This window comes from Mauremys mutica, chromosome 4, assembly GCF_020497125.1.
Source record: "Mauremys mutica isolate MM-2020 ecotype Southern chromosome 4, ASM2049712v1, whole genome shotgun sequence".
In the NCBI taxonomy this organism is placed as follows: domain Eukaryota; kingdom Metazoa; phylum Chordata; order Testudines; family Geoemydidae; genus Mauremys; species Mauremys mutica.
Genome location: NC_059075.1, coordinates 152,195,847 through 152,336,164, shown reverse-complemented (window position 1 = coordinate 152,336,164; position 140,318 = coordinate 152,195,847). Strand labels below are relative to the sequence as shown.

The 140,318-nt window shown below is 49.6% G+C and overlaps 6 protein-coding genes and 1 pseudogene across 9 annotated transcripts; 5 read left to right on the top strand and 2 right to left on the bottom strand.

Moving 5' to 3' along the window:
• The first annotated feature begins 23,874 nt into the window (after window positions 1-23,874).
• LOC123369131 (up-regulator of cell proliferation-like) lies at window positions 23,875-37,663 on the top strand. The gene is made up of 4 exons (XM_045014492.1): window positions 23,875-24,139; window positions 31,393-31,464; window positions 34,154-37,066; window positions 37,623-37,663. Exons 1-4 carry the CDS (start codon window positions 23,875-23,877, stop codon window positions 37,661-37,663), a joined length of 3,291 nt encoding a protein of 1,096 aa, XP_044870427.1.
• Window positions 37,664-39,615: 1,952 nt separating this feature from the next.
• LOC123368361 lies at window positions 39,616-49,686 on the top strand (annotated as a pseudogene).
• A 9,809-nt stretch (window positions 49,687-59,495) lies between these two features.
• On the top strand, window positions 59,496-67,437 carry LOC123368350 (sulfotransferase 1C2-like). The gene is made up of 8 exons (XM_045013106.1): window positions 59,496-59,722; window positions 61,061-61,277; window positions 62,454-62,579; window positions 62,649-62,746; window positions 62,992-63,118; window positions 63,961-64,055; window positions 64,441-64,621; window positions 65,277-67,437. Exons 2-8 carry the CDS (start codon window positions 61,109-61,111, stop codon window positions 65,387-65,389), a joined length of 909 nt encoding a protein of 302 aa, XP_044869041.1. The 5' UTR covers window positions 59,496-59,722; window positions 61,061-61,108; the 3' UTR covers window positions 65,390-67,437.
• A 9,526-nt stretch (window positions 67,438-76,963) lies between these two features.
• FUS (FUS RNA binding protein) lies at window positions 76,964-90,357 on the top strand. Its single transcript, XM_045013043.1, has 15 exons — window positions 76,964-77,074; window positions 78,423-78,447; window positions 79,426-79,580; window positions 80,211-80,352; window positions 80,794-80,996; window positions 81,439-81,631; window positions 83,218-83,252; window positions 84,731-84,763; window positions 85,095-85,204; window positions 86,204-86,333; window positions 87,492-87,593; window positions 88,213-88,351; window positions 88,444-88,532; window positions 88,678-88,828; window positions 89,423-90,357. Exons 1-15 carry the CDS (start codon window positions 77,062-77,064, stop codon window positions 89,460-89,462), a joined length of 1,560 nt encoding a protein of 519 aa, XP_044868978.1. The 5' UTR covers window positions 76,964-77,061; the 3' UTR covers window positions 89,463-90,357.
• Window positions 90,358-102,987: 12,630 nt separating this feature from the next.
• LOC123368342 (prostasin-like) lies at window positions 102,988-112,872 on the top strand. 3 transcript variants are annotated; one of them, XM_045013091.1, is made up of 7 exons: window positions 102,990-103,252; window positions 107,965-107,991; window positions 108,989-109,151; window positions 109,649-109,920; window positions 110,409-110,575; window positions 110,861-111,254; window positions 111,961-112,096. In XM_045013091.1, exons 1-6 carry the CDS (start codon window positions 103,207-103,209, stop codon window positions 111,236-111,238), a joined length of 1,053 nt encoding a protein of 350 aa, XP_044869026.1. In that variant the 5' UTR covers window positions 102,990-103,206; the 3' UTR covers window positions 111,239-111,254; window positions 111,961-112,096. The 3 variants fall into 3 exon arrangements, with proteins under 3 accessions (XP_044869027.1, XP_044869026.1, XP_044869025.1); XM_045013092.1 differs by lacking the exon at window positions 110,861-111,254 and having other exon boundaries at window positions 102,988-103,252; window positions 111,961-112,872; XM_045013090.1 differs by having other exon boundaries at window positions 110,861-112,103.
• Window positions 112,873-113,572: 700 nt separating this feature from the next.
• On the bottom strand, window positions 113,573-122,722 carry KAT8 (lysine acetyltransferase 8). Of its 2 annotated transcripts, none has more exons than XM_045013058.1 (11): window positions 122,467-122,722; window positions 121,483-121,557; window positions 120,871-121,046; window positions 120,596-120,649; window positions 120,321-120,485; window positions 119,930-120,019; window positions 119,398-119,538; window positions 118,882-118,975; window positions 118,440-118,590; window positions 117,992-118,146; window positions 113,573-115,098 (listed from the first exon to the last, which is right to left on the bottom strand). In XM_045013058.1, the coding sequence occupies exons 1-11, from the start codon at window positions 122,687-122,689 to the stop codon at window positions 115,034-115,036; spliced, it is 1,389 nt and encodes a 462-aa protein (XP_044868993.1). In that variant the 5' UTR covers window positions 122,690-122,722; the 3' UTR covers window positions 113,573-115,033. The 2 variants fall into 2 exon arrangements, with proteins under 2 accessions (XP_044868993.1, XP_044868994.1); XM_045013059.1 differs by lacking the exon at window positions 113,573-115,098 and adding an exon at window positions 116,830-117,520.
• A 2,312-nt stretch (window positions 122,723-125,034) lies between these two features.
• On the bottom strand, window positions 125,035-138,791 carry LOC123368380 (zinc finger protein 883-like). The gene is made up of 3 exons (XM_045013145.1): window positions 138,610-138,791; window positions 133,327-134,260; window positions 125,035-126,771 (listed from the first exon to the last, which is right to left on the bottom strand). The coding sequence occupies exons 1-3, from the start codon at window positions 138,755-138,757 to the stop codon at window positions 126,009-126,011; spliced, it is 1,845 nt and encodes a 614-aa protein (XP_044869080.1). The 5' UTR covers window positions 138,758-138,791; the 3' UTR covers window positions 125,035-126,008.
• Between the last annotated feature and the right edge of the window lie 1,527 nt (window positions 138,792-140,318).

Genomic DNA, 140,318 nt, shown 5'->3' with positions numbered 1-140,318 from the left:
ACAGAGGCAAAAAAAGCATTGAGTACACTAGCTTTCTCCACATCCTCTGTCACTAGGTTCCCTCCTTCATTCAGCAAGGGGCCCACACTTTCCTTGACTTTCTTCTTGTTGCTAACCTACCCTTCTTGTTACTCCTAACATCTCCGGCTAGCTGCAACTCCAAGTGTGATTTGGCCTTCCTAATTTCACTCCTGCATGCCTGAGCAATACTTTTATACTCCTCCCTGGTTATTTGTCCAATCTTCCACTTCTTGTAAGCTGTTTTTTTGTGTTTAAGACGAGCAAGGATTTCACTGTTAAGCCAAGCTGGTTGCCTGCCATATTTACTTTTCTTCCTACACATCGGGTTGATTTGTTCCTGCAACCTCAATAAGGATTCTTTAAAATACAGCCAGCTTTCCTCGACTCCTTTCCCCGTCATGTTATTCTCCCAGGGGACCTTGCCCATCAGTTCCCTGAGGGAGTCGAAGTCTGCTTTTCTGAAGTCCAGGGTCTCTGTTCTACTGTTCTCCTTTCTTCCTTGTGTCAGGATCCTGAACTCGCCCATCTCATGGTCACTGCCTCCCAGGTTTCCATCCACTATTGCTTCCTCTACTATTTCTTCCCTGTTTGTGAGCAGCAGGTCAAGAAGAGCTTTTCCCCTAGTTGGTTCCTCCAGCACTTGCACCAGGAAATTGTCCCCTACACTTTCCAGAAACTTCCTGGATTGTCTGTGCACTGCTGTATTGCTCTCCCAGCAGATATCGGGGTGATTAAAGTCACCCATGAGAACCAGGGCCTGTGATCTAGCAACTTATGTTAAGTGCTGGAAGAAAGCCTCGTCCACCTCATCCCCCTGGTCTGGTGGTCTGTAGCAGACTCCCACCACGACATTACCCTTGTTGTTCATACTTCTAAATTTAATCCAGAGACTCTCAGGTTTTTCTGCAGTTTCATACTGGAGCTCTGAGCAGTCATACTGCTCTCTTACATACAACGCAACTCCCCCACCTTTTCTGCCCTGCCTATTCTTCCTGAACAGTTTCATGTGGGTCCCCACATCTGTACCCCAGAGTTCAGAGTGGGGAGGGAACCCTGACAGAGAGAAATGTGCTGTAGTGAGTTAGAGCTCAGGTATGGGCTGGGAGTCTTCTGGGTTTGATTGACAGCTCTGTTACCCACTCACCATGTGCCCTCAGGAGAAATATCTCCCTTTTGGTGCCTCAGTTTCCCAATATGTATAATGGAGATGGTGATAATAATGAGATCTAGTAGTTACAGACAATTCCTCACAAAAGATATTTAATTACTAACCTCATTTGCCATTCCCAGAAAGCTAATTTTTTTTAAAGAATTGTTATGAAAAAGTAAAAATATAGGGAATTAATGCAGTGGTCTCCAAACTGTGGGGCCATTAAAGCTCACTCTGAGGCAGTCTTGTAAAGCCTCCATTCACGCAGGTGGCTGAGTTGGTGGCCTTACTCACAGTATTAACCAGGGAGGACTCAGAGATGAGTTTATGTATCTGTTCTGACTCCAGCTGGGTAGTGAAGACCCTTACCAGCTGGCTACCTATCTGGAGACAAAGGGGCATGAGAACCACCAGACGAGAGACCAGTGAAGTACTCTGCATATCTGCAGCACGCACAGCAATTAGCATCTGAGTGGCAGGGGAAGGCTTACCTATTGAAGATTAGGGCACATACTAAGGAGCAATCTGAAGTATCTATATTAAACCGCCGTGCCGATCAGTTAGCCAAACCGGCAGCTAGCATGGGGCCGGAGCATCTATGGACGGCCACACTGGTGTCCGTGACAGCAATTAAGATGCCTCGCCCTGATCCAGCCCTAGCCACTGACATAGCCACTCTGCAGAAACAGGATAAATCCATTCAGGACCTGTTGAAACAGAAGTCCTGTTCAGGACACACAATCTATTGTGATTCTAATTGCTTAGTTGTAGCAATGCCATTTAATAACGATAAGGTACTGGTTTTAGTTATGCCAAGTTGCCTAAGGAGGGAGCTGATTGGGCTAGCTCACAGCCTGGGCCATTACGATGTTGAGAAGACAATGGAAAGAATCGAAAGGGTGGCCTGGTGGCCCAATTTAAAAGATGTGGACTTTTACATCCGTTCCTGCCTCAAGTGCGCAGAATGTAATGCTGATTTGAGGCCCATTAAACGACCCATGCGATTTCACCTGTCTGAAGGCCCTTGGCATCACCTACAAATAGATTTTATTGGGCCATTACCAAGCTCAAGAAAAGGGAATGTGTACTGCCTGGTAGTGGTAGATGTGTTCACCAAATGGGTGGAAGCCTACCCTACCAGAAATGTGACTGTAGCCACCACCACCAGCATGTTACTGGAACAAACATTTTCACACTTTGGAATCCCTGCAGAAATAGACTCAGATAGGGGGTCCCATTTCATTGGAGAGATCACCCTCTGCACTGCCTTTAATATCAAGCGGGGATTCCATATTGCAGTGCATCCCCGAAGCTCAGAAATTGTGGAAAGAGCCAATAGAACCATAAAAACAACCCTCAAAAAGATAATAGATCTGCAGGGGTGGGATTGGGACATGAAGTTGCCATTCATTTTGATGGCAATGCGATCGGCCAAGACCACCCATGGGTTTTCGCCTCATGAGGTGTTTACCGGTAGAGCAATGAACACACCCAAGCTCTGGTGGGTGCATGGGGTCCCGCCAGACAGATACCAACCCAGGGTCCATATAGATACATACATGAGGGAAATCCTAGAGATAATCAGTGGCATTCAGCACCAGATAGCGTAACGATTGAGGGCAACAAACCAGGCAGTGACAAAAAAATTGGGGAAGGTAGATGATAATGGCTGGGAGATCAGTACAAAAGTAATGTTCAGGTTCTATTCCGAAAAGGGACATGTGTTAAGCCTCCGGTGGGGGACCAGCGCCCATTGTTAATAGGGAGAGCACGTCCATCTACCATCTCCTCATTCCATCAAAGTGAGGCTCAAGTGGTTCCCCTACAGCCAATTAAAAGCGTGGCGAGGAGGGGAACCTAACCCACCCCCAAAGACTTTTTCTTTCTCTTCTCATTCTAGACCAATCACCTTACCCCCATCATTGTATGTAATGTTAATTAGTTGTGTAAGTGTGGTTGTTCCATATATAGATTTTTATGAGGGGGACCATTGGTACTGTAAGACAGGGCAACATTATGTTTTGTGGGATCCCTCTGTAACATCAGACCCCTCGGAGGCTGGTGAGCCCATTACTGTGATCGTGGTTCAGGAATTCCTCACTTGTAAAATTAAATGGGTCCTGGAAAAATCTGGAAGCAAGGGCGAATTTGGAGCCCTAAAAACAGTTTATTAACACAATAATGAGGCAAAACTTCTGGGCTGTATCAAAAAACCATTGTGTACCTGCAAGTGGGAATTAATGGAGCCCTTATTTGTTGACCGCACCAGTATAAATGTGCCTTCTCTTCCAAATATGTGCAGATGCATATCCTTTATCATGCCAAATCAGGTTTCCACTGGAATAAGAATTACTAATATTACATCTTCCTGGTCACCCAGCACCATATCCCTCATAATTGGGGTCAGTACTCCAGTTAGAATGTTCTTTGTTAGTAGTTTTTGTTTTAGGAGTTATGCACCTTTGTGCACCCTAATTAAATGTTCAAATAATCAGGCAGTTCCTGTTCAAGAGGTACAGGACTGCGTAAGTGTAGTTAAGTTTAATGTCACAGTACAAGACTAGGAAATGCGGAGAGCTATGGGTCCTTATGGATACCGTGCCACAACACAAGTAGTGGTTTTGCCTGAACCAAAGATCAGCTTTGTGGGAACAATAGTGCTAAAGGCGGAGTCTGCTCAGGTGGCTCTGATCCATCCACCCTTAAGATTGGGTGGGCAGTTACGTGCACAACCATCTTAAGCTTATATCCATCATGTAAGCCCTATCTCATGCTGTTATCAAGGGGCTGGGAAGCATGGCTAAAATCAGTACATAATGAACACCAAAGAATCCACAGAGATGCCACCACAGGGCTGGAAGGTATAGGTCCCAGCCTGGGAATTGCAAGTCTCCTTAATTCAGGAGCAGTGGCTGGGAAGCTAGGGAATCTGGGCCACAAACTATCAGATCTTAAAGCTCCATCGACCAGCTCAATGTCCATAATATCCACCTTTAGTCTGGACTTGGTAACCACATTACATTTGTGGTATCTAACAGAAGAGGATGATTTTAGCCATCTAATAGAAGCATTAGGGAAATTGCAGCAGAGAGTTTCCACTGCCCTTACTTGTATGCAAGTTCAAATGTGCAGGGAGTGATGCTGGCAATAATCAGGGATGAGTACAAAAATATCATTGCCCCTGAAGTGCTTCATAGAATATCAGGGTTGGAAGGGACCTTAGAAGGTCATCTAGTCCCACCCCTTGCTCAAAGCAGGGCCACTCCCCAGAGAGATTTTTACCCCAGCTCCCTAAATGGACCCCTTAAGGATTGAACTCACAATCCCTGGTTTTAGCAGGCCAATGCTCAAACCACTGAGCTATACCTGCCTCCCTCCCCTTCAGTCTATTGCATCACAGGTAAACCCTTTTGAACGAAGGTACTCCAAGTTTTGGAGGCTCCTGTGCTTTAGCTATGATAATCAGCAGGGAAATCTCCAATATGTTATTCTCACTGTCCAAGAGAGTGAGGTTCTGATCTTATGGCCAGTGCTACCGTTGGGAATAAATACATTGGGAATAAATATCAGTGTCTTTCGGCAATTGCTGGCACACCCAGACCTGCAAGAAAGAATAAAAAGGTTAAATGTGCTGGGGCAAGTGTTAGAAATAATTGTCCACCATTCCATAAACTCGATCACCCAAATTTTGGATCGAGTTCAACAGATAGCAGATTTCCCCTATTGGTGGAATAAGTTTTTCTCATTTCCTGGAAGGAACCTCAATCTATATGAATGGCTATGCCATCCACTGACCATTCTGCTAATCATCGAAATTGGCATAGTTCTAATTTTGAAATCACTCATCATCTGGGTGAAAATTAAGTTTGTAGCAGTTTATGTCTTAATTCACCGCTTCCACTTCAATTTAACTAAAAACAATTAGCAGTTAGTGCCAGCATGACATCCTTTCTTGGTTTGTGGCCGGCAAGGAGGGGATCTGTAAAGAATGAGGCCCAGGGGTGGCTCCAGGCACCAGCATGCCAAGCGCGTGCTTGGGGCGGCAAGCCATGGGGGGCGCTCTGCCGGTTGCCGCAAGGGCGGCAGGCAAGCTGCTTTCGGTGGCATGCCTGCGGAGGGTCTGCCAAAGCCACGGGACCGGTGGACCCTCCGCAGGCATGCCACCGAAGGCAGCCTGCCTGCCATGCTTGGGGCGGCAAAATACCTAGAGCCGCCCCTGATGAGGACCCTTAGTTAAATTGTGCATGTTTGGGACCCATCCATGTAGAGTGCATGTATGTAATTAATAAGAGTTATTATAGGTTTTTATTATGTGATGGCTGTATGTTTATGGGTCCTGAAATTGTCCGTAAACATAGGTTTTGTGAAGTTTCAGTTCCCTGCAAAAGGCACAGGGCGGGAGGCAAAGAAAGAGCAGGAACCTATCAGGCGGGAGTTGCCTGGCAACCAGAAGGGTATATAGGGAAGCCAGTCAGGTAGGGAGGGGGACTCTTTCTCAGGAGAGCGAGAAGGTGGCTGCCTGCTGTGCTGTGGCTTTAAGTACAGCAGCAGTCAGGATCTCTCTCTCCGTAATAGCAGGGATTAGCTGTCAGCCCGTGACAGCTGCTGCTACTAGTTGTTGGGATTTGTCGTTTTGTCGGGGAGCACGCTCCCAGACACTTAGAGCTAGGTTCTCACTTGCAGCCACGACGGCGCAGAGGGGTTAGGGTGGGAAACTAGTGTCAGGGACACTCACCTGAACTGCATCGTCAGCAGTCATGGTCGGAGGAGGCGGCTGATCCAGCCCAGCTAGGGATCAGTCATCCGGCAGCATGGCCTGTGGAGAAGTTAAGGTAGAAAGTTTCCACCTTAGCTTAAGGCTCTATTATTAGTCACCTCCATTCCCTTCCTCCCTTTACATCCTCCCACAGTAATTAAAGGAACATTTACATTCAAACAGCAGTGTGGGTGGCGTTCTTCATAGGCAAACGAGTTCCAAAACGCCCAGACAGTTCTTTCTGGTTGTGAGTTTAAAGATATGCATCCATAAAGCTGCTGGGTTTAAAAACAAATAAAGCACACATTGTTTTTTGTTCAAGTATTTATTTTACACTGTTAACCAGTCAGGCCTTTTAAACAGGTTCCATTTTTAGGAGGTACATTTCTAAAAGGAGTAGTGCTACTTTCAGCCTCTGTTACTGTTCTTATTTGCTCCTTGGCAGGCTCTAAACCTGCTTTTAGATGTTCTAATAACTCTCTATTAGGGTACGTCCAGACTACCCGCCGGATGGGCGGGTAGCAATCGACTTCTCAGAGTTCGATATATCACGTCTCATCTAGACGCGATATATCAAACTCCGAACGCGCTCCCGTCAACTCCGGAACTCCACCACCGCAAACGGCGGTGGCGGAGTCGATGGGGGAGCCACGGACGTCGATCCCGCGCCGTGAGGACAGGTAAGTACTTCGAACTAAGGTACTTCGACTTCAGCTACGCTATTCGTGTAGCTGAAGTTGCGTACCTTAGATCGAACCCACCCCCTAGTGTAGACCAGGCCTTAGTAACTGTTAAGGCTAATTCCCACTCTGTCACTTCAAGTGCAGAAGGTGGGGACCCACATGAAAGACCCTCTAAGCTTATTTTCTACCAGCTTAGGTTAAAACTCTTCCAAGGCACAGTCTTCTGCCTTGGACAGATATTGCTGCCACCACCAAGTGATTTCCACAAATATTCAGGGAAGGGTCACTTGGAATCCCTATCCCCCCAAGCCTTTTCACCCCCTTTCCTGGGAAGGCTTGAGAATAAAATACCAACCAGTTGCCTTAGCAATGTGAGCACAGACCAACCCTGTGTCTAAGAACTTTGGAATCAAAGGATTCTTTTTTTTTAAAAAAAAAAGGTAAATTTTATTTAAAAAGAAAGAAATATCTGAAAACTCAAGCTTTAGGGATTAAACACCAAAAATAACTTTCTTGGAGTTCAGTTTAAAGGGTACAAGCAAAACAAAAGCACCTGGGGTTAGCACAGAGGAATCCACAAACCAAAACAATCAAAGGGTCCCTAATCGTGTCAGTCTTAGCATTTCCTGTGCTACTTACATATCTGGGGTTCCAAATGAAGAGTTTCTAGGTATGATGCTGATGATTTTCCATACCTGGCTCAGAGCTTACAGCTTGTTGCTGCCTTCCCCTCTCTCCAGCCCAAGAGACAAAAGAAAACCACCCCTCAGTTCAGCAGTTTTTCCAATTTGAAAGGGTACAGCCTCCCTATTGATTCCCCTGGTCAGGTGCTAACTCAGGTTAAGCTTCTCTTAACCCTTTACAGGTAAGGCAATTAGGGGACATCTGTTAAGGAGGATTCTATAGCTACCGACTGTCTGGGTGTCCATAAAAGGGAGCTACCCCCTGCTCATTTATCACATCATCCCCCCCGTCACAGATGGTACTAGCCAGCCTGGTTTAGGTCAGGTCTATACCAGCTCAGATTTCTTTCTGGAGGTTTAGGGAAACAGAGTTAATGAGATACATGCACCTCTAAGTTTACTACTAATTACATGAAGAACTAAACAGTGTTTTCCACATTTCAAGGATGAAAATGACTTAGACTACAAGGACAATTTTAACTAGCTTATTATTTTCTAGATGTTTGCAAATTGATTCCTTAATTATTTGCTCCATTATTCTACCTGGTACAGAAGTGAAGCTGACTGGTCTGTAATTGCCTGGGTTGCCTTTATTTCCCTTTTTATAGATAGGCACTATATATGCTCTTTTCTAGTCTCTGGAAGCTCCGCTGTCTTCCATGACTTTTCAAAGATAATAGCTAATGGCTTAGATACTCCTCAGCCAGTTCCTTGAGTATTCTAGGATTCATTTAATCAGGTCCTGATGACTTGAAGACATCTAACTTGTCCAAGTAACTTAACTTGTTCTTTCTTTATTTTAGCATCTGAACCTACCCCATGTTCACTGGTGTTCACTATGTTAGGCACCCAAATGCCCCCAACCTTCTTGGTGAAAACCATAACAAAGAAATCATTAAGCACCTCTGACATTTTCTGTTATTGTTTTTTTCCTCTTCATTGAGAAACGAGCCTACCCTGTCCTTGGTCTCCCTCTTGCTTCTAATGCATTTGTAGAATGTTTTCTTGTTACCCTTTCTGTCTCTAGCAAGTTTGATCTCATTTTGTGCCTTGGCCTTTCTAATTTTGCCCCTACATACATGTGTTATTTGTTTATATTCATGCTTTGTAATTTGACCTTGTTTCCACTTTTTGTAGAACTGCTTTTTGTTTTTTATATCATTGACAATCTCCTGGTTAAGCCAGGGTGGTTTCTTGCCATACTTCCTATCTTTCCTACGCAGTGGGATAGTTTGCTCTTGTGCCCTTAATAACGTCTTTTCGAAAAACTGCCAACTGTTTTCAATTGTTTTTCCTCTTAGATTTGCTTTCCATGGGATCTTACCATCAAATTCTCAACCAATTCCTCCTTATTTGTCAAAATCAAGTCTAGAACAGCTCTCCCCTAGTAGCTCTCCCCACCTTCTGGAACAAAAAGTTGTCTCCAATACATTCCAAGAACTTGTTGGATAATCTGTTCCCTGCTGTGTTATTGTCCCAACAGATGTCTGGGTAGTTAAAGTCCCCCATCACCACCAAGTCCTGTGCTTTGGATTTTTTGTTAGATGCTTGAAAAACTCCTCATCCATATCTTCTTCCTTGTTAGGTGATCTGTAGTAAGCTCCTACCATGACATCACCCTTATTTTTTACCCTTTCTATCCTTACCCAGAGACTTTCAACAAGTCTGTCTCCTATTTCCATCTTAACCTCAGACCAAATGTATACATTCTTAATATATAAGGCAACACCCCCTCCTTTTTTTCCCTGCCAGTCCTTCCTCAGCAAGCTGTACCCTTCTATACCAATATTTCCAGTTGTGCATGTTGTCCCACCAGGTCTCTGTGATGCCAACTGTGTCATAGCTGTGTTTATTTACTAGCATTCTGAGTTCTTCCTGCTTATTCCCCATATTTCTTGCATTACTATACAGACATCTATGATACTGATTTGATTCCCCCCCCCCCCAGTTCTGTCTTGTCTCTCTTTGATCCCACTATAACAGCCCATGCTCCCCCCAATTTCTGACCCTTCTCCCAAGTCTCCATGTCTTTGACTAACTGTGGGCTTTGGTCACCTGCCCCCTTCGAATCTAGTTTAAAGCCCTCCTCACTAGGTTAGCCAATCTGTGTCCAAATATGCTCTTCCTCTCCTTGATAGGTAGACCCCATCTCTGCTTAGCAGTCCTTCTGGCTAGCTCAGTCTTTTGGGATAGCTCAGTGCTTTGAGCATTGGCCTGCTAAACCCAGGATTGTGAGCTCAATCCTTGAGGGGGCAGTTTAAGGATCTGGGGGAAAAAAAAATAGTTGAGGATGGGTCCTGCTTTGTGTAGGGGGTTAGACTAGATGACCTCCTGAGGTCCTTTCCAACTCTGTGATATTCTGAGTCTTCCTGGAACAGCATCCCATGGTCAAGGAAGCCAAAGCCCTCTGGGTGACATCATCTTCGCAGCCAGGCATTCACCTCCAGGATGCATCTGTCTCTAGCTAGGCCCCTACCCTTGATTGGAATGATTGAAGAGACACCACCTATGTGCTCAACTCCTTCACCCTTACTCCCAGAGCCCTGTAGTCACTTCTGATCTGCTAGGGTCATACCTCACAGTATCATTAGCCCATGGGGATGAGTAGCATGAAGGCTATGTTAGGCCTGAATAAAGATGCAGCACAAAACCCAGTTATGCCAACCTGACTGAAATCAGGCTAACAGAGGTTTCTGGGTAATCCCAGCGTGGAAAAATACTGAGAAGCAGCATGTTTCACAAAGCCCTGGGAAACAGTAAGATCAGTGAAGGGGCTGGGACCAGCTGTGTTATGTTGAGAAACACTGTTTGAAGAACTGATAAGACACACAAGCATCTCACAGTTCTGACTCTAACTCCTTGGTTTAGTGTTCGGGGTGTTTTAACTCCCTCGCATTCCTAACCTTTGGCGCTTGTTGAGATATTAACAATTCAATATTGTAGAGACTAGGCATGCGTATATATTAAAAGGTGTCTAATTTCTAGTTGTTAGACAAAGGGGGTGGGTTGCTCTAGTGAATGATCTATGATGTAATAAAACTGTCTATATAAGCTAATACTAAGCTGTAAAGAGGCTGCTGGTTCTCTTCGGATACGAGCTGTTCTTTTACTGACACGTGCACTTGTCAATAAAGAACTTTTGATCGGACCTTGCTGGTGTTGCCTGTCTCTCTGCAGTCAGACAACGAACTTCGCTGTTGGGGTTCGAGTCCCCGACATCTTTGGCTACTCCGCCGGGACTTTGTCTGACTCTCCGGCGGGGGATCAGACTCTGAGGCAACGCAGCGCGCATCCTCTGGTTTAGAGGAGCCTTGCCTGGTAATCTGATCTCTGCGTCGGCGATAAGGCGAGTTCTGTGAACCAGCTGAAGCTCGTAGAAATCCAGCAACATCCACCTACCCGTTGAGTAGAGTCAAGGTTGCCTGGGTTAGAGTCCCAGTGCAGATTGTCGGGGTTCGAGTCCCTGACAACTTAGGTCTGGGTTAGAGTCCCAGTCCAGGTCTGGGTTAGAGTCCCAGTCCAGGTTTGTGCAGGATCCAAGTAGTCTGGGTTAGAGTCCCAGCCTGGGTTTGAGTCCCAGTCCAGGTGTTCGAGTCCCCGACAGCTACTTGATGTGCTCTTATGTCACTATAGAAAGCAGCACACTAAAGTCACAGCCCATATATTTTATAAAACTAGATGCTGTTACTAATGGCAAGTGTTTTAACCCCATGCACCTATACTGCACATCTTACAACACTGCGGCTGTGTCACTGCAGCCATGCCATTTTAAGGTGCACTGTGTAGCCACTCTTTTTTGCTGGGAAAGAGCTCTCCTGGTGACAAAATAAAACTTTTTACACTTTGATGGGAATATTACATTCTTCCCCCCAAATCTTCAGCCCTGGCTTCTTCTGCTCTATTCTTAGCTCTGACCAACTGGCTCAGGAATCTCCAGCTCACATGGAGGACAGGCTGTTTTACATAAGCTGTTTTTTCTTTTAAGTTACCCCCTGTATGTGTTTTGTATAAATCTAAAGCCCATTTTACAGAAGTTTTCCTTTAGGCAGCATTTTAAAAAGCAAGCTAAAACTATTTTTTTAAAGGCTGGTGTATTTCTACGAAAACTTGTATTATGTACAGAGTCTGTCTTTTCATTCCTTTATATTTTTAATGGCCCAATGGGTCAATAGCCCACCAAAATTAGTTCAGGAAAATGCATTATATGACCTAGCTTCTATTAACAGCTTCTGATTGGCTCAGCTGAGAGGCGTGGTTTGCCCTGAAGGCACGCTGATCCCGGAATTGGTGGCATTTCCCTAGAAGTAGCCACCCAGGTAAGCCGCTCACCTCTCCTCTCTATGCCATCTGCTCTGTGACACAGGTTTCCCTGCTGCTTTACAACTTTCTTTCTGCAACAGCCTTTTGCTTTTCTCAGATGTTTTCTCCCACTTGTTTTCTCTAAAGACATGCTCTTTTTTCTATTTTCAGACTTGATTTCAAAATAGCCATATTTATTTTCTAAAAAAACTTTTTTTCCTCTTAAGCACTTTTAAAACTCTCTATTTCCTGTAATAATCTACCTTATTTTCTAAATTATCTAAAAATAACTATTAAACTATTTTTTCTCTAAAAACATATTTTTCTTCTAACCTTCACAGGTAAAAACAGACAAACAAACAACCCTAACAATCCTCATTTACCAAAAAAAACCCAACAAAATGGCTGATGTTGGGTATTTGGTTGTCATGGTTTTTGTTCCTATGGCAACTGAGTTAGATTATTAGGGGATAGCCCAGACAGCTTCCACCGGTTAGGTGAGCTCTGTGTCTGTAAATAAATGGTGGTTTTGTTAGCTGTCTGCTCTCTGCCTCAAGTGATTTCTTCCTAAACAGTTTGCCCCCAAGGATATAACAAGTGGCGACGAGGATTGGATTCCGGTGCTGCTCCAGTAACAGAAGGAAGTAGAAGTTAAGGTAAATGTAAGCGGGGGAATGGTCCCGCTATTGTGGGGAACTTTCCTGGCTTCTGTGCTACCCCGGTGAAGTGGGCTAGCGAAAGGATCTGAGTCCTCGCTCCCACTTCCTTTACCCAGAGGCCTCCCTGCCCTTGAGGAGTCTCCTGTCTGGCAGAGTTCTCGTAGCCCCAACAAGGCTGGGCCCAGGATTCCTGGGGTGCTCGACCCCCAACCCTGCTGTGGTCACCTAGGACAGGGGCTAAGGTGTCCCCACTCTGGGGTACCCTTTCTGCACTGGGCACCTCCCTGACCCACTGATTATTCCATACAATTTAAAGCAAATACAAGTTGTTTACTTAACAATTAATTTAAAGAGAAGAATAAGAAAAAATGGGAAAGGTTACAGGAAAACATATCACCCTGCTCTGTGGCAGGGAACATTACAAACAATGTCTCTGGACATCAAGGCACATTGCAGTCTGTTCCTTGTAGGTCCCAGGCCTACTTCTCAGGCTCTGGCTGTGCTGCAGTTATGCTGCCGGTTAGACACTTGCAATGGTGGTGACCACACACCTCCAAGCAGGGAGAACTAGAAGTCCTGGCACAGTCAAGGAATTATGATGTAATTGGAATAACAGAGACTTGGTGGGATGACTCACATGACTGGAGTACTGTCATGGATGGATATAAACTGTTCAGGAAGGATAGGCAGGGCAGAAAAGGTGGGGGAGTTGCGTTGTATGTAAGAGAGCAGTATGACTGCTCAGAGCTCCAGTATGAAACTGCAGAAAAACCTGAGGGCTTGGCTACACTTGAAAGTTGCAGTGCTGGGAGTTACAGCGCTGGTCGTGCAGCTGTGTAGGGACAGCGCTGGTGTGTGGCCACACTCACAGCTACCAGCGCTGGTGTGTGGCCACATGTGCAGCGCTGTTGGGAGTGATGCATTATGGGCAGCTATCCCAGCGTTCAAGTGGCAGCAACGTGCTTTTCAAAAGAGGGGGGGGGTGTAGTGTGACAGGGAGTGGGGGGAGAGAGAGAGAGTGGATTTTTGGAGCCAACACTGTGTGTTTAGCTTCCTGCCTTGAAAAATCAGAAAATGTTCCCGACCCCTTAGTCTTAACTCTTAATTGCAAACAGCCTGCAGCCAAACGGACTCCCCGCTGTTTTTCTGTCAAGCAAACACTCACTCCCTGCCTGCCTCATTATCTCATTTGATTGTTCACAGCCAGGTACAGATTGATCACAGCAAATAGGAGCTGTGTTATAAGCAGCTCCGGGATCAACAGAGCTCCGATTTCACAACAAAACAAAGAAAGGCTGCATAACAAAACTGAGGGTATGGCTACACTTGAGATTTGCAGCGCTGGTGGAGGCTTTCCAGCGCTGCAATTAGTAAGTGTCCACACCTGCAGGGCACATCCAGTGCTGCAACTCCCTGGCTGCAGCGCTGGCCGTACACCTGGGTCTGCATGGGGAATAAGCATTGCAGCGCTGGTGATCCAGCGCTGCTCATCAAGTGTGGACACACACCAGCGCTGTTATTGGCCTCCAGGGTAATAGCAGATATCCCAGAATGCTTTTAACTAAATTACTCTCTTTGTTTTGTAATGCAGCCTCTCTTTGTTTTGCTGTGAACTCGGGGCTCCGGGAGCTGCTTATCTAAAAAACAAACACAGCTCCTGTTTGCTGTGATCAATCAAATGAGATAACCCCTGTGAATGAGGCAGGCAGGGAGTGAGTGTTTGCTTGACAGAGAAGATGCAGGCTGTTTGCAATTAAGAGTTAAGACTAAGGGGTCAGGAACATTTTCTGATTTTTCAAGGCAGGAAGGTAACACACAGTGTTGGCTCCAAAAATCCACTGTCTCTCTCTCCCCCGCTCCCTGTCACACTAGACCCCACCCCACCCCCCTCTTTTGAAAAGCACGTTGCTGCCACTTGAACGCTGGGATAGCTGCCCATAATGCATCACTCCCAACAGCGCTGCAAATGTGGCCACACACCAGTGCTGGTAGCTGTGAGTGTGGCCACCACACCAGTGCTGTTCCTACACAGCTGGATGACCAGAGCTGCAAACTACCAGCGCTGCAACTCGCAAGTGTAGCCATACCCAAAGAGAGTATTTTATAAAAGCATTCTGGGATATCTGCTAATACCCTGGAGGCCATTAACAGCGCTGGTGTGTGTCCACACTTGACGAGCAGCGCTGGATCACCAGCGTTGCAATCGTTACACCCCAACCAGACCAGGTGTACAGCCAGCGCTGCAGCCAGGGAGTTGCAGCGCTGGATGTGCCTTGCAGGTGTGGATGGTTACTAATTGCAGTGCTGGAAAGCCTCCACCAGCGCTGCAACGTTCAAGTGTAGCCAAGCCCTGAAAGTCTCTGGATTAAATTTAGAAGTATGAACAACAAGGGTAATGTCATGGTGGGAGTCTGCTACAGGCCACCAGACCAGGGGGATGAGGTGGACGAGGCTTTCTTCCAGCAACTAACAGAAGTTGCTAGATCACGGGCCCTGGTTCTCATGGGTGACTTTAATCACCCCGATATCTGCTGGGAGAGCAATACAGCAGTGCACAGACAATCCAGGAAGTTTCTGGAAAGTGTAGGGGACAATTTCCTGGTGCAAGTGCTGGAGGAACCAACTAGGGGAAAAGCTCTTCTTGACCTGCTGCTCACAAACAGGGAAGAAATAGTAGAGGAAGCAATAGTGGATGGGAACCTGGGAGGCAGTGACCATGAGATGGTCGAGTTCAGGATCCTGACACAAGGAAGAAAGGAGAGCAGTAGAACAGAGACCCTGGACTTCAGAAAAGCAGACTTCGACTCCCTCAGGGAACTGATGGGCAAGGTCCCCTGGGAGAATAACATGACGGGGAAAGGAGTCGAGGAAAGCTGGCTGTATTTTAAAGAATCCTTATTAAGGTTGCAGGAACAAACCATCCCGATGTGTAGGAAGAAAAGTAAATATGGCAGGTGACCAGCTTGGCTTAACAGTGAAATCGTTGCTCGTCTCAAACACAAAAAAACAGCTTACAAGAAGTGGAAGATTGGACAAATAACCAGGAAGGAGTATAAAAGTATTGCTCAGGCATGCAGGAGTGAAATTAGGAAGGCCAAATCACACTTGGAGTTGCAGCTAGCCGGAGATGTTAGGAGTAACAAGAAGGGTTTCTTCAGGTATGTTAGCAACAAGAAGAAAGTCAAGGAAAGTGTGGGCCCCTTGCTGAATGAAGGAGGGAACCTAGTGACAGAGGATGTGGAGAAAGCTAGTGTACTCAATGCTTTTTTTGCCTCTGTCTTCACAGAAAAAGGTCAGCTCCCAGACAGCTGCACTCTGCAGCACAGTAAGGGGAGGAGGTGACCAGCTCTCTGTGGAGAAAGAAGTAATTTGGGACTATTTAGAAAAGCTGGACGAGCACAAGTCCATGGGGCCGGATGCGCTGCATCCGAGGGTGCTAAAGGAGTTGGCCGATGAGATTGCAGAGCCATTGGCCATTATCTTTGAAAAATCATGGTGATTGGGGGAGGTCCCAGATGACTGGAAAAAAGCTAATGTTGTGCCCATCTTTAAAAAAGGGAAGAAGGAAGATCCAGGGAACTACAGGCCAGTCAGTCTCACCTCAGTCCCTGGAAAAATCATGGAACAGGTCCTCAAGGAATCAATTCTGAACCACTTAAAGGAGAGGAAAGTGATCAGGAACAGTCAGCATGGATTCACCAAGGGCAAGTCATGCCTGACTAACCTAATTGCCTTCTATGATGAGATAACCGGCTCTGTGGATGAGGGGAAAGCAGTGGATGTGCTATTTCTGGACTTTAGCAAAGCTTTTGATACAGTCTCCTACAGTATTCTTGCCAGCAAGTTAAAGAAGTATGGGCTGGATGAATGGACGGTAAGGTGGATAGAAAACTGGCTAGATGGTCGGGCTCAACGGGTAGTGATAAATGGTTTCATGTCTAGTTGGCAGCCGGTATCAAGTGGAGTGCCCCAAGGGTCGGTGCTGGGGCCGGTTTTGTTCAATATCTTCATTAACGATCTGGAGGATGGTGTGGACTGCACCCTTAGCAAGTTTGCAGATGACACTAAACTGGGAGGAGTGGTTGATACGCTGGAGGGTAGGGATAGGATACAGAGGGACCTAGACAAATTAGAGGATTGGGCCAAAAGAAATCTGATGAGGTTCAACAAGGACAAGTGCTGAGTCCTGCACTTAGGACGGAAGAATCCCATGCACTGCTACAGACTAGGGACCGAATGGCTGGGCAGCAGTTCTGCAGAAAAGGACCTACGGGTTATGGTGGACGAAAAGCTGAATATGAGTCAACGGTGTGCCCTTGTTGCCAAGAAGGCTAATGGCATTTTGAGTTGTATGAGTAGGGGCATTTCCAGCAGATCGAGGGATGTGATCATTCCCCTCTATTCAGCACTGGTGAGGCCTCATTTGGAGTACTGTGTCCAGTTTTGGGCCCCACACTACAAGAAGGATGTGGATAAATTGGAGAGAGTCCAGCGGAGGGCAACAAAAATGATTAGGGGGCTGAAGCACATGACTTATGAGGAGAGGCTGAGGGAACTGGGATTGTTTAGCCTGCAGAAGAGAAGAATGAGGGGGGATTTGATAGCTGCTTTCAACTACCTGAAAGGGGGTTCCAAGGAGGATGGATCTAGACTGTTCTCAGTGGTAGAAGATGACAGAACAAGGAGTAATGGTCTCAAATTGCAGAGGCGGAGGTTTAGGTTGGACATTAGGAAAAACTCCTGAGGTCCCTTCCAACCCTGAGATTCTATGATTCTATGACCCTTCTTCCCAGCGTCAGCCCCCCCATCGGGTTAAGATCCCCCTCCAAGCCTGGCCTGCATGGACCCTTGGCTGGAGCGTCTTTCTGCGCTGGGCCCTTTTACCAAGGTTCCCCCCTTGGCTGGCCCCAGTTGCTCCCACACCTGGCTCCCTGGCTGCAGCTCTGCTCCCAGCATAGGATCTGCTCTCCTTGGGCCGTGCCTCTGGCTCTCTGGCTGCAGCTCTGCTCCCAGCACAGGATCTGCTCTCCTTGAGCGACTACAATGTGGGGATTTGACTCCCACTTGTCCTGTATTTTATTACGCCCCCGGTGTCTATGGTTACGAACTAGTACATGGTCACCGGGCCTGATGAGAGCCCCACTGGACTTGCGATCATAAGTCCTTTTCCTACTTTGGGCTGTGTCTTTAGTTGTATTGAGAGCAACTTCACAGGCTATCTTCAGCCTGTCATGGTGACCTTTGACCCAGTCATCCAAATTGGTCACCATGTCCTCCTCAGGGCCCTCTCTGTCCAGAATATCCAATGGCAACCTGGGATTCCTCCCAAACATGAGATAAAAAGGAGCGTAACCTGTTGACGAATGGACATGGCTGTTATAGGCCAACACCAGCTCAGGGAGATGTTCCTGCCAGGCTTGCTTCTTTTCCGGCGGAAGTGTTCTTAGCATATCGTGCAGTGTCCGGTTAAATCTCTCACACTGAGCGTTTCCTTGCGGGTGATAGGGTGTTGTTCGGCTTTTGGCTATGCCATACAGTTTACACAATTCAGCTATCACTTCTGATTCGAAATTCCTCCCCTGATCTGAGTGTAACCGTGCCGGACAACCATAGTACACAAACCAATGTTTTATGAGAGCATCAGCCGTTGTCCGCGCTGTCTGGTTTCTAGTTGGAACTGCAATAGTGAATCGGGTGAACATGTCCATGAGAACCAATATGTTCTCATACCCCTCTGAAGATCTCTCTAGCCGTGTGTAATCCATTGCTAGGACCTCCATTGGGGCAGTCACATTAGTATAGGTCAAAGGGGCTCGGTTGGGAGGAAACACATCTTTGGCTAAGGCACACATGGCTAGAGAGATTACGTCGTGGGCCAGTAATAGTTTCTCCTCATCACCTCCAGAGTGCTCCTGTCTCCGAAATGTCCCCCATGATCATGCCTGGCTTCATAAACTTGATGGCGGAGTGACACAGGCACCACTAACTGCCACACTTCCTCACCATCTCGGGGATGGTATGTTACCTGGAACAGCACTCCATGGTGTAATCTACGTCATTCCCACTGTCTGGCTAGCTTCTTAGACTGGGGGTATCTGGCCCCAAATCTCCGATCTGGCCTCCTTTGGCTCATGACTGCCACTAAGACAGGTCCAACATCACCTTCTCATTGCAGAGTCTGAATCTCCTCCCATGAGTACCCCGAGATTATTGCGCTCTCCCCTTTTACCAGGTTTTGTACTGCATCCTCTACCGTCACTTCGTCCTCAGGCTTTGGATTCTCTAGTCACAAACACGTACGCACAACATCTGCAGGAATGACTAGGAAGTCTTTCTCTAGATCCTCACCCTCTTCTGATTCCTCCTCCAGAGGCAATCTAGACAGGGTGTCAGCATTGATGTTCTGCCTTCCAGGTTTATACTGTACTTCAAAAGTGAACTCAGCGAGTTGGGCCACCCAGCGGTGTTCAATTGCACCTAAGTTAGCCGTTGCCAGGTATCGGAGTGGATTGTGGTCTGAGATTACCGTGAATTTAGAGTACACTAAATAATCCTTAAATTTTTCAGTGATAGCCCACTTCAAGGCCAACAGTTCTAGTTTAAAAGCACTGTAGTTTTTGTCATTTCTTTCTGACCTCCTCGGCTTGCATATGCGATTACACGCTCGGCCCCCTCTTGCTTCTGGCTGAGCACCGCACCTAGGCCGTGCAGGCTTCCATCAGTTGTCACTATAAATGCAGGTTAAAGTCAGGATATGCAAGTACAGGTGGTGGCATGTGTATACTGAGCGTTTTGAGCTTTTTTTTATTGCAAATGACATTACAGAAGAGAAGAAGGTGCCAATATTCTTAAGTGTTGTAGGGGCTAAAACCTACTCCCTGCTACGCAGTTTACTACACCCTGTTAAGCCTGAGATTAAATCTTACAGTGACATTGAGGAAATCCTGGGGTCCCATTTTTCCCCAAAACCACTGGTAATTGCTGAAAGATATAGGTTCCACAAAAGAGACCAAAAAGAAGATGAAACAGTTGTACACTTTGTAGCAATTTTAAAAAAGCTAGCAGAACACTGTGAATTTAAGGAGATGTTAAATGATGCCCTGCGTGACAGATTAGTGTGTGGCCTCTACAGTGAAGCTATACGGAAGCGCCTACTGACAGAGGCTCAGCTTACATTACAGAAGGCTGTTGATATTGCTGTCTCCATGGAACTGGCTACAAGGGAGGCACAATACATTGGTGCATCCCCTAGGGTGCAAAAAGTGTCACAAGAACCTACCCACAAAACTGTGCAGAGTCAGGAATGTTACCGCTGTGGTAAGCTGGGTCACCAGGCATCGGAATGCTGGTGTAAGGACCTGGTGTGTCGACACTGTGGCAAAAAGGGACACATTGAGTGTGCCTGTAAACAAAAAGAAAAAGAGGCCTGTGGTCTGGCCGACAAAAAGGGGAACCCTGCATACCCTAGAGCAGACCCAGGATGATCAAGGTGACAGCTCATCGCAAGAGGAAGTGCCACTGCATGTTTTGTCTTTGGCAGTGGGCTCACATGAATATTGGGTAACCCCGTTTTTGGAGGGCAAACCTATACGCATGGAACTGGACACCGGTGCAGCTGTCTCGCTGGTTCCTGAGACTGTGTATAAGGAAAAGCTACAGCATCTTCCGCTTAAGGCAACAAAAACTGTTCTGAAGACGTATACGGGAGAAGCTGTGCCCATGCTGGATACTATTGATGTTAAGGTGGAGCTCAATGGACAGGCTGCTAAATTGCCACTGTTTGTGGTGAGAGGTAACTACCCAGCCTTAATGGGTAGGTCTTGGCTTGGTAAGATTCAGCTGAACTGGGCAGAAGTGCACCAGATGACTAAAGAAGAAACCAGTCTAACCCCTATACTAAGGAAACATGCTGCTGTTTTTCGAGAGGATCTGGGAAGTATGAAGGGAATCACTGTGACATTGAACATTAAACCTGACAGTCCACCAAAATATCTGAAAGCCCGAACTGTGCCATATGCCAACAGGCCAAAAGTTGAAGCAGACCTGGAGCGCCTGGTCACCAATGGAGTCCTAATACCAGTTACCCATAGCTCATGGGCCACTCCTATTGTTCCAATAGTGAAGAAAGGTGGCTCTCTCCGGATTTGCGGTGATTTTAAAGTCACTGTCAACCCAGTGTTGTGTGCAGAGCAATACCCGCTTCCCCGCATCGATGACCTCTTCGCAGGCCTGGCTGGGGGACAAAAGTTCAGTAAGATTGATCTGAGTCAAGCATATTTACAGATGCACGTCGATGAAAAGTCCCAAGAGCTGTTGACTATTGTGACTCATAAGGGGCTTTATCGATACTGTCACCTACCCTTCGGAATAACGTCTGCTTCCGCCCTGTTCCAGAGAGCTATGGACCAGATCTTGTGTGGCTTGTCAGGAGTTCAGTGCTATCTGGATGATATCCTGGTCACTGGAAGGAATGAAGAGGATCACTTAAAGAATTTAGAGGCTACCCTACAAAGACTGGAAGAGTATGGTCTATGAGTTCGCAAAGACAAGTGTGAATTCTTCCAGCCCTCTGTTGAATATTTGGGACACATCATTGATGCTGTGGGTCTTCATAAGGCCCCTGCAAAAGTTAAGACTATTGTGGAGGCTCCCCCCACCTCAAAATGTAAGCCATCTGCGCTCATTTCTAGGACTACTGAACTATCATGGAAAGTTCATCTCACAGTTAGCCACACTGCTAAAACCACTTCACGAGCTCCTTGGGCAGAACAAGGCCTGGAAGTGGACTGAAGCCTGTGATGTTGCATTTAACAAAGCTAAAGATGCATTGCTAAATTCTGAAGTTCTAACGCACTTTGATCCATCCTTACTCCTGCAATTGGCCTGTGATGCCTCCCCTTATGGAGTGGGAGCAGTCGTGTCACACATTATGCCTTCGGGAGAAGAGAGATCTATTGCTTTTGCTTCACGCACTCTAAGCAAAGCAGAAACTAACTACGCCCAAATCGAACGTGAGGCATTAGGAATTGTTTTTGGAATTCGGAAGTTTCATCAGTACCTGTTTGGGTGGAAGTTTACTCTTCTCACAGACCATCGACCTCTGACACAGGCATTCCCCCATTAGCTGCTAGTCGTATGCAACGTTGGGCATTGTTACTTTCAGCACACACATATGAAATCAAATATCGGAAATCCACTCTGCACGGCAATGCAGATGGCCTCTCAAGGTTGCCTTTGCCGGTCAAACATCAAGATAGTGCCCAAAAGGAAATCTTCTACTTTGAACAGGTAGAGAATACACCTGTCACTGCTACTCAGATAAAGAAGGCAACTCGCGTTGACCCTGTATTGTCCCAAGTTATGGACCTGGTGATGCATGGAAAATCTTGACAAACCTCTCTGGTCTCACCCGACCTTGTTACCTACATGTCCAGGAGGACGGAGTTATCAGTCCAATCTGGTTGTTTGTTGTGGGGGAGACGTGTCATTATTCCACCACCACTGAGATCACAGATGTTAGAACAGCTAAATTCCGGTCACTGTGGAATAGTGCGCATGGAGGAAATTGCACAAAGCTATTTTTGGTGGCCTATATTGGACAGTGCTATTAAAGAGAAGGCAAAAGCTTGTATGTCATGTCAGGGTGTGAGGAATGCACCCCAGTGGGGACCCCTACACCCATGGGACTGGCCTGAAAACCCGTGGCAACGTATTCACGTTGACTTCGCTGGCCCCCTTGAAGAAAGCATGTTCTTGGTGGCAGTAGATGCCCATTCTAAATGGCCAGAAGTCTCTCTAATGCAGTCCACTACTGCAGAGAGTACTATCCAAAAACTACGAGGACTCTTTAGTAGTTTTGGTCTGCCAGAATAACTTGTGAGTGACAACGGACCGCAGTTTGTCTCTCAGGAGTTTCAAAATTTTATGAAGGCAAATGGGATACACCACATCACTTCAGCACCATATCATCCATCCACCAATGGATTAGCTGAAAGATTTGTGCAGACAATGAAACACGCTTTGAAATCAGCAAGGAGACAACACTCCATTCAAAATCGTCTGGATACCTTCTTACTTTCCTACAGAAACATACCTCATACTACGACCAAGGCATCCCCGGCCTTTCTAATGATGGGACGACAGCTGCGCACTTGCTTTGATCTGCTGAAACCTTCTGAACCCTGACAAATTGTGCAACATCAGCAGCAATATCAAGTCATCAGACGGGCACCCAGAGCAAAAGACTGAACCTTTAGCTCGGGACAGCCAGTTTTGGCTCGGAATTATACTTCCGGAGCTAAATGGGTCCCTGCCACGATCATCACTCAAACAGGACCTGTTTCCTACACAGTCCGGACTGCAGAGAATCTTACCTGGCAGCGACATGTAGATCAGCTGTTGCCAGGTCATGCCAGTCCTCAGGACACATCTGCAGTTGAGTGGTCTGACTTCACCTCTTCTGGTGAGACACCGAATCACGAATCACCTGTTCCTGACTGTTCTTCTCCATTACTGCCGGCGGCTGAGATACCCCTTTGCCCAGCACGAGCTGATACCACCTCCTCACCCGTTCGTGCTGCGGACCCTGAGCCCATGGTACATTCGGGTGCAACAACACCAGAAGTTCGCCGTAATCCACCTAGAGACAGAAGGCCTCCTCATCAGCTGGATCTTTAGCTAGGGCGAACCCACGGTTATGGGCAAAATAATCCCCAGGGTTTAGCCGGGAATGGAGGCAGTCTACCCTCCTCTAGTCTAGGGTGTGTTTTATTTAGGAGATGTTCTTATTAGAGGGGGAGGAATATGTTGTGTATTTGGTTGTCATGGTTTTTGTTCCTATGGCAACTGAGTTAGATTATTAGGGGATAGCCCAGCCAGCTTCGGCCGGTTAGGTGAGCTCTGTGTCTGTAAATAAATGGTAGTTTTATTAGCTGTCTGCTGTCTGGCCTCAAGTGATTTCTTCCTAAACTGGCTGCCCCCAAGATATAACAGCTGACCACACCAAAAGTGTACATATCCATATAGGAGACCAGAGGGGGGCATGGAAACCTGTTAAAATTATTTGATGATGGATGCTATTTATATTTACACAGCAAGGTGGAAAACTGAGGCAAAGGACACTGCCTAATGTACTGTGGGGTTAGGGTGACCAGACAGCAAGTGTAAAAAACTGGGACGGGGGTGGGGGGTAATAGGAGCCTATATAAGAAAAAGACCCAAAAATCAGGACTGTCCCTATAAAATCAGGACATCTGGTCACCCTATGTGGGGTTAGTGTTTGCTTATGGGCACATGCTTTTGAATTCAGGTTGTGGTGTTTTCCCAAATTGATGCTAGGTCCCCTTTTCCCTTTATTAAAAGTCTGATTTGTTATACACAGACTCTGTGCTAGCAAGGGGGGAAGTGTTGCCTTCTTAGAGGCACCCAGAGGTGCTGTTTAGTTTTCCCAGATTACTGGGTGGGCGCTCAGGCCCGTTCGATTTTGAGTTAAGAGAAACCGCTATATATTGAATCTGTCCCTTGTTGCTGCCAACTCAACCTGGCAGAAGGGTTACAGTGGTACTCTCTTTCTTTTCCTGGGATGATCTAGCAGTCTGCTCTGGGGCCCATCTGAGGAGGCAGCATGGAGAAGAAAACAGAAGATCTCTTGCTGGAGACCCTAGACAATCTGGAGGAGTATGAATTCAAAAGATTCAAGTTCAAACTGAACGAGATTAACCTGAAGGAAGGGGTTCAAGCCATCCGCCGGAGAAAGCTGGAGAAGGCGGATACCTTGGATGTCACCAAGCTGCTGCTAGACCACTGCAAGGAGCAAGATGCGGTGAAAATGACTGTGGAGGTTCTGAGACACATCAACCAGCGAGACCTGGCAGAAAGACTCAGACACGGTAAGGAATAAGCCAGGCAGAGGTCAGCTCCATCCCTGCTACAGAGGGGATATTAGCACGGGGTCCCTCTCACAGCTCTTGCTCCACTCCCTTGGGTGACAACCTAGCTAGAATCCTTCACCTTACCCCCTGAATGGCAGCACTGAAAGGGCAGGATCTCCAAATCCCAAATCTCCGCACCTTTAGTTGGGCAAATTCTTAGCCCTGGTCTACCCCACCCACCCACTCACATCTGAGCTGCTCCATTTCCTCTAGCCATTGCCCCCAAGAAGGATTCATAGCCAGAGATACAACCCACACACAGTTCCTTTCAATTGATGACCCAAGACCCCATTATGCTAGGTGTGGTATAGTATTTATTAGGTGTATTACAGTAGTGCCTAGGACCCCCAGTCATGGAGCAGGACCTACTGTGCTGGGTGCTATTGTCACAGTTATAGAGCTAGCTACACCTGTGTCCCCTTTCTGGTCTCTGAGTGTACCCCCTCTGGTGTCAAGCCTCATGCCTTTCCCTCTCTGGGATTGAAATTTCACAGTTCCCTGCCGTGTTGGGGAGGCATGGAAGGTCCAGTGCTTCTCCAGCAGCTGCCCAGGAGGGGAGAGGAAGGGGCAGGGCCAGAGTCTCTCTGGCTGTGCTGGGACGCTGCCTGCAGCAGCTGTCTGGGAAAGAGCCTGGCTGCAGTGGCGGGAGGCTGCTCCCACCCAGGCTCATCTTCCGGGGTAGGGTTGCCAATTTTGGTTGGACATATTCCTGGAGGTTTTGTCACATGACATAATCTTTAAGTAAAGATTAATTCCTGGAGACTCCTATTCCGGGAACAGGAACGGAGCATGGTGGGGGGCTCTGGCTCACTTGGCCACTCCTCCCGGAAGCCGAGCCTGGGCAGTGAGCAGGCAGCTGCTGCTGCCCATCCCCAGCCAAGCTCTCTACCAGGGAGGGTGGCCAAACGTGCCAGTGTGGGGAGGAAAACAGCACAGCAGGAGGACAGAGCCTTTCCCCCCACACACACAGGTTACGTGGGGCAGAAGGGGAGAGAGCATGGGAGCCCTGGGCTGAGGGTGTGTAGGAGACACATAGTTGAGGGCACATGTCTTCCCCTTTAGTTGGTGCCCCACCTCAGTATGGGAAGGCACCAGTCGTCTAGCAGCCACTTATTATTGTGCAGATCCAAATGGACTCCTGCATCTCTTTTCTCCGGGAACTGTGACCAGTGTTATCCAGCAAACCAACAGCCTTCTGCATACAGAAATATAGCGTATTTGTCAGTAGGAAAAAAGTATTAGAGCATGAGCAACTAGTGGGAGTGTCATAAAGGGGGCACCAGCTGGGGGAGAACATAACACCCCACGTGACCCGCCTCACATGACTTGTTCTCACCCCCCACCACATTACCTGGTGGGGGGGCGCTCTGTCTTCTCACTGTGCACTCTCCCAGGCAGACGCCACGTGACCTGCCTGGGATGCTGCCCAGTGCATCACAGCAGCTGCCTGGGAGAGTGCTATGTCTCTCAATAACTATGTCTGAGTTATTGAAGTCCTCAAATCGTGGTTTAGAGATCTCAAGGTGCAGAGAATCCTCCAGCAAGTGACCCGTGCCCCATGCTGCAGAGGAAGGCGAAAAGCCTCCAGGGCCTCTGCCAATCTGCCCTGGAGGAAAATTCCTTCCCGACCCCAAATATGGCCATCAGTTAAACCCTGAGCATGTGGGCAAGACTCACCAGCCAGCACCCAGGAAAGAATTCTCTGTAGTAACTCAGATCCCCTCCCATCTAACATCCCATCACAGACCACTAGGCATACTTACCTGCTGATAATCAAAGATTAATTGCCAAATTAATTGCCAAAATTAGGCTATCCCATCATACCATCCCCTCCATAAACTTATCAAACTTAGTCTTGAAGCCAGATATGTCTTGCCCCCACTACTCCCCTTGGAAGGCTGTTCCAGAACTTCACTCCTCTAATGGTTAGAAACCTTCATCTAATTTCAAGTCTAAACTTCCTAGTGTCCAGTTTATATCCATTTTTTCTTGTGTCCACATTGGTACTAAGCTTAAATAATTCCTCTCCCTCCCTAATATTTATCCCGCTGATATATTTATAAAGAGCCATCATATCCCCCGCTCAACCTTCTTTTGGTTAGGCTAAACAAGCCAAGCTCTTTGAGCTTCCTTTCATAAGACCAGGTTTTCCATTCCTCGGATCACACTAGTAGCCCTTCTCTTTACCTGTTCCAGTTTGAATTCATCCTTCTTAAACATGGGAGACCAGAACTGCACACAGTATTCCAGATGAGGCCTCACCAGTGCCTTGTATAACGGTACTAATACCTCCTTATCTTTGCTGGAAATACCTCGCCTGATGCATCCTAAAACCACATTAGCTTTTTTAACGGCCATATCACATTGGCGGCTCATAGTCATCCTGTGATCAACCAATACTCCGAGGTCCTTTTCCTCCTCTGTTACTTCCAACTGATGCGTCCCCAATTTATAATTAAAATTCTTGTTATTAATCCCTAAATGCATGACCTTGCACTTTTCACTATTAAATTTCATCCTATTACTATTACTCCAGTTTACAAGGTCATCCAGATCTTCCTGTATGATATCCCGGTCCTTCTCTGTGTTAGCAATACCTCCCAGCTTTGTGTCATCTGCAAACTTTATTAGCACATTCCCACTTTTTGTGCCAAGGTCAGTAATAAAAAGATTAAATAAGACTGGTCCCAAAATCAGTCCCTGAAAAACTCCACTAGTAACCTCCTTCCATCCTGACAGTTCACCTTTCCGTACGACCCATTGTAGTCTCCCCTTTAACCAGTTCCTTATCCACCTTTCAATTTTCATATTGATTCCTATCTTTTCCAATTTAACTAATAATTCCCCATGTGGGAACCGTATCAAATGCCTTACTGAAATTGAGGTAAATTAGATCCACTGCATTTCCTTTGTCTAAAAAATCTGTTACCTTCTCAAAGAAGGAGATCAGGTTGGTTTGGCATGATCTACCTTTTGTAAAACCATGTTGTATTTTGTCCCAATTACCATTGACCTCAATGTCCTTAACTACTTTCTCCTTCAAAATTTTTTCCAAGACCTTACATACTACATATGTCAAACTAACGGGCCTATAGTTACTCGGATCACTTTTTTTCCCTTTCTTAAAAATAGGAACTATGTTAGCAATTCTCCAGTCGTACGGTACAACCCCTGAGTTTACTGATTCATTAAAAATTCTTGCTAATGAGCTTAAAATTTAATGGTGACAGTTCCTTTAATATTCTTGGATGAAGATTATCTGGGCCCTCCAATTTTGTCCCATTAAGCTGTTCGAGTTTGGCTTCTACCTCGGATGTGGTAATATCTACCTCCATATCCTCACCAAATGAAATCTAGGGGTCCCCAAATGAAATCTAGGGGTCACCAAATGAAATTAATAGGCAGCAGGTTTAAAACAAATAAAAGGAAGTTCTTCTTCACGCAGCGCACAGTCAACTTGTGGAACTCCTTACCTGAGGACGTTGTGAAGGCTAGGACTATAACAGCGTTTAAAAGAGAACTGGATACATTCATGGAGGTTAGTCCATAAATGGCTATTAGCCAGGATGGGTAAGGAATGGTGTCCCTAGCCTCTGTTTGTCAGAGGATGGAGATGGATGGTAGGAGAGAGATCACTTGATCATTACCTGTTAGGTTCACTTCCCCTGGGGCACCTGGCATTGGCCACTGTCGGTAGACACATACTGGGCTAGATGGACCTTTGGTCTGACCCAGTACGGCCGTTCTTATATTCTTATGTTCTCATTCCCATTTGTCATCCTACCATTAGCCTCATTAAAGACTGAGGCAAAGTATTTGTTTAGATATTGGGCCATGCCTAGATTATCCTTAACCTCCATTCCATCCTCAGTGTTTAGCGTCCCACTTCTTTCTTTATTTCTTTCTTTTCTTCTTATTTATATGGCTATAGAACCTTTTACTATTGGTTTTAATTCCCTTTGCAAGGTCCAACTCTACATGGCTTTTGGCCTTTCTCACTTTATCCCTACATGTTCTGACCTCAATAAGGTAGCTTTCCTTGCTAATCCCACCCATCTTCCACTCCCTGTAGGCTTTCTGCTTTTTCTTAATCACCTCTCTGAGATGCTTGCTCATCCAGCTTGGTCTACAACTCCTGCCTATGATTTTTTCCCCCTTTCTTGGGATGCATTCCCCTCCCTCCCAGTGCCTCCCACCCACCACAATCAGCTGTTCTGTGGTGTGCAGAAGGCACTGGGCGGGGAGAAGTGGGGAGAAGCAGGGACAGGGCACACTTAGGGGAGGGGGCAGAACTGGGCAGGAAGAGGTGGGGCGGGGGTGAAGCCTTGGGGGAAGGAATGGAGTGGGGGCAGGGCCTGGGGCTTAGAGTGGGTTGAGCACCCCCAGGCAAAGGAAAAAGCCTGCACCTGTGCAACCAGTAATAGAAAATAAGTTTTTAAAAACAGGAAAATATGTCTGCAAAACAGCATACATTGGCAGGGACTCAGGAGCAGAACCTGAAACAACTTCTAGCTAACCTGTAAAAATTGATTAGGGATTCAAGTCACTTCTGAGATAAGGACTTGGGGCCTTTATATCCATGGTTCTTCTAAATGTAGTGGACACGAGCCATACATTTTTTGACTATAACTAATACCTTTCATTTCACATCTTTAAGGGATTAGCATAGGCTATGAGACTTTACAGTGGAGGAACAATGCAGATTATTCATAAAGAGATGTAGCTCTGAGTTATAAGGCAAACAAATGGGATGAAAGATTATCTTGTATATACATATTAGCTTCTTGAAGCATAAGCAGTGGTGAGCTCCAGCCGGTTCGCACCGGTTCGCAAGAACCGGTTGTTAAATTTAGAAGCCTTTTTAGAACCGGTTGTTCCAGGACAACCAGTTCTAAAAAGCTTTTAAATTTAACAAAGGCTCGGGCAGCTGTCCACCCGGCCCCCGGCCCCAGCTCACCTCCCCCTCTCCCCTGAACGCTCCGCCCTCCTTCTCCTCCCCTTCCCCTGCTTCCCGCGAATCAAATGTTCACAGGAAGTCTGAAACAAGGAGCAGGCAGGTAAGCCGGGGGGGTGGGGGGTGGGACGGCTCGCGCGGCCCAGTCCGGCTCCACCTGAGCGGCTCCCCCTGGCCCCGGCCGAGCGCCCCACCCCGGTCCCAGCCAAGCACCCCCGGCTCGGGCTGGTCCTGGCCAAGTGGCTCCAGCCCGGCCCGGGGAGTCAGACCCCACGGCTCCGGCCCCGGTGCCAGGCGAGCAGCTCCGGCCCAGCCTGGCCCAGCCCGACCTGGGGAGTCGGGTTCCGTGGTGCCAGTCCCGGTGCCGGCCGAGCAGCTCCGGCCCGGCCCAGCCCAGCCCGGGGAGTCGGGCCCCGCGGTGCTGGTCCCGGTGCCGGCCAAGTGGTTCCGGCCCAGCCCGGGGAGTCGCACCTCGCGGCGCCGGCCGCAGTCCCGGCGGAACGGACCCAGTCCCGGCCCCAGGCAGTGTGGTAAGGGGGCAGGGAGCAGGGAAGGGGTGTTTGGTGGGTTGTGGGGGGGTGGATAGGGGTCAGGGCGATCAGAGGGCAGAGAACAGGGGGATTGAATGGGGGCTAGGGTCCCGGGGGGCAGTCAGGAAGGAGCAGGGGTTGGATGAGGTGGTGGGGGCAGTCAGGGACAGGGGGAAGGGGTGGTTGGATGGGGCAGGGTTCCCGGGGGGCCATCAAGAATGAGAGGAGGGGTTGGATGGGGCAGCAAGGGGCAGTCAGGGGACAGAGAAGTGGGGGGATGGGTCAGAGGTCCCGGGGGGGGTGTCAAGGAACATGGGGGGGTTGGATGGGGCACGACCCCCCAGGGGGGGCACGACCCCCTCATGAGGTGAGGAGGAGGGAACCTGTTGTTAATATTTTGGCAGCTCATCACTGAGCATAAGGAAGTTTGAAATCTGTTTTTTGAAACGCTGTTCCTAATCGGTTTAAACCTATGACTTGTGTTTACATGTGTCTCTAAAACTTAACTCCCGGAACACAATGCGCCCTGCTAACCATAGGAAAACAGGAGGCTACCATTGTTTGTAAACCTCTGATAGGTTCTTTGTAGTTAAACAGAGGGAGAGAGAAATTCCATACATCAGTAATTATGAGAGACTCTTGCCTAGTGTTGCTAAAGCATGGATGACTGATCTTCTATACTGAAAACAGGATGCATCCTTTAACCTTGTTTTGTATCTTTGATAGAGAAATAGGGGAAGAGTTTCCTGAAAAAAGGGGCAGAGAAGGAGTGTATGGCTGCTAACAATATATATATTCAAGGCATATTTTAATGTCTATACACCTTACATTTATCAGTTTAGATTTTCAGGCCAGCAGAACCATTAGATCATCTAGTCTGAAATCTTGTATAACCCAAGACAGAGAATTTCACCCAGTTAACTCTGCATTGAACTAAATAACTCATGTTTAACTAAAGCATCTTCCAGAAAGGCCTCCAGTCTGGACTGGAAGCCACCCAAAGATGGAGAATCCTCCACTTCCTGTGGCATTTTGTTGAATGGTTAATCACCCACGCTGTTAAAAATCAGTGCCTTATATCTAACTGGAGTGTTTTAACTTCCAGCCATTGGTTCTTGTTCTGCCTCTCTCTACTAGGTTAAAAGCCCTTAAGTACCTGGTATTTCCTCCCTGGTACTAACACACCCTAAACAAGTCACTTCTCCCATCTTTTTTGATATACCAAACACATTGAGCTCTTTCAATGTCTCACTATAAGGTGTTTTCTCCAGACCTTGAATTATTTATTGTGGCTTTTCATTGCACCCTCTCCAATTTCTCATCATCCTTTTAAAAATATATGGACATCAGATGTCAGTGACCAAATCATGGGCATTCTTGCCTAATGGTTGGAACAACAGTCTGGCCTATCAGTTAGAGCTGAATCCAGTCCAGGCAAGCTCCTGCAGCGAAGCCAGAGGTCAGAGTAGGGAATCAGAAGCCAAAGCTTAAGCCAAAGGAGCCGTAGTTGGGGGTTGGAGCCAGGAGTCAGAAGCCAGGACAGGGCTTGGTGCTGGGGCAGGAACAGGTACAGACTGGGTCTCTTTAAGAACTAATCTTTCTTGCAGATGGTGTCTTATTCACAGAATGGGGTTGGATAGCAGGATGCCTTTATCCCTCGCAAAAGGGAAGGCAGAGGGTCAGTGAATAAGTACTAATCACTTGGATCTCCTTGTTTCTCTTGGTAGATGCATTAATCCAGGAGCCGAAATCAGAAACTCAGCAAGTTCTCGAAGCAGCAGACCCAGAACTTTTTCAAGGTATTTGCTCTTAATATATATGTATCTCGGATAGAGCTGAAAAAATAATTGATTTTTTTATTATCACTGGCTGAAGCAAAAAATCTGGAAAAAAAATAGTTTACAAACTGAAACCATATTTTTGTTTTGTTTTTTTCACCTAAAAGGAAAAAAACATAATAAAATTAATTACGGGGTGAACAAAATATTTTGTTTGACCTAAAAAAGTTTGAGGGTTTTTTTAAAGTTTTTAATTTTATTTGGGGTCATTTTCAGGTGTTCGTCACACATACACCTGCTCTTTTTTAGTCTAGTGAAGTTTCTAAATAAAACACCATTTCAAAATGAAAAATTAAAAGATTTAGTTTCAAAATGCCTAAAATGAACATTCAACTTTTAAAAAACAAACAAACCACCTTTTTTTTTAGGGGGATGAGTCAAAACTATTCACTGAATTCAACCTCTGAGGGAAGAGTCCAACTTTATGCTACATGAAAGAAATATAAGTTTCTGACAGTATTTGTGAATAATGATTGATTATTAGTCAAGGCTGTAGGAGACTCAGCAATTGCTGGCTGTGGCCCAGCCACCACTAGAGGGGGCCAGAGCTCCATACAGAGTAGATGTGGTTTATAGTAACTAGCCTGATACTTAATTGTACAATGATGTAACCAGCACTCACGCTACCTGCCTATGGAAGATACAAGAGAACATGGGAACATGTTACAAAAGAATGGTTCTGAGAGTTTGGAACAGTTGAGAAAAGTTTTTTTTCTGGCCTGCCTATGGAGTGTGAAGACTCTGATCACTAGCAGAAGAAGAGATAGGGTAGAGTGTGTTATCCAGCCAATATTAGGGTAGGAGGCAGATTCTTTATTTTATGTATTCTTAAGTGAGATGTTGTGTGCTACAGCCCTAGCGTAGAAAGGCGGCGGGGCTGGGCTCCAGGGTCCAACTTAGACCTCTGAAAAATACCAAGGGTATAAGCCAACCCCACAACACACCCTTAACTTTACGTTCCAGAGCTGGCAGTAGTCACTGGAAATGGTTCAGTCAAAGTAGTGCCATTATGAGTAGACATGAAGAACGACTAAGAACATATGTACACCACTCTCTAAAATAGGACTCTGTATTATAAGTGTTTCCTGATGCTCAGCAACCCCTTTGATCACTGTGACATTGAGGAGAGTTGCAGCTACTTGCTTTTCTTTGATCACACTAAGTCCTATTGCTGAATATGTGGCATGATTACATTACCGTAATGCTGCTGCTTACTGGAGACTTTCATCTTCCCTTTGTTTAACTAATGCTATTCTCTTTAACAATGCATTTTAATCTCAGCCTGCATGTGGACTTTACAGTACTTTGAAATGTTAGCTCTTAAACAAGAAGCTTTGCTCTCACAGCAAAAATTCCAGAAGGAACCCATACAGAATGCAATTAATATGCACAAGAGCCATTCTCCAAAACCTGCTGAGGGCTGGACTAGATCTCACAGCCCAGGGCTGCCACTTAGCTACAAAGCTACAGCATGTCATCTTGATCCACCCATTTACTCTGACAACAGGTTACCTGCAAACTCTCTGCCTTGCAACAGAGCCCCAGTCCTACTGTCCATGTACAAATGACTTTGTCTCATCAATTTTGCTCAAGCCTCATCGGAGATCCAACAGTTTACCATGATTAACTTTATCAATATTGCTTTCCCAAAGAGGCAGGGGGCACGGGACAATAGTTGAGATCAGTCCCACCTGGGTGAGATCAGAGCCATTGTTTGAGCACCAGGTGTGCCCAAAAATATTGTAAGAACTTTAACATGTTGATGATGTATGATTTTTAGGAGTTCTCTATCTCAAGAACCACTTGCCCAAATGACCTCAAATTTGGATCACTGAACCTACATGGTGACAAGTTTCAGAGTGGTAGCCGTTTTAGTCTGTTTCAGCAAAAACAACAAGGAGTCCTGTGGCACCTTAAAGACTAACAAATTTATTTGGGCATAAGGTTTCATGGGCTGGAACCAATTTCATCAGAGGCATCTGACGAAGTGGGTTGCAGCCCATGAAAGCTTATGCCCAAATACATTTGTCAGTCTGTGAGGTACCACAGGACTCCTCGTTGTTGGTTTGGGGGGGTTGTTTTTTTTTGTTTGTTTTGTCTGTTTTTAACCTACATGGAATCCTCATGAGGTATAGAAATTTTCAAAACAATCTGATTCAGAATGTGGATTTCACACACTAAGGTCTGGTCCTACACTATAGACCTATATTAGTAAATCTACATCACTTAAAGGTGTGAAAAATGCACACCCCTAAGCAATGGAGTTACACCAACCTAACTCCCCAGGTAGACAGCATGATGTCAGTGGGAGAGCTTCTCCCATCGACATAGCTACCACTTCTTGGGGAGGTGGATTAACTATGCCAACTGGAGAGCTCTCTCCCGTCAGCATAAAGCGTCTCTACTAAAGCGCTACAGCAGCACGGCTCTATTGGTATAGCTGTACTGATGCAGCATTTTAAGTGTAGACCTGCCCTAAGGAAAACTAGCTCTTAAACAATAAGATAGGATCTCTGCAATTAAAGTTGAGACTACCTCCCTCCTAGAGTTCTTCAGCCCAGACATCAGTGCTAAGTATGACCAACATTACGTAGATACTGTGTTTAAGATGACTTCATCTAAAAACTTTATGTTCATCTTTTTCCTGCAGAGAGAAGAAAAGCCACACAGCAAGTCCTAGATAAGCTAAACCTGGTGCAGCACAGAAGAAAGAAGCTCAGGCTGACAGATATCCAAAAGATCAGCTCAGAGAGTCTAGAGAACCAAACTCCTCAGATGTTAGAAGATTTACCTTGGCAGTTCATCAGAAAGGTCATGTCTTTGAATGTGGGGGCCAGAAATACAAGTCTTGTACATGGGGCATACGGTAGTCAAGGAATCGGGGGGGATGAGGAGGGAGCAAAGGAAAAAGAGGGAGATATTGATTGCAATAGCGTTTGTGTGACTAAGGCAAAAACTAGTGAGTCTCTGCACCCCCTCGATGTTCTCTGCGCCGTTCTGCTTTGCTCAGACAGTTTCCTACAGCAGGAGATCCTGTCCAGAATGTCCATGTGCCAGTTTGCCCTTCCTCTGCTGCTGCCTGCCCTCGACACCCCCAGGTGCACCCTACTGCTGTGGGCCATGAGGGACATTGTGAGGAAGTGGGGGCCGCACTCCCTGGCAGAGAGCAGAGGGTTCAGGGAGGAGAGCCTGGTGCTCACGTCAATGCCAACCATTTCCTTTGTGCGGCTGGGGAGCTGCAGCTTCTCCAAGTCCCAACTCCTCAATGAGGTTCTCAGCCCCTCCCAGCAGTACCATGATTTCTTCATCCATCGGGACATGGAGTCTGGAAATATCCCTCGGGAAATTGCAGATGGGCTGGTCGAGATTTCCTGGTATTTCCCTGCGGGGAAGAAGAGTTCAGATCTTTTTGCAGAGCCCGTTGCGGTTACAAATCTGCGTGGAGACATTAAGTCCCACTGGCTACAGTTCAGCTTTTTAACACAGGTCTCCTCAGCAGTGTTCATAGTTACTGAGAGCATCAGTGAGAGAGAATATAAACTATTATCATCTCTGGAGGGATCAGACACAAAATACTGCTTCATCCTCAATGCCCAGGCTGAGAAACACAGTGAAGTGCTTGAACAACTTGAAAGGTTAGCACCTGTGCTGAAATTGTGTAAACCCCGTCTGCTGGTTAAATCCACCATCTTGAATAAGACAGAATTTGTGGAAAAGGTACAGACTACCATAGGAACAATAATGAATTCTACTACCAAGATGGACAATATGGAAAGCATTGCTGTTCATGCACGTAAACAAGGAATCCAAGTAGATGAGGACTGTGAAGAATGTCAGGGGGCAAAGAAACGTGTTAAAATTATCACTGCAAAAATAAATGATGTGGAAAAGTACAAGGAGGAAATTATGAGACCCCTGCACCAGCCAAGGAAGATGCCAAGAGTAGAACAGTGCAGAATAGGACAGCAAGGAGATACCCCCGCTGGGGGAGAGAATAGGTTGAAATTATATACACAGCACAAGCAATATGACCTTGCTCATGGCATGGAGAAATTTATTCCAGGAATAGAAAAACTCCCACGAGAGGAAATTGTTTACTTCTTAAAGTGCATGAGACTTGATCTGGATCACATTGCAAGGAGGAATAATATTTCTCAAATGAAGGCCAATTCCTTAAGAGTGGAGCATTTCATGCGTGGATTCGGGCATGTTTATGAGACAGAAAGCACACAGGTGAAAGAAGGCAAAATGCTAAAAACCCAAAGAAAATACAGCCATTTCCCAGGCCTAGCAGCTGACCTGATGCTGGAAGGGTTTCCCATGGAGCTGATCGATGGAGATGCCTCCAACATCCCACTGCAGTGGGTGACAGATGTTCTGACAGAGCTCCATGCCAAGCTGGGGGGAAGGTCCAGAATGCTGGTTATAACAGTGCTGGGTGGGCAAAGCACTGGGAAATCCACCCTCCTCAACACCATGTTCGGCCTGCAGTTTGCAGTGAGCAGTGGCCGATGTACGCGAGGAGCCTTCATGTCCCTCATTAAAGTGGCAGAGAACTTTCAGCAGGAGCTGGGCTTTGATTTCATCCTGGTGATAGACACAGAAGGCTTGAAAGCCCCTGGACTGGCCAGACAGGAGGATTGTCATGTTAAAACAATGCTGGCCAGAGTTGTGACTGGACTGAGTGACATAATGGTCATTATCTTGGAGAACGCCACCGAAAAGAAGGATGTTCTGCAAAATGTGGTCCACGCATTTCTCAGAATGTGGGAAATAGGCCACAAACCCAACCACCAGTTTGGCCATCAGAACATCAGTGATGTGTCTGCGCATGATCAAAACATGAGGGACAGGAAACACCTCGTGGAGCAGCTGGGTGAAATGACCAAAGCTTCAGTAGAAAAACAAAGCAGGGAACTGGCATTTTCTGACATTATAGAGTATGAACCGGAGAAACACAATTGGTACATCCCTGGGCTGTGGCATGGAGTCCCTCCCATGGCTCCAGTGAACATTGGATACAGTGAGAGTGTGTTTGAGCTAAAGAAACACATGTTTGAATCCATAAAGAGCGATTCATCTCACAGAAGCATCAAGGACATGCCCCAGTTTATTGAGTGTTTGAGGAGCCTGAGGAATGCTGTAACGCATGAACATTTAGACAAGACCTATAACCAACTTCATGTGGAGTATTCAGGGTCAGCATATAATTTCATTGAGGAAATGGACCCCTCAGTATCTGAAAAAGTAACTTTCATCCAGAGTCAGCCACCCAATGAATTAGATGTTGGTAAATTACTCTGTGAGAATCAGGACAAACTGATTTGTGGGGAACAAAAGATATTGGATAATCCAAACAAATACTTTGAAAGCAGAGCAAAAACTCTTCATCTGATAGAAAAACACAGAGAAGAGTTTATCAGGACAACAACTAATCTGAAATGTGAACCTGAACATTATTTAATTAGCAAGTGCAAAGAAGTACCTCAGAGGCAGTCCATATTTAGGAAAATATTTGAAAAGAGGGTTCACTGGTCCTTAACAAGCCACAGGGGGAAAAAAGGTAAATTAAACAAGAGAGAATGTGAGGAAAAAAGGAAAAAAGCACCAAAGTTATTGCCTATACTTTTTGTTGAGAAAATGATGATCCATCTGAAAAAGGACCTGGAGGATCAACTGAGTACCACCAGTATCAAGATACCAAAATTGAAAAATTTGTTACGTTATAAAACAAAGCCTTTCAGGATTAAAGTTAAATATTTTGAATTAACATATTTTAAACACGTAAAAGAATTTTATACCAAACGGCATCAACATAAAGCACAAGAACTTGTTAAATTCTTAATGTATAATTACAAGAAATACACTGCAGAAAAGGTCAAATCCATAGCAAACGATGATGACACTTACTGCGGGGAATTCTTGCTTATGATCAATGAGTGGCTACAACAGGAGGATGTTCAGGAACTTCACACCAACACTTACTTTGAAATTGACTTGAAGATTCACATATTGCAGGAAACTCTTTATGAATTCCAGATGTGTTATGGTTTTATCCAAGAAAATTACCCTTAGAAGCCTCTGGAGAAGCTGAGACCTCAGCATTTCTCCCTGCTCAGAAACCTACATCAACAAGAGACCTGAGGCCGGGGGGAAGTGAGCATCTTTCTTAGGTGGGCACAATCCACTGAATATGGTAACTGGAGCTTTTTCCTGTTCCTTATGCAGAAGAAGCTGTTGGAGGAGAAGAATGCTTAGAACTGTATGAAATATATTAATGATTATGAAAGGTTTGTCAAAACCTGTATATGGACATGACTGATAGATGACTACAGATAGACTAGGGGCTTGACAGTTTAGAGAAATAAATTCTCCACAATTCTCCAGAAAATCCAAGATGCTCTGAGACCCTCCAGAGATGAAAAAGTGAACACAATCTTTCTATTTTTAATCAAATTTTGTAAAACGCTGCCAGTATATTTAGTCATCCCCAAAGGCAGTTTAGCTCAAATAAGTTCTAGAATCACAGCATATATTTACACATTTTCTTTGTTTATTAAATATTTTCTTTCTTATCTACAAGAACAAATGCTAGCTGAATTTGTAAGTTTAGAAATTGAAATTAAACTTTCCAAGCTGAAACTGAAGCCACAGGATGAAATCTTGAAGCAAATATTTGGCTGGGGGAAGCAGTGTCCAATATGCAAAGTCCCCTGTGAAGTGGGAGGTACTAATCATAAAGAGCATTTTACATTAATACATTGGCCACAAGGGCTCAGGGGTGGAGGAGACAGGATATCACCACTAACAAGCTCTCTGATTCTTTATGTTCCAATTATCTGGTTTCCAGTGGCAGGTTCCAGACTTCCACTCCAGGATGGAAACCTCCTCTTTATAAAAATGATTATTTCCCCAATCTCCCAGAGCCCCGGGGAGAAATAACCAAAGAGCAAGCATTGGAAAGCATAGAAGTATTAATGGATTTCAGTATAAACATTCTGCTGGGAAAGACTGTACTGAACCCAATTACAGTGGAACCCTGTTTGTCCATTCTAATTGGGATAGGGCCAGATCAGATAATCAAAAATTCAGATAGTCAGGAGAATGGATAAAAAGCTTTCTCTCCCTTATTTTAAGATATGTGGGGGCTCAGGGCCTCGGCCTGTCAATCCCCTATATGGATGAGGTTTGGGCTGATAGCCCGAGCCCTGCCGCCCGGGACTGACAGCCTGAGTCGCACCACTGTCAGCCCCAGGCGGCTAGTGGTTCGGTTAATGCAGAGAGCTAAATAATGGAGGCTCGGATAAATGGGGTTCTACTGTACTTTGGTGGAGCAACAAAGAAATTACAAAATTAACCACCGTGAATCACAATAATTTCCTTATTAATTTTCTGAAAATTAATACGGAAAAGATGTTTCATATACTGCTTCCCTATCCCTTCGCCACGATGACACAACCTTCCGGGAAGTCCAGCAAATAGAGGAATACGAATGTATCTCCATCCACCAGGACCTCAACAATGTCGCTCACCACTGCTTGAAGTCATGCAAACCCTTTTAGACCTACACGCTTAACCTTCAACAATGTGACTTCAACACTGAGGAAGCTTGGAAAGCTGAATAGAGTTCACAAAAAGTCTTTTTTTTATATAATTGGAGATATACCAATCTCCTAGAACTGGAAGGGACCTTGAAAGGTCATCAAGTCCAGCCTCTGCCTTCACTAGCAGGACCAAGTACTGATTTTTGCCCCATATCCCTAAGTGGCCCCCTCAAGGATTGAGCAGGCCAATGCTCAAACCACTGAGCTATCCCTCTGCCCTTATGTCACAAACAAACACCTCGTGAAAGACCCAATGCAGAAGATCCCTGTCTTCATTCTTCTGCAAAGTTCATGGGCAACCCTAAACTACATCCACGCGAACCATGGCAGATGCAGATACTTGATGAACAAATGGAAAATTATAAACTGTCCAGTGTGCGACTGTGGTCATCCAGAACAGACTCCAATTCACAAATATGCAGAAGGCATCACAGCAATATGCTCTGCTACTCCAGACGCAATTATCTGGCTTAACCATCTAAATGTAAGATTAGTCGTTGATCTACATCTGACATATGATGAAGAAATTTTATCAAATTTACAATTTATTCTCCAAATAAATTGATTGCGATAATGAAGCCTGGTGTACCTGTGTCTTTCAAGAATAACCACCTTGGGGTTATCATTAGACTTCTCCTAACAGTACATACAGACTCCATCAGATCCAAATGGCCCAGTCTTCCCACTGCCTCCATCTATGTGGTTAGTGCCCTGATAGAAACTGAACAGGGGCTAGTGTTGTCTCTGGGCTTTTCATGGGGCAGAAGAAAAGGTAAGTCTCCTTGTGCCATCCCTCCATCCTGCCCCACCTCAAATAGGGCCTTAGATCAAAAACTCCTTGGGACATGGACACTGCTTCTTAACCTGCTGCAAAGATCAAGGCACCTATGGTGCTATGGAGCTTCAGTCATGGCTCCTAAGTGTCAGGAACCAGGATGTGGGCAATCATGCCTAGTGGTCAGAGCACAATTCAGGCACCAGGAAACAGAATCAAGGAACAAAACATCAGTCAGAGGCCAGATGCCAAAGTCATGTGTCAGAGCTGGAATCATAGTCAGAGAGCCAAGCCAAGGGCTGAAGCTGGAGTCAGAGAACTAGGGCAGGGGCCAGGAACAGGGGAGGGCTCAAGATAGGAACTAGGGATGAGGCTGGGAGTCAAGTAGCAGACAGCAGGCTCTGTAGCAGCAGCAAGCCAGGAGCCACCTCGCTGCACAGACAACTTGTGTCTCTTTCTGGCTTGAATTCTGTACCTGGCCCAATCAGGGGCTGGGGAGCTCCTCCAGTCAGGAGCTTGTGGTAGGTACCTTTAATGGAGCATAAGACCTCCCAGTTCTCCGGTGCCTCATAAAACTGTCAGGTGGTATTGGGGATGCATGTACATAAACTGCTTCCTGATTTGTAATCTGTACCTTTCTCTCTCTTTCTCTCTCCACAATGGCTTAGGAAGTAGCTCGGGGCCCTGTCTTAAAGGTCAGCATGGAGTAGGACAGGGGAGGCCTCCTCTGGGGAAACTTGGGGGAGGGGGATCAGCAGATGAGATTCAAGCATAAGCATCTGACTGGAGGAGGGTTATCAAGCCATCCCCTGGGGTTGGCTGAAGAAAGGGCATTCCGGGGGTATCACTGACCTGCTGATCAGCCACTATGGGGTGGAGATGACCATGGATATGCTGAGAGACATCAACCACGGAGACCTGGCAGAGAGATTCAGAGGTAAGGAATAATCTAGGCAAAGACCAACCCTGTCCTTGCTGTGAAGGGGAGAAACTAGGTGGCTTCATATATCCATTCCATCTCAAGTAACCCTCTCCTCCCCATTCAGCACCTGCTTCCTGTATCTGTGTTCATGAGCCAGGCTACAGGCACCACCTCAGCCCCTATCCAGACTCACTGACCAGGATCCCTCTAACTGCTTCCCCTTTACTGGTCACGGATGGGGACAGAGGCATTGCACAAATCAGGAAAGATGGTGCTTAGAGCCAGATTTTCCAAATGTTGGCAATAGATAATTTTACTCCAATTGCAGGTGCTGAGTACTTGAAAATGTGGCCCTGAGTTCTTTTGTCTGGAAACTATGATAAGATCCTTGGGTGGAAGATGATAAAAAAAAAATCTAGATCTTCTATAGCACTTCTCATCCATAAATCTCAAAGTACTTTAGAAAGGGAAGTTGGGGTTGTCATCCCCCTTACAGAGATGGGGAAACTGAAGCATAGCGAGGGGGATATGCTTCTCCAAGGTCTTTCAGCAGGCCACTGGCAGAGCAGGAAATAGAACCCAGGTCTCCCTAATCTCAATCCAGTGCTCTAATCATTAGGCAATGCTGCCACATATAGTTATATATTAATGATCATTTATTATAAACAATGCAGGCCTCTGTCACCATTCTTGTCAGATCATTTTAAAAACTCATCTTTCCTTTATTTAGAGGGAGTTCTCTTTCACTGTCTGAAAAGTGGCGGAGAGACGGTCATGAAGTTGTAATAACTGATGTCTCCTGTGTATTTCTTGCTAGATTCTTTAAACCCAGAGCAGAAATCGGATGCTCAAACATCCCCAGAGACTGGAACAACACAACTTTCCCAAAGGTATTTCCTTCTAAGTCAGCATGCGTTTTTTGTAGCTGAAAGGGCTACTATCAAGAAAGAAACTCGACTCTGCTTTTTTAACCTGACCTATTTTACCCTAGATAATCCCAGTGACTGGACGCTGGGAAGAAATTGAACTATCCTCTGTTGTGTCTATTAACTACAGTTATCCCTTTTGATCTGAGTGGCTAGCCAAAAATTCAGGGTCTTTTGGTTTGTTCCAGATAGGGAACTTGGCAAGAGTCAGCTGTTTCTTTGATGCAATTTGTTTATTTACAAAGCCTTGTTTTCCCTGAACACAGGCAGAACCCAACAATAGGAGACAGTGTTTTCCCACATCTCCAAGTCTCTTGCAGCCAGTACACTTCTCAGAAGCTCTCTGTGGGCTTCTCTCAGAGCCACACAGCATGCTTTATGCTATGGCTGTTTGACTTTCTGTCTCTGGGCATCTCTCCCCTTGTGCGGAGTCTCTCACACACACACACACACACACACACACACACACACACACATTGTGTCTACCCTGCAATCAGAAGTAGCGATTGATGCTCGTGTAGACATGTGGGTGGCAGGTATAAGAGGCCAGGGGAGGCTAACCTTCTCCAAATGGGGTGCACTGGCCTGCTGCCTTTGGAACGCCACTGCCAAAAGGGCACCTGTGCCGTAGACCCACCCACGCTCATCCTCTTCCCGCCCCTTCCCTGAGGCTCCCACCGCTCGCCACTTGCTCCTCTCCGAAGGCATAAGCAGCAGGTCGCCTCAGGGAAGGGGGTGAAGAGGCACTAGTGGCAGGAGGCAGGGCCTTGAGAGAGGGGGCAGGACCACAATCCTGGCACCCCTGCCCCCCCTGCTTCTAGGGAGCTTCCAGCGCTCATGCCCAGCCTCCCCAAATGCAGGAGTCACCCACTGCTACCCAAGCTAGTTTTAATCTATCTAGCTCATGTACTAGAGCAGTGAAGCCATGGCAGCATGGGCTAGCCCCCCACGTAACTATCCAGAATTCTGGGTACCGTTGTACAGCCTGTGAGGCTGCCACTTCACTATCAGTACCTGGGCTAGCTAGGTCAGATCTAGCTTGGCTGTGCCATGCTGCATTCACCCACCCTGTGTGATTACAGTCTAGACAGATGCACAGACCAAAACAGTTCCACTAGTCCAAGCCCCTGCATTTGAAACATCTTTTACACATGGTCCAGCTTCTACTCATGTTCTTCCACATGCCCATGTTTTGAGTGATACGGCGGCTTCAACCACTTCTTTATATTGATCCTGAATGAAAAGAAGTGGTTAGGCCTGGCCCAGAACCAGGTTTAACCCATAACAATACAATACCTCTTATGTGGCTCCACGCAGCTAGAACTTGCAGCCACCCTTCTGGCCTATGTCAGGTGCAAGGGGTTCTGTATGAACCTGTGTAGGGAAAGTGTGGGATGCAGACATGGGAAAAGATCATCTATCCTGCATCTGGAGGACAGGGCCTCTGAGCAACACCACAAGGGCACATGGAGTAGTGCGAGCCCATGGATGGGGATAGATTCACGTGACCTTCTCATTAAGAAACTAGGGAAGTACAACCTAGATGGAGCTACTATAAGGTGGGTGCATAACTGGTTGGAAAACCGTTCCAAGAGAGTAGTTATCAATGGTTCACAGTCAGGCTGTAAGGGCATAACAAGTGGGGTCCCACAGGGATCAGTTCTGGGTCTGGTTCTTTTCAATGTCTTCATCAACGATTTAGATCATGGCATAGAGAGTACACTTATTAAGTTTGCAGATGATACCAAGCTGGAAGAGGTTGCACATGCTTTGGAGGATAGGAGAAACTTCAAAACGATCTGGACAAACTGGAGAAATGGTTAGAAGTAAATAGGATGAAATTCAATAAGGACAAATGCAAAGTGCTCCACTTAGGAAGGAACAATCAGTCACACACACACAATGGGAAATGGCTGCCTAGGAAGGAGAACTGCGGAAAGGGATCTAGGGGTCATAGTGGATCACAAGCTAAATATGTGTAACGCTGTTGCAAAAAAAGCAAACGTCCTTCTGGGCTGTATTAGCAGGAATGTTGTAAGCAAGACACTAGAAGTAATTCTTCCACTCTATTCATGCTGATTAGGCCTTAACTAGAGTATTGTGTCCAGTTCTGGGTGCCACATTTCAGGAAAAATATGGACAAATTGGAGAAAGTCCAGAGAAGAGCAACAAGGATGATTAGGGGTCTGGAAAACATGACCTATGAGGGAAGATTGAAACAATTGGGTTTGTTTAGTCTGGAAGAGAGAAAACAGAGAAGGAACATGATAACAGTTTTCAAGAACCTAAAAGGTTGTTACAAGGAGGAGGGAGAAAAGCCTCTGATGATAGGACAAGAAACAATGGGCTTAAATTGCATCAAGGGAGGTTTAGGCTGGACATTAGGAAAAACTTCCTAACTGTCAGGATGGTTAGGTACTGGAATAAATTGCCTAGGGAAGTTGTGGAATTTTTCAAAGCAGGTGTCAAGGCTGATTCCCCACTCTGGCACTTTGAGTGCAGAAGGTGGGGGCCCACAAGGACTCCAAAATCAATACTGGCTACTCCAGGCTGGTAATGCTGCCACCACCCAAGTGCAGAACCCCTTTGAGAGCCCAGGAAGGCGCATTTGGAAAATTCCTCCCTGTGGGGTACCCTCAAGCCCTTTCACACCCCCTGCGGGGAAGAGCTGAGAAAGGGAAAGGAAAAAAAAGAAATCAGCTGTTGCCACCAGCTAACTAAAAAAACATGTGCACAAACCTCTTAAGACATAGAAATCCAGTCAGGTTCTTTAAAAAGGTAAATTTTATTTTAAAAAAAGAAAATACATTGAGAATTCAGGCCATTGCTAGGTTTTAAAAAAGAGCAACTGCAGAATTAAGCACCAAGAATAGCTTTCTTGGGGTCCAGCTTAAAGGTTACAAGCAAACAAAACAAAAGCACCTGGGGTTAGCACAGAGGAATCCACAAACCAAAATAAAAAGGATCCCAGTCGTGTCTGTCTAACATTTCCTGTGCTACTTACATATCTGGGGTTCCAAATGAGTAGTTTCTAGGTATTATACTGATGATTTTCCATACCTGGCCCAAAGCTTTTTACAGCATAGTTGCTACCCTGTGTGCTTCTGTTCGGCAGAACAAAAGACCTACACACCCAGCAGTTTTTCCCAATTTGAAAGTGTACAGCTTTCCTATTGGTTCCCCTGGTCAGTTGCCTACTCAATTTAAGCTTCTCTTAACCCTTTACAAGTGAGGCAATTAGGGTACAGCTGCTAAGGAGGATTCTATAGCTACTGACTGGCTGGGTGTCCATAAAAGGGAGCTACTCCCCGTCATTTATCACAGCAGGTTAGACAAACACCTGTCAGGGATGTTATAGATGGTGCTGGTCCTGCCATGAGTGCAGGGGCCTGTCCTTGATGACATCTCCAGGTCCCTTCCAGTCCTATGATTCTATGACTCTTCTGTGCACTATCCATGGAGAACAACATGGGCTCCAGTGTGCAAGTCCTTATGGACAGTTTCCTCCAGGATGCTGCTGAAGCTTCAGGGGTGGGGGATGGAATGAGAGGGTTTGATCCTGAACCCTTAAGTGTTTATAGTAGTTCCACACTTTGTGGCATTTGGGTGTCTTGAACTGTTTCCTTCTAGTTTCCTGACATTCACATTTCTCTTTATTATAGAAGCATGAGCAATTGGTCTCAATACTGGGGGGAGCCAGGTGAAATTCTCTACCTTGGGTCATACAGGAAGTCAGGTTAGATGATCGAATGGTCCCTTTGGGCCTTAACATCTAGAATCTATAACAACTGAGTTGCTCAGACACTACAGTGACTAGCAATGTGGGGGCACACAAGTATTGAGATAGAGAGGCAATATAGAAAGATGTTGATTTACCATTAGATCATCTAGTCTAACCTTCCACATAGCACAGGCCATAAAATTTCACACAGTTGCCCTTGTACTGAGCCTAATAACTTGTGTTTTGCCTAAACTGTCTTCCAGGAAAGCCTCCTGTCTGGAGCTGAAGACTTCTAGAGATAAAGAATCTACCACTTCCCCAGTGAGTTTGCTCCAATGGATAATCACCTGCACTGTGAAAAATTGGTGCCTTATTTATAATTGAAATTTGCCTGACTCTTAACTTCCAGCTCTTGGTTCTTATTCTGCCTTTCCCCTCCACATTAGAGTCTCCTTTGGCACTTGGTATTTTCTCTCCACAAAGGTACTTATCCAGAAGATTGAGAGGTGACTTGATCACAGGGTATAACCTAACTTGATTAAGCTTTTTAAGTCTCTCACTGTTGGGCATTTTCTCCATCCTTCCAAGCATTTTTGTAGCTCTTCTCTATACCCTCAATTTTTCCAACAAGTTTTAAAAAATGTGGACACCAGAATCAGATGCAGTATTCCAGCATTGATCTTACTAATCCCATGAGGAGGAAGGACCTCACAATTTATAATTAGCACCTTAAATGCACATGGATTTATAGATTCTAAGCACTGTGATCATCGAGGTAGACCTGCTGTATAACAGGCTAGAGAACTTCCCTGAATCAATTGATTTGAATCAGATCTTGATTTAAAAATTGCTAGTGATGGAGAATAATATGGAGCTTTACACATAAGACAGTCCCTTCAAGATCATAACTCGCCAGAGTCTGATCTAGTTTATTTCAGGGTGTCATGTTTTGGGTGCAATCCAGACCAGTAAGGGGTTGTATCACCACCTTCCCTGTAACCCTGGGTGACTTAAATGCTCTGTTGCTATAGCTCACAGTCTGGACACCAACAGCCAGCAGACAAACATGCAAGTTCCTGAGCTGTCTGTGTGCTGTGCAGCCCTGGTTCAGCGCTCTGACCCCAGCAGCCTGCCAACAACACAACAGTTCCACTCTGGTCTCCACCAGCCCTGGTTGCTACCTGCAGGGTGATCCCAACATACTCCCAGTCCTGAATTTCCCACAAACTGTCTGCCCTGAAGTGTCCAGCCCTTTCCCTGAACGCTCAGCATCAAGGAGCAATGAACCTTATTTGTTAAAGAGACAAAAGCACAGTTTCTGTTTTTTAACTGGAGTGAACAATCATGTCAAATAGCATTGGGCTGGTTAGATTAAAAGTAAAACAAAATGATTAAAATCAATCAAAAATAGGTTTTAAGTGCGTTCAAGTACAAGGAATATAGACCAATGGTTACTAGCACATAAAAGTAAAAACACTTTCTAGTGGCTAAGACTTAACTCAATCTATAGCCTTAGTTCGAGGTAGCTTTCTTACCTATCTTCTTTCCAGCCATATGCTAACTTTCTCTCGGTCAGGACCATCCACAGAAGTGCTGGTTTCCCTTGTCTTTCCAGGTGAAAGATCTTTGCCTAAGCATATTTCTCACCTATATTCAGTTCCAGATACTTCAGTTCCCATGACTGAAGGACCCATCTTCCTCAGCATGCAAGAGCTCTGGCCCCTTGTGTCCAGTAATGGATGCCAAGACGGCTTCTTCTCTCTCCTTATAACTCCCCAACCTCACTGTTTTGTCCCCAGACTCAAGGTGAACTCAAGATGTTTTTCCCTACCTGTGGACTTCCCATCCCCCTGCTGATTTGTATGTAAGTGGGGCTTCCATTGTTTTTGGTCACAGCATGCTTAATTTCATTGGAGACAGGTAAAGAGCTGCCTTCCTTCCTGTCTGGGAGAAAACCTGTTTCTCCCTTTGTTTGGTCACAGACTTTAAGGAATATCATAAAGTATCCATAAATCCTCATACAGTATTAATGACAACATTGTGTTGTACATTAAATGTTGGGGGTAACAAAATTTGTTAGTAACATAATTAGTTATCAGAACTTTTCCCAATCATGTGAACACTTCTTTCAGTTTAAAAGGCTTGAACCAAAGACCATGAATGTCACTGGTAGTCTCTGACAGCAAAGAGCCTTGACCAAAGGCTAGAGTGCAGTTCACCTTTGGAATCAATAAGACACAATCAACATGGAGTCTCACCATGCCCTTTTTATAGTCACTTTTCAGAGCAGTTGTGCACTTTAGCCAACACATAGGTAAGTGTAGTGAGTGTGTCAGGCCTAACAGGAGTTGCTGACATAGTAGCAAACCATAAAAGGGCCTCTGTGTTACACATGGTAAATCTGAAGTGATTCCACTGAAGTTGATGGAATCATAGAATATCAGGGTTGGAAGAGACCTCAGGAGGTATCTAGTCCAACGCCCTGCTCAAAGCAGGACCAACACCCACTAAATCATCCCAGGCAGGGCTTTGTCAAGCCGGACCTTAAAAACCTCTAAGGATTGAGATTCCGCCACCTCCCTAGGTAACCCATTCCAGTGCTTCACCACTCTCCTAGTGAAATAGTGTTTCCTAATATCCAACCTAGACCTCCCTGGAGTTACTCATCTGAGTTACACATGTGTCTATCTGGATTCAGTCCACCTACTCAATGGAACCAAGGTTGGGAATTCTTCAGTCACCCCAGTGTATATCCGGAGAGTTACCATTGACATTAATGGGATCAAGGCCAGATTCTGATCTGTCATCCCAGTGTAAATCTGGAGTGACCCAGTGAAGACAATGGTATTAAGGCCCATAGTGAATGCCACTAAACAGGGAGATGCCTGACTGTAGGTTTTCCATTAGAAATATCTATGATTCTCTGAAAATGGCCCCAGCCACAAAATAAATTACTGGGGAGGGGAGAAGGAGAGGACAGGGTTTACAGTCTACATCTGAGATGACATTCAGCCTGAATCTCTGCTCCTGTTTTACTGTCTTTCTGCAGAGAGAAATGCATTTCCTCGTGTTCCTTCCAACCTAACCCTAGAATAACACAGAAGCAGGAAGCTCAAGCTCAGGGATCTCCAGGAAATCATACCTGAGATCCTAGTGACTGGGAATCCACAGACCTTAGTGGATTTACTGTGGCTTTCCCTGAGGAAGGTCATGGCTCTGAATGGGATGGCCAGAAACACAAGTCGTGTGCATGGAACACCTTGATCCTGAGAACAAGACATTGGATGGAATTTCTCTGCACCCCCTCGATGTTCTCTGTGCCGTGCTGCTTTGCTCAGACAGTTTCCTGCAGCAGGAGATTCTGTCCAAAATGTCCATGTGCCAGTTTGCCCTCCCTCTGCTGCTACCCACCCTCGACACCCCCAAGTGCACCCTACTGCTGTGGGCCATGAGGGACATTGTGAGGAAGTGGAGGCCGCACTCCCTGGCAGACAGCAGACGGTTCAGAGAGGAGAGCCTGGTGCTCAGGTCAATGCCAACCATTTCCTTTGTGCGGCTGGGGAGCTGCAGCTTCTCCAAGTCCAAACTCCTCAATGAGGTTCTCAGCCCCTCCCAGCAGCACCACGATTTCTTCATCCATCGGGACATGGAGTCTGGGAACGTCCCTCGGGAAATCGCAGATGGGCTGGTTGAGATTGTCAGGTATTTCCCTGGTCGGAGCCAGAATTCAGATCTTTTTGCAGAGCCCGTTGTGGTTACAAACCTGCATGGAGACATTGAGTTTCACTAGCTGCAATTTAGTGTTTTTAAGAGCGGTCTCCTCAGCAGTGTTCATAGTTGCTGAGAGCACTGATGAGAGAATACACTATTCTCATCCCTGCGGGGAGGGATCAGACACTGAATACTATTTCATCTTTAATGGTCACATGGAGAAGTGTAGTGAAATTCTGCAATTCCTTTAAAAATTCACTCTGGTGCTCACACTGAGCAAATTCAATTTGACAGTGAAAGAGAGCACCATAAATTACATAGACTTGGTAGACAAGCTGAAACCACCATGGGAAGTTTAATGAATTCATCTTCCAAGAGAATGAATATAAAAGCCATGGCTGTATGTAGCTGGGTGGCTACCCGCTCCTGCCCTTCGGGGCTTTAAAACAGCCCTGGGAAGGGGCTTTAGGCTGGGCTGATTGGGGGAAGTGGCTGCAGCTTGGGCCACGCCCCAAACTGAGCAATAGGGCCTTATAAGAAGGCCAGGGGAGCCAGAAGAAACACAGTCTCTCTCTGCCTTCAGAGAGAGAAGGGCCTGGCTGTAGGGAGCTGAGACAAAGTACCTGAGGGTGAAGCAGGGCTGGGGAAAGGCATTGGAGCTAGGGAGCTCCAGCCTGGAAAGCCCCAGGCTGTGGCCTAGTAGAGGGCTAACAGGTACTGGGGGTTGCAGAGGGCAGCCCAGGGGTAGGCCAAGGCAGCAGGTCCAAACCCTCCTTGCCAGTGATGAACAGGCTGATACTGCAGTCTGCCCCAGGACATGGGGCTAGAGAATGACTGGCAGTAGCCAACACTGAGGCAAAGTGGGGATAGTGGGGTGGGGGTTCCCCTGGGATGGGGAGACCCAGTTAAAGGGGCACCGGGGTCCTGGGAGGGACACGGGGGGCCAGGAGAAGACAGGTGGATCACTGGCCTGCAGAGGGCGCTCCGAATGCTGGACTGAGCTAATTCCCAAGGACGACCAGCAGGAGGTGCCGCAGGGGTGAGTCTGGCCCGGTTACACTGTAACAGCACATAGCATAGGAATCCAGGTGAATGGGACTGGGAGGTGTCAGGGCACCCGAAAACATGCTAGAGCAGGGGTACTTAATAGGTGGACTGTGGGTCAAATCCAGACTGCCAGACACTTTTGAATGGACCCCAGAATCTTTTTATTAATTATCATTGTTATTATTTTCTCTGACGTCTGGATCTTGAGTATACCTTGACCAAGAAATTTGGACCTTGACCAGAAAAAATTGACTAAGCCTGCGCTAGGGGAAAAAAAAATCACTGTGGAGATACTGAGACTCCAGGGAGCACTGTGGAATAATGTTGCTACAGCCAGGGAGGGGTCAGAGACTGAAAAGCCAAATAGAGGCTTCCTACAATCATTCTGTAGTTCATTTGAGTGAGAAATGAGCAAAGTTCCACACCCAGCTGTGTAAATGTGACTTTATAGATGACAAGTAAGTGTGTTACTGAAATAGGAAGGCTCAAACTCCAAGATGAACCTTTTGAAATCCTTGGCAGAGATGGAAAAAACACTATGCTAGATGAAGGAAAGGTCTACCTATGCTGAGATCGCTAAACATCATCTGAAAAAGAGCCCCTTGGAGATACATACAGAATGGAATCAATATGACTCAACTGGGGGAATGGTTAAATTCATCACTGGAATAAGACAATTCTCTAAGGTGGAAATACACTACTTCTTGAAATGGATGAAATTTAGCCTAGATTATATTGTGGGGGGCGGGGAGAATTTTCTAGACTGTGAGTTGGAAGGGGGCAGGGAGGAAAGCAAAAAAACATACATGTCCAAGACATGATAGAAACTGCAACAAGAACAACATTTGTCAAAACTAAATAAACTAATATCTGCTGGTTTCTTAGAGGTGGAGCATTTCATGCATGAAATGGAGTGTTACAAGGTTTCTTACCATCAGTGGAGTGAAGTTCTGGGACAGTCTTCCAAAGCAAGTAGTGAGGGCAAAAAAGCTAACTTGTTTCAAGACTGAGCTTGATAAATTTCTGGAGGTGATGGTATGATGAGATTGCCCACAATGGCATATGGCTCATTCACAACCGCTAGTAGAAAATACATCCAACCGCCTGTGATGGGACACTAGATGGGGAGGGCTCTGAGTTACTACAGAGAATTCTTTCCTAGGGGTCTGGCTGGTGCATCTTACCCACATGCTCAGGGTCTAACTGATCGCCATGTTTGGGGTCAGGAAGGAATTTTCCCCCAGGTCAGATTGGCAGAGACCCTGGGGTTTTTTTGCCTTCCTCTGCAGCATGGGGCACGGGTCACTTGCTGGTTTGAACTAGTCTAAATGGTGTATTCTCTGTAACTTGAAGTCTTTAAACCATGGATTTCAGGACTTCAGTAACTCAGCCAGAGGTTCTGAGTCTATTACAGGAGTGGGTAGGTGACGTTCTATGGCCTGTGATGTGCAGGAGGTCAGACTAGATGATCATGATGGTCCCCTCTGGCCTTAAAATCTGAGGCTGAAAGCTCAATGGTTAAAGGATGAATTTACTTTGACTTCTTAATATTTTAGCTCCATTTCCCAGGATATCAGCTCAGGTGATGATGGAAGGGTTTCCTATGAAGCTGATAGGTGGAGATTGTTATGCTGGCAAACCAACTAACCTGTGTATGACCCATAACAATGCAACAAAAGGCAATAGAATTGTAATCAGGACAAAAATGACTTGATGTAAAGAGACCAGCAATCACTAACCCATTTGTTTTTAGTAATAGGAATCAAGAGAGATGCTAAATAGTTGTACCTATATCCTGCTGGAAGTTTAACAATGTAACCAAATTAGTGTGTAAATGATAAATCCCTTTCATGTCTTAATTGCCTTTTACATTATGTATGTGACTTTTGTTCGGTCAACAATAAGACCAAAGATATGAGACATTGCAGAAAGCTAATAATATTATCTACATTGTCTTCAGCTTATCTCTGCCTGTTATAATGAATGACCAGCATTTCCCATCTGCAAGTCAATGTAGTGGAATTAGCTACGTAGGCATAAGAGTGTTCACTTCAAAGGCTGGGCTTTGTGGGCTCAAAGAAGAGAAATCTTCCGCTATATGCTGTGCTCAAAAACTGCAGCTATAAAAGAGAAACATCAGGCCTGTTACTTGGAATACCCTGGAAAATGCATGGAAAGGCTCTAACAGACTCTACATCTAAGCTCCCCTTTGGATTCTGACCTGTTGGAATGATTCCAGAGAGACTTGTGTGCCAACCAGCAAATTCACCGTCAATGCTACAAATCTGATCTAAGGACTTTCCAGTCATTTGTGTGCATATGATTTCTTAACCATTTATAAAACTCTATTCTTTTCTTGTATTAATAAATCTTTAGTTAGTTTACTAAGGATTGGCTGACAGTGTGATATTTGGGTAAGATCTGAAATATATGATTGACCTGGGGGTAAGTGCTGATCTTTTGGATTGGTAGAAGCTTATCTATAGTGAATAGGGTTTTCAGTAACCTCTCACTGTACAAGACCAACTTGTCTGGATGGGAATCAAGGGCTGGAATGCCTAAAGGGGATTGTGTTTGTGGCTTCTTGCTAACCAGCGTCAGAGGAAAAACTCAGTTCTCACTTTTTGGTTGGGTGCAGCAAAGTCAGATACTTTATTTCTCTAGCAATTGCGTGGAGAGAGAGAGTGCACTAGGACACAGGGTTTCCCCCTCCTAGGCAGGTCTCTCTCCAGGTAAACAATTACAGCAGCATTTATACCTTTTGTTACATACAATAATAAGCAACAGCTGCATTCTGTTTATACATGGGTCATCCTGATAACTTATTTTTTCTCACAGAATGTGGACTAGAGTCAAAATAAATCTTATCTACACAAGTTCGCAACAACTTCTCCCACAGTTCTTTCCCACTCGCCTCACACAATCCTCACTTGTACAAATCTCGCATTATTAGGGTTACAGCTAGCCTGACTCTTGCTCACAGAGGTGACTGTTTGCATTGAAATCCCCTTCCAATCCCTGTCAGGCCTTGCTCTGTTTCCACACCCACCTCTTTTGTACTTCTAGTACAACAAAGATTCTCAAACCTCTATTTGCATTAAGCCATGGATTTCAGATTCTACATCAAATGTTTCATCCTTAGGGGTTTTGATTGGATGTAATGACAATGCATGATTAGCCTAGACATGAAAGGTATTATTATTATTATTACATCCTTTACCACAACAACAACATAATCCTAAACTAAATAACAATATAAAAAATAACATTCCCATAATAATATGATGGGGTTGTTGTACAGTTTTAGTCACAAAGCACAATGCATCATACTTAGTACATAAAGTAGACACTCTATAAGCTGTATGAAAGGCATTCTTATCAACTTGATATATATATTTTGAAGCATATGAATTTGCCCTTGTACTTCAGAGATTTTTTGAACCTCTGGTAACAGTGAAAGCAAATTTTGAAATCAATCAGGCACTACACTAGTTCAATTAAAGGATACCTGAAACCTAAGGGCTACTTGTGAAATTCTATCTGCAGGCCAGTAAATAATATGATTGCCTGCAGCAGTAGTGAGATTAAAATGTATATCTCGCAAAGTGGTTGGCTTTAACATACACAGCTATTATTAGCTTGAAAAAGTAGTTTCCTGTCACGGTAGTTCCTTGTTCCCTACCTTCCCAACAAACATTGTCATGAACAGTGACAAGTTCCCCTGGCTTCAGTTTACGTATACACTGAAGCTGTGGGGGTTCTAACAGCCAAAATGTCCACTGACTCCCTATTCCTATCCAAATGTCAGGTGTTATTCTAAGGGCACTGACTATAAATCAGTCAGGTATACCAGGTGGTCTAATCTCCCAGATGTCACAGTGAATAATCCAGTCCCAAATGCATCCTCCCCATGGACCCGGCAGGATTCGGTATGTGGGAGCCCACACCCCTCCTACTAGCCCACATGCTTGGGAGGAGCAGTGTGAGTATATACAATTCCATCCTAAAAATCTCCAAGTATGTCTCCATGACCACAGATCAGATGGTACTCCTGAAGTGTTTGTAAGGGCAGTGGGCCATGCCTGGTGCTCAAGATCACTCCGAATGGCCATCAGCTGGTCATTCAAGAAATCCTGAATTTCTGAACATGCTAGATCCCACTGCAATGCCTTCCCAGCCTCAGTGATATTCAATACCATCTCTGTCAGTAACTTCTGGGTCATAGAACTAAGGGTGGAAATAACATGTAACTCACCAACTCCAGCCTGTACTTGGGTTAGCTGTGCCAGTGGCCTGCTCTAGTTGGCCCAATTTCTCATCATGTTCTTGGTTCTTAAAAATATTCCAAACTGCTGCTGCACTATTGGCCCCATCCCATAAGGAAATGGTCAAGTCCCTCTTCTTTCTAGAGGAAATAACCCAGGTCCTCTGTAGTGTTAATCTAATGGCAGCCCCTTGTGAGCAATTTGGGTATGTAGAGGAGATCTGGAAACTGGATAAGGGCAACGTAAATTTGACCGTCCCAGTGTAGTAGTAATCACAGTCCATCGATAGCCTCATACATCTCTCTTTGGTGTAGTACTATATCACATCTGTTATTTAACTACTCTCAGGTACTTTCAAGAGGCATTAACATTAATAGCATAGGAGGGGGTGTATTGCAATAAGGTACAGGTTACATTATTAGTCACTGGAATGGTTTCTATACAGGTGAAATTTCCTGTGGCAGAACAAACTCTTTGGGTATTAGTTTGATTATTCACTAATTGGGTGACTAAATAACAATAAGGGCCTCTTTCATCTAACACATTGCAAACTCCAAGAACAGCCATCATAGCTACTTCACTATGGAACCCATCAATTTCAATTACAGATTCTTGGGGTTCATTTGTAGTGATATCATATATTTCCACTGATCCATTTGTTTTCCACTCAATTGTTTGCTTATATGGGATATCCTGAACTTTAAACATATTTTTTCTTTTTTCCACACAATCTTTAAATAAATCACTAAAGTGTGAAGGCCTTGGCCATTGGTATATGGCATTGTCTTTATTTTGATGTATTTCAGGGGTAATAGTGTAATGGAGGAGATGGCAGGGGCAGTGGCAACAAGGTGCCTTTGGTACTTGTCATTTAAAATCCAATTAGAGAGGCAATACATGCTGAAGGATTTATCCAAAACACAGGGCGCAGACTATAGAATAAACCCCAACATCCAATCAATACCACATTCCCAAGCAGGGGTCCCACAAATTTCTTCCTGCCAGTGAATAATTCTTTGTTTCTTCACGAGGGTCAGTTCTTAATGTCCTTTGTAGTCAGGAATTCCTGGACTTTGGCAATTTCAGTGGAGCGAGTGTTCCTTCTTTCCTGAAGCAATCGTGGTTCAGCATCCTACAGGGGAGAGGTTACCAGCACATCACCCTGTAATGGTTTTGCTTCTTCTAGAAAAATCCAAAGGCACAGTAGGTCTGTCAGTGGACAAGGGAGAGGTTACTAGCACTTCACCTTATCCTTTTTCCCTGCTGTCCAGAAGGCACAGCAGAGCTAGAAGGAGAAATAGGCTAATCATCAGTAGGAGGATCCTCCCGAGGTGGAGGGGTCTTTTTGCAGTGAGAAGCATGGGTCCAAGCAGACAGTCCTTGGCACTTCACAGCGGTGTTGGTAGTTAGCAGGACTTGGAAAGGGCCTTTCCAGCATGGAGCCAAAGCAGTCTTTTGTTGGTGGACCTTTACATAGATCCAGTCTCCTGGTTCCAAGGAGTGGCAGGGCTGCTAGGGTCTTTGGGTAGCACTTCTTTATCTGTGAGAAAAGAAATCTAACACATTTCATTAATGCCTGGCAGTGTTTTGCAGATTTTACAGCTGCTTGGGCACATTCAAGCCTCCTCCCTCCCCCTTTTCTTGGTTGTTAGCCAATCCTTAGCTGTGAACAGTGTCCTTGAATGGGGCCAGCATCTTATCTTTGGACTGAGCTTGCTAGCTATTTTTTTTCCAGTTAATTTGTTCTGTTTTTTCCTTCTCACTTTTTCCTTAAATCACTTGCTTGTCTCCCAGCGCCACTTTTTATCAACTCAAATCACCATTTCAAGTATTGTCCTGGGTATTTGAAATCTCCACGCTTATACTTACTTACTCCTTCCTTCCACTATGCCCTCAAAATTTCCAACCTGTTTTCCAATCTCTCTATCTGTTGCCTGCCCGCTTGGGCCCGATTCTGCTTTCCTCGCTGAACCGTCCCTTCCATGGGCACCGGCTTGTTCCACTACCAGTTTAGCTAGGAGGGTGGGCTTCTCAACTAGCCCCCACCCTTCCTGGTCTCTTCCCTTAAACATTCTTACTCACAAGGCTACCTGAGTCCTCCCTCGTGAGGTTTGCCACCTGGGCAAAAACGCATGGCCCATTGGCGTTTAACTATTCAATTTCCTCTTGTGGCAAACACACTGCTGTTACGGCGTATGCTGAGCACAAATGGTTAAAACAATGAAAAATCAATCAGGTTCTTCAAAGAAGAATTTTAATTAAAGAAAAGGTAAAAATCATCTCTGTAAAATCAGGATGGAAATTAACTTTACAGGGTATTCAGATTCATAGAGCCCAGAGGAACCCCCTCTAGCCTTAGGTTCAAAGTTACAGCAAAACAGGGATAAACCTCCCTCTAGCAAAGGAACATTTACAAGTTGAGAAAACAAAGATAAAACTAACACACCTTGCCTGGTTGTTACTTACGAGTTTGAAATATGAGAGACTGGTTCAGAAAGATTTGGAGAGCCTGGATTGATGTCTAGTCCCTCTTAGTCCCAAGAGCAAACAACCCCCAAAACAAAGAGCACAAACAAAAGCCTTCCCCCACCCCAAGATTTGAAAGTATCTTGTCCCCTTATTGGTCCTTTGGGTCAGGTGTCAGCCAGGTTACCTGAGCTTCTTAACCCTTTACAGGTAAAAGGATTTTGGTGTCTCTGGCCAGGAGGGAATTTATAGTATTGTACACAGGAGGGTTGTTACCCTTCCCTTTAGAGTTATGACAGCATCCGTGCAGCCTCTCTAGGCAGACCTAGAGGTCCTTCCTCTGCCGCTGTTTGTGTGGGGCAGGGTGTAGTAGGACCGGGGGTTCTCCAGCAGGGGGCGACGAAGGCCCAGGCACACCCCAGCACAGGTAGCAATCAGCATCAAATTCCAGGAGGGGGGATTTGAACAGAATATCAGGAAAACCCCTTGTGGGATGCATTAGAGTCAGGAATCGCCTCCCAAGACCAGGGCTGGGACCTGGTGCCATTTAAAATTTAAGATTGAGCAAAGCCTTGGAAAGCTGATTGTAGGGAACAATTCTGTACTGGAAGGGCTGCAGAGGCAGACTATGAATCGCTCGTAGCACCCCGTAGCGCAGCATTGAGATCAGCACTGACAGCCAGGGGAAAGCGCCCCCTACTGAGCCCCCTCCATCCCACTCCCTGCAGCACAGCGCCCCCTAGTGCCACACTGGAGTCAGCACTGTCTGCCTCAGGAGAGCGCCTCTTATCATCACGTGGGCATTGGGGACTGTACTGAGTGCGAGGGGGAAGTGCCTGCACCCTGCTCCCTGCAGCACAGCGCCCCCTAGCGCCTGACTCCAAGGAACTGCGCTATCAGCCCCCTTTCCCGCCTGCCCCTGGCCAGCCCAACCCCGTTTGGCTCAGGAGAATGGTTCTGACAGAGCCCTGTTGGCCTAGCCAATGCGTCCCCACGGTTCCTTGTGTAGGGCGTGATACCGCCGCCCTGATTAGACAATTCAAACACAGGTGCTCTGGGTCAGGAAGTGGGTGCGTGGTGGGCAGAAGCTGTTTGGATTCAGGGGCCGTCAATCATGCCAGCAGCAGGGTATTTGAACAAGAAGGAGCCCTCGATAAGGCCACTCCCTGCTGGATCGCATGGCACAGCTCGACTGCCCTGCTCCTCGGAGTCTAGGTACGTAATTGTGTCTCAGCCTTTCAGATTTAAGGGTCCGTGCGCCAGTCATACATTGTAACATTGTTAGAAGATCTCTTTCTACAAGTCTATAATATAGAACTAAACAATTGTTGTTTGTGAAGTAAATATGGTTTTTAAAATATTTAAGAAGCTTCATTTAAAATTAAATTAAAATGCAGAGCCCCCCACCCCCCCCACCCCCGGACCGGTGGCCAGGACCCAGGCAGTATGAGTGCCCCGAAAATCAGCTCGCGTGCCACCTTTGACACGCGTGCCATAGGCTGCCTACCCCTGGGATAGAGTTTGAACCCCTGAACTGTCTCCTGTTTCCCTCTGGGCTAAATCGGGGAACAGACAGCTGCACTGTGTGGCAATAAATATCAGTCAATTCGGCACAAGGGAGCTCCTTAAGATTTAAAGCTGAGTCTCATCAAGGTGCCTAGTGGGTGTGTGGTCTCAATGGAGTCGGTGTCCTACTCCACAGGTGTCTTCTTCTAGATCTGTACACAGCAGTCCCGAAAACAGGACACACACGGTTACCTGGTCTGAATGGAATGGATGTGTCTGGTTCAAGCTGTTTAGCTCTGGGAGGGGAGTGGGGTCTAGTGGGTTAGAGCAGGGGAGGCTGGGAGCCAGGACTCCTGGGTTCTATCCCGACTCTGGTGGGTTAGAGCAGCGGGGGCTGGGAGCCAGGACTCCTGGGTTCTATCCGGACTCTGGTGGGTTAGAGCAGGGGAGGCTGGGAGCCAGGACTCCTGGGTTCTATCCTCAGCTCTGGGAGCGGAGTGGGATCTAGTGGGTTAGAGCAGGGGGGGCTAGGAGCCAGGACTCCTGGGTTCTATCCCGACTCTGGTGAGTTAGAGCAGGGGAGGCTGGGAGCCAGGATTCCTGGGTTCTATCCCCAGCTCTGGGAGGGGAGTGGGGTCTCGTGGGTTAGAGCTGGAGGGTGGGGGCTAGCCAGGACTCCTGGGTTCTATCCCCAGCTCTGGGAGGGGAGTGGGGTGTAGTGGGTTAAAGCTGCGTGGGGAGGCTGGGCGTTCAGGATATCTGGGGACTAGCTCTAGCTCACAGCAGGATTGGAGTCACAGTTCCTCCCAGAGTTGAGAACAGACCACAGGAGTCCTGATTTCCAACCCCTGCTCTGATCCACTAGACCCCGCTCCCCTGCTGTAGCTAAATAAACCCCACTGCCTCTGTACGATCCAATCTGTGCTCTTTGACTCTTCCCGGCTTCGAGAATGCCCATTAAATTCACATTAGCGCTTCCTGCGGGTGGAGGGGCCATGCCATGGGTTCAAAGAACAGCTGCAGGACTCTGCAGCAGATGGGTGAGGAACAGAAACTGCAGAGTCATGTGAAACTGACCAACTCGGATTAAAAATGCTGCCTGCTAAGAGCAGTGCTGGGGCTTTGCCTAACTGATCAAGAAGGAAATTTTGCTCCCCAGCAAGAGAAAGTTCAGTATCCAGATTAAGCAGCTTTATAGACCCCGTCTGACCATCTCCGTCAACCATCGGAGGTGAGAAGGAGGCTGGAGGAGCTTTGTCAAGACAACAGGCGGAAGGTAAAAAGCTGAGGAGCTGCAGGTGGGAATCTTGGCTCAGATCCACTAAAAAGCCAACAGTAAAATCCATATTTAAATTCTCTAACTTTATGGTGTAACAGGGGCCTTCGTTTTAAAGGAGTTATTGCAAGAGATGAACTGATCACTCCCAGAGTTTGGGGATAATTGACTACAGATTGGGATTCTCTGGTTACTACAGTTCAGCTGGGATCAATCAAATGAGCAAAAGAAAAGACAGTTTAAGGCATGAGTGTTACCTGAGAAATGAGTGGGTCTGTTGGAGTCAGGACGCCTGGGGTGTCTCTTTGCCACTGACTTGCTGGGCAAATTCTGTTTGTGAATTTCTCCTCTGGCTGGGCCAGATCGAATGGAGTTGGACGTCTCTGGGCCTTTACACCCTCATCTGCAAAACAGAGGCTTATTAATGAAATTATATACTGTATCTATGGTGTTTATATGCCCCAATTGTCCTAGTAGCCGAGCACCTCGCAATCTTTAATGTATTCGCACTCAGACACCTCTGTGGGGCAGGGCAGGGCTATTATACCCATTTTACAGATGGGAAACTGAGGCACAGAGGGTACAGCTACGCTGCAAAATAAATCCACAGGAGCACGTCTCCAAGTCTGGATCTATATACCCAGGCTCATGCTACAGGGCTAAAAACAGCCACACAAGCATTCCTTCTCCGGCTCTGAGTTCCACCCCCTTTGCTAGGTTTCAGAACCCTGATGGGAACATCTACATGTTCTTTTTAGCCCTGTAGCACACGCCCAAGTGTGTAGGCTCAGGCTCTGAGACTCCCTGCTGCGTGTGTTTTTTCTGCTGGGTAGACGTACCCAGACAGACTAAGCGATTTGCCCAAGATGACACGGGAAATCTGGCAATTGAACGAGGTCTTCTGAGGCAAAGGCTGCTGCCCTACTCACAGATCCACCCGTCCTCAACACTGACTTAAAATGTACAAATGAAATAACTGTTATTTTCAAATGCCAGCTTTTTGCTCAACTGTTTTGCTCTCTGTGTGAGTCCTGTCTTGCTGCTTTAACAGCGGTTTTACTCTGTTAGCATCGGGGAGTCAAGATCTGAGCCAGACTCGAATCTGACTCCTGCATCACACACAGGTTGTTCTTTTTTCTTAACTGAGTTCAGACTGAAGGCCTGTTACTGCTGATGGGAGAAGGAGAGAATCTTTCTTATCTCTCTGATCCCTGGCTCGGTTTACACGGTTGGTATCTAGGCACTGCTTAAATGGGAGACAAATACTTGATAGTTATTTTTTCAGCATCTCAGCCAGGACACTAGAGAGTGTTTAATACTTGCTGTGCCTCACCCCAGAGGCGGCTGCATTTCAGTGCTGGATGATCATCTAGTCTGCGATACACTATGTCCGAAGAACAGACTAAAGCGCTCACGCCGGAAAAAGCGGGACGTCCAGAACTGGGCGAAGTGGAGGGGATTCTGCTCTCCCAGGCCACCTGTAATGAATGGCAGCGGATCCAGAGTTTCCAAGCCAGGCCCGACGATCTGCTCATCTGCACCTACCCCAAAGCAGGTGGGTGTTTGCTGAGGGGAAGGCTATAGAGAAAGTTGGGAGCACGGAGACTCAATGTACGCCCATTCCTGTGGCTGGGAGCATCGTTAAAGGGCTTCTGCCGCTGTGGTAGGGAAGATTCAATAGAAGAGCCTTGGAGGTGGTAGACGACTGGTCAGGCATCATGCGAAGGACTGTCAGGACAGGGCCCGGGCAGTGTGAGTGCCACTGAAAATCAGCTCGCGTGCCGCTTTCGGCACACGGGCCATAGGTTGCCTACCCCTGGTACAGACGTACCCTTTGAGAAGATACATGGAGAGGGTGTCCAGATGTCCCGATTTTATAGGGACAGTCCCAATTTTTTGGGTCTTTTTTTTTATATAGGCTCCTATAAACCCCCATCCCTGTCCCGATTTTTCACACTTGCTGTCTGGTCACCCTATACATGGAGAATACATTGTTACGCCTTTTTGACTTAAGGGGATAGTGAATTATTAGGGTCCTGTGGGTTCTTTTGGTTAGAAAGAGAAACTAACACTGGAACTGGTATTTCTTTGATGCAGTTCTGTTTATTTACAAGGAATATAGAGAGTCCTCTGACCTGAGCACAGCAGGGATCAAACCACAGGGGACTGGTTCTTTGCTTACAATTCCAAGACTCTTTTCCAGCCAACCCTCTGCCCAAAAGCTCTCTCTTGCTTAGCTTTGTCTCTGGGGCTTGCTTGCTGCTGGCTTCTCTTTTAGACACACAACTGCAATCAAGTGAGGCGATCCCCAGCCTCCTGTATTTGCATTCAGTCTAGCCTTTGAGCAGTGGCTTTCATTATCTGTCCCCAGGGTGGCCTTTTCCTTTGTTTCAGCTATCACTAAGCAAAAGAGCATTTAGTTGCTCCGTCATTCAGTCTGAATGAAATATCCCTAGTTCTTATATAGCATTTTCTGTCATCACGTCTCAGAGCACTTTGCACAGGAGGTTGGCATCAGTATCCTAATTTAGGGATGGGGAAACTGAGGCACAAAGAGGGAAAGTGACTTCTCCAACATCTCCCAGCTGGCCAAGACTAGAACCCAGGTCTCTCAAGTCTGGTGTTTTATCCACTAGCCAAGGCAGCCAGTAAACCCAATCTCCTTAACAAGATGGGCACAGCAGGTTTGGTTGGAATAAACACTCAAATCCACTCCTTTCCTGGTGGGAAGGCACAACGTGGATCCAGGAGATAGTAGACATGATCCAGCAGGATGGGGACTTGGAGAAGTGCAAGCGTGCCCCCATCCACCACCGGCACCCCTTCATCGAGTGGGCTCGTCCGCCCCAACCCTCAGGTAAGTGCTGCTGGGCTGGGTGGGGCTGGTTCTTCACGCACAACATCTGAACCTCACTCCTGCCTGCAGGTGTGGAACAGGCTGAAGCCATGCCCTCGCCACGGACCCTGAAAACCCACCTCCCCGTCAAACTGCTGCCTCCATCCTTTTGGGAACAGCCGTGTAAGGTAATCCTTCCTCTAAGCACCATGCCCACAATGGCAGCCACTGCGCCCCGCCCCAGAGGTGGCTGCATTTCAGGGCTAGGTGAGTGATCCCTGTGCAGGGCTGCTGTGTGGGTATTCAACAGCTGGGAGCAGAGGTGTAAGGTAACCCCCTCCCCTCTAAACTTGAGCTTAGAGACCCCCTCACCCTGCAGCAGTGACCAATAGCAAACCCCTCTCCCTCTCTCGTTCCTGCCCCATCCACCCAGTTCCTGTACGTGGCTCGTAATGCCAAGGACTGCATGGTCTCCTACTACCACTTCCAGAGAATGAGCAAGGTGGTGCCTGACCCGGGCCCCTGGCACGAGTACTTTGAGATGTTCATGGCGGGCAAAGGTCAGTTCAGCCCAGCTCCTTGGCTTGGCATTCAGAAATTCCTCTTCCTGTTGTCCGTCCTGGGGTGAGCACCGCTGCTGGGAGTCATCCCACCCTTTCAGCCCAGGGGAACCCCCTAGAATATCCCACCCTGGGGTGAGCACCCTCTGCTGGGGAGATGTCCCCAGCCATGTACTCTCAGTCCTGAGGTCCCCCCCCCCTTGAGCTCCCCATCCCAGAGAGAGCACACCCTGCTGGGGAGACCCCCCCATCCTTGTGCCCTAAGCCCTTGAGTCCCCCTAGAGCTCCTCCTCCTGCTGGGGAGAGCCCCCGTACCCTCAGCTATGGGATCCCCCCCTAAGCTCCCAGCCTGGGCAGAGCACCTCCTGCTGGGGAGACACCCCACCCACACAGTCTCAGCCCTGGGGTCCCCCCCCAGGGACCCCAATCCTGGGGAGATTGTCCCCTGGTGGGGAGACACCCCACCCACACGGTCTCAGCCTTGGGGTCCCCCCCAGTGACCCCAATCCTGGGGAGATTGTCCCTGCTGGGGAGACACCCCACCCACACGGTCTCAGCCCTGGGGTCCCCCCCAGGGACCCCAATCCTGGAGAGATTGTCCCCTGCTGGGGAGACACCCCACCCACACGGTCTCAGCTCTGGGGTCCCATCCAGTGACCCCAATCCTGGGGAGATTGTCCCCTGGTGGGGAGACCACACCCCTGCGCTCTCAGCTCTGGGATCCCCCTAGTGCCCCTGTGGTCTCAGAGAGCGAGCCCTGCTGGGGAACCCCCCCCACACACACACTGCTCCGCTGCCCTGCTTGTGCTCATGGGGCTGTCTCCCTGCTCTCTCTGCTGCAGTGGGCTGGGGTCCGTGGCATGACCACGTGAAGGGCTGGTGGAAGGTAAAGGACATGCACTGCGTGCTCTTCCTCTTCTACGAGGACATGAAGAAGGTGAGCGGCTCTGGGGGGGGATTCCGGCGGGCTGAGGTGCGAGCCCCATAGGCACTTTGAAATGGCAGTATAGGGGACTCCTCATGGGATGGAGGGGAGAAATGAACCCTTCCCAGCTTATCTTTAAAGGGAACAGGAGATGGGATTCCAAAGCTGTGAGCTTCTCTGCAGCAGTGCCCTGCTGAGGAGCACAGCGCTGCGAACTTCCCTGCAAGCAGTGCCCTGCTCTAGATTCCAGGGCTGTGAGCTCAATTAACTTCCAGACAGTATTGCCATGGACTGGTAGGGCCTCTAGTGCTGTGAGCTTCCTCAGAGCAGTGCCCAGACACTGCCTAGCAGGGGTTGTAGCACTGTGAGCTTCCTCAGAGCAGTGCCTTCCCCACAGGACCTGAAGCGTGAGATCCAGAAGGTGGCCCAGTTCCTGGGGAAGAACCTGGACCAGGAGCTTCTGGAGAAGATCGTCTATCACACGACATTCGACGTCATGAAGGACAATCCCCTGGCTAACCGCTCCGGCATCCCCGTGTCCATCATGGACCAGTCCATCTCCCCGTTCATGCGCAAAGGTAACACAGCCCTGAGACCTCCCTCTGGAATGGGCTCCAGGGCGCCCCCTGCTGGCGATGGGTGTGTGACACCCCCCCCCCCCCCACCTGAAAGTAACACACTTCTGAGACAGGCTGTATACGCCCTGTTCCTGTCTGGACCTTGGCTGACTGTTAAGCTTCAGAAGGGCATTTAAAAAGGGGAGTTGTGGTTTGGGTACCTCATGCTCCCGTTCCCCTATATGGCTCAGGCTTCCTGGCTGGACTACATCTCCCATGATAGATCGCAGTCCTCCCCTCTTCTTGAGTGCATCCTGGGACTCTGGGCCATGGTGCATCATGGGATATGTAGTCCAGTTAGATAGCCTGGGAGTCCAGATTCCTGGGGTCTATCCCTAGGGCTGGGAGGGGAGTGGGGTCTAGTCAGGACTCCTGGGTTCTATCCTCAGTTCTTCCACCAACTCACTTCAGAAGGGCATTTAAACGTCTATAGTGGTTTGGGGCCTTGCCCTGCTTGACTCTCAGCAGTGCTCAGCAAGGCCTTGGGAGCTGTGAGCTTCCCCAGAGCAGTGCCTTGGCAGCTGTGAGAGGCCTGGTCCAGATGCTGGCTGTGTCGAAAGTCCAAGCCCTTCCCCTTGCATGGCGACTTCTGTCTCTGCATCTCTGTTGTTCACAGGGACTGTTGGGGACTGGAAGAACCACTTCACTGTGGCACAGAATGAGCGCTTTGACGACGACTATGAGGAGAAGATGGCTGGGACCAATCTGACCTTCTGCATGGAGCTCTGAGGCCCCGGCCTCTGAGCCTGGCAGGATCCACCCAGCCTGCCACAGCCACCCCTGTAGGCCTCTGAATCTCTACCAGTCTTTTCCAAGGGGACAGACCTTCTGCCATGGACCACTCCCAGGCTCAGCCAAACCCCAGGGCTTTTCTGTGGGGCAGCGGTGTGGGTTCTTCCACTGTATAACCCTGCCCTCTCTGTCCCATTTTCTCATCTTCTTCCCTCCTCCTGACCCACCATGGCCCATCTTTACAACTGGCTGGAAAATGGGAGCTATTTCCTCCCATGGAAAATCCTTTTTTTTTTTTTTTTTGGCAAAAGCCTGAATTCCACCAAATTTTAATTTAGAAATGCTTCCTTATGGGAGTTGTTGTTGTTTGGGTGCCTCATGCTCCCATTCTCCTATATGCATCAGACTTCCTGGCTGGACTACGTCTCCCATGACAGACCATAGTCTTCCCCTCTTCTTGAGTGCATCCTGGGACTCTGGGCCATGGTGCATCATGGGATATGTAGTCGGGTTAGGTAGCCTGAGAGTCCAGATTCCTGGGTTCTATCCCTAAGTCTGGGAGGGGAGTGGGGTCTAGTGAGTTAGTGTAGTGGGCTGGGAGTCAGGACACCTGGGGTCTAGCCTCAGCTCTTCCCCCAACTCACTGTTTGACCTTAGATAAGCCACTTTCCCTAACTGTGATCCCCATTGGAAAGAGGGGAAATTAAATCACTATATTCTCTATTGCATGTCTCTAAAGCTAGGTGATGTGTGCAAGGGGGCATGCAGGATCACACGCCGCTGCCCCCCACCTCCCCCGATTTGCTGCTTGCCTTGTACTGAGCATGCTCAGTAACGCTGCTGAAGCCAGCTATAATCCCTCACCCACTGTTGCTCACCCACTGTCATCTCTGCTCTAAATCCCCTTTTAGGTAATCGCAGTCGCCGGGGTCGAAGGAGTAACATCAATGTACTTCTCAGTTAATTCCTGAAACAACTATTACTTCCCCTGTGGGTTCTGACGCAGCTGGGCTGGGGAAACGGGGCCTGATTTCTCCTCACCACTGAACCGTGCAGAACAAAGTGATTGCTTTTTTTAAAACTGTCGCTTGCCCTTTCATTAACCTCAGTTGACTGTAATGGACCAGGAGCTGGGAATGCAGTTAAGGGTGATCTGCTTTCTTAGGGTACAGAAAGAGAACTCTGTCATTGGGGTTTCTAACCCTACAGCCAGCTGACATCTTTTAAAAACCTCTTTTAGAATTGATAAAGCATTTTTTTATCTCCAGAATTCTTTTTGATGATCAGGTGTTGAGATTAATTTGTTGATTTGACTTTGATTTGGCAGTTGTAATTAACGCTGCCCCCCCCCCGCAAAAAAATCTTGACAGAAGAGTTTTCCATCAATGGTGTGTTGATCCAAATTGAAAGGTTTTGTTCTCAGCTAAGCTTTTGATGGAAAAAAATCTCAACACAATTCTGAATCAAAATGGAGCATTTCGACTTGCTTGTTTCGTATCACCTTATATTTATTAGTTGTTGTACTAACTTTATCATTGAGTTATCAAAACATTCTGATCAGGTTGTGTGCAGGCTTCTGAATCAAAAATGTCTTTTTGAAATTTCCTTTCCAGAAAAGCTGTAACTGCTTATCTGGATCGGCAACAAAATTCAGTGTCAAGATGTTGGACCTTCCCACGGGAAATCCTGTTTTCCAGCCAGCTCCAGTTGTATTGCTTTTATTTGTAGTTTGATTTTACGTTAGTAATAATAGCTTAACTTTGGTAGGAGGGGGTTCAAGTGGCTTTAATAAAATTTATAAAAAGGTAGCAAGTCACGCTTCTTCCAGTAAGCGATTTGGGTCCAGAATCCTTGAAGGTCTGGGTGAATATCATCTGATCAACCTAAAAACCTGACCCTCTCCTCTCAATTAGTCTCTATGTCTCACACAAGACAAGTAACTGATAATGAGTGGACTGCAAAGCATAGCCTAGTGGTGACAATAAGTGATCTGAGTGCAAGTGATTTATTTTTTTGCTATCAAGTGTGAAAATAATAAAATATGAATGGTCTTAGTTTAATCTCATTCTAATTCTGTTTATGCTCACAATCGGCTGTTGGACAAATCCTAAGTAAAAACAGATGGTTTTCAGATTAACACCACCTCCCTTCTCCCTACACGGTGTTCTAGGAATCCTTCAGGATCACCTTCACAGGCAGTATACTAATGACTCACTCATTTGGTGCTGAGGTGCAGCTGACAGTGGGGTGGGGAAGGTAGATTTTAGATTCTGAAGGATTGGCAACAGCATGATTTGTGAGTAAGATCTGATGTGTATATTGACCTGGGTCTGGGGCTTGATTCTTTGGAATCGAGAGAACCTTTTTCTTTTATTGGGGTGTTAGGTAAAAGCCTCACAGAAACACGGCACAGGGATGGCTTGCCCCAGGCTGAGATGCAGCCACCTCTGGTGTGGGGCATCCCAGCTCTTTAAGGATAAAATCTAGGAGTCTTGGCTCCCAGCCTCCCCTTCCTTTAGCTACAGGACCACAATGCTGCTCTGTGTGTCTCACTATACTGCCAGCATTTTCATTGCTAAGGACATTTGCATTCTTAGCATGTCCCCATATCCCTCCTCATGGCCCATGTCAACTCTTTCTGTGTATGCGGTGGCGGATTAACCACTGGGCCAACAGGGCCTGTGCCCAGGAGCCCTGGGTAATTGGGAAACCCCTGGAAAAATGGGTACCCCCATGCCCCAACCCCACCCTCCAGCAGGAGCGCTGGGCAGGCAGGGGAAGCCCCCCCCTCCAGCTCCCCAGAAGGAGTGCTGTGCAGGGGGGCAGGGCAAGTCAGGCCCTGGGCCCCACAAACTCCTAATCCACCTCTGCTATGTGCCACACTGTCAGCATCATCTCTGTGCTGGGAACAGACTCTCAGCACCCCCTGCCCCTAACCACTAGACTCCACTGCCCTTCCAGAGGCAGGGATAGATCCCAGAAGTCCTGAGGCCCAGCCTCTGCTCTAACCATTAACTCCCACTCCCCTCCCAGAGCTGGTAATAAAAGCCAGGAGTCCTGGCTCCCATGCCAAAGAGGGCTTGAGGAATGAGATGGTTAACTCTGGCTGTGCTGTTCAAGGGCCTTATTAGAGTCTACTTTAAGGAGACAGGGCCCTGCTTGTGAATTTGCCTGTGGGTGTGTCTTGCTAGAAATCCTTTCATTAAAGAAAGGAGTCTAGGAAAGGAGGAGCTGACCCGGTGCTGCGGCATTCAGAAACCTGGCTATTAAGTAACCAGACTAGAAACACAGGGCCAAATTCACAGAGTTTGTTGCCAGAAGGAACCAGTAGATTAGATCATATTCCAGTGTAATACAGTTTCATCCAGAAGTCACTCCTGTCTTGAGCCCAATAACTTGTGTTAGACCAGGGATAGGCAACCTATGGCACACGTGCCAAAGGCAGCACACAAGCTGATTTTCAGTGGCACTCGCACTGCCCGGGTCCTGGCCACCAGGCCGGGGGGGGGGGCTCTGCATTTTAATTTAATTTTAAATGAAGCTTCTTAAACATTTTTAAAACCTTATTTATTTTACATACAACAATAGCTTAGTTATATATTATAGACTTATAGAAAGAGACCTTCTAAAAATGTTAAAATGTATTACTGGCACGCAGAACCTTAAATCTGAGTGACTAAATGAAGACTCGGCACACCACGTCTGAAAGGTTGCCAACCTCTGTGTTAGGCCAAAGCATCTTTCAAAAAGGCATCCAGGCTAGTTTTGAACACTTCTAGAGATGGAGAATCCACCACGGCCCTGGGGAGTTTGTTCCTGTGGTTAATCACCTTCAGTGTTCAAAACTGGTGCCTTATTTCTGACTGGAATTTTGTCTGGCTCTAACTTCCAGCCCTAGGTTCTCCTTCCACCTTTCTCCACTAGTTTAAAGAGGCCATGGATACTTGAGATATTCGCCCCACAAAGGTCCTTGTACACCAGCATCAAGTCACCCTCTCAATCTTTTTGATAAACTAAACAGACCGAGTCTCTCACTCTCAGGCATTTTCTCCAGCCCACCAATTTTTTTTTTTAAAGCTCTTCTCTGCACCCTGTCCAATTCTTCAACCTCCTTTTTAAAATGTGTCCGCCAGAACTGGATCCAGCATCTGTGTGACCAATGTGGTGCAGAGAGATTAAATGGCCCCTCCACAGATTCCCAGCTGGGGTAGATCAGCAGAACTCCCTTGCCCTCAGTGGAGCGACAATGATTAACCCCAGTGATAATCAAGTATCAGAGGGGTAGCCGTGTTAGTCTGGTTCTGTAGAAGCAGCAAAGAATCCTGTGGCACAATAGCAGATTTTAAGGTGGCCATCCTACAGCAAAAAAACTTTAGGACCAGACTTCAAAGAGAAACTGCTGAGCTCCAGTTCATCTGCAAATTTAACACCATCAGCTCAGGACTAAACAAAGACTGAGAATGGCTTGCCAATTACAGAACCAGTTTCTCCTCCCTTGGTTTTCACACCTCAGCTGCTGGAACAGGGCCTCATCCTCCCTGATTGATCTAACCTCGTTATCTCTAGCTTGCTTCTTGCTTGTTTATATATACACACCTGCCCCTGAAATTTCCACTGCTTGCATCCGAAGAAGTGGGTATTCACCCACGAAAGCTCATGCTGCAAAACGTCTGTTAGTCTATAAGGTGCCACAGGATTCTTTGCTGCTTCTAGTGATAATCAAGTTACCCTGGCCCTGATTCTCTGCCGCCTTGCACCTTGTGTTGCCATTTGAATCATATATTTGGTAGTGTTGCCTAGTCGATGTTGGTGTCTCTTGTTTTCTGCCTGGGGCACACAACAGTTGATCTTCTGATGATTGGGATGCTAGGCCTCATCTACACGGCCACTTTACAGCGCTGAAAAAACATCCCCCTGAGCGCAGCAAGTTTCGGCGCTGTAAAGCACCAGGGTAGACAGTGCACCAGCGCTGGCAGCTACACCCCTCGTGGGGGTGGGTTTTTTTACAGCGCTGGGAGAGCTCTCCCTGGCCACGTTAAAGTGCTGGCACAGCAGCGCTTTAATGCTGGTAGTGAAGACATACCCTAAGTCTCACTAGAGTCATTGGGCTCAATATAGGGGTATTTATTTGGGTGTAATTGAATGACCTGTGCTATACATGTTCGATGATCTAATGGACTCTTCTAGGCTTAAACTCTGGGCAATTGGAGCTTAAAGAGAAACACCATATACAGTGCTGCAGTATCTGACCCCCTGACACAGACAATCCAAGACACAGAATCCAGGCCTAAATGTTGTTAATGGACTTTTTTCAATATACCGAGAGAGATGTAAGCAGTTGTTGGCTCTGAAACTGCTTTTCATTGATGAAATATAAAAGTGAGGCTGTCCCTTTAAAAAAAAATAGAGAGAGAGTGAAATGTAATTGAGTCCTGTAATAAGAGAAGGTAGTTCTAAAAGAGGGTTGGCCTAGGTGCCTGCTCAGAGGAAAACAACAAGGTTTTCAATTTCCCATTGTATGTGTGCGTACAGGTGATCTGTGTATGGCTCTGGGTGTTGGCATGGTGATCTGTCTTTGGGCTGGATGTTTTTCATTCTAGGTGCGCGTGCATGTGATGTGTGAGTATCTGTATGACCATGTATGAGGGGGAATATTTAGGGCTGGCCGTTTTTGCTGGCCTAATGCTCAGAGCACTGGAGTGAGACTCAGGACTCCTGGATTCTGTTTCTATCTCAGCTGCTGGGTGCCCCATGGCAAGTCATTTCCCCTCCCTGTGCCTCAGTTTCCCCATCTGTACAATGCTACTTATCTCCTTTGCAAAGCTCTTTTGGGGATCGACTGATGAGAAGCTCTATAGGAGAGCTGGGTATTATTATCCTGGTGCGGGGGCCTGTGTGAATTGGTGTGGGATTGAATGTGGGTCTGTGTGTATTTGTGCGGGACTGGATGTTTCTGCTGACCCATCTGTGGGTCTGTGCAGATGTCTCTGTGTGTGGATCTCTAGAGCTCTGCACACGCCTGCACTCTGTGGTAGGGATCCGTGTGAACCTGCCGTGCACTGAGCCAGTGACCTACTTTCCACGTTGCCTTGCCAACGCCCAGCAAGGCCATTCATAAATGGCGTATGGGCCTCTGAGCCGGATTGAACCGGTTTCAGGAACACAGACAGGAAAGCCTTGTATTCCGGAGGAAACCATTCTGCAGAGACGAGGGGGATGGCACAGAGGAGAATCGAGTTTCTTCCTGAATCCTGATCTAAGACACCGATCAACCTTTTCTAGTCTATATAGGTTCTTATACCACACTCATCACTGCAGTATCTGACCCCCAAACACAGACAATCCAAGACACAGAATCCAGGCCTAAATTTTGTTAATGGACTTTTTTTCAATTGCAAATTCGGCTCACCTCCCACGCTCTTTTTTTTTTTTTTAAATCAGTCAACTTAAACATGCATTCATTTTTTGTCACAAGGAAGAGAAACTCTGCACCCGGCAATAATTCTATGCCGCTGAATGGACCATGATCCCGAGGGGTTTTAAAAGAAATGCTGCTCTTTATAAAAAAAAAAAAACCCTACAGTGACAATTGTGAATCAGATACTCCAGTGATGGGTACATCATTATTATTATTATTTGTGTTATCATAGCATCTAGGGGCTCTACACCAAATGTCGCCCCAGGCAAGGAGTGTCTTTGCCCCACTCCCCTCGCATCTGTTAAACTTTTTAATACCTTATTTTTTTATTGCATATGTAGCCCATTTCACAACTTCGATGCATGATTTGCATGCATGATTTATCTGTCATATAAGACGATACATTTGCACGCTATAGGATCTGTATTTATTCACGCCATATATAAGCAAATTTTAAAAAGTGTTTCCTCTAAGCTTATAGAAACTTTTTAATTTTAAGAATAACTGAAATGTATACTAACATCAAGAAATGGAATTGTCATCAAACATGACATGTTAAGCATGGCAAAAGAAGTTACTTTTTTTATATTCGTGTAGAGATAAGGGTTCAATAGATATCTCTGGCGTCTCATTAAATATGTCCTCTATTAGCCGATATTTATACTCCTCAAGTCTTAAAACACAATTACACAGTAAAACAAGGTTCACAATATTGCAGCTGGGTTCTCACTTCAATTTGTTCTTATATCTCACTGACTGCCTGGTGATGCCCCACCCTGTATATACCTGCAAGAGCATGGCTGACAGCACTCTTAGAATATTAGGGTTAGAAGGGACCTCAGAAGATCATCTAATCCAACCACCTGCTCAAAGCAGGACCAATTCCCAACTAAATCCCCAAACGGTCCCCTCAAGAATTGAGCTCACAACCCAGGGTTTAGCAGGCCAATACTCAAACCACTGAGCTATCCCTCTCCCCCACCCATGTCTGTGTGTGGTTTGAGCAGACTGCATGGGTCATTAAAAGGACTGGACCAGGAGGTTTAAGGAAAATGTAGTTCTCAGAAAGTCTGGAAGGTTCCACAAGATTCTACAAAGGTCCAGAACATTCTAGGAGGTCAGTGAAAAATGAATCCACGTACGGAACACCTGAAACCTGTTACTTCAAACATTCTATCTTCCCTTTTGTCACTAACAACAAAAACAGCACCCCGAGCCTGGCACTCCCCAAACCCTGCACCTCAGGCAGTCACCTGGGTTGCCTGCCCCTAAATCCAGCCCTGGGCCATAGTCATGGACTGTATGGGGCCGAAGGCCCTTGGCATGGCCGGGCGCTGTAACAAACACAGAACAAAACATAAGAACGGCTATTCTGGGTCAGACCAAAGGTCCATCTAGCTCAGTATCCTGTTTTCCGACAGTGGCTAATGCCAGGTCCCCCAGAGGGAATGAACAGAACAGGGAATCATCAAGTGATCCATCTCCTGTCGCCTATTCCCAGCTTCTGGCAAACAAAGGCTAGGGACACCATCCTTGTCCATCCTGGTTAATAGCCATTGATGGACCTATTCTCCATGAACTTATCTAGTTCTTTTTTGAACCCTGTTATAGTCTTGGCCTTCACGACATCCTCTGGCAAGGAGTTCCACAGGTTGACTGTGCACTGTGTGAAAAAATATTTCCTTTTGTTTGTTTTAAACGGTGGTCCCTACCCCAAAACGTTTACAATCTAAGTATAAGATGAGAGACAACAAATGGATCTAGGTAGAAGGAGGAGCACAAAGAAACAATGAAATAGTCATGGTCAGCACTCCAGCAGCCTAGCCCTGTTAAAAAAAGAATGGAGCAAAAATCTAGTTTAGATGGTTGACAGTCAGATTGGGCTAGATTTCCCCTGCTCACACCAGTTTTATCCTGGTGCAACACCAGGAGTGTTGCTCCTGATTTACACTGGTGTAAATGGGCTCAGAATTAGGCCTTTACTCTGATTAAGTTACCACTCAGTTCCGGTTCTGTGTTTTTAAAACCTGACATTTTATTGTTACCAAAAAGATGATCTGAATGAAAGAAAGGTTTGTTCAGAGACTATAAGAATATAAGAATGGCCAGACTGGGTCAGACCAATGGTCCATCTAGCCCAGTATCCTGTCTCCTGACAGTGGCCGGTGCAGGCTGCTTCAGAGGGAATGAACAGAACAGGTAAATGTCTTGCACCGCATTAAAAGAAGTACATGCTTTAAAAACTGTCTTCATGTCTGTGCAGAAAAACACATCTCTGTCCAGCCTTGGCTAGTCCAAATTCTTGTTTCCCCAGGGATCCGGAGGCTTTGCATAAAGAAAGGGGCTTTTTGAGTACGTATATTGCAGCTCAGCTATCATGGCATTTATGAGCTTCTTTAAACCCAGTGACTGATGTCCCACCACACTGTGCAAATGATTGATCATGCTGATCAAATTAGCTAAGTAACTGATTAATTAATTTGAGAGAAGAGGTGGGTGAGAACCAACTTTGGTTGGTGAGAGAGACAAGCTCCTGAGCTGCTGCTGCTTCTTCAGGTCTGGGAGAATGAGTTAATTAGCTGAATAACTGCTTTGGATCAGTAAAGAGTCTGATACTAGCTATGACAGGCAGAACACTAGACAGGACCCGGGTCTGATCCAGGATGGGAATACCTGTGTTAAGCACAATTATTGTTTGCAGTGTTGTTACAGCCATGTTGGCTCCAGGATATTAGGGAGACAAGGCGGGTGAGGTTTTATTGGACCAGCTTCTGTTTGTGGAACAAATTTTTGAGCTTAGGGACTACTGTATGTAAGCTCCAAAGCTTGTCTCTTTCTCCAACAGAAGCCGGTCCAATACAAGATAGTACCTCACCCACCTTAAGGGCTTGGCTACACTTACAAATTTGCAGCGCTGCAGCAGGGTGTGAAAACACACCCTCTGCAGCGCTGCAAATTGCGGCGCTACAAAGCGCCAGTGTAGTCAGAGCCCCAGCGCTGGGAGCCGCGCTCCCAGCGCTGTCCGTTATTCCCCACAGGGATGTGGAGTACGGACAGCGCTGGGAGAGTTTTCTCCCAGCGCTGGTGCTTTGACTACACTTAGCGCTTCAAAGCGCTGCCGCGGCAGCGCTTTGAAGTGTAAGTGTAGCCAAAGCCTTAGTGACTTACGTTCGCAGAGGATGTCTGGGGCAGAGCAGGCAACTGAACCTACATCCACCCCAGCCTAGGCTAATGCTCTAATCACTGTACAGTCCTTCCTTTAGTTCCTCTAGGTCAGACCCCTCAGGGTATTTAGGTACCGAATTCCTGCTGAGTTCTGGGCCAAAATCCCCCCCGCCCCCCATCTGTGCAAATAAGGGTGACAAATATTGCAACTGCATGCAGTACCTTTGGGAGCCATGTTGTATTAAGTTCATGGTTTATGTCTCACTGTGGGTCAGGGATTGTATGCGACTCCAGTGGGCCACAGCTCCTTCAGGGACAGTGGGGTGTGATGAAGGTGAGTTATTTAGGCAGTAAATACCTAAGAATAAAGGTGTGTTGCTTTGGGAAGGCTGGTTGATGACTGGCATATACTGTGGTAGCTGCTGGAGAAAAGCTAACCTAGGTGTTAGACTCCAGTCCTGGCCGAGGACCCCATCACGCTAAGGGCTGTACAAACACAGACGAGATAACCCCTAACAGCTTCTGTTCTAATATCCCAGTCCCTGCTGAGCCAGCCAGCTGGGGAACCAGAGCCCTAAGAGGGAAAGACTTCATCTTCCTTCAACAACGTGCTCTGGAGCCAGATCGGAACAGGAGAGGAAGGGCTGTTTTTTAGGATGTGTTACATTATGGTCCTCTTGAAATAGGGAGAAATCTGACCCCCCACCCAAGGACTGCCGTCCTTTTTGCAGCAAATGGAATTACGTTCTTGGGCTGCACTAAACTGGGATGATCCTAAAAAAGGGGCTGGGCTATTGGGCTATGCAGGCCCATGGCTCTGATCCAGGGCAGGATACTGGGCTGGATGGTCCCACTGATCTAAGACACCAATGGAAGTGGGATGAATCAAGAGCAAGACTGGAAACGTTAACACACTGTATGTCAACACAGGATTAATCCAATTAAATCAGCTTTTGGAAATATTGTAAACAATATTTTGTTTGTCCAGGATGATTCAGATCCTGGACAAACAAACATGGATCCACACACACATTTAGACACAAACATGTACCTATCCATCTATATAAACCCATGTACTCAATCCCATATATACACACATACCCTAGCTCTTAGCTAGTGCTTTTTGTTTGTCGATCTCCAAGCGCTTTACAAAGAAGTTAATTACTGGTTTAGTTAGGGAAACTGAGGCACACCACAGGGAAGTGACTTGCCCAAGATCACACAGCAGGCCAGTGGTCTAGAACCCAGGAGTCCTGCTCCAGTGCTTTAGGCACTACACCACACTGCCCTAAAAGCAACACAACTGGACAAATCCACCTTCTTCAACCAATTCAATGAGCTCTTATTGGTATAACAAGGTAGACAAGTGTTGCCTGCACAGACCCACAAACCTCTCTCTCTCACACACACACACACCTGGAGACAGACCCACAAACCTCTCTCTCACACACACAAACCTCTCTCACACACACCTGCACACAAACCCACAATGATCTCACACACACACACCCCAGACCCGCACACAGAACTCTCTGTCTCACACACACACACAGACCCCACAGGCACACACTGCCCTAAGCACAGACCCTGCACACAACCCTCCCCCTCACACGCATCCAGCCACTCAAAAAGAGACCCCCCCACCCAAAAAAAAGCCCATCCCCTCCCCCATAGAAAACACACACGCGAAAACTGCCTCCCCTCCCCCCGGATCCTCGGCCGCTTTGGTTCCTTCCACCCTGCCCCATTACCTCATTCCTCCGCCTGCCGGTGGCCTGTACCATTCCCCTTCCCGGGGGGGGGGCAAGAGGCGCTTTTTGTGCACAGAGACAAGCCGCCCGCCCCCGACCCATGGAGAACAATGCGCCCGGCTGCGGGGCGGCCTCAGGGGGGATCCAGCAGCAGCGGCGCGGCGCTGGGCACGCGCCATCCTCCCCCTGCTGCCGGAGAGTTGGTACAGGCCGGCGGCAGGAGGTGGGGGAGGGGAGAGTATATGTAGCGCCCGGGTGGGGGCGGGACGCTCAGTCCAGCGGCAGCAGCAGCGCGTGGAGGGGGACTCGGGGCAGTAGCAGCAGCAGCAGCAGCGATGGCGTCCAACGGTGAGGCGCGCGCTGGGGGGGCGGTTACAGACACCATCGGGCCGCGGGCTGGGAGGGGGGAGTAGCGCTGCAAGGGCCGCGCCAGGACCCCCCCCCACCCACGTGCACTGGGGGCTCGGGACGGGATCAAACCCCTTATGGGGGCAGCAGAGCCGGGGCTGAGGGTGCCGTGCGCGCCCCCCCGAGATGGGGGGGGGGTAACGGCCCCCATGGTAACGGCCCCCGGGCGGGGCGAACCTCAGCCCCCCCGGGGCGGTGTATCCGCTGCAGCGGGGTCTGGGCTGGGGAGGGACGCGGGAAGCTCCCGCCGTCAGGGGGCGACCCCCGCCCTGGCTGCAGGAAGCGGGGCGATTTCCCCCCCGGAATGGGGGGGCATTGACGTACCCCTAGAGGGGGATGGGGCCTAGTGCATTGTGGGAAAGGGGTGGGGCAGCAATGGGGCCCCTACTGCGCGCCTCGTGGTGGCCATGTTGCACCTGCCCCGTCCTCTGCGCTTTGGGAGTCGGCACGTTCTTTTTTTAACTGCGCCACCCAGGCCTTTGGCCGCCATTTTGTGTGTGGGCGGGCAGGAAACCGCACGTGTGATTCAACTGCGCCTGCGCGCCAGAGGAGGGAGCGCGTGGGGGGGGAGGAAAGGCGTTGCGCAGAGTAACGCATGCTCGGTGTAGCGTATAGGCCTCTGCGCGCCGCTGGGAAAGCGGAAGGTGCGCATGCGCGGCAGAGACGGGAGGGGTTGGATGCCGCTCGCTAGTTAGCGCATGCGTGGTGCTCCTCTTTTTTTTTGCCGCAGTCTTCCATCCGGGTACTTCTCGCTCCGCCCCCTCCCGATCGCGTTTGGCGCGCGGCGCGGGTTCATTGGACCCTAACCGCCCAACCAACCGTCGTCCCCCTCGCTCCACCCCACCCCCCACCCCTTTGCTTTTAAAAGGGCCGCCCAGCGCAGTGTGTGACCCACCACATGATCCCCTGGTGCCCCCACCCACAGGGTTAACGCCTCATAGCTCCCCTGGGGGTAAATGCCCCCCCTTGCCACCCACAGCTGCCTGGGGCTGTAAGTGCCCCTGCCCCATTTGCCATAGGAACAGGGAATAGCCCCCCAGTCCCTTTTGCCCCACTGTCGTGCTACCCGTGTCAGGGTGAATTGCCCCTGGTGATCCATTCCCACTGCCCGGGGGTTGGGTCAGGGCAGGTGGGAGGGCATTCATGCCACACACACACAGGCTGGGACTGATGGCTGTAGCAGTCCCCTCATCCCCCTCCATGTCTAGTTGCCCCATGATGTCCCCTCTCAGGAGCTGGGCATTGGTTTGGGTCTAATTTGTTCCTTTTCCTCCTTTGTCTCTTGCAGATTACAGCCAGCCGGCCACCCAGAGGTAAATGTCCCCGCTTCTGTGTTACTGAAGTGGCGCGGTATAGATTTGTGTTGCTATCTGGTGCGAAGGATGGCAGTGTTAGATACCCCTGCCCAGTTGTCAGTCGGCTCTGCAAAAGGAGGGCAGTGCTGGCTCATCACGGGCACATTGGGAGGATTCATCCTGGGAATCTTTTCCCTTCATCCCACTTCCATTGGTGTCTTAGATCAGTTGGACCATCCAGCCCAGTAACCTGCCCTGGATTAGACCTATGAGCCCATCTAGCCTGGTATTCATTCTCACTCCCTGTGGCCTGGATGGGATCAGCGGGCCTATCTACCCCAGCTCCTGCTTTCCAACAGTGACCAATGTTATCTGGATTAGAGAAAAGTTCCCCCCCCTCCCTCAAAAGAACCCCACTACCCCCAAAGAGTTAGTCAATAACTTGACCATAAAGGGAGCCTCCTCCTAGAATTTACCCCCTTCATTTGTAAGCTCTTTGGGGCAGAGACTCTACCTAGTACAATATTGCAAAGGTTCATGACAGACTGCTAGTTGGCAGTCTGGAAACTTTTATGTCCCTTGCAGCACTCCTAGGTACCCTTAAACTCTGGATATTTTTATTATCCTTAGGAATGTCCAGTCACATGTCTTAGGTTCTAACCTGTTTCATTTTGGGTTTTGAGGATTAATCAGTTAATATTTGAACATGGCAAAAAAGCTCTTCTCTACTTAATGCTCTGTAGATCAATTGACAAACCCCATCAGTCCCTGCTGTTAAATCTCTTGATTTGTGGCTGCTCCCGGCATGCTCCTACATGCTGTGGTTGCTCCCAAATTGCAACAAATACAGTGTCATGGCAATTTCCAGATCAGTCTGCCTAGGTGTATGGGACCTTTGAAAAACTCCCTCTAAAGTGTTGCAGCCTTAACAATGGAGTCACTGCATCCTATCTGGAATATCTAACCTGATGGGTGTGTCTGATCATTCTCCCTCAGCTATGGGGCTTACCCAGCACCACCGGGACAGGGATACTCTCAGCAAACCAGCCAGCCCTACAGCCAGCAGAGCTACAGCGGTTATGGCCAGTCTGCAGACACCTCAGCATATGGACAAAACAGTTACAGTTCTTCCTATGGCCAGAATCAAAGCAGTAAGTGTTAGTCTCTTGATCGAGGTGCATTGTGGGAGATTTTCTCAATTCAGGCTAAAGTGAGGCAGGTTTCACTGCCAGCAAGTCCCATCACTTTATCAGTGCAAAGCATTATTACTCCTGTGAGACAGAGCCAAGTATTTGCCCTTCAGTCTGCTCTGCAGATGGCCAATCCCATCAAAGAATCCGTTCATTAATGCAGCTGTATTGCTGGTTCAGTCCCTACCCCAGCAACTGTGCATCTCTTAGCCAGCTGCTGTATCGCATCCCCAGAGGTACATGCATTTCAGGGCTGATGGAGGGATTCCCCATATGTAGAGGTTTAGGGTGATACTTATTTCTTATCTAGTGCTTTAAATCAGTAAATCTCATGTCATTGACCCTGTCTTACAAATGGGGAAACTGAGGCACAGGGCAGCAAGGAGATTGCCCAGCAGAGGTGGGAAAAGAACTTGTCTCCTGAGTCATGGTCCAGTTCTTGACACACTGAGCAACACTGCCGTCTCCACAGCTCCTATGGGAAATGAAGTGATATGCTGGTGCCTCACAGTTGTTTCAGTGCAATTCAGGTATAGAAGGGGGGGACCCAGCCTCACTATGTTTTACGGAGCTCTTCATTTTTTTTGCTAGCTGGCTATAGCACTCAGTCAACACCCCCAGCTTACGGAACAACTGGATACGGTAGCAGCCAGACCTCTCAGACCTCTTATGGGCAACCCTCATCCTATCCTAGCTACTCCCAGCCACCAGCAGCCAGCTCGACAACTGGAAGGTACAGCTAAAGAGTCCTAGTCTTCCCATAGATCTCCTTGCATGTGTCCCTTCTCCTCTGTCTAGCATCCTGTGTCTGTGGATCTCAAAGCACTCTGCAGACACTTGTACATTTAGCATCACAACACCTACTGCGAAATTTTAATCTCTTTTTACAGGTTGTGGGGGAGGGGACATGCCCAAGGTCACAGTCAGTGGCAGAGCTGTGTGAAGTCCCAGCTCTCCCCTCCCCGCTCTAACCTGTTAGACCCCGCCCCCCTGCTCTAACCTGTTAGACCCCACTCCCCTCCCAGATCTGGGGATAGAACCAAAGAATCGGTCTGATGCTCTGTCCATTAGACCATGCTACCTTGTGATCAAGGTATCCTACAAGCCAAATACCTGGTGGATTGAAGAGATTTGATGTGTATTTAAAGGGCAATGATCTTTTTTTAATCCGTAGTTATGGAAGCAGCTCCCAAAGCACAAGCTATGGCCAGCCCCCAAGTGGAGGCTATGGCCAGCAATCCAGCTATAGCAGCCAACCACAGAGCTCCTATGGGCAGCAGCCTTCTTACAACCCTCCCCAAAGCTACGGGCAGCAGAGCCAGTACAGCAGCAGTAGCAGCAGCGGAGGAGGCGGCGGCGGCGGGGGCAGCAGTGGATGTGAGTTGATCTTTATTGTGCTCCGTGTGTCATGATTGAAAGCCCGGGAAACTTGGTCTAGGGGAATCCATTCTCCCTCAGGTTGCACAAATTTGGAAGTCACTACAGTTCTCAAAGGAGGATTACGCGTGTCTTAAAGCTGATACGTTATCCTCTTTTTAAGGTACATTCGTGCAGGCATCTTAATTTTAACCCCGTGAGTTTATTTCCTCTCCTCCCCAGCCTGTAGGCTTGGATATTGGCTATTGCAAGGTTATACAGCAAGTTGGTGGCAGCTCTGGAAATATAACCCCGGAATATGAACTCCCAATGCTGCTCTAACCCACTGGACCCCACTTCCCTTCCAGAGCTGTGGATGAACCCAGGATGATTCCAGTGTCCCTGCTCTTACCACTAAGATTGTCCTGTTTTTGTAACTTTGAGCATGTGTTCTTCTCTCCAGCCAGCAGCTATGGCCAGGACCAGTCATCCATGAGCGGTAGTGGTGGCGGCGGTGGTGGCGGCTATGGGAGCCAGGATCAGAGCAGCTACGGAGGTGGCCAGCAAGACCGTGGTGGCAGGGGCAGAGGAGGATATGGCCGGGGTGGCTTCGACCGTGGTGGAAGAGGCAGCCGTGGTGGTCGTGGAGGCATGGGGTAGGTGTCCAGATTCTTGTGGTGGGAGAGGGAGTGGGTTTAAATGTTACTGTCTCTAGCACTGTCTGAAATTAACATGTTGGGAGGGTGTGTTGCATTATGTAGAAGCTCTTCTTGTGTGCATGTGTGGAATGCCATATCATACTGCGTGTGGTAAGGGATTTGCAGTTTTACCGGGGGGGGTGGAGATTGAATGCCAATAAAAGCTTTTCCTGTCTGTGTGGGGCAGACTCCCACTACTGTCTACCTTAAGAACCACTGTAGGTTCATATCTACAGTAGACAATTTATGCATGGGGGTAAAATACCCCACTGGTGGTTACTATCAGAGTTGTCTGACATCAAATGTGTGTCTTAACATATCAAATGCACAATGTGAATTCCAAGCGCTTGCTGAACTTTCATGTTACCCTATCTAGGTATATACTGAAGGTTTATAAATATCGCTATTCAAAGGGCCTATAAATCTCTCTACATCAAAGGTTTATTTGCAATTTATCTGGTGCTATAATCTGTTCACCGAAGCACCTGGGTCATGTTGGTGAGAAACAAGGGATGTAAGTCTCCTCAGTCAGAGGAGAAGTTGTGTCTTCTTTCCAACCTGGTTGCTTACAACCTGTGTAGCAAACTTGGTTAACTCTGTGGTCCATCCACACGCTGGAGATATTCCATGGGTTAAAGGATGTATTAGCAGCTTCAGCAGCTGTGATCACATTTATATACGACTTGCTTTTGGTTTATCTCACTATATACACACAGAAAAGCAGTGTCTTAAACTGCCCTGGTGTAACAATCCTCCCTCAGCAGAGGGTTGCTCAGTGGTCTGTTAAAAAGAAATAAGTTGAGAAACAGATGCTAAATAATATTGATTGTGAACTCTTGATCGGGAGTTTAAATTGTGTTTTTTAGAAAGGTGAGTATTAGGTTGGGGGGAAATCAAAGTATTGTTGATGTTACTTATCTGCTGTTAACACTACATGTTATCTGTTAACAAACTCTGCGTTTTATGTGCTACAGGTATGAAAGTCAATGAACTTTATCAATTCTCGACCTTCCACATGTTAGCTAAGGGTGAGGAAGGGAGAGAGCTTATGTTAGGTCCAGACTTAGTGGTCAATCAGTTTATTATGCTATGCTAGGGAACTTGGGTTGGCTTTTTTATATGCTTTCAAAGCAAATATCCTATGTATCTATGTTTAGGTGGTATCAACACCGGGGCTGGGGGGAATACACTGTACAAATAAGTTGTAACATGCAGTTCATGGATTCGTACCCACGCTAGGACTGCATCGAGGAGTCAGCATTGTCTCGAGTGTACATCACGACGGCTGAAGTAATAGGAGAAGGTTGGAAGCCAAAGTTGCACTTGTATTAGATTTGTCCATTCCAATTTTACAAGACAAAGGGTGTATTTAAATAAAAAGCCTAAATATGCTGAGGGACAGAACAAGGTTGAAAGGAGCATTCTTTAGGCTTTCAGGAAGAACTGGAAAAAACAAGTGTTGGTCAGGATTTTAAGAACTGGTAGTTTTAGTGAACCTTTTAGCCATGGAAAAAGCTTCATTATCTTCTAACTTATCTCCTCAGCGGTGGTGAGCGTGGTGGCTTCAATAAGTTTGGTGGTAAGTCCAAAGAGTTCAAAACTTGAACCAAAAAAAGTATATATATATTTTCCAGAGACTTGTCTTTCATATGCAGAACCTTTATGCGTTAGGAAAAGCCACCATTTATCAGATATAACCTATGGGAGCACCCTCTGCAGCCCTCTATACCAAATGAGTTCTTGAGATACATACGGTGTCACTTATTTCTACGTCCACTGGGCTTCTACTTTGACCAAAGTTCTTGGTGCCAATACATCTTGGTTGAATGTTTTGCAACAAGACACACACAAAAAAGTGTGCTTTGGGGAAAGAAAACAAAAGTGCTACTTCCTAGAAGTGTCTGGTCTGTGTGTGGTTCCTTTTTTAAAAAACAAAACACACAAGAAGCTTTAAGTGCTGGTGATTTTTGGAGTTAAAACATGGTAATGGAATTGCATGCAATCCTGAGGATAATGATGCAAAGAGTTTACATACCTTTTTATGGTTCCTGGTAAAGAAAATGGGGGAAGTCCCCAAAAACTGGAATGAATTTCTGGTCTTGTGTAAACTTCCCTCTGACTACATTACATGGTTTTGTAAGCTTATACCTTAAGAAAGATGGTTTATATTTAAACTTGTATCTTAAGAAGAAAAAAGGTATTTTTGCACTCAAACATACCAAACAAAATATATCTAAACACTTCCAGGAGAGTTCCCATGGGTTTGCTGAAAAGGGTTTGGCATGAATGATCTCTTGACCAGGTCAATTTAGTTTTAAGAGACCAGTGTTGGGCATATGCTTTTAGGTTCATTAAGATAATTATTGATCTGATATGGGTGTGATTAAAGGTATAATGGGTGAAATGTCTAAATATAGCAAAAATACTAATATATAAATGGTTTGTATAGGTAAATAATGGTTTAAGTGAAATAAAGCTATATTTATGCAAGGTTAGTTCACTTTAAATGTGTGGCATGGGATAATGCCACTAGATCGCTGCATAAATCTTAAAGCTGTTAACTGTGTGGTTATATACTGTGACGCTAACCAGGGTAGCAAGTGGTATGATGCTACGACCTGATGTTACTGAAAGATGTGAATGGCAAAGGTGTATATAAACATGTGGACAGAGATCTCTTTGGGTAGCAGCTTAAATTGTATACGCAAAGGTCTCGATTTAAACAGACCTCGGAAGGTGATACTAAGCAGAATTAAACGTGTGTTATGAGGGCTTTTGTAGTTGACCCTCCACGTAGAGTTGGAGAGACGTTTTCTGTGTACAGTCTGACATCTGAAAAGAGTTGTTACTGGTTTTGCAGCACTGTCTTCAAAGTACTTTAAGTTCTCTGACTTCACAGTATTTTTGCCTTTGGCTAAAGTAAAGTAATCATAGGCTCAACAACAGAGCACATGTACCAACACTGGCCTGCTGTCTTTAATGTGTTTAGTATGTGTGGGAGATGAGTCTGTGTTTCGACCGACTAACTAGATCTCTCCTTATTTTCATGTGCAAAAGGGCCCCGGGACCAAGGACCACGCCATGATCCTGGTACGTGACTGTTCCCAAAGAAGTGTGGGTTCACAGCGTCCATTATCTCGTGTGTTGCGGGAGTGGCTTGTGTTAACTTAGGGGGATGATCTGAAGTTGATCTAAGACATGAGCATCATACCCATTTCACAAAAAGAAAAGCTAATTTAGAGCAGCTTAAACTGTGAAAGCTTGCATTAAATTCTTGTGTAGCCTGTGTTACCTACTAAGGTGTGGTCTTGCTATAGCAATGGCTGCGTAACAGTGTCCTTAACATCTACAGTGGGGTAACTTTTTTTTTTCTCTTGATTAACCCTTGGGTATGAAATTGAGTGACTCGCTTACTTTGCAGCTTCTGAACAGGATAACTCTGACAACAACACCATTTTCGTCCAGGGACTCGGTGAAAATGTCACCATCGAGTCGGTCGCTGACTACTTCAAGCAAATAGGAATCATTAAGGTACCAGCCCAGGGAACTAAATAGTCTGGGTTTGCAAGAGCAGCATAGCGAAACGGCACTTCTCTTGTCATCCTGTACCCCTCTGCCCTTAACGTACAATCCAAGCACTCTTACTGTGGAAGGAGTTTGGTCTACTAGCTAAGAACAGGAGAGTCAGGACTCCCGTGTTTCTGGTTCAGGGCAGGGGGTATCATGAGATAGGGCAGGTGAGGTGGGAGCTCAGCACTCCTGCATTAGACTCCCAGTTTTGTCATTCTAGAACTGGGATATACACTTCTAATGTTCAAGGCTTAGTTAAAAAGCTTTGAACGATCTGGATGGAAGGTGCTCAGTAAGCAGTATACAGATATTACCTGGTACCTTATGTTTGGACTGTGGTGCAGTGCCAGTGTGGATCTGACTGATCAAAGGTAGTCTCTGCTGTGACCATCTTGCAATCCTCATGACTAAGGCTATGTTTATGTCATGGAAGTCAGGAATCCGTGACCTCCAGAGACCTTGGTGATAGTCCATTCTCTGCTTCAGCCGAGGGACTGGAGCTGGCAGCCAGCAGGGCCCTGGGAGGGTTCCAGTGAGAAGGCGACAGCCTCCTCATGTCGCTCCCTACAAGGTCCTGCAACAGGCGACAGCCTCCTGAGGGGGCCCTACTCAGGGCTCTAGTGACTCCCTCCCCTCATGTGGAGGGAGGGGGACACCTAGGACCAGTGGGTGGGGGTGTCCTGTTTTTGCTTTGGGAATTGTTTATTGCCTGTGACCTGTCCATGACTTTTTTACTAAAAATAACCATGACAAAATTCTAGCCTTACTCATGACTTACTGTTGATGGTTTCAGAGATCCTTTATATGCAGATTTCTCAAATAGTCCCTAGTCTAAAGCAATAGAATATTTCCCTCCATTTTTCAGACCACCCAACAAGAGAAGTGGACAGGGTAGCCTTCAGCCGGAGGTTAATCTCCAGAAGCTAAACTCATAAGATGTACCCCTTGTTTGTGTTTCAGACAAACAAGAAAACTGGGCAGCCCATGATTAACCTGTACACAGACCGTGAGACCGGGAAGCTAAAGGGGGAAGCCACTGTGTCTTTTGATGATCCCCCATCTGCCAAGGCAGCCATCGATTGGTTTGATGGTAAGTTGCTTCCATCCAGCTGGGCCAAGGAGCTCCTGAAGAAGCAGCATAAATGGTGGAGCTGGGAGTCAGGACTCTCGGGTTCTGTCACTGGTTCAGGAATAGGAGTAGGATCTACTGGTTTAGAACAGGGGAGGAGTTGTTCTAATTTTAATAGTGATCTGCTCAGTCACTTCCTTTCTGAACCTTAGATTTTTCTCTTTGTGAAATGGGGATGATACTTGCGTCTTGCATAATACTTGGCTACTTGAGCACCTGATACTGCAGTCATTCGAGTCAAGGGCAGGGCTTCAGTTGACATCAGCATGAGTAGAATTAATTCTTCATGCTGTGTCTTAAGGCTCGTCTACATTTGGAAGTGAATTCAAATTAAAAGTGGGAAGTGAATTTTAAACGCAGTAGCTGTTCTGGAATAGCTCCATGTGTGGACAAGCCCTTAGCTGTAGTGCCCTGCTTTGATTCAGAGACAGAGAGTGCCGCTGGTCAGGAATCCTGCCAGTGTTCTTTCAGTGGAAAACAAGATGCCTTGAAATGAGGGGGTGTTTTTTCAGTGGGACTATTTCAGTTCTACTGGATTTTGTTTTCCATTAGGGACAATCATTTTTTAGTTGGCAGGACATCCATCTGCATCAATATGATGATCCCAATCATGTGAATTGTAGTTCAGGTGCCTCTTGAGCTCATTCTTGGTGCATGTCCCAGAATGCACTGTTATCTCACACTAACAAAACACAGCCGTGGAGTTGTGCATTGGAGATGCATCTCCATCAATTCTAAGGCCAGAAGAGGGACCACTGATATAGTTTGATCCTGTCTGACACCAGGCCAGAGAGCTTCCCCCCCAAAAAAAATAATTGCTGAAGCATGTAGAAAAACATCCAATCTTGATTTTAAAAGGTCAGTTATGGAAACAGGTTATTTTAATCAGGACTTCCTAATTTAAAAAAAAATTGATCCTAAGTTTATCCCAATGTGGGACAAAATCAAAATCTCCAAATTTACATCTCAGGAGAGGAATTATTAACAAAAAAAAAAAAAAAATTCAACCAGCTGTGGGTTAAAGTGTGGTGGGAACATTGGTTTTGTGATGGTCCAAAAGGAATCAAAAAGCTCTGTGTAAGGTGAAATCGACATGTCTGGTTTCTTTCTTCCAATCAGGAAAGGAATTTTCTGGCAACCCCATCAAAGTCTCCTTTGCTACCCGGAGGGCAGACTTCAACCGTGGCGGTGGAAATGGACGGGGTGGCAGAGGCCGTGGAGGTATTTAGAAATGTGTTTGCTGCTGATGAGGATGGGTGATCCACCCTTATCAGGAGAGTGGCCTGTTTTTCAGGATCTGGACACAACCAACCATGTCTAGAAGCCATTAACAGAGACTGGGCTAAGGCCCAGCCATATAGACTCTTTAAGTATTTGATCAGGTCAAAGGTCAGCCCTGTTAAGTGCCCCCCTCCTCCCTATCTCACATGCTTACCTGTGGGTTATAGGTACACAATACACCTATGGGTCAGCCATAATTTTTGGGTCCACTCTTCATTTGCAGCATAATCTTATCTGTGTCAGTGCATGCTGGGAAAATGTGCCTCAGCACGCGTGACCAGATGTAACACAACATATGGGACAATGCATTATGGGATCACTTGCTGCACAGAGTTGGCTGGCCAGTGGGTAACCACAGTTAAGGGTGTGGCTGGTTGTAGGAAGTTAACCAGAGGCTGCTAGCAGGAGAGATGACTGCTGAATCCAACTCTCTGGTGCTGTTGTGGTTGAGCTGGGGAGTGGCCTGCACGAAGGATCAGTGCTCTGGGGGTTGTTGATGCAGACAGCTATGTCCCTTCCAGTGAGGCTGACCCCTTTGCTACCTCCCTCCTTAATGCAGGGCCCATGGGTCGTGTTGGATTTGGTGGCGGAGGTGGAGGAGGCAGTGGCAACAGTGGCTCCAGCGGAGGTAACCGAGGTGGCTTCCCCAGTGGAGGTGGTGGCCAGCAACGCGCAGGGGACTGGAAGTGCCCTAACCCGTAAGTAGAGGCTCTAGCAAGCAGGGGAACCAAGCGTTAACTCTTGGTTTTACCTGATACTAATGCTTCTCCTCAAACATTGCATCTTCCAGAGCCTGTGAGAACATGAATTTCTCATGGCGTAACGAGTGCAACCAGTGCAAGGCACCAAAGCCGGAGGGGCCTGGAGGACCACATATGGGTAACTTACACCATTCTGTTTCTCCTGCCCACCAGTAGGGGGCAGGCCTCATGGGTGGGTGAGGTTGTGTATGCTCCAAATGCTATTGCCTTGGAGGTATTGTTGGCACCAATTTCACTCCTGTGCTTGTGTTTTCCCTTCACAGGAGGAGGATTTGGGGAAGAGCGCCGTGGAGGCAGAGGTGGTTACGACCGTGGCGGCTTCCGAGGAGGCCGAGGCGGTGATCGGGGTGGCTTCCGAGGAGGCAGAGGTGGAGATCGGGGTGGTGGATTTGGGCCAGGAAAGATGGATAACAGGTAAAGTAGACTGGCACAGAAAGGGCATGCTATAATCACTGTCCTGGGGTTTACTCCTGGTTCTGTACAGCTGCAAGTGTGACTCAAGGTCTGGAAAAACCTGTGCTCTGGTGTGACAATCTTCACCTAGTCAGTTGATCCAAGAGAAGGTTAGGGGGTGGCTTGATCACTCTACAGGCCCACAATTCAGTGGGCTGGCAACTGAAGCCAGACAAATTCAGACACGGAGTTATTTTTTCTTTAAATTGCGAAAGTAACCAACCATTGGCACAAAGGGGGTTGTGATGGATTTTCTGTCACTTGGGTCTTTAAATCAAGCCTGGTGCCTTTCTCAAATGTCTGCTGTAGCTCTGCCACTCACCATGGGCTGGATGCTGGGTGAGATTCTGGCCTGTGTTGTACTGGATGGTCAGACTAGAGAATCATAATGGTCCCTTCTGACCTTAACATAGATGAATTGGGCAAGTTGCTTCCCCTCTTATAAAATGTGGATAATACCGCAACTAAGGATCACTCAGCTGCTTGTGGGTGAAGCTTAAAATACTTCCCTTATTCTGTCCCACACCTATCCTAACCCTTCCTCTCTCTCCACAGGGGCGACCACAGACAAGACCGCCGTGACAGACCCTATTAAGACTGTACAAATTCCCAGACCATGTGACTTAAACTTTTTTTATTTTGTATGTCAGACTTTGTGCTGCAGACTGTGTAAAGCTCGTTCCATTTGTGTAAAACTTTGTATTGCCCTCTCAATTTTACCCATTTCTTTTCCCCCTGTATCTGGAAGAATCCCCTACATTAAAAAAAACACCCATTGTTTTAGTTGCCGTGTAGCTTTTTTGGGGGCCAGGGCTTCAATAAAGGCAACTTCTGTTTACACCGGAAACCTGGGGCTGCCCCAGTGCTAGCCATGGGTGCTTAATATACATAAATGCATTATGCTGTGAACAGTATTAACATGTAAATGAGCAGACGTAAGCGAAGAAAGACATCTTGATCTGTGGTTGAAATGTCAAATTCTTGATTTACACTTGTATGTTAACATTTGAGTTCTCATCTTTATTACCTGAAGCACCATCATCCATCATAGGAGCTTGTAAAATTTTATCCCTTGGCCTAAGCTACAAGAGAATTTTTTTTCCTTGTTAGGATGAATTTGGAGCAATAGTCTGCTATGGTGATGAGCCACACAACTAGCTGAACAAAAAGCATCCCTGTTTTTCTAGAATCCAGAGTTCATAAGCTTAAACCCACACAGCAAGGATGTGACCAGCAGTCAAATCTTATCCAGGGTGTTGCTCATACAGTCAGTCAGTGGTGTTGTCCACCTGCACAAAAACGGGCATGGGTAAAAGGTGGACACATCTGTTGTCGGGGACTGGTAAACTTCTCTTGGGAAGTGCTGTTGTAGAAAATTTCAAGGGAGCAAGTTGTTCAGGTCAATCTCTTATGGTTGGAGCTGCAGTGTGTATGAATGTAATAAACTTTTAAATATGCTTAATAAAAAACAACCCCAGGTTATAAATGTGTATCACTGTTCAAATGTTTCTTGATTTCACAGAGGCTTCATGGCTTTGTAAGCAAGGTGATAGTTCCTTGTGCTCAGCCACAAGAAACAGCAAAATGGAAGGGTAGGATGTAGTGAGATGTTACATGATTTTAAAAATCCAGGTCGGGTGTGAAACAACTGTAGAGGGGTGGTGTGAAGGAGAAGCCTTACCATGTGAACGTGTAAAAAGCTTCAACAAACTTTAGGGGTGTAGTTCTAAAGGAAGGAGACCATGAAAGTTTAGAGAGGCAGGAGATCTCTCTCAACTTCTTTATACTAACATCCACTTGAGTGGAACCTATAGCAACTGTTATCACAAAACCAAGAACAAGATGCTGGACTGCTTTGGGAGTCTGGTCCTATTACAAAAGCTTTTCCTAGCCTAGTCGCTGCTGCTGGCAGAAATGTGGTACGGGGTGAAAGCATCACCTTGTTCTCAGTGGAATAAGTTTTAAAAATACTTACAGGTCCAATTGGAGTTGAAGTGTGGGTCTTAAGCAGCAAGAGTTCAGAGCCAGCTGCCACAGACTTCCATTCTCTATCTACCCTTTTAAATAAAAAAGTGATGGTGAAACAAATTGCTCTGCTTGAAATGCTTTGAAGTAGGGCTGAGACATGCTAGAGTGAGTGTAAGCCGAGACTATTGCAATACATCAGTTGTGGCTGTGTTACCTTCCCTAAACCACTTGTGATAGAGGATCAACAATGGTCTCTCCAGATTCATGCCATGGTGTGATTGATTGGGGGGAACTCAGCAGTAGGCTCTAGATGTGTCCATGAAGGAGAATGCACATAAGGTTCCACTTACGCCATTTACTGTCACATGAACTACCTCATTTTTGGGAGTGAGGTTTGCCTCTAATCCTTTGAACCCCAAGCAATTTTTGGTGACAAATCTCAGGAAGTGTCCTAGACTGAGGTTTATAAATTTGTTTTAAAAACCCAACTATGTAAACAGTAATAGGTCATTGAGACAAGCTGGCATTCACCCAAGAGCTTTGAAGGCACTCAAATTGCAGAGCTACTAAGTGGGGCTAATCTAACATTTGTACTTGAGTGCTTGCACATGTCCATTCCACTGGGGCCCCAAGCTTAGTTGCTGGAAACTTCCCTTGGTGGTACCCAGGGGCTTGGCTGCCTCAGTTCCTTCCCACTGCCACTGACTACCAAATTTATGGCAGTGACAGCTCTTCTTGCTAGGCCAAGCTGGTCTCGGTGGTCTTCATTTTCCATTTGTTCGTATTGTGTAGAGTTAAATTGGCGCTTCTCTGCCAGTGGAGTTCTGTTTGCTGCCTGGGTCGAGGCATGCCTCAGTCACAGGGCTTGAGTTGCCTAAAGTGCTTGGGTGAGACTCACATTGACGATCCCTGTCAGATCTGCCATGAGTTGAAACCTTCAAAGGACTGGGAGGCCAGGTTAAAGTTCCTATTGATAGCGGCAGCGCTCAGACCTTCCTCTGAGCTGAGATGGTCAGACTTGGCACTGAATACCTCACCGTCAGGGCGGAGCGCTCCTCCCACTGTATGGGAGTCCTGCCACTCATGCATGCTGCAGAGAAAGATACTACTGGCCGGGAGGGGATGGTCCCCAAGTCTGAAGGTTAGACAGGGAGTAGAGCGGAGCGTGACCTCTATCAGGCCACTTTTCTGCCTTGGCATTGCAGGCTGGCACACGTGACTGCAGCCCATATGTAAACGTTATTGAGTCTGGTCCCAAATAAGCCATCTGCACTGGAGGGACAATATGGCACAAGTGCCACAGCAGTGCCACCCTCTTTGCTGCGGTCAGAGAGCTACTGGCTCTTCTTTTGGCACTGTTGCTGGCAGTACAAAGAGTCAGTGGTGCGGGTGGACAGGAGGGAACATGTAGTCACCAGCTGCCATCTGGTTCTGGCCCTGCGGTACCATCTAGAGGGAAACCATCCTTGCTGGCCTGGATGCAAGCCTTCCGGCCCTGACACCGAAAGGAACCGCACTGCCATGGTCCCTGAAGGAAAGCTCGTCTGATGGATCGTACTTCTCTCATCTGAGGACTCTTCCTCGTTATCCCTCCGGTCATCCTTACTCCGCCATGGATGCTGACAGAGGTGTGCCCCGAGTGCTGGGCCTAGTGGTCAATGGCCTATGCAATGCAATGGCACTTGTGGAACTGGTGGGGGTTCCCCCTGATGCCAGGGTCCCATTTGAGATGCTCTTGGTGGCCTCTGAGAGAAGGGAACCTCTGTTCCACCGGGCAGCACCCAACGCGGATTCTGGAACCGAGCCTAGTACTGAGCTTCAGGATCTGCATCTGTGGGATCCCATTGGTGCAGAAGGAGAGGAGGCTGGTGCAGTTCATCTCCTCCTCCCTGGACGAGGCAGTGACCAGGCCGGACGTGTCGCTTCCTCAAGACAACTGAGGTCTACTAGGAGCTAGTGAAGATGGTGACCTCAAACTCAGGCTTGCAATCAGAGGTAGTGAAAGAATTCTCCCATAGCCTGATTAACATCCTGGCCACAGTGGGCCCCTCTCAATGAGGCCATTATGGACCCAGTGAAAGCCCTGTGGCAAACCCTCACCTCCTTTCCCCCCACATCAAAAAGACCCAAGATGCACCTTGTGCCCGCCCAGGGTTATGAGTTCCTATACTCTCATTCCCCCCCACCCCCTGGGTCCCTGCGGCCAATGAAAGGGAGAGGCAGGGCCTACGAGGAGCGACTCCTGAAGCAGAAGAACCCAAGAAACGACCTTTTCAGTAGAAAGGTTTATTCGACTGGGGGACTACAGCTCAGGTTCGCCAACCAGCAGGTGTTGCTGGGCAGATATGACTTCAACGTGTGGCACTCCATGTGGACACTCAGAGATTGGCTTCCCCAAGCGTCCAGGTAGTTCTCCTCCCTGGTGGAGGAGGGGAAGGCCATAGCCAGGGCCTCCTTGCATGCAGCACTGGATGTGGCGGACTCGGCAGCCAGGTCCATGGTCTCCGCAGTGGCCATGCATAGGAGCTCACGGCTACAGTCTCCTGCCAGAGGTCCAGCAATGGGTCTCCTACCGCTGCAAGTGCCCCATTATGCAGACACAGCAACACTACCTCCCCGAGTGGCGTAGAGCCGCAGTTGATGTACTTACTTTGATGCAGTGCTAGTATAGACACTGCGTAAGTTATGTTGACTTAAACTGTCCTCCAGCAGCTGTCCCACAAGGCCCCACACTGACCGCTCTGGTCACCATTGTGAACTCCACTGGCCGAAAGCCCCTCCTTCCCCTTTAAAGCCCTGGGAAGTTTTGAAATTCCTTTTCCTGGTTATCCGGCCTGGCGAGCACATCTAGCAGCTCTCTATTGTTTAGTGCAACTGCCCAGCTGACCATGCTTGCTCCACGCGCGCCAGACGTGCTCCTGCCCGGAGCAGACAGGAGGTATTGGATCTCCCGGCCCTGTGAGGAGAAGCGGCTGTTCAGGCACAGCTCCAAACCGGCTGTAGAAATGTTGACGTCTGTGAGCAGATTGCTCGGGGGATGCAGGAGAAGGGGTACGACAGGGACCAGCAGCAGTGCTGCGTGAAGCCAAGGAGCTGTGGCAGGCCCACCAGAAGGCCCAACAAGTGATCTGGTGCCGAGCCGCTGACTTGCCACTTTTCCAAAGAGCTGCACGTCATCCCACCACTGCCCCTCACAGCACGGCGGATACCGCAGCAGAACCAAATCACAAGCCCCTGCTATGAACAGCGAGGACTCAGAGGATGTGGTAGACAAGAAAGAGGAGTATGGGGGATGGACGACTAGGGATCCAGCTCTGCAGCCAGCCAGGACCTGGTTTTGACACCACTGCAGTCCCGCCAGTGGAGCACAGGCGAGCCTGACTCAGGGAAAGGAACCTCGGGTAAGCATGTAGATTAATTTTCCATTATTGAACATTTTCATTAATTTTACTTGTGCTAGAAGAGGTTGTGGTCCAGGGCTACTATCTGCTTTTCCTTCCTCTCCAGAGTTAGACAGCGAGGGCGAGTGGAGCAGTTTGTTTACGTACTCAGGGATGTCCCTGGAACCCTCGTGAGAGATCTTGCTGGAACTTCCATGGAGGTACTCTGCAATCCTCAGCCCAAAGTTTCTGGGGAAGGCTGCCTTATTTCTTCCTCCGCGGTAGGAGACTTTCCCACGCCAGTCAGCGATAGCTTCAGCAGGCACCATTGCAGCACACGGACTAGCAGCATACAGGCCTGGGCAGCATCAGCTGTGCTCTCTCTGCCTCTGTTACCCTCAGGAGTGAGAGATCAGCTAAAATCACCTTCGCCTGTGGAAAACGGTGGCAGTATTCGGTCCCAGTGCCCTATGCTATTAGAATAATGCAAATGAGCAATTCCCACCTCATTTCCCTATCTGCCATGTCCCATGCAGTGACTGGCACCGTGCACAAATAATCCCACACAGGAATGAGAATGTAGTGAGGACAGGGGAACAAGGGGAGTGAGTTCAGCATCTTAAGTTTCATTTTCTGTAGTGTGTGCGCTGGCAATGGAACCTGCGTGTGCGGTAGTTTAGCTGCTGCCATTGCAGCCTTCTGGGTCTCCCCCTCCACCGCCGCGGAACGCCTGAGCCAGATGAAGAGGAGAAAGAAGAGGACTCGGGGTGACGTGTTCCAGGAGATCCAGCAAACCAGTGCTGCATCAGACCATGAGTAGCCTGGAAGATGAACCTTGTGGACAGCCTGGAGAAGGAAAGAGCGGACAGGAGAAAAGCCCAGGAGGAAAAGGAGATGGAGATGCACCAGGACATAATGGGGCCTCTCAGTCAGCAAACACAGATGCTGCGGACTCTGGTGGACCTGCAGATTCAACAGTCCTGGGCTTGCCTCCCTCTGCAGCCCATTGAGAACTGAAGATCAGGACCTCCCCATTCCCCGCCCACCAACATTCCACATGGCATCAGTGGTCAGTGCCCTACCCCTGTCAATCCACCCCAGGGGATATTCAAGACAATCACAGCTTCACATACACCGGCCTGTGAACGCCAGGGTGGGTGAATGAGTAGCTGAAATGGACCTGAATGTTCTTTCCCTGCATAAATTCTGTCCTCTCTTTTATTAAGTTTTTAATATGTTTGTTTTAAAATTGCATGTTTTTGTTGGGGTTTTTTTTGCACTAATTTTGTTAAAATAAAATTCTGTTATTTGGAACATCTTCATTAGTGCAAAGCATATGCTGCTGCGTGCTCAGCTGTTCTGAAGATGACCAATTACCTGTAACTGGATGTCACACAACTCAAACAAAATTAATAGTTGTAATGACAATGTTATATCTCTGCACATAATATAGCCATCACCACGTGACTCCTACCAGGCCACAAAAGAGCAGGGCCAGGTAGAGCATGTTACTACGAACACACACTGCTCTGGCTCACTGTTAAAATGGCTTTTCATAGAATCACAGAATCATAGAAGATTAGGGTTGGAAGAGCCCTCAGGAGGTATCTAGTCCAACCCCCTGCTCAAAGCAGGACCAATCCCCAACTAAATCATCCCAGCCAGGGCGTGGTCAAGCCTGACCTTAAAAACCTCTAAGGAAGGAGATTCCACCACCTCCCTAGGTAACCCATTCCAGTGCTTCACCATCCTCCTAGGGAAATAGTGTTTCCTAATATCCAACCTAGACCTTCCCCACTGCAACTTGAGACCATTGCTCCTTGCTCTGTCATCTGCCACCACTGAGAACAGCCGAGCTCCATCCTCTTTGGAAACCCCCCCCCCTCAGGTAGTTGAAGGCAGGGCCAGCTCCAGGCACCAGCTAAGGAAGCAGGTGCTTGGGACGGCCAGTGGAAAGGGGTGGCACATCGGGGGTCTTTGGCAGCAATTCGGCGGCAGGTCCCTCCGTCCCTCTCTTCCTCTTTGAGCTGCTGCCGAAGTACCGCCGAAGAGGAAGAGAGAGAGCGCGAAGGACCCACCGCCAAATTGCTGCAGAGGAATGAAGCTGAGGGCTGGGATAGTAGGTTGTTGCTTGCTAAGCCCCTGTTCCACCCCATTGTACTCCCGTGGGCTGGAGACAGAACCCAGAAGTCCTGACTGACAGCCCCCTCCCACGTCAGTTTTGACATTTACTCCTGAGCTACTATGGCATCATCTCTCTCTCTCTCTCTCTCTCTCTCTCTCTCTCTGTCACACACGCACACACCAGGACCTTGTTTTTTCTCCCCTGCCGATGGGAGCCTTTGGCCTGCCAGGATGGAGGAGCCTGGCTCCAGGTGGGCAGCAGTAGCTCCAGCTGCTTCTAACCAGCCAGAGGAGTGGCTCAGGGAGTTGGGTGCACTTCATAAATGGGAGCTAGGGCAACGGAGCGGGTGGAAACCTTGAATCCCTCTGCTGAACTGCCTGGTGGGGTGTCACCCATCTCTGAGTGCCTGTTGATCACCCCTTCCCCCCGCTGCCACCATTCTTCCCTGCCTTAACCTCCCCTTATCCCTTACGGTAATGCTGACATTTAAATCACCACCATTAAGTTTCAGAGTTAACAACATTTGTATAAATGGGACAATTTGCCTCCTCTTACTCATGGCTTCACATTTCTGCTCAGGCTGCCCCAATACACCTGGAACACTCCTCTTCACCCCTCTCCGCACACACACTGCCTGCCTAACCTGTCCCTGAACCTGCTTGCCTCCAAGCTGCAGCCCTGGTTGGGTTTCAGGCTGGGTCAGTTGTGAGCAGAGGCCTTGGAGTTGGATTTTATTTTAGGAAACACCACCTGGTACCTTATTCTCTGCCCTGACTTACAAGGAGTAGAGCTACTGCTGTCGGAGTAAAGTGTTATTCAGCTTGAAACTTTAAAGCTCATCATTAGTTTTCAGAGCTAACAATGCTATTCAGATGAGCAGGAATGTTTCACCCCTGGTAAAGTAATTGCCTCAGGCTCTCTGCAGACTCAGGCAGCAGCTGCTACAATGGTTACACATACCATTTTGGGGACGAGAGACATAATTTTATAACAAAGGAAAACTGAGATTCTGGAGCATGATTCTGCAGGGCTGTGACTTACTCACATACACAGAGGGACCTGCTTATAGGCTAAACGAAGGCGGCCAGTGAAATGCTCTAAGTGACCAATATACTCAAAGGCCAGCAGGGGGCAGCATGACAGAAAGGGTGGAGGGGAGGGCGCTGTGTGCTTCCAGGCTGTCTCATACTCATAGACTTTAAGGCCAGAAGGGACCCTCATGAACTAGTCTGTTCTCCTGCACATTGCAGGCCTCAGAACCTCCCACACACACACTTACTTTAATAAACCCCTAACCTCTGGTTGAGTCTCTGACGTCCTCAAATCATGGTTTAACACTTCAAATTACAAAGAATTCACCATCTGCACTAGTTTAAAACTGCGGTGGGAGGCGAAAACATCAGAGTCTCTGCCAATCTGACCTGACTGGATGGCTCAAGGGAACTGGACATGGGGCCTTTCTCCTCTAGGAGGCACCGGCTTCAATCCAGATCCAAGGCGAGGAACTGGCTGGCTGCCTCAGGGGGGTGGGGCATGGGGCACGGGGCCTTGCCCGTCTAAGCTGCTAATTCTAAGGTGACTCCATATTTCAAACGTGCTTCCAGCTGAAAGGTGCTCAGCACCAGGTGAGCCATCCCCATGCGGCGCGGCTGCTCCCCAGCGGCAACTGCATTTCTGATTCCTTAGGCCACCAGCCTCATTAACCCTTCAATTAGTGGCAGCGAGGCTGCTCTGCCCTGGGGTAATCACAAGCTTCCTGCTCTTAGGGGAATCCACGCCCATCGGCCGAAGACTCACCCGGATATAGCCTGGCTGTTTATGTAGCTGAATGATGTAGGCAAATATGTGTTAGCTGCCCGCACGTCAACCCTGGCAGCTGGGACACCTGCTCATCCCTTAGCTGTCCCTGGTGACTAAGGGCCGAGTCACAGGGATGTGTTGCAGTGCAGGTGACTGGGGGCCGGGGATGGATGGGACAGGAAGGCAGGGGACTGGGGCAGAGAGATGGCTTGCCCACCAGCACAGCAGTTGCCCAGCTCCACAGGCAGCTGCATCTGAGTGCCTGGTGTTGCAGTGCAGCCGTTATCCAGCTGTCCCTCCCCAGAGGCAGCTGCATCTCTACACAGAATGAGCCGTCCCTGTATGGCAGTGTTCACTGCAACTCTCTAGTAGCAAAGGGCCAGTTCCCTGTGCGTAGGCTGCCCCTGGAGTGGGGGTGGGAGCCAATACATTGGCTTGGTGTGTGTGTGTGGGGGAGCCAGTCCTGGTGCTGCCACCACCTCCTACTGGTGATGGTGAGCAGTTACACAATGGGGGAGGGGGTGTGCCATCGGCCATGGGGGGAGTGTCACTGGGGCATTGCTACCCTGCTGGGGTGGGTGTCAGTTCCCAGCAGGGCTGAGATAGGGCAGCTGCTCCTTGTGGGGAGGGTGTATATCTGTCCCCGCTGCCCCCTAGTGGCTGTGGGGAGGGAGGGTCCACTGCCCCCTACTGCACTGGCTGGGCATATTTGTGTTTATATTCACCACTGTCCCCTACCTGGCTGCAATGTCCATGTGCTGTGTCTCTTTCTTTCTCTTCCCTGGCTTTCCCGGCTATCTGCGCTGACGCCAATAAACAAATCAAACTATAAAGAGTAATTAAAAAGGAAATGACTCGAGAAGGCAGGGCCTTGCCCCCGATACCAGTGATAAGAGGTAGCAGGAAGATTAGAAAATGTACAGAACTGGAAAGAGAACCCAGGAGTCCTGGTTCCCAGCCTCCCCTGCTCTAATCCACTAGATCCCACACCCCTTTTAGTCCTGTACCTCCAGCTCCCCCTGCCCGACCTCACTCCCCTTCCAGAAACCCCAGCCCTGCTCCTCTAACCCACTAGATCCCACTCTCCTCCCTGAGCTGGGGATAATACCCAGGAATCCTGACTCCCAGCCCCACCCTGATCCACCCCACTAGACCTCACTCCCCTCCTACGGCTGGGGCTAGAACCCAGGTGTCCTTACTCCACGCTGCCCTGGCCATGCGAGTTTTCCCGGGGGTGCCCTCTTCAGCCCCCAACCCCAAATCCGTGGTCAGTTTTTCCAGCCACCGAAACTCAGAGAGGCCAGGCTCTGGGGCTCTGTGTGTGCCCAGCCATTGTGTGTCACCTGTGGGTAAGAAGTGCCGCAGGAACCTGTGTGCACTCATTCCCTGGCAACTATTCACCCCCCCACCCCCCCTTAGATAATGTCACATTCTTCACAGATCACTGCTGATAAAAGCCACTTGAGCACATTCCTGCCTCACTTATCAAGGGCAGCTAAACCGGCTCCTATGACGCTAACTAGTTACCTATTCCTCTGTTCCAGACTTTATGCTTGGAGGCAGATAAGAACTGAGACTTCAACCTCTGGACAGTGGTCCAAGAGTGGGGGAAGACATTAGCAGCTGCCTTTGCAGGGTGGGGAATGGGACATGGGGCCTTTCCCCTGCAGGGGGCACCGGCTCCCATCCAAGCCTAGGCTGGGGGGACTGGCTGGCTTAGGGAGACAGGGAATGGGAGATGGGGCTTTTTCCCCCTAGGGAGCACGGGCTGTGATCCAGCCCCAGGGTGGAGGGCTTGGCTGGCCCAGAGGTAGGGTTGCTAATTTACTCCTGGAGGTTTCATCGCATGACGGAATCTTTAATGAAAGATTAACCTTGGATTCCTGGAGAGGTCAGGACAATCCTGGAGCGTTGGCAACCCTGCCGGGGTTCAGGGGGCGGGGGCGGGGAAGGATACAGGGCTTTCCTAAAAGTGAAACGCTCATTTCTAGTTCCCACCCCGCCCTGAGTCCAATTAGCTTTATTGCAAGGTGTTCATCTCAGGCAAAGGGGATTTCAACAGCTCATTTAACAAGACATTTGCTTGGCTTTCCCCCAGACCCCCTCACCGATCTGTGCTTTTGCCTCATGGGCTTTCAAATTGACTGGATGCCCAGGAAAACCCCAAGCACACCCACCACGCCCTTCCTGGCCTAGGACAGACCCACCCAGCTCATCACACCAGCAGCTTGTTTGGGTCTAGAGGAGAAATGCCACCGCAATGGGGTTGCCCCTAGCGCAATGGTTGTGAGCAAAGTTGCAATTGCCAAAGTGAGTAGGTGCAATACCTACTGTCAAACTCTAGGGGAAGCCAGGAGAAGATACCCAGCCTGCCCCCCGCCCCACAGCACAGCGCCCCCTAGCACCACACTGGGGCATTGGGGCCGGCACTGACTGAGAAGGGAGATGTCTTGTAAATATCAAAGGTATTAACTAACCTCTGCCATCTTGCTTTAAAATCAGGGGCGGCCCTATGTTTTTTGCAGCCCCAAGCACGGCAGTCAGGCGGCTTTTGGCAGCGCACGTGCGTGCGGTCCACTGGTCATGTGGATTCAGTGGCGTGCCTGCGGGAGGTCCGCTGGTAACGCGGATTCGGTGGCGTGCCTGCGGGAGGTCCGCTGGTAACGCGGATTCGGTGGCGCGCCTGCGGGAGGTCCACCAGTGCCGCGCCATTGGCGTCCCCGCTGCCGAATTGCCGCCGAAGCCGCAGGACCGGCGGACCTCCCATAGGCAAACTGCCAAAAGCCGCCAGCCTGCCGCCCTCACAGCGACCGGCAGGCCGCCCCCGCGCCTTGCTGCGCTGGTGCCTGGAGCCGCCCCTGTTTAAAATGTGCCCCCACACTGCCTGCAGCACAGCGCCCCCTAGCGCCACACGGCCCTGAAAATAGCAGAAGTCACAGCTCAGCCACATCCTGGCGCCTGCGCTGGGGGGTGGGAGGGCAGCTCCTCCTCCGAGGGGCCACTTGTACCTATGTAAGTTCATAAACCCCGTCCCACTGCTCAGGGGCCCCTGTGGGACAGGGCCCACATCCTGGGGCTCAGGACTCCTGGGTTCTCCCCCCGGCTCTGGGAGGGGAGTGGGGGCTGGTGGGTTAGAGCAGGGGGGCTGGGAGCCAGGACTCCTGGGTTCTCTCCCCAGCTCTGGGAGGGGAGTGGGGGCTGGTGGGTTAGAGCAGGGGGGCTGGGAGCCAGGATTCCTGGGTTCTCTCCCCAGCTCTGGGAGGGGATTGGGGGCTGGTGGGTTAGAGCAGCGGGGCTGGGAGCTAGGACTCCTGGGTTCTCTCCCCGGCTCTGGGAGGGGAGTGGGGCTGGTGGGTTAGAGCAGGGGAGGCCTGGGAGTTGGGGCCTGCCCTGACCTCATAACTCCAGTCACTCCCTGGCCCAACGTGAAGGTCGTTCACACGCTCCAGCCCAAAGGAAGTGGGGTGTGGGGGAGGGGCTGATGGCTTCCCCTCCCCATGGATCGGGGCTTTCATCCCGGGAGCAGGTGTGAAAAGAGCCAACCCGCCCCCTGCTGAGCCCAGTTAGCACCTTCCCTCCCTGCGCCCAGCCCGGGGGGAGGGGGGCATGGGAAGGGAACTGCAGACGTCACATACACACCCACACCAGCAGCCCCTCCCCCAACCCCCACAGCATTCACACACACATCCCATTCACACACATACACACATACTTCCATTCATACATACCCCATTTACACACACACACACACACACACACTGCATTCACCCCTCTCATTCATACAAACACACACACACTGCATTCACCCCCCCTTCATACATGCACACACACACCATTCATCCATACACACTTCATTCACAAACACACACCCCATTCATGCATACACAGTGCATTCACATACCTCCATTCATGCATACACACTGCAGTCACACACAGCCCATTGATACATACATGCTACATTCCACATCCACCCACCCAGCTTCCCCCATTCCCTCCCCAGCCCAGTGCTAAGGGCCCAGCGCCCCAGGCAGCCCGGCAGGGCTGGGGGAGGGCCGGGCTGGCCCTGCCAGTAGTGACCAGTCCCTCCCGCTGCCCATGCAACAGGGCCCCGTCCCTGGGGTGCTGGTGAGGTGACAGGGAAGTGGCTCACGTGCATCAAGGCAGGAAACAATTGTTCCCTTCCGGCCCAGGAGAGTGAGTCAGCCACACGTGAAACCAGAGCCAGGAATGTGCCAGGACTCACCGAGAGACCCTACCATAACAGAGGCGTCCCATGAGAGACCCCACAATAACAAGGCGGCCTGTGCAACGGAATGAGAGACCCTACAACAACTGAGCAATACGTGCAGTGTAATGAGAGACCCTACAATAACAGAGCAGGGCAAGGAGAGACCCTATAATAATAGAGCAGTGTAATGGGAGACCCTACAATAACAAGGCAGTGTGCGCCCTGCAAGGGGAGACCCTACAATAATAGAGCAGTGTAATGAGAGCCCCCACAATAACAAGGCCATGTGCGCCCTGAAAGGAGAGACCCTACAATAATAGAGCAATGTAAGGGGAGACCCTACAATAACAAGGCAGTGTGTGCAATGGAATGAGAGACCCTACAACAACTGAGCAATATGTGCAGTGTAATGGGAGACCCTACAATAACAAGGCCGTGTGCAATGGAATGAGAGACCCTACAATAACAGAGCAGGGCAAGGAGAGACCCTACAATAACAAGCAAGGACAGTGCCATCCGGGACACTACACTAAAGCAGCAGCGTGTACAGTATAAGAGCCCCTACAATAACAGAGCCGTGTAATGGGAGACCCTACAATAACAGCGGCGGAGCGGCCCCCGGCCGGGTGACAGCAGGGCCGGGGGCGGGCCCGGCCGGGAGGTGGATCCCTGCGCAGCAGGTTGGGCGGCTTCCCTGGCTCCGGGCGCCGTGAAGAGGGGAGGGAGCGAGCGCCGCGTCCCAGTGTCCCAGCCAGTGCGGAGACATCGCACCTGCCCGCCGCCCTCCGCGCCGCCCAGCGCCGCCCGCGGGACCCCGCGCCGCCCGCCCGCCCAGGAGATGGGGGCGCCCCTGGGGGCGCTGCTTTGCCTCCTCCTCAGCCTGGGTGAGTGCGGGCGGGGCCGCTGGACCCCTGCCCCCACCTTCCCCCTTCTCTGGTTCCCCAACCCCCCCTTCTCTGGTTCCCCAAACCCCCCCTCCTGCCTCTCCCCAAACCCTCCTTCTCTGGATCCCCAAACCCCCCTTCTGCCTCTCCCCAAACCCCCCTTCTCTGGTTCCCCAAACCCCCCTTCTGCCTCTCCCCAAACCCCCCTTCTCTGGTTCCCCAAACCCCCCTTCTCTGGTTCCCCAACCCCCCTTCTCTGGTTCCCCAAACCCCCCCTCCTGCCGCTCCCCAAACCCACCTTCTCTGGGTCCCCAAACCCCCCTTCTGCCTCTCCCCAAACCCCCCTTCTCTGGTTCCCCAAACCCCCCCTCCTGCCTCTCCCCAAACCCCCTTCTCTGGTTCCCCAAACCCCCCTTCTGCCTCTCCCCAAACCCCCCTTCTCTGGTTCCCCAAACCCCCCTTCTCTGGTTCCCCAAACCCCCCCTCCTGCCTCTCCCCAAACCCCCTTCTCTGGTTCCCCAAACCCCACTTCTTCCTCTCCCCAAACCCCCAGTCTCTGGTTCCCCAAACCCCCCTTCTGCCTCTCCCCAACCCCCCCTTCTCTGGTTCCCCAACCCCCCTTCTGCCTCTCCCCAAACCCCCCTTCTCTGGTTCCCCAAACCCCCCTTCTGCCTCTCCCCAAACCCCCCTTCTCTGGTTCCCCAACCCCTCTGGTTCCCCAAACCCCCCCTCCTGCCTCTCCCCAAACCCCCCTTATCTGGTTCCCCAAACCCCCCTCCTGCCTCTCCCCAAACCCCCTTCTCTGGTTCCCCAAACCCCCCTTCTGCCTCTCCCCAAACCCCCCTTCTCTGGTTCCCCAAACCCCCCTTCTGCCTCTCCCCAACCCCCCCTTCTCTGGTTCCCCAACCCCCCCTTCTCTGGTTCCCCAAACCCCCCCCTCCTGCCTCTCCCTTCCCCAAACCCCCCTTCTGCCTCTCCCCAAACCCCCTTCTCTGGTTCCCCAACCCCCCCTTCTGCCTCTCCCCAACCCCCCCTTCTCTGGTTCCCAATCGCCCCCTTCTTTTGTTCCCCAACCCCCCCTTCTCGGGTTCCCCAACCCCCCCTCCTGTCTCTCCCCAACCCCCCCTTCTCTGGTTCCCCAAACCCCCCTTCTCTGGTTCCCCAAACCCCCCTTCTGCCTCTCCCCAAACCCCCCTTCTCTGGTTCCCCAAACCCCCCCTCCTGCCTCTCCCCAACCCCCTTCTCTGGTTCCCCAAATCTGCCTCTCCCCAAACCCCCCTTCTCTGGTTCCCCAAACCCCCCTCCTGCCTCTCCCCAAACCCTCCTTCTCTGGTTCCCCAAACCCCCCCTCCTGCCTCTCCCCAACCCCCCCTTCTCTGGTTCCCCAAACCCCCCTTCTGCCTCTCCCCAAACCCCCCTTCTGCGTCTCCCCAAACCCCCCTTCTCCGGTTCCCCCAACCCCCCTTCTCTGGTTCCCCAAACCCCCCCTTCTGCCTCTCCCCAAACCCCCCTTCTCTGGTTCCCCAAACCCCCCTTCTGCCTCTCTCCAAAACCCCCCTTCTCTGGTTCCCCAGCTCCCCCTCCACCTTTCCTCTGCTCCTTCCTTCTCCGAGTGCCCCTGTCTGTCCCGGTGGCCCAGCGCACGGTCCCTGCTCTCCCGCCCTGCGCGGAGCTGTGGGGCTGGGATCTGGCCAGGCGGGCAGGGCTGGGTCTCAGAGCGCCCTTTGGTGCCCCAGGGCCAGGGGTGCTGCTTGTGCGGCCGCACTCCCTGGCTTCAAGTGGTTTCCATTATGTACCGGGTTCAATGGCTCTCAGCTCCTCCGCTATACAAATTGCTGGGGCTGAAAATCACGTGTGTGTGTCTGTAAGGTGGTTATGGGTGAGTGGGTCTGTGTGATGCAGTGTGTGTGGGGAATGTGGGGTGGGTGCTTGTGATGTATGTGATCATGCAACGTGGTGGTCGTGGTGTTGCGTGTGTCTGTGTGATGTCTGCGTTGTGTGATCCATGTGTTGTGGGGTGGTGGGTGATGCACACAGTGTGTTCCAGGTGTGAGATGCACTGTGTGTGTGTGTCCGGTGATGTTTGTGTCCTGTTACAGGCGTGTGTGTGTCATGCAGTGTTTGTGTATGTGCGTTTCTGCAGGATGGGTGTGTGGTGTGTGGTGGGTGTGATGGGATGGACACTGTCCTTTTGGAATTAGAGTGAAAAACACCTGCCAGTTTTTTCTGGCTTGTTCTGCAGTTGATTGGTTTGAGGATTTGTACATTCCTGCAGGGCGGGTTTCCCTGGTCTGAGTTATCCTGATTTGTCGGGGGGACGGGGATGGCTAATCCTGATTTAGGAAGAGGTTTTGTCTGTCTGGAAAGGTTTGCGTGAAATCCGAAGCCAGCAGGGCTCCTGGGGTCTGTTCCCAGCTGTTTGGAGGAAGTGCTCTCTAATGGTTAGAGCAGGAGGGACTAGCAGCCAGGACTCCTGGGTTCTATTCCTAGCACTGGGAGGGGAGTGGGGCCTAGTGGGTTGGAGCAGAGGGATACAGATGAAAGGCCCCATTGCCAGACCTCCTGAGCCAGCCCGGCCCCGTTGTCTCCTTGTACAAACAGTATTTGGGAGACTGTGAAACTCCCTCAGGTTCACCTGAAACTCCCGGTAATCAGACACTGTGTGAAAGGCGCTGAAACCCAAAGCACAGCAGCAAATGGCCCATCAGCCCCTGCATTGTGTGTGTCTTTGCTCAGCTTGGGTGTCACCTGGGCTGCAAGCTACAGACATGAACACCTGACCTCCCTCTTCCCCCCCCCCGCCCCAGCAGGCTGTGTCTGCTCCTAATTCTCAATGCAGCAAGAAACAGGGCTCTGGGTGTCTCACGGGAGCAGGGAATGGGACACGGGGTCTTGCCCCGCTACAGTGACTCTGATCTGGCTGAGTCTGGGGGGCAGCGGATGGGACATGAGCAGGGCCGGCTCCAGCTTTTTTGCTGCCCCAAGCGGCGAAGAAAAAAAAAAGGGGGGGGGGGAGACAAACCAGATTGAGCTGCTGCCGAATTGCCACCAAAGAGGAGGCGAGGGACTGAAGGGCCCACTGCCGAATTGCCACCGCAGACCCAGACGTGCCGCCCCAACAGCGGATGGACGTGCCGCCCCTTTCTGTTGGCCGCCCCAGGCACCTGCTTCCTTTGCTGGTGCTCTGGAAACGAGGCCTTTCTTCTCTAGGGGGCTCAGATCTCTGGCTTGGGGTGAGGAGGGATGGGGAGCAGGGAATGGGAGATGTTCCCACGGCTGAGGTACGTGAGCAGGGGTCTGTGTGAGCCCGGCCCCCGTCCTAGGGTTGCACAGAGATCTCAGCCTGTGATCTGCCCCCATACCCAGTGCTGGGCCGTGGCTCCCTGGGGTAACGGCACAGAACCTAATCAAGGTGCAGCCTGTGGGTTGGGTTGGGTCGTGTCTGATGCTGGGCCGGGCTCCCACCTGCCCTGCTAGTGCTTCTGAAGCTGGCCCGGGCTCCTCTAGCAGGGGAGGTTATGTCCCTGTGTCATGCTGAAGTAACCTGTCCCGCGGGTCTGGCTCTATATTTAGCCTCTCCGCTCAGGCTGGAGGAATGCTGGGCGGACAGACAGCCACAAATAGCTACTGGCCCATGACTGGGTCCCAGGCTAATGCAGGTCACTTGAGGTGATACTGAATCAGAAGTGCCCTCTCTGTGGGGAGCGAAGGAGATGGGTGTATATGGCCCGCTGAGGCTGGCTCTCGCTGGGAACCGGGCTGAGACCTGGCAAACTCACTTCACACCGGACACTCAATGGGACATCAGCTTGGGTGGTTTGAGAGCAATACGGATCCAAGCTAGCTCCCCCTAGAGGGTAAGGCCCCGGATCCCATTCCCTGCCGCTTTGAGGCAGTCAGTGGCTCTGCCCTGGGGCTGGATCGGAGCCAGCGCCCCGTAGAGGGGAAAAGTCCCCGTGTCCCGTTCCCCTGAGTCATGCAGAGCCTTGAGGAGTGAAACTCTGACAACTTGCCGACTTGCTGAAGAATCTGGAATGACGCTGGCAGACCGGTGCCCTTCCTCTGAACAGGGAGCAGTTCCTGGAAAGGAGGTGGCGCGGGCTGGGAGACAGAGACAAGGCCACAGGGAATAACCCTGCCCGGCTGCAGTGACGTGCCTGCCTTGGCCCAGGGGCTGGGCTGTATCACATGGGCTGGGCTGCGTAGGAAACAGATTGGAGAAACCCAAGGGCCTTGGTGTTCCTGGCTCAGAAGGTGGCGCTCTTCCCTCTGTCTGACAGGACTCCTGGGTTCTATTCCCAGCTCTGGGAGGGGAGTGGGGTCTAGTGGGTTAGAGCAGGGGGGGCTGGGGGCCAGGACTCCTGGGTTCTATCCCTGGCTCTGGGAGGGGAGTGGGATCTAGTGGGTTAGAGCTGAGGGGGCTGGGAGCCAGGACTCCTGGGTTCTAATCTGAGCCCTGGAAGGGGAGTGACATTCAGTGGGTAGAGCTTAGCTATTACTTGATAGCTATATCAGCATCTTTATTATTGGCTACCAAGTGGGTCCTATCCCGGAAATCTAACAATCTATTCCCCCAGCAGAAATGGAGGTGCCCCTTTCTAGCCCCTCCCCCAATTACCCCAGAGATGCTTCATTTCAGTGGCCCCGGTGCTGATGCGTGTTGCCCAGGGATGCATTCCTGATCGTGCCTCTTTTTTCCCTCCTCTGAACAGGTGTACAGGAGACCTACGGACAATCAGGTAAAGATCTGGCTGGGAACACGGCCTGTACGGGCAGCTTGATGGTCACTTTTCTCCTCCTGATCGTTTTCCCCACAAGCCCCCCACTTCAGTCATTTATTCAGCTAGTGTCATTTTCCTTGGTGGTTATTTGTGTAGCCAGGGGTCAGCATCAATAGGGGAGATTTGTGTTGAGTATAACCAGCCCCCATAGTGATGGGACGAGGATCTGAGCCCACCATCTCCTGAGTTTAAGGCATGAGCTGCTACCAGTGGAGCTAAGGGAGGAGCTCCCTTGACTTGCACCTATTGTAGGCTCATTAACCTCGTATGTGGGAATGATGGTGCACCCCCAAAGGGGAAAGGGAATGAACGTCTATCCTCCCTTAGAGGTCAGGTCTACGTTAAAAAGTTAGGTCAACCCAGCCACCTCGCTCAGGGATGTGAAAAATCTACCCCCCTGAGTGGCATATTTCAGCCGACCGAACCCCTGGTGGAGACGGTGCTCCGTCGACAGAGGAATTCTTTCCTTGATCTAGCTACTCCCTTTCGGGGAGGTGGATTAAGTACAGCAACGGGAGAGACTCTTCCACTGGTCTCGGTAGCATCTACACCGCTGTAGCGTTTCAAGTATAGACAAGCCCTTAGTCTGGGTTATGTTTGTGTTGAAGTTGTGGTGCAAATGGTCTCTCAAAACTTTTTGGATGGCAAAAATTGGGTTTTCAACCAAATTTCTTCCCCCCACCCCGAAAGGTCTGTTCTCTACAGAAAATTTAGATGCTTTTGTGGAAAAGCTGAGCAACCTAAAACCATAAACAAAAATATGTTTTGGGCCTCATGGGTTCTGTCCCCAAATCTGAGAGAGGGGTGGGGTCTAATGGATTAGAGCAGAGGGCAGGGTGGGGTGGGGAGTCAGGACTCCTGGGTTCTAGCCCAGGCTCTAAGAGAGGAGTGGGGTCTAGTGGTTAGAGCGAGGGGCTGTTTCTGCTTTACTCACTGTTGCTCTGCTCCCCTGCAGGAACATGTGGAAGTCCTATCATGGGACGGATTGTGGGGGGCACAAATGCACAGGATGGGCAGTGGCCTTGGCAGGTCAGCCTGAATTTTCAGAATAATCATGTGTGTGGCGGCTCCCTCATTTCCCGCCAGTGGGTGATCACCGCAGCGCACTGCTTCCCACCGTAAGTGCAGGCCACGGAGGGGGTCATCTGGGCTGGGCCAGGCTCTGAGTGTTACCCGGGGTGGGGCTAGTCAGGAGGAGTCTGTATCTTCCATCCATTTCTGACCCTAAACCTGTTTGACTGGGTTTCTGTGGACAGACTCCCAGCTGCCCCCACGATCCTACCAGAACCAGAGGTAGAATCCAGGATTCCTGACTCTCCCCCACCCTCCATCTCGAACCACCTAGACTCCCCTCCCAGAATGAGGATAGAATCAGAACCCAGGAGTCCTGATTCCCATATCCGCCCCATTCTAACCCACTAGACCCCACTCCCAATGTGTATGTGTACCTCTACCCTCCACAACATAGAATCTGCCCGCGCATGGCGTGTTTCCTTGCACCTACACTGCTGCTATCTAAGGGAGATTTACTCCCCATTAGCTGAAGCTTTCTGCAGCCTGAGGTGCTGGCTTCTCTCCTTGCTGAGGTCCTACGTCTCTCTCCCCCACCTTACAGGGAAAACCCCATCGCTGACTATGAGGTGATCCTGGGAGCCTTCCAGCTGTCCAGCCTCATAGGTGACTTCAAGGTGGTTGGGGTGGAGCAGGCCATCAAGAACCCTGGTTACACGGATGAGGGCTCTGGCGGGGACCTTGCGCTAGTGAAATTGAAAGAGTCTGTCACTTATACACGTACCATTCGCCCCATCTGTCTGCCGTCTGCTTCCGTCAGCTTCCCCAGCGGCATGAACTGCATCGTGACTGGCTGGGGGAATGTGCTTACCTCTGGTGAGTGAAGGGTTAATACAGCCACCTCTGGGGAGAGGCAGCTGGGTAGTGATGATGCACATGGGGATGGCTCGGCTGGTGCTGAGATGCAGCTGTGTCTGGGGTGGGGCAGCTGGATAACAACCACCCAGTAATGTCACAGGGGGATGGCTTGCCTGGTGCTGAGATGCAGCTGTGTCTGGGGTGGGGCAGCTGGAAAACAGCTGCCAACAATTTTGGAGAGGAAGTGAAGGTGAATTGTGTGTTCCGTTGAAACTGCAGGGAGGATTTTTGGATGTGTAACAGCCCCTGAGCCTTGCTCTGGGATCTGGACTCACATCAATCCCCCCTTACTCCTAAGCCTGGCTTAGAGCCTGGGCTGCTGTGGACTGAGTCCCTTTGCCCGTCCCCTCCCCACACAGTGCCCCCTGGTGGCTCCCTTCCCCCCGCACCTTACTGGGGAGTCAGCTGCCCAGCCTGACTTGGCTGATTGCTTTTCCCCCATGCAGTCAGCCTGCCCAGTCCCAAGACCCTGCAGCAGCTGGAGGTGCCAGTGATTGGGCTGGAGACCTGCCGCTGCCTCTACAAGATCAACGCCAGCCCCACGGATTCCCATGTGATCCAGGACGACATGATGTGTGCGGGCTACGCCGAGGGCAAGAAGGACGCCTGCCAGGTGAGCGGGATGCTGGGCGCCCATCTGTGCATGGCACTAAGGGTGGGGCTACTGGGAGTCAGCGCTGGGTACTGTGAGCATTGGCCCAATGGTTGGGCTGTAGATTTTCCATCCCTTCTGGGCTTAGGTGCCACTACTTGACCTTTGACCTCAAGGCCCCCACCCGCACACTGCCAGTCTCCACCCACCACGGCTAAGCTTTGTAATAACCGTCCATTTGTATCCCACTACTACCACCAACCCCCCTCCTAATGCCATTTCCCTCTCCCCACCCTGTTCTTCCAGGGTGACTCCGGGGGACCCCTCTCCTGCCGTGTGGGCAATGCCTGGCTGTTAGCTGGGGTGGTGAGCTGGGGGGACGCGTGTGGGTCCCCCAACCGGCCTGGCATCTACACCCGCACCTCGGCCCATGCAGCCTGGATTAAACAGATCATCCCGGCGGTGGAGATGAGCGACGTGCGCGTGAATCAGGAGCCAGTCTCGGAGGAGGGGCTGTGTCCCAACACCACCAGTCGGCCTGGTCCCTATGACGGCGTCCAGCCCCATCCTGACTGGCCCCGGCCAATCCCCCCCAACCAGCCGTTAGACCACGCTACCTCCCACGTCCTCGCCGCCAGCCTGCTGTTCTTCTGCCTGCTACTTCACGTACTCCCTGCCCTATAGCGCCCCTACTCTCAAGGTCAGCTCAGCATGGGACCCCACTCCCCCATGGCAGTCCAGGGGCATCCTGCCCCCCTCCCAAACTCAGCAGGATGGTCCCAAGATTTCAAACACTTGGGTTTCCCGCCCCATCCCCTTATTGTTCCCGTTTGTTTCCTGTGTTGTGCTGCTCTGTCACGATCGGGGAATTGACGTGACTTCAGGGCACCGAGCTGGCAGCAGCCCCGTTCATGGCAACGTCATTTCTGCCTCCGGTCCTGCAGACCCCTGAGATCTGGCCAACAGGGTCCTGCAAACTTCTCCCAAGCCTCACTCTGAGATCAAGGCTCATGCCAACGCCTGAGCCTCGCTCTGGGGCTCACGCCAACGCCTGAGCCTCGCTCTGGGACTCACGCCAACGCCTGAGCCTCGCTCTGGAGCTCACGCCAACGCCTGAGCCTCGCTCTGGGACTCACGCCAACACCTGAGCCTCGCTCTGGGACTCACGCCAACGCCTGAGCCTCGCTCTGGCACCTGGGCTCAACTCCAGCCCCTCCAGCCTCACTCTGGGGCTCACGCCAACCCCTCCAGCCTCGCTCTGACCCCCAGGGCCCCACTCTGTGAGAATCAGGGCCCTGTAGGCAGCTCCCCAACTCCTGTTCCCAGGCCCGGTTCTGTCACCATGACACCTCCAAGGGCAGCCTAACAAGCTCCCCATCTTCCTCTTCTCACCCTGATTCTTCCAGGGAGACTCCGGGGGACCCCTCTCCTGCAAAGTGGGTAGTGTCTGGCTGCTGGCCGGAGTGGTGAGCTGGGGGGATGAATGTGGGGCCGCCAACCGGCCCGGCATCTATACCCGCGCCTCGGCCCATGCTACCTGGATCCAGGAGACCGTCCCAGGCGTGGAGCTGAGCGACGTGAGCGTGGATCTGGAGCCGGTCTCTGAGGAGGGGCTGTGCTCCAGGGCAGCTGCTCATCTCCTGGCCCCCTGGCTGCTCTGCTGGGCCTTTCTGAGCCTGGTCCTAGCAGGGTAACCCCACCCTCACCAACTCCACATGTAGAGACGCAAGGCGGGGAGGGGATCTTGGGGGCACGGGATCCGCCACTGATCATAGCCACTTGGTGGCGGATACTCCACTAGAACTGGATTCTGCCCCCAACTTCCCCTCCCCACAAGGCTATTTTCAGGGCAGCCCTTTGACTGTGGTTGTCCCCAAAGGATTCTGGGAGGAGGCAGATTGGCCCCAAAAGAGGGGCGCTCTGGGAAACGTTCCCCTCCTCCTTACACCTGCGTCACGCAGAAACAGCCGGGTTTCAGTCCCGGCGTGAGTCAAGCCGACAGGATCTAATGTGACACGTCGGCTCCTCAGCGTCAGCCGAACCCCCAGGGCTGGGCCGGGCAGCACCAGCAGAGCTGGTTTGTCCGCCTCAGGAGAGTCACTGAGTGAGGGCAGGTTCTAAAGGGTTCAGAGTTCATCACACGTGCCCAGATGTGAGCGAGAGGCTGGTAGCACGTGGGGCTGTGTCTGCCTGTCTTTCATCTGGGGTGTCAGGCCAGACCTCCCGCTCGTTCTGAGTCAGGGGTGGGGCATGGAAGGGCTGTTTGACTCCAGAGGGAGGGTTTAATAAAGAGGGTGTTAGCCCTGTATTATGGAAAAGACTCTGATCCTTTTTTTTTTTTAAAGGTTTTGTGTTGTTCTAACCTCTAAACATCACTCCCCTCCCCGAGCCAGGCTAGAGCCTGGCACCCGCGCACCCGGCCTGGCTCCCCTCCCTGAGCCAGGCTAGAGCCTGGCACCCGCGCACCCGGCCTGGCTCCCCTCCCCGAGCCAGGCTAGAGCCTGGCACCCACACGCCCGGCCCTGCTCCCCTCCCTGAGCCGGGGCTAGACCCCAGTTCTGGGGCCTTGCCCCACAAAGGATGGGCCATAACTGGCTCAACCTTGTTCGCTGGCTGAGCGGTTGGGTGTTGGGAACAGTTAATCCAGGGCTGGGCAGTGCTAATACACCCGGTGAATCCGGGTTGGAGCTGCTCCAAGGAACCTGCTGGCAGGGTCAGGGAGAGGCAGCGCTGGGGACATGGTGCTGAGTTGGCTGAGTGTGGGGAGGTCTTAACTCTTAGGGGAGTGGCTGGGGCAGCGAGGGGGAGGCCGAATACAGCCTGGAATGAATTTCTCTGCTGCCTCCCTCACTGCCAAGATCCCTACCCCAGCCTGTGCTTCCCACCTGCCAGGATCCCTCCCTCAAGCTTATTCTCCCCACACTGCACACTTGCCAGGATCCCCACAGCCTGGGCAATCCTGCTAAACTGCACCATACCCTCTGTGACCATTCCCAGGCAGGCTTCCTGACAGGCATGTGCTGTTCACGCTTTTCCTTTTTATTTATGAAAAATACACACTTCTTAAAACAGAAAAAATACACCTGTAGGCAGCGAGCAGGAGTGCAGGGAAGCCGTGGGGACTGGCTTGGGGGCTGTTGGCACCAACCGTTCCCCCAGGCTCCAGCCCCCGCCCCGGCAGCAACGCTTACTTGCACCTCCAGCTGGTGGAGCCAGCCTAGGGATTGGAGGAGTGTGAGATCGGTGCTGAGGGAAGAGCCCTGAGACAGTATCTGCCGTGTATCCGTGGCCCAGGGCGCCCCAGCCCTTCGGCCCTGGGACAGACCCACACCCCTCCACCCTATGCAGTACTTGGCTGCTGAATTGAGACCAGCCAAATTCAGCAGACATCCCCCCGTCCCTGCTTTTCCTCCCCTCCCTTGCGGGGAGCCCAGGATATCTGGAATAGGAGGTGGGAAAAGAGAACTGGGACAGGGCAGGAGGGGCATGCCAAGTCCTGGATGGTGAGGGGAATACTGGCCTAAGGAGCGCAGGCCAAAGGGGCAGGTCAGGGGGGAAGAACCCCAGCAGCAGGGGGGCAGCTGGGGCGTGAAAGGTTCCAGAGGGGACTCAGCTGAGATCTAGTGGGGAGATGCCCACATGAAGGAAGCTTAGCAGAAGGGGCAGCCTGATGGCTAGAATGGGCTCTGCCTTCAGCAGCTGGGGCACATCGGTGGCATGTGTGTGTGTGGGGGGGAGTAAGTCAGGGCTACGGTGTTCTCCCCCTCCCCCAAGACCCCCGCTCAGGGCAGGAGGTGCACAGTGCCAGAGCTGGCTGTAGGTTAGAAGGGAATCACACACTGTCCATGCCCTGTTCAGGGCCTGCGTGACAGATCCAGTCTCCCGGCACAGCTGTCCCAGGACCTTCCCCCAGTGCTGCTTCCCCATATTGCCAGCCCAGGGGATCACCTGGACAGGGAATGTTGCCCAGCAGAGAACACCCGATGCCATGCTGTCATGTTAACCCATGGGCATCCCTCCCCCCTTCCCTACCAGCTGAGTAACTCCTCCTGCCCCCGACTCAGCTGCTGCTGCCCACCGTAGCCCCTGAAGCAGCCTGTGCCCCCACTTCCTCCCTGCACTTCCCAACAAATGAGCCAGTCCACCAAGGTGATATTGACCGGGGTGCAGCGCGCAACTGACGAGCTGGGCAGCAGACACTGGCAGTGGTGCGGGGACCCCCCTTTTCTAGTGCTGTTCAGGAGGGCAAAGCTCAGCCACGGGCCTATTCCGCCGTGCAACGCTCAAGGGGAGTGAGATGCGACAGGACAGGTCACCAGCCCTGCTGAATCAGCGCTGGCCTAATGAACGACACAGCCGGCTGGGTCGCCCAGTCCTCCCAGCTGGTTGGTTGCTCCAGTGCTCTGTAGTCAGGCAGGGTGCAGCCCAGATCCTCATGCAACTGAGGGGTCATTTGGACTCCTGTGTCCCACCGTTCCTTCACTTCTTGGAGATCTTGGCCTGCTTGTGTTTAGGGGGTGCCCACTTGAGACAGATGGAATCCACTGAGGGAAAAAGGGGAGGGGGAGAGTTTGACAGAATCTATGAACATCCCCATCCTCCACTGCTCTCAAGCCAGAAGGGCCCAATCAGATTATCGTCTGACCTCCAATCTAGCACCAGCCAGAAACTCTCAGCCTGTTACCCCCGTGTCAAACCCAGTGACTAAAGCACCCTCAAGAAAAGCCCCCTGTGCAGACTGGAAACCATTAAGGGACAGACATTTCAGCATTGCCCTGGGGAGTTTACGGAGGGGATGGCATGACACGACTGCCTACAATGGCATGTAGCTGATCTGCAACTGCTAGCAGCAAATATCCCCAACGGCCGGTGACGGGACACTACATAGGGAAGTCTGATTTACTACAGAGAATTCTTTCTGCCTGGTGGGTCTCACCCACAATCTAACGAATCACCATATTTGGGGTCAGAAAGGAATTTCAGATTGGCAGAGACCTGGAGGTTTTCGCTTTCCTCTACAGCATGGGACATGGGTCACTTGTTGGTTTAAACTAGTGTCAATAGTGGATTCTGTGTCACTTGAAGTCTTTAAACCCCGATTTGAAGACATCAGTAACTCAGAGGTTAGAGGACTATTACAGGAGTGGGTGGGCGAGGTCCTGTGGCCTGCGATTTGCAGGTCAGACTAGATCAGGATGGTCCCTTCTGTATTAAAGTCTAAGTTTGTTCCAAGGGCTGATTCCTGCACTGTTAAAAACTGGTTCCTTATTTCTAATTGGAATGTGTCTGGTTTTAATGCGCAGCCCTTGGTTCTTAGCCTTTTTCCACTAGCCTTTTTCTCTAGCCTTTTTCCACTAGATTAACGAGCCCATAAGCACCCGGCATTTTCTCCCCAGGGAGGTACTTTTACATTAGGATCAAGTCACCGCTCAGTCTTCTTTCGATCAAAGAATCATAGAATATCGGGGTTGGAAGGGACCTCAGGAGGTCATCTAGTCCAACCCCCTGCTCAAAGGAGGACCAATCCCCAACTAAATCATCCCAGCTATGGCTTTGTCAAGCCTGACCTTAAAAACCTCTAAGGAAGGAGATTCCACCACCTCCCTAGGTAACCCATTTCAGTGCTTCACCACCCTCCTAGTGAAATAGTGTTTCCTAATATCCAACCTAAACCTCCCCCACTGCAACTTGAGACCATTACTCCTTGTTCTGTCATCTGCCACCACTGAGAACAGTCTAGATCCATCCTCCTTGGAACCCCCTTTCAGGTAGTTGAAAGCAGCTATCAAATCCCCTCTCATTCTTCTCTTCTGCAGACTAAACAATCCCAGTTCCCTCAGTCTCTCCTCATAAGTCATGTGCTCCAGCCCCCTAATCATTTTTGTTGCCCTCTGCTGGACTCTCTCCAATTTTTCCACATCCTTCTTGTAGTGTGGGGCCCAAAACTGGACACACTAGTCCAGATGAGGCCTCACCAATGCCGAAGAGAGGGGAATGATCATGTCCCTCGATCTGCTGGCAATGCCCCTACTTATACAGCCCAAAATGCCGTTAGCCTTCTTGGCAACAAGGGCACACTGCTGACTCATATCTAGCTTCTCGTCCACTGTAATCCCCAGGTCCTATTCTGCAGAACTGTTGCCTAGCCACTCGGTTCCTAGTCTGTAGAAGTGAATGGGATTCTTCCGTCCTAAGTGCAGGACTCTGCACTTGTCCTTGTTGAACCTCTTCAGATTTCTTTTGGCCCAGTCCTCTAATTTGTCCAGGTCCCTCTGTAGCCTATCCCTACCCTCCAGCGTATCTACCACTCCGCCCAGTTTAGTGTCATCTGCAAACTTGCTGAGGGTGCAGCCCAAGATAAAGATCACGCTCCTTATGCCGCTCACTTCCTCCACCCCTCCAATCATTTTTTGGCTCTTTAAAGGCTGCTACAGGGAAGTGCTGGACTCTCATTAAGGCTACTGTATAAATGCACTTCAAGTAGAGGTTTATTCTGGTGATTTTATAAAGAACCCCCGAAATATTCTCTATACAAACCCTCAGCCGGTTACTGCAGGGAAGCAGAATGCACCCCGTGGGAAAGCACTCGGTGTTGGAACAGAGGAAACGCACCCAGAGCTGAGCTCTGGGGTCAGGCAGCTGGGTAACAGCAACACTGCAGGGGCATGGTTCACCTGACACTGAAATGCAGCCAGCTCTCGCGTGGCAGCTGTTTAACAGCCGCTCAGCAACACTTTGCTGGCATTAGAGGATTCCAAGGTAATCAGTGTCTCCCATCCAGTTTTCAAGCAAAATTCATCCTCTTCTTCCTCCTTCAATCCCACCTTGTCATTTCAAGCCCAGGGGTAGCTAGGTGAGCTGTGCAGTGTTGCTGTTAGCCAGCACGTCCCGCCCCAGAGCGGTCACATTTCAGTGAGGGGTGCGCAATCCCTGCATTTGCAGCCGGCGAAGAGCTTGGAGCTTTCCCTGGGACAGGGGGAAGGAGGGAGCTGGCTCGCTGAGAGTGCCACTTTCCCAGCCTCTGGTTACATAACCTGATGTGCCCGTCACCTGCCCTTGGGAAAACAATGTCCTGCTTCAGAGAAACCAGAAACCTGAACGCAGCCAAGGAATGTTCAGTGGGGTGTGTATACGCCGGCCTCTAACAGGGCCGCATTGTGTTTGGGCTTAATGCTGCTTCACTGCTCTCTGGGCCTACGCACACGCCAGAGACCTCAACAGCCTTTCCAAATGGGGCAACGTTCCCTCCGGTGAAAGGCCCTGTGTCCCATTCCCCAGTCCCAAGAGCCAACCAGTCCCCCCAAGCTTGGGGCCGCATCAGAGCTGGTGCCCCCTAGTGGGGGAAGGCTCCGTGTGCCAGTCCCCCGCCCTCGGGCAGGATCAGAGCCAGCACCCCCCAGAGGGGAGTGGCCCCACGTCCCATTCCCTGCCCAGTACCTGTGATGGGAGGCTTCTTGTACTGGGCGCTCTTCAGATGCTCCTCCACCAGCTTGGGCGTGACGCAGATGACGTGCTGCCCCTTCCAGTACTTCACCATGTTGAGGGACTGCAGCGTGCTGATGATGTCGTTCTGAGTGATGCTGGTCATCTGGCTGCACGAGAAAGGGGGGCAGAGGCGTTGGCAGCACCCACGGCCTGCACCAGGGTGGGGCTGAGTGCTAAGCAGGGAGGGCTGGTTCAAGGCTTGGATGGGAGAACACAGCTGCGGGTGTGGGGCTCAGTCAGGGGTATAAGCCCCTCACAGGCAGAGCTGGCCCCAGTGCAGAGGCTCAGCAGGGGGCGCTCTCCCCTCACAGTCAGGGTTGGCCCCAATGCAGCACTGAAGGGTGCTCTCCAATCCGGGTGTCTGGTGCAGTCTGCCCCCCAGCCCCGCTCCCTCGCTCACCTGAGGTCTTTAATGGACAGGGTCCCTCGGAAGTCCCGCAGGATCTCCAGCAGCACCCAGGACCAGTAGCTCCGGTAGCTCAGCTTGCCCAGGTCCGAGAGGGGCTTCTCTGGGGAGCCCACCGTGCTTTCCAGCTTAGACAGCTCGTAGCCTACGGGCATGAAGAAGGGGGTGGGGAAAGATCAGAGCCCCTGGCCTGGGTGTGCGGGGACCCTACGCCATTCCCCTCCGAGAACTGTGTGTGCAATGAGATTGGGAGGAGAGGGGCGCCTCAGGACAGAACTCATCCCCACCCTGTGCTGCTGGGATCTCCTATAGGGGGCAGCAGGGAGTTCACTCCCTGGCTGCCCAAGAGGGAAGCCAGTTTTCCCATCTGAGAACGTACCAACTCATTGCACACATGGCCGATAGCATAACAAAGGCAGACCCCAGGGCTACTCACTGAAAGCGATGAGAAACTTGCCATAGCCCCGTCTTTGGTAGGGCGGCAGGGTGAGGATACAGGCCACGTTGTTCCCATCTGGAGACTCCTTCTCCTGAGCACAAAGGATGCACAGACACAGGGGTTACTGCAGACCACACCGGAGCGCCGAGGAGTGGGGGAGGCCACGGCAGCGTACCGAGGGGGGGAGAGGCTGGGCACAGACTGGCACAGGACAGGGAAACCAGTGTTCCACATCTGGGCTCAGAGATGACTCACATCTGTTCAACATGGCTGCAGAATGGGGGAGGACTGGTGTGGACTGACAAAAGGTTGTTCCGATTCCCAGTCCTCTGTTCTAAGCGCTTGACTCCCATCCCAGAGCTGGGGATAGAACCCAGGAGTCCTGGCTCCCAGCCCCCCTGCTCTAACCCACTAGACTCCACTTCCCTGCCAGAGCTGGGGAAAGGAACCAGAAAGAACCCAGCTCCCAGCCCTGAGACTGCCAGCCTCTCAGCATGGGCTCCAGGCCGTTACCTTGGAGAAGTAGCCGACGATGTGGGCGCCCTGCCTGTCGACCTCGGTGAGGATGTAGAAGACAAAGGGCTCAACATCAAAGTAGAGGGTCTTGTGGTCTAGGAAGAGCTTGGCCAGGAGACACAGGTTCTGGCAGTAAATCTGAGCAGGGGCGAGAAAAGCAGCCATCAGACAGCACAGGACTCGCCCAGCCTGGGGCACCACAGACAAGCAGCGAGCCAGGGAAGGAGTGGGAGCCCGGAATGGGGAGCCCTGGGGAGCAGACCGCTGGGAACGATCCTGTCCTAGGTGGGGACGGGTTAGGTGAGTCTGATGGAGCGACTCCATCTCTGCTGGGGAACCGAATGTCAGGGGTGCTCCTGCCCCAGGTGGGGACAGGCTAGACAGGCCCAGATGGGGAGTTCGGATCTATAGCCCTGCAACCTTTGTTTGGACAGAGACGTGCCAGGCTCCTCAGAGGAGGACAAATCCACCATGGTAGCAGGGAATTCCCCAGTGGTCACACATGGTATGGCCAGCAACAACGCCTCACCTTGTGATCTTTGCCATCTACTTCATAGACAGAGATGTTGTTCTTCCTGTAGATCTCCTTCCCCGGCGGCTGCCTCCACTGGCACTGGCCCTGAGATGGAGAAACTCTCAGATGCTGGCCAAGCCAACACAGTGCTGCCGATGCCCCTCAATTCCAACATGCAGCCCCTGCCAGCCCAGCCCTGGGCTCCACCCCCAGCTCTGCCAGTGCCCCTCACTCCCGACATGCAGCCCTGGGTTAGTTCCCCCACCCAAAGCTCTGCCAGGGCGCCTCAATCCCAACCCCACGCCTACTCTCCCAGCCCTGGGCCTCCGCTGCCCCCGCCCCCAACTCCAACCCACAGCCCTGGGCTCCCCACCTCCACCAATACTGGGACTTGGTCCTTACTTACTAGGTGGTACCTGTAGCTCTTCTCGAACTTCATGTATTTCAGGCAGTACTCGCAGATCCACAGTTTGGGCTGCTTCCCATAATCCTCCGGGAAGGGTGAGAAATACCAGGCGTCGATCTCATAGTGGCCGATGTGGATCTTATCTACGTATTTCACCTTGGTGATCTGGGAGTGCAGAGAGGGAAGGAGGACAGTCTAGGTTAGCGATCAGAGCAAGGAGACAGAGTCCCACCCATTTAGATGCCAGGCCATGCCAATGCCCCCGGGGCACTAACCGCCTCATGCTCCTTCTCCAGCGCAGCTGTGGTGGGATCCATCTCTGCGTAGGTCTGTGGGAAAACAGCAGAATATCAGAATATCAGGTAACTTCCATGCTGTAGCACAGACTTTAGTTGAGTCCTCACTGAACCTTCCACCCCAGCCCCTGCAGCACAGCACCCCCTAGCACTGCACAGGGTATGGGGGCCAGCACTGACTGCAAGGGGAGAGCACCCCTTACTGAGCCCCCCAACCCCGATCCCTGCCAAACAGCATCCCCTGATGTATTTACCTTCTGAACATGGTTGATCTCGTCATGTTTGCGCTTCTGGTTGCGGGTGATCTTACGCTCGGGTTGCTCGGACAGCTCGTTCATGTATTGGTCTGTGTTTTTCTGCACCGCATCTTTGACTGTCTTGGTGAGGGCCAGCCGGTTCTTATCAACCCACTCATCCAAGCGCCGGTTGACTGTGATTAGGATGGGACAGGATGGAACAAGTCTATCCAGCCTCACTCTGTAGAGTGACTCTCTCACTATGTCCCCAAACACTCAACATCTGGTCACTGGACCCAAGCAGTCCTGATCCCCTTTAGAAACCACACCCCTTCCAAAGCCAGGCAGTGTAGACATACCCTTAGATCTCAGGTGCTACAGAAGGGCAAAGTCCTCTTTGCCTCAAGGAAATCCTGTAATGGGGAGTTCTGCCGGCTAATTCTCCATCCATTTGGGGGCTATGGGTGAGAGACTCATTTTAAAGGTGAAAATGAGGCAGTTACTGAACATAAACTATGGTGGGAAAGGAATGAACACCACCACAATCCTAGGCGCTACCGTAGTGCGCCTAATAAAGAGGCGCCTACATTAATCCCTCTCCCCAGGAACAGAACCCAGGGCTGCACTCACATCCAGCATAGTGCACGTAGTATTCCTCCCGTGCCTCCTGCTCGTTGAGTCGTGACTGGATTACCTCGGCCGAGTCTGCAAGGCAATCACCAGGTTAGTGCCAGCCTAGATGCTTGCGGGGAGGGGGAACAGGTTAGCTGCAATAATGTATGCCCTGGAAAACGAGAACCCCGGTCCGCTGAGGGGTAACCAAACACTTTGCTAAGGGCATGTTCTCCTGGGGCGGAAAGAGCATTCTTAGTGCGGAACGAGAGCATCCGCCCATGGAGCTAACTGTGCTTTAAATTTACACTCTGGTTTATTTTGTAATAGCTTCCCCATGAAATCTCTGTGCAGACATGTCCTAAATCTCAGGTCTGCTTGAAGCAGGGGAAGTTTAACCTCAGTTTATGGTGGTGTAGTGAAACAGGGGTGGGTCTGGGATGTACTGTGTGGGGAAGGCCTTATACCAGGTCCTGGGGGCACACGGGGGCTACAAGGGGTGGGGGAGGGAAGGTCTGATGGCAGGTGGTACCGGGGAGCAGAGAGATCAGTGAGAGGTATCACAAGAGGAGCTGGTCTCTCACCCCAGGTCCCCTCCGTGCGCCAGCGCAGGGGTGGGGAGAGCTAGAGGACGAAGGGGGAGGGTTGGAGGCCCCGGCCTGTGGTTCTGTATTGGAACAGGGGTTATGGTGACAGGGGCGCTCTCGGGCCAGGCCTCGTCCACACACAGACCCGGAGATGGGGAGAGGCTCACGGCAGGGGCCGTTACCAGGGCGACAGGCGGGGTCTGGGGGCCCAGGCTGAGGGTCTGCGCCACGGGGGGGGGGAGGGTGTCGCCGCGGAGGAGCTCGAGGGGGGGCGGGGTCAGAGGGGGGTCGCGCCGCGGGGGGGGGTCGCGCCGCGGGGGGGGCGGGGTCAGAGGGGGGTCGCGCCGCGGGGGGGTCAGAGGGGGTCGCGCCGCGGGGGGGTCAGAGGGGGTCAGAGGGGGGGCGGGTCTCTCACGCCAGGTCCCGTCCGCCCGCCGGCACAGGTAGGTCTCCCCGATCTCCACGGTGACCTCGGCCTCGCGGAGCGGCCCCGGGCTCGGGGGCCGGGGCCGGGGCCGGGGCTGGGCCGCTCCCCGCCCGTCGGCCTCCCGCTCCTCCTCGCCGCCCGCCCCGCGCAGCGGGTCCGGCCCGGGGGAGCTCCCGCCGCCACCGCCTGCCCCGCCCGGCTCCGTCGCCATGACAGGCCGGAACTGCGTCACCGGACGTGGCTCGAGACAACAAACCTCCCCCCCCCCCCGAACCTGCGCGTGGCGGGCGCCCGAAGGTGACGTTAGACCCGCATCACGTGACCGCGGCAGCCTCGAGGGGGGAGAGATGCCTGAGCGGAGGCCTAGTTTCCCATCATGCCCCGCGTCCCTCCGCCGTATCCCTGCGTCCCCCAGTATCCCAGCATGCACCGCGCCTCAGCCTCCCCGTGACCTTGTGTGCCTGCCTGCACCCATCCCTACGTCCCCCAGTATCCCAGCATGCACCGCGCCCCATCCCTGCCTGTGTGCCTGCCTGCACCGCGCCCCATCCCCCATCCCTAGCCCAGTGTCCACCCCACCCCGCCCTCACCCCCTATCCCAGAGGGTTGCCAACTTTCTAACCCCACAACATTGAACACCCTAGCCCCGCCCCTTTCCTGAGGCCACGCCTCCTACCCCGCCCCTTTCCCAAGGCCCAGCTCCGCCCCAGCCTCCTGTGCTGCAACCCACTTCCCCTCCCAAAGTGCCTATAAAACACACTGCCAATCAGATAAGGATTTTGAAATATATATGATTTATTGAGGTTTTACGTCAAAGAAAACATTATCAGTTAACCAGGAGTACAGTCAACATAAGACAACCACAGACAGGGAGGAGAGAATCTAGGTTCCTTCCCCCACCAAACATGACACAATGAAACTTTATTCCAACATAATGACTCAAGTACGTGTATAAAACTGTTGGCTTCTACCCATGGACCAGCAAACAGTATATCAGAACTAGCTAAAGTGAATCTCTTATATTACCGTAAGCATTGTCGTTAGGCCTTTGATTTGTGTTGCCAACAGCTATGGGTATAGTTTGGCCAATGATGAGAACATCTGTTTGGGTTACATTTAAAGTCACAAAACTAAAACCCACTAGGCTGAAATCCACAAAACAGAATTAGAATGACCAAGGCTATAGCCCAGTATTACTAGAATAAACAATATGATCCTTTACTATGTGACCACTCAACAATGGCCCATTTGAGCATAGCACTCGGCCAAACAACACTCGACAGTATGTAACACCAGGGATATGCATCTTTTTTCCATCATAGCCTCAGATGCAAGGAGGTAGTAATTTGAGTCACTGTCTATTGACCCTAAATAACATCATAATTCATCCACGTAGTGTACTGAATGCCCTCTAGTGGTAGGTCTATTTACAGTACTAATACTGATATCACGCTTATAAATATTAACTAATAAAAACTCAGGTCAGTAGTGTGTTATCACCCTATTTAAGAGTGGGGAAACTGAGAGCGAGGAAATTACTTGGCCCCTTATGGTCAGCAGCAGAGACAGAAATAGAACCCAGGTGTCCTGACTCCCAGTCCTCTCTACTCTAACTAGACCACACACTCCAGAGAAGAGACACCAGGAATACTGGCTCCCAATCCGCCTTTTAAGGCCTGTCTATATGGGGAAACTGACCAGAATCTATGTGGAATAAGTTCCCAGGTGGCCACTCTATTCTGGAATAATTAGTGAGCTTCTGAAGTGAACCACTTAGGGCTTGGCTACACTTGCAAGTTAGAGCAGATTAAAGCAGCCCCGGGCGCCCTAGCTCACTACCCAGCCACACTGGCAAGGCACGTAGAGTGCTCTGACTCCGCAGCTAGAACGCTCCTGGTACTCCACCTCGGCGAGTGGGGTAACATTTGATGTGCCTTGGCTACAACGCCTGGGCGTCAGTGTGAACGGGGAGTTGCATTACTGCGCACTGATCAGCCTCCAGAAACATCCCATAATCCCCTTAAATCAAGTGGCCACTCTTGTCATTGTTTTGGAATCATTGCAGGAATGCGGATATGCCCTTTCAAAGCTCTGTTTCTGACAGCCGGTTGCTTATCTGCTCCGAGACAAAGCAACCATGACTGTGGATTGCTGTGAGAGAGAGGGGCCGGGGGAAAGGGGGGTCTGCTGCTGTCTGAACTTACAAGACAGCATGCTGGAATGCTCTCAGCCCCCCAAAACCCCACTCTCTCGCCCCTCACATACACACTCGCTGTCACACACCACTCCACCCCCACCATTTGAAAAGCACGTTGCAGTCACTTGCATGCTGGGATAGCTGCCCATAATGCACCGCTCCCAATGCCGCTGCAAGTGCCACAAATGTGGCCACGCCAGTGCACTGGCAGCTGTCAGTGTGGACAGACTGCAGCACTTTCCCTACTGCGCTCTCCGAAGGCTGGTTTAATTCAAAGCGCTCTATATCTGCAAGTGTAGCCATGCCCTTATTCTAGAATCAAATCCCTCTTCTCTCAGAACAGAGAACCCACACAGTCAATTTGCCAATGCAGATAAGCCCTTAGACTCCTCCTCTCTTCTGCTGCAATGGAGGGACCCTGTTACAATGACTTGATGCAATGAGGTTAACACTGAGGTGGGAAGTTTAGACTTTAATTCCACCCCGACCTTCCTGCAACTACTTATACATCTCAACCTCAGCATGCTATCAGTGCAGGGTTGGTATTTTACCAATACACACAAACACACAACTAGTGCATACAAACCAATATAACACAGCCAAGAGACCGAGAACACTGCCTTTGGAACTGTTGAGAGTCTACAGTCTGTTAGTCGCTATAATGGAAGGGTTCTCAACTGTATAAAGTGATCTTTTATCTAGTGTGAGCTCTGACCCCACCAGGGGAGTCATGAACAGGTGTGTGACCACCGTGCCCTAGATGGGAGGGGAATCCCAGGGCCGTCTTGCTGTGGGAAGGGTTCCAACACACTGAATTAGTATCTCTCAGGCTGGGAGCACCTTGCCTCAGCTAGATTTGAACCACTAACCTGGAGGTTAGCTCTGGTGATGTCCTGGTAGCGTAAAGCAAGGCTCACCATAACATCAGTTTTCAGCTACTCCCAACCTCCTTCCTCCGCACAAATTCGCAAATACTCAATCACAGCTGGGAACGGAACTCATTAGTGCTCACTCTTGGCCCTGCCTTGCACTAACCAACTAGACCCACCCCACCCCCCCAAGAACTCTAGGTAGAACCCAGGAGTCCTGACTGCCAGCCCACCTGCTCTACCCCTAGACCTCAACCCCCTCCCAGATCCAGGAAGAGAACCCAGGACTCCAGCCTCCACCTGCTGTAACCACTAAATTCCACTCTCCTTCCAGAGCCAGGGATTGAACCCAGCAGTCCTGACTCTCAGCCTCCCCCGCACTAGAACCCACTCCCGGAGCTGCAGGAAATCTGGACAAGGAATTACCGTACTCCAAGACAGGAGGCCCAAGGAATTCCCGTACTCTAAGTTAGGAGGACATTGACCCCACCCAGGGTCAGGACAGCCACCGTCTCCTCCCCCTGGTGCAGCTGCTGGTGGCGGGTGAACTGCTGCTTGTAGCGGAAGCTCTTCCCACAGGCACTGCAGCCGTAGGGCTTCTCCCCGGTGTGGATGCGCCGGTGTTTGACCAGCTTAGAGTTGACGTAGAAGCCACGCCCGCAGTCGGGGCAGCGGAAAGGCTTCTCGCCGGTGTGGATACGCTGGTGCTCGATGAGAGTGGAGCTCTGGCTGAAGCGCTTGCCGCACTCCGTGCACTCGTAGGGCCGCTCCCCGGTGTGGGTGCGGTGGTGGGACACCAGGTGGGTCTTCTTCTTGAAGCGCTTGCCGCACTCCCCGCAGGCAAAGGGCTTCTCCCCGGTGTGGGTGCGCTCGTGCTTGATGAGGTTGGAGCTGAGGCTGAAGCGCTTGCCGCACTCCCTGCAGCCGTAGGGTTTCTCGCCCGTGTGGGTGCGCAGGTGCTTCACCAGGTTGGAGGTGCGGCTGAAGCTCTTGCCGCACTCGGGGCAATGGAAAGGGGTCTCCCCGGTGTGGGTGCGCTGGTGCTCGGTCAGGGCAGAGCTGCGGCTGAAGCTGCGCTGGCACTCGGGGCAGGTGAAAGGCTTCTCGCCCGTGTGGGTGCGCTGGTGGCCCAGCAGGGTGGAGCTCTGGCTGAAGCGCTTGCCACACTGGCCACAGACGAAGGGGCGCTCGCCCGTGTGGATCCGCATGTGCTCGATCAGCACCGAGCTCTGGCCAAAGCTCTTCTCGCACTCCGTGCACCGGTAGGGCTTGTCCGCTGGCCGCCGGGCGGCAGGGCGGGGAGGTTCCAGGATGCCCAGAAGGTTGATGAAGCCTGGCTCGGAGCAAGCGTGTTTAATCCGTCTCCTCCTTGGAGGGTTTCTCTGGTGGTTTCCCGGGACACAGACACTGGGGGACGTCCCATGTGGCTCTGCTTTACTTGCTGTCCCGACACCTGCCAGGAGAAGAAGGATTAATAGATTATCGGGATAGAAGGGACCACTGTGATTATGTCTTCTGACAGCCAGCAAAGCGCTTGGATTATCAGTCTTTGGGGCAGGTACTCTCTGTTTGCAGGTACTCGATGGCTGCTAAGCACTACTGTAATACACCTAATAAATCATCACCATCGGGGATCCCTCGATTTGAGGATGATCTACGTAACCTGCTCAATGGCAGGGGAAAGGGATTCCTACCCTGCACCAGGGAGAAAAGGGATGGCAAAAGATGTAAAATACCCTAATCAACAGGGACCAAATCCTTGATAGACCTTTCCCCCGAGGGGAGAGGAGAGGCTGGTTCTGCCCCATCCCATCTGAGCCCTTGCGGGGGCAGGGAATGGGGTGACCTCAGCCAGGCAGGAGCCTGCCATAAGGCCCTGAGCCAGACAAAGGGGGGATCGTGGAAGCCTTGCTGGGGTCCCAGCTGTTCCCTTCTCTCCTGGACCCTGCGAGCCGGTGTCACTGATGCATCACCTGGGAGCTCGCTTTCCTCCGAGCCCCGCCCAGCCGGGCCCCGCGGCTCGGCCCCGCGCTCCATGCGGGCGCTGGGAATCCCGCTCAGCGGGCGGGACCAGGCTGCAGCCGGGGCTCCCGGCAGAGGCCGGGCCATGGGCTCAGCCCAGAATTCCAGGGGGAACCCAGTGATGATGTCATCGCCCCGGGTCACGTGATGAAGGGGAAGGTGGGGGGAGCGGCTGTTGCTAGGAGACCAAGGGAGACAGACAGGCCTAGAGGGCCTCCCTGTTTTGGTTCCTGCAGGATACACTGTTATTAACAGAGATGAGCTGTGGCCCCATTGTCATCTGCTATCCCAGCATGCACCATTCTCTCTTAACACCCCCACCCCCACCCCGTGTTCCCTCCTCCCTGTTACCATGATCTGCCCCTTATCACCACCTCCCAAGCTGGCAGGGGAACTCATGTATCCTAGCCCCCCCCCCTTATTTAGTTGTGAGACCCCACTACCCTCCCAGAGCTGGGGCGAGAACCCAGGCTGGAGTCCTGGCTCCCAGCCCCCGCTCTAACCCACCAGAGTCTGCTTCCCTCTCAGGGCTGGGATAGAACCCAGGAGTCCTAGCTCCCAGCCCCCCACTCTAACCCACCAGACTCCACTTCCATCCCAGAGCTGGGATAGAACCCAGGAGTCCTGGCTCCCAGCCCCCACTCCCCTCCCAGAGCCAGAGAGAGAATCCAGGAGTCCTGGCTCCCAGTCCCCCCCTGCTCTAACCCACCAGACCCCACTCCTCTCCCAGAGCTGGGGATAGAACCCAGGAGTCCTGGCTCCCAGCCCCCCGCTCTAACCCACCAGAGTCCGCTTCCATCCCAGAGCTGGGGATAGAATCCAGGAGTCCTGGGGCTAACCCACCAGAGTCCGCTTTCCTCCCAGAGCTGAGAACAGAACCCAGGACTCCAGACTCCCAGGCCCACCCCAGCTCTAATCACTAGGCACCACTCTCCCAGGGTGCACGACTTTCACAGCGCATTGCAAGACAAAGCTGACATTTTAGGGACTTTCACATTTATTTTCGGTGACAGTCTACTGATGTTTTACGAGAAAAAAAGAGAACAGCAACAGTTAAGCAGGAATATGGTCAGTACAAAACAACCAGAGACACAAGAGCAGAGAACCTGAGTTATGTCTGCCAACACAAAACGACACAGTAACATTTAATTTAATTAATCGATTCAAGAGCACCTCTGATATAGAAGTCCTACAGTGGCCGATGCACAGAGAGATTAGCCCTAGTATTGACAGTTTAAGCTAAATCTCCTGTGTTATCATAAGCATCTCAAGTGGTTTTGGAGTTAGATTGGTTTTAGATTCATATAGTGGATGTTTCATGTATGTAGTGTTGTCAGCTCTTGAGATTTTATCGCAAGTCACACAATACTTGTTTTTCCTAGCATCTCAACTCCTGAACTCATCTGACTATGTAAAAAATCTCAGGTTTCATTCCAAAAAATAAGTTTCTAGCCCTTGTGGTTACAGAGAAAAGTGTGAAAAGGCAGCCTCTAAAGGTGCAAAGAAAAAGAACCACAAATTTCTCATGTTTTAAAAAAGTCATGATTTTTTAACCCTATCTTTTGGGGGGGTGGGGGGAGGGAGGACACTGATTCATGGACTTTGAACACTTAGGGTTGGCAGTACTGCATGTGCAATCTGGCTAGCCAACAAGAAGTCAGCATAGTTTACATTAAAATTCACAAAAAGAAAATCTGTTACATTTAAATTTACAAAACAGAACTGGACAGAATGACCCAGACTGATGTGGTCAGGTAAGAGCCCCCTATTTCTCAAATTAAACAATATGATCCTTTATTACATAATCACTCAACACTGGGTCATTTCCCATGGCATTCTGCTAAATGATACTATGTGTTAAATCATTACCACAATGTATATGCAACGTTTCCCCGCTTTAATATCAGGTTGCCATTTGCGTCACTGCCTATGGACCCTAAGTAATGTAGCAATTTGTCCATCTAGTGTTTGGAATGTCCTCTAATGATAGGTCTATTTACAGTACTCTTTAGTTTAGGAAATGCGTGTTGGACTGTACTACCCAGAATATTTAGTGAGGAACTGGATGTTCCTGTGTTTTGAGAACAAAATATAAAGAACTGTGCATTGCATGGATCAAATCGCAAGGTTTCCGCATCTGATTCTGCTCTCACTTACACAGGTGTAAATCAGGAATCACTCAGTTGAGATAAGTCCTCTGAAATCACACTGCAAGTCAGTAACAGAACTGGAAATAGAACATAGGAATCTTGATCCTGCTACCCCCTAACTCTAACCACTAGACTCTATTCCCTTCCCAGAGATAGAAATAGAATCCAGGGATCCTGATTTCCAATTCTCCCTCCCTCCCCTCACACTGTAACCACTAGATCCCACTCCTCTCATCGAGCTGAGATCAGAACCCAGGAATCGTGGTATCGAGTCCTCTGCTCAGACCACCACTCTTTTCCATCATATTAACGGAAGGACCCTATTCTAGTGTCTATTCATAATGAGTAGAGTTAATACTCAGGATCAAAAGCTTTGCTTTGAATTTCAACTTGGCTTCTGTGTGAGAATTAAAATCTCAGCTGTAACATCTCAAAGTAGGGCTGTAAAAACACATAAGAACTAGTCTATATGGCAATGTAACACCACAATCAAGCGTCTAAGAATGTTGTCTTTATAACCATTAAGAGTCTAATATAGTAATCCCTCTTAATACAGGGGTTTGCAACCATATACAGTAAAGCCTACACTAAGAGTCACCTCCTATCTACCCACCTACCTACCTATCTTTGCGATCATCACTCCAGAATCACAGGGCTAACTCCTGTCAGAAGCAACCTCTTTGAATTATCCCTAGTTTACATTTTGCTTTATTAAAAATAATATTGAGTTTCTATTTGGGTGTGAATTTAATCTCAGGGAACGGTGCCCTGGGAGACTGGATTCTCTAGGCACGTTCATAGGAGCTCCAATACACGCACCCTGTGCCTCTCCCGCTGTGCCTCACCCTGCCCTGGAGACTGGATCCTCTGTGTACTCAAAACGGATTCAACCCTGCCTTGAAGGGCTGTCTTGGGGGCAGAGAACAAGAAGAAAGCTCAGTCCCTGTGGTACATTCAGTCCTCAGCCTCTCTGCTAGGGCTAAGGATTAGTGCTGGTGATTAAGGGATGTGGATGCTTGCCTGCTGGGAAGCAGACTGAAGCTCAACAAACTTGTTTCATACAAGGGGTCACCGGAATACTAACTGCAATTGTCCTAGGCTGATGTGCATTAGTGACCTACAGGCTGAAGGTCTAGGAAGCAACTGAGATTCTGCAGTTGCTGAAGAGAGCGATTAGGTGACCTCAACATTCAGGCACTCCCTACTACAACTCTTCCCCCCATTCAAATAGAGATTAATTCCCAAGCTTTACAGTAAAAAAAAAATTAAAAAAAAATGGAAAATAGAGAGACATCTGTCCAGGTCAAATCCATCTCCCCATAGTTCACAGGCTCCCTTGGCTCTCACACAGCATCAGCATCCTCTGCCCAGTCATGCACCACGTTCTTAGCCTTGGTGGGGGACAGAACCAGTACAGTGTGCAGGCAAAAACCTTTCTACTTGCTCCATCTTGGCAGCTGCCTGTGGGTTTGTCCAAAAAAATAGAATCACAGAACCACAGGGTTGGAAGGGACCACAAGGGTCATCTATTCCATCTAGTCCAGCCATCTGAGACAGGAAGATGGTTTATTTCCCCCAATGGCTGATGGCTAGAAGACAAGAGGACACTTGTCTTAACAAATCACTCCATCCAATTTCCCAGGAGAAGCGAATCTCCTGGCCTCTCCTGAGCTCCTGGGGATCCCAGTCCGAGCTGGAATCTGAAACGCTCCTTTTGCCCTCTGGCACCTCTGCCTCGCTCCCCGCAGCTTTGTGAGCCGTGGCCACATCCTGCTCCAGCCCCACGTTTGGATGAAACAAGGTGAAATGGAGGGCACCAGACCGAAGCACTTGGCATATCCCCCCGAATGAGTAGCACAGGGACGCGCAATGCCTTTGTGCTTCATATTACGATACCGCCTCCGTAAGGGGCAAAGGTGAATTCGGCCCCTTTTCAGGCTTTAGCCTTACTGCCAACAACGGAGCTACTTAGTGCCAATGTAATGGTGATTTTGTGGCAGACACACCCAACCTGCTAAGAACAAGACTGAGACCCAATCAACTCATTCCATGTAAGGGACTCCTACACCATCAAATGGTGATGGCTTCAGGCCATGCTACCTACTCAAGGTCCCCACCTCTTGCAATAACTAGAATGTCCATTTCATGGGAGGTTTTTTCCACCCAATCTCTGATCTTCCAGACATTTGCTCCTTTTGCAGTGGCATTAGGCCTCAGATGCCTGTCCAGATCCTGTAAGAACTGAGGCTGCCAGCTGAAGGACTTGCTGTCCACAGTCTAAGGTTTTGTCTACACGAACATTTCGTTTGTGGCAAGCTGGGTTGTGAATCGACTCCACTATAGTCTGCTGCAGACTAAATGTTGGCAGAAAGTCTTCTTTGAAATTGGACTAGATCAAAGTGCATTAATGAACTGTTAATACGTGTCAGTAAGGTCCACAGGGACAGCTAGTCTGTGGCAGGCTAGCACAGAGTAGACTGACACCCCGCTGCCGCAAACTAATTGTAGTCAAGACCTAAGAAACAACAGCCTTCCAATGGACTTAGCCTGCTTTGCGGGATTTCCTCCGCTGTATTGACAGGGAATGGCAATAGAAAGTGACATTGTTAACCTGTGGAATTCCCTGCAGCAGGATATTATGGAGGAAAGTATCTCACTATATCATTCAAAAAAAAAAAAAAAGATTTGATGTTTGTAGGAATAAGAATAGCACCTGCAGTGACACTGGACAGGATGAACACTGAAATGTCAAGGACATTTGACCCTCATGATCCATCATGGAAGCCAAGAGCCAGTTGCAGTCTGGAAGGAACTGCTTTCTCCCTCAATGGTACACAGCCCAGTGAAGTGCATTCAACACTTCCTTTGCAGCATCTAGCATTGGCCACTCTTGGAGGTAGAATACTGGACCAGATGGACCATTAGTCTGAACTGGTGCTGCAGGGACGGGCGTGGGAGATATTGGGCTAGATGGGCCCATTAGTCTGATCCAACATGGCAAGAAGTAGGGGGGATATTGGGCTAGACACTCCCACTGGGCTGACCTGGGGCAGCAGGGAGCTGAATGGGAAACTTTCAGATATTCTGATCCACCGGGAAAGGGGGATGAGACTGACTAGACAATTGATCTGATCTGGGGAAGCAGGGAACGAGGCGTATCAGGTTAGATGGGCCCATGAGTCTGATGTGGAATAGCAAGGAGTGGGGACACAAGGTTAGATGTAGGGAAGCAGGAGGAGGAATACGACATTGGTCTGCGCTGGAGTGGCAGGGAGTGTTGGGGGAAGAATGTGGAGCTAGACGAGCCCATCAGGAATTCCCATATTCTTAAAACAGGAATCAGAGAAACTCCAGCTGCAAGAGAATCAGAGCTGGGCCAAACAGCTTAGAGAAACACACGTCAATTCTAGCTCTGCGCTCGGCCCAACAGAGCTCAACCACACGCTGCCTCTAGTCCCTGATCCCCCTCATTCCCGGGGTGGGAGCTTGCCCGCTTTAAACAGTCTCCGTGATCTGTATGAGCGGGGCTGCCGCAGCCCATGGTCCCAGGGTCAGGACGGCCACTGGCTCCTCCCCGTCCCCCTGGTGGAGCTTCTGGTGGCGGGTGAACTGGGGCTTGTAGCGGAAGCTCTTCCCACAGGCGCTGCAGCCGTAGGGCTTCTCCCCGGTGTGGATGCGCTGGTGCTTGATGAGGTTGGAGCTGACGCAGAAGCACTTCCCGCAGTCGGGGCAGCGGAAAGGCTTCTCGCCGGTGTGGATGCGCTGGTGCTCGATGAGGGTGGAGCTCTGGCTGAAGCGCTTGCCGCACTCCGTGCACTCGTAGGGCCGCTCCCCGGTGTGGGTGCGGTGGTGGGACACCAGGTGGGTCTTCTTCTTGAAGCGCTTGCCGCACTCCCCGCAGGCAAAGGGCTTCTCCCCGGTGTGGGTGCGCTCGTGCTTGATGAGGTTGGAGCTGAGGCTGAAGCGCTTGCCGCACTCCCTGCAGCCGTAGGGTTTCTCGCCCGTGTGGGTGCGCAGGTGCTTCACCAGGTTGGAGGTGCGGCTGAAGCTCTTGCCGCACTCGGGGCAGTGGAAAGGGGTCTCCCCGGTGTGGGTGCGCTGGTGCTCGGTCAGGGTGGAGCTGCGGCTGAAGCTGCGCTGGCACTCGGGGCAGGTGTAGGGCTTCTCGCCCGTGTGTGTGCGCTGGTGCTCGATGAGGGTGGAGCTGCGGCTGAAGCTCTTCTCGCACTCGCTGCAGGTGAAGGGGCGCTCGCCCGTGTGGATCCGCTGGTGCTCGATGAGATTTGAGCTCTGGCTGAAGCTCTTCTCACACTCTGTGCACCGGTAGGGCTTATCTGCCGGGCGCCGGGGCTCCAGGATGCCCAGCAGGTTGATGAATCCCCTCTCACGGTGGGCAGACCGACGACGCCTCATCTTCGGAGGGTTCACACGCAGCCTCCCTGGTCCACCCTGGCTCTGGCAGGCTGGAACAAGCCCCGAGACCGTCCCACACGGCTCCACTTCCTGCTGAGGATTCACCTCATCCTCACTTGCTGCCCTGTCACCTGCCGAGAGAAGAAGAGAATTAAACCACAGTAGGCAAGTGTGGAAACCAGGACTCAAATCCATCCCTGCAGACTCTAGATTCTGCTCCAATGTCACTCAAGGAAAGGATGGGACAGGCTCCTACCAGGGATCAATCTAGATGGGCGCTGAAAGCCATCACTTTAAATTGCCACAGGCCTTGGCCTGCTGTGAATTCCATTCCTACTTCCACTTGCCAACAGCCACGTCTAAGAATCATTGTGGAAAACCAAAGTGAACCTGCTACAGCATCCAGGGTATCTATTTAACGAATCCTTTAAAGTGGTTTTCTATAGTGCACGCAGAATCTGGTGCTGCGGTCTTTATTTCTTAACCAGCATTATGGGTGAGGCCCAAGAACTGGCTGAAGGCTCAGTTATATCTTCCTGATACATTTCTTCAGTGGCTTGTAAAACCTCTTCCCTTTTTGCTTCTGGTAAATGGTTAGGTGGCTGTTAAATGTCAACCTTGTGGTGGACCAGGGCAGTACAATCTATATCTTTGTAGAATCAGAACAATTAGATTCCTAACCAGAAAGTCTGTTAGACCATTCTGCTGCTAGTCATTAAAATGTACAGCACTGCGTTGGAACAAGTTCAACAGAAACTCTGGGCAGGTCTACACCAGAGCCGGGATCAACACTCTGAGATCGATCCACCGGGCTGTCGATTTAGCGGGTCTAGTAAAGACCCGTCAAATCGACTGCAGATCGCTCTCCAGTCCATCCCTGTACTCTACCCCGCCCCCCCCCCGACGAAAAGAGTAAGGTAAGGCGATGGGAGATTTTCTCCCGTCGATCCCCTGCAGTAACTCAACTTAAGGTATGTAGCTGGAGTTGTGTAGTGTAGGCCGACTTACCACGGTAGTATAGAGATAGCCTCTGGGAGTTCACCTTCATCCCTTTTGCCTCTCTAGTTTTTTTCTCTATACCAGCATTTACTCGGTCTATAGGTTCTCATTTTGCCACTGGGGGTCCCTTTTTGTACTATTCGCTGTTGTCTGAAACATTCAGCAAATGAACAGAGATCCATTCCTGCTTCAGTTCCACAAGAACTATGGCAGCTAGAATTCCCCTGGGTGTTAAAGCAGGTCTCACTACTCCCTATCTTCCCCCTTCTAGAAAGCTACCACCGCGTAGCTGTTATTATGGTTTTTACCCCCTGAAGGTAGGACAATTTGCTCACAGCAAACCAGTTGCTTACAAATATTTGTTTCACCTAGGCCACATCTTTCAAGGGAGTTTCTGCAGAATTTGTAAGACAGCTTTCCTGGTATTTGTTATAGTAATTAGCCATAATGAAATCCAAATCAACTGTCAGATCCTCCACTCTACTGGCAATCAACTTCTTGCTCAAATTCCCGAGGTCCAGTTTTCAAACCCAATTTTCCCTACTTTTGGACTAGTGCATGTTCCCCAGTCACTGTCTCCATTTGGGACCATGTAGCTGGTTCAGTTTTAGATCCTCTAGTCCATAACATGGTTAACACATCTGGTATAATAACTGTTATCTCTGAGCCAATGTCCATTATTCTTATGCATTTCACAGATCTTGTTACATATTCATATGAATATGAATATATTCATATACATATACATATTCATATACATATGAATATGTAACAGGATCATATTACACATTCATACTCCCATTATTGTTGTGTAACTGCCCAGATCTTAGCAAATACTGTGGAGCTGATCCTTGTAGTTCCAAGCTTTGCCCCTTCATCTTGGTGCTTCTCATTTCCCAGTTTGGATGATGGACTTTCACTAAGTGTTTGTGACGCTCAGTTCCGGCTTGCCTTAAATTTATACCAATTCTTTTAGTGGATAATTTTTTTCACAAGTACCAGTATTTAAATGAACTGCTACCCTTCATTTTTGCATTATTATCAATTTCCTTTGGTTTATAAACTGAATTGAACAACTTTTCCAATCACTCAAAAATGTCATGAACCAGATTAGACTCCTCTGTTCCAGCAGGCACATTAGACACAGAGCTGTACTTACAAAGCTCATGGGAAACATCTTCCTCTCTAGCGGCTGCTTCCTGGTTTGCTGCAATGAAAGATTCAAGTTCTGTGGCAAATTCCACAGCCTCTCTGAGCATCCTTGGCCTCCTTTTGCTGATCTTGAACTGCAAGTCCAAGTCCAGCTGAGCATCTATACATCAGTCCATTGCTAATGTATCCTGGAAGGCCTCACTGGTATCTGGGTAAGCCAGGAACACAAATATCTGCAAGTCCTCTGCCGGTTCAGGTGGAGTTTCTTCTTCCTCTCTTCTTCTAACCCTTAGCTATGCCCTGGCCAGCTCAGATCGATGGCTAGCCCCAAACCAGAAAACAAGGGCTTGTACCAAAACTGGATAACTCAGTCTCTTTTCTCGGGTACGTTCTGCCACACCATCAGAGCTGGACCACTCAAGTCAGCTGCTAGAGACCCCCCTCTCAGTTCATCTCCCCAGACATTCATTGGAGCTAGGATGTTAAACTGAGCCAAATAACCCTCCCAGGGAGCTTACCCTCAAAGATAATGGGCTTTTGTATTACTTGACTGGGACAGAGAGTCCAAACTCTCCCCTCTGAGGGTTACCAATGTCTGGTTTTACCCAAGTTTTCTGGCTGGCCTGATTGCTTATCCAGGCAACTGACTTCCACTGTGGTCTGTGATCCTTTAAATTCCTTCTCTAGATCTTTAGCTTCTCAAGTCCTTGCTGTAGCTCATCTCTGTTAGCATGTTCCAAGCCGGCCATAACTTCCTTGGTCTCCTCTATTTCCTGGAAAACCTTTTGGTCTATGATAGTCAGTTTGCTGGTCACCTCACTGATCTGTCTTGCCAGTCTGGAGTGGATGTTTTGTAGCTGGGCTTTGAAATCTGCCCGAATACGTTGTAACTGCTTTCCCAACAAAGATACTATCTCCGAATGCAGGTCATTTCTCAGTCCTTTCTGGGAAACCTCTAGATGTTGCTTTAATTCCTTTTGAGAAGTCTCCAGCTCTTGTTTTAGGTCTTGTTTTAATTCCTTGTAGCCATCTTTGATTTCTGCAAGCACCTCCATTATCTGTTCCAGCTTGGTTTAACAGGAATACAACTCTCAGTTTCTCTCCTGGAAAATCCATCCCACCTTCACCCCAGTGTGGCCCCTTTGGCCTGACCAGATAGACAATATTCAAGGTTTCGCCAGGTTTCAGAGTAGCAGCCGTGTTAGTCTGTATCCGCAAAAAGAACAGGAGTACTTGTGGCACCTTAGAGACTAACAAATTTATTTGAGCATAAGCTTTCATGGGCTAAAACCCACTTCATCGGATGCATGTTTTGCCAGGTTGTTTCCATTAGGAGAAGAAATTGATCATATGAGTCAGGTATATTCTTTGGTTCAATCCACTTTGTTTACAAAGAATACACACGAAGTCCTGTTTCCCTGAACACAGTAGAAAAAAACAACAGTAGGCACTTCCCTTGCTCACTACTTCCAAGTCTGCTCCTCTAGTCCATTCAGTGTCATGCATATAACTTCTGTCCCTGTCAGCTGGCTTTCTAGCTCTCTCTCATAGACAGAGCTAGCCAAACAAACCCCTGGCCATTGCGTTTGCCACCAATCCCAGGGAAACCGCTCAGACCACACAGCTCAGCCCTGCCCAGGCTTTTCCATGTGGTCCAGTGCATGCAAAATTCATTATTTATTTTCTTCATTTAATTAATTTTAAATGGACTTTTAAAAATAATTCATTAGCTATGAAAAGAAATAATCTAATCCCCCTGAGTTGTTTGTTTAATTCCACTTTTTTTCAATGTGGGAAGTAAGACTGCGGGCTATGGTAGGTGGGTAAAGGCAGCTGTAGCTTTTGGGGAGTCAGGTACAGTGGAATAAGAAGACTAGCTGGATGTTTCCGTTAAAATGATCAGCAGGAAAATAGTGAACAGTCTGAATATTTAAACTGCCATTGTTAGGTTTCAGAGTCAATACCCCTTTGCAATGAATGGGGCAATTCACAAACACGCAGTTGTTTCACGTTGTTGGCAGGGTCAGGTAGACATCACTGCATCAATATAATGGGTTTTGCTTTTAAGAATTTCTTTGCAAACACACGAATGAAACAAAAATTGAAATTTGAAGCATGATTTTGTGTCAAAGTGTGGATGCCACGGCAAAGTAATATACAGGTGCCTATGCTGTGAATGCCAGGAGGCTAGGACACCTGCTTGGATGATACTGAATGAGATGAGATGAGAAAAAAAAAGAATCGGGGAGGCACCCAATGGCTTTGCTGGGATCCCAGATTTCCTCTTCACTCCTGGACAATCTCTGAGCCAGTGTCACTCATTCCTCACCTGTGGGTGTGTCTCTCTGGATCTCCCTTTCCTCGGAGCCCTGGAGATCCAGGATGCACGGCTCTTCCTCCTGCTCCATCCAGGAGATCATAGGAAGTTCGAGGATTGGAAATCCTGCTTGTGGGGAAGAAAATAAATCAACGTCCATCAAAAGCTGTACAAGAAAGGAAACAAGCTCCACCAGAATAAGGACTTTAATACTGGTATCATTTCATTTACCCTAGAGGATATACGGCTATAATTATTTCAGTAAACCCCCCCCCACCCCAAACCACAATAGTTACATCAGTACAAAATCTGTATGCAGGCTAGGCTTTAGACAGTAAGTTCTTTTACTATATGCGTGGACAGCGTCCTGTACCATGGTGCCACATTCTCAGGTGAGGCTTTTAGGTATTACTGTAATGCAAATAATGGTGATGATTATAATAATTAGAGCCAGCTGGATAATATTAACTAAAAAAAAATAGCTGGTTGATTTATCCCCCAACAATTAGTGGGAAAAAATGATTGCCCAATCTTTGTTTTTCATTGTGTGACTAGCTTTCGAATATCCAACCAATTTTCCTGTTCGCCACCAAAGAAATTGTCAAATTCATTTCAATTTAATGTACCAGATTTACCTTCCTTTACTGATTCAGGGTCAAATGAACTGCATTTTCCAAGCCAGAGGCATTGGGATAGGATATATAGATAGCCCGCATAATAAGATCTAGGGATGGAGAGAGGTAGAAGAGAAAGAAAGAAAGAGATGTATATGGGGATAGAGAAGGGTGTATGAGAGAAGGGGTTTGTGGGGCACTGAGAATGAGATGCATGGAGCTATATAGAGAGAGGGGTGTACAGGGTGACCAGATGTCCCAATTTTATAGGGACAGTCCCAATATTTGGGGCTTTTTCTTACATGGGAACCTATTACCCCCACACTCTCGCCTGATTTTTCATACTTGCTGTCCGGTCACCCTAGGGGTATATGAAGATGAGGGGCTGTACGGAGAGAGAAAGGGGTGTGTACGGGGTGGGAGAGAGAGAGACACAGGGACTGAGGGGTGTGTAGGAGGATGGAGAGATGAAGGGGCGTGTATGGTGACAGGCAGATAGACGCACTAGGATCTAGGGACAGAGGAAGGGATGGACGGACAGACAGACACAAAGATTTCTCCAGCATCACAGACAGTCTGGCATAAATCCTGCCCCATGCACCCCCCACCCCGGCCTCAGCAGCAACCCATCCTGCCCCCCCGGGGGAGACAGCCCCCCGCCCACCCCCTTCCTGCAGAGCCCCCGGGCGACTGAAAAGCCTCGCGCCGCCGCTGCAAGGAGCGCGGGGCTCGCGGGCGGCCCGGCCCGGCCGGCGGGGAGCTGGGGAGACGCGCGCGCGCGCGCCCCGAGCCCTTTCCCCGGGACAGCGATGCGCTCACCCGCGCGCCCGCCGCCGCCGCCGCCGCTCAGCCCAGCCTCGGGGACAGGAATGGGCTCCGGTGGTGCCCCACTCAGCGCCTCCCCGGGAAACTTTCCCGGCCCGATGGTTCCTGGCTGTCAGCAACCCGTGCACGCCCAGCTGCCCCCAGCCGCCCGGCTCCCTGCGGTTTGGGGTTTCTCGGTGCGGGTGCCGGAGAGGAGGGAAGCGGTGTGCGCCGCTGGCACAACCGGCCTCGCCCTGAGGGTCAAGGGGAGGGAGCTGGGGTGACTGAAGATACTGATCTGTC

What these genes read in the sequence shown, in the direction of transcription:
- LOC123369131 (XM_045014492.1), top strand. Translation starts at nt 23,875, where the DNA reads ATGGAGAAGAAAACAGAAGATCTCTTGCTGGAGACCCTAGACAATCTG. An exon ending in GGCAGAAAGACTCAGACACG is followed by an intron (nt 24,140 to 31,392) that starts GTAAGGAATAAG and finishes TTCTCTTGGTAG; the next exon opens with ATGCATTAATCCAGGAGCCG. An exon ending in AGACCCAGAACTTTTTCAAG is followed by an intron (nt 31,465 to 34,153) that starts GTATTTGCTCTT and finishes TTTTTCCTGCAG; the next exon opens with AGAGAAGAAAAGCCACACAG.
- LOC123368350 (XM_045013106.1), top strand. Translation starts at nt 61,109, where the DNA reads ATGTCCGAAGAACAGACTAAAGCGCTCACGCCGGAAAAAGCGGGACGT. An exon ending in CTGCACCTACCCCAAAGCAG is followed by an intron (nt 61,278 to 62,453) that starts GTGGGTGTTTGC and finishes CCTGGTGGGAAG; the next exon opens with GCACAACGTGGATCCAGGAG. An exon ending in GATGTTCATGGCGGGCAAAG is followed by an intron (nt 63,119 to 63,960) that starts GTCAGTTCAGCC and finishes TCTCTGCTGCAG; the next exon opens with TGGGCTGGGGTCCGTGGCAT.
- FUS (XM_045013043.1), top strand. An exon ending in CGGCGGGGGCAGCAGTGGAT is followed by an intron (nt 80,997 to 81,438) that starts GTGAGTTGATCT and finishes TCTTCTCTCCAG; the next exon opens with CCAGCAGCTATGGCCAGGAC. An exon ending in GGGTGGCAGAGGCCGTGGAG is followed by an intron (nt 87,594 to 88,212) that starts GTATTTAGAAAT and finishes TCCTTAATGCAG; the next exon opens with GGCCCATGGGTCGTGTTGGA.
- LOC123368342 (XM_045013090.1), top strand. Translation starts at nt 103,207, where the DNA reads ATGGGGGCGCCCCTGGGGGCGCTGCTTTGCCTCCTCCTCAGCCTGG. An exon ending in GGAGACCTACGGACAATCAG is followed by an intron (nt 107,992 to 108,988) that starts GTAAAGATCTGG and finishes GCTCCCCTGCAG; the next exon opens with GAACATGTGGAAGTCCTATC. An exon ending in GCAAGAAGGACGCCTGCCAG is followed by an intron (nt 110,576 to 110,860) that starts GTGAGCGGGATG and finishes CTGTTCTTCCAG; the next exon opens with GGTGACTCCGGGGGACCCCT.
- KAT8 (XM_045013059.1), bottom strand. Translation starts at nt 122,689, where the DNA reads ATGGCGACGGAGCCGGGCGGGGCAGGCGGTGGCGGCGGGAGCTCCCCC. An exon ending in TAGATGGCAAAGATCACAAG is followed by an intron (nt 119,539 to 119,929) that starts GTGAGGCGTTGT and finishes GCCCCTGCTCAG; the next exon opens with ATTTACTGCCAGAACCTGTG. An exon ending in CAAGAAGCCTCCCATCACAG is followed by an intron (nt 117,521 to 117,991) that starts GTACTGGGCAGG and finishes CCCCTGTCCCAG; the next exon opens with GGAAAGCTCCAAGCTCTTCG.
- LOC123368380 (XM_045013145.1), bottom strand. Translation starts at nt 138,757, where the DNA reads ATGGACGTTGATTTATTTTCTTCCCCACAAGCAGGATTTCCAATCCTC. An exon ending in CCAGAGAGACACACCCACAG is followed by an intron (nt 134,261 to 138,609) that starts GTGAGGAATGAG and finishes TTCTCTCGGCAG; the next exon opens with GTGACAGGGCAGCAAGTGAG. An exon ending in AGCTTCCGCTACAAGCCCCA is followed by an intron (nt 126,772 to 133,326) that starts GTTCACCCGCCA and finishes CTTTGGCCAGAG; the next exon opens with CTCGGTGCTGATCGAGCACA.